This window comes from Megascapheus bottae, chromosome 5 (genome assembly GCF_031878675.1).
Source record: "Megascapheus bottae isolate mThoBot1 chromosome 5, mThoBot2.hap1, whole genome shotgun sequence".
In the NCBI taxonomy this organism is placed as follows: domain Eukaryota; kingdom Metazoa; phylum Chordata; class Mammalia; order Rodentia; family Geomyidae; genus Megascapheus; species Megascapheus bottae.
The window spans coordinates 9273493-9417671 of record NC_143513.1 but is presented as its reverse complement, the minus strand read 5'-3'; the positions used below and the strand labels follow the sequence as shown (position 1 = coordinate 9417671).

General features: G+C 42.5%; 1 protein-coding gene across 1 annotated transcript; it reads left to right on the top strand.

Annotated features, from left to right (window-relative positions):
- Nucleotides 1-24450: 24450 nt before the first annotated feature.
- Npsr1 (neuropeptide S receptor 1) lies at nucleotides 24451-117192 on the top strand. Its single transcript, XM_090332273.1, has 9 exons — nucleotides 24451-24597; nucleotides 43359-43491; nucleotides 80180-80283; nucleotides 94009-94102; nucleotides 95663-95864; nucleotides 101603-101679; nucleotides 112032-112118; nucleotides 115593-115773; nucleotides 116940-117192. Exons 1-9 carry the CDS (start codon nucleotides 24451-24453, stop codon nucleotides 117028-117030), a joined length of 1116 nt encoding a protein of 371 aa, XP_090188399.1. The 3' UTR covers nucleotides 117031-117192.
- Nucleotides 117193-144179: the final 26987 nt, after the last annotated feature.

Sequence of the window (144179 nt, the reverse complement as noted above, 5' to 3'; positions counted from 1 at the left end):
ACACATACTTACATACATCTATACCAAAACACAGGAAAATTGTCTGGCAAATACATACCCGAAAGTTGATGTTTACATTCTCTGGATAATAGCTCTTTAAGATTATATGTATCTTGAGTTATTCTAATATATTCATATATATATGAATATATATAACTATATGTATGAATATATATAACATTTTTGTCAGTGTGAGCTTGAACTCAGGGCCTAGGTGCTTTCCCTGAGTCTCTTTGTGCTCGAAGCTAGTACTCTACCACTTGAGCCACAGAGCCATCCTGTTTTTGAGTGGTTAACTAAAGATAAGAGTTTCATGGGACTTTTCTGCCCAGGTTGGCTTCAAACTGTGATCCTGAGATCTCAGCCTTCTGCATATATAGAATGTCAAGCATTTTAAATAATAACCAAATAATGATACATATTTAAGGAAGGAAAGAACTGAATTGCTGGCTCCTCAAATATAAAATATAAAATGAGCTATCGTTATCACTTTAAGAGCTTTTATTTTAGAGTAAAAATAACTTCAAATTTTGGCCAGATAGTATCTCATCCCTATAATCTCAGCTACCAGGGAGGAAGAGATAAGGAGGATCACAGTTCAAGGCCAGCTTGAACAGTTAGCAAGACTCCATTTCAACAACCAAGCTAGGTCTGGCAGTGCGTATCAGTAATCTCAGCTTTAGTGTAAATAGGAGGCTCATGGTGCAAGGCCACCACTTTACACAAACCTCAAGGCACTACCTAGAAAAAAAAATAACTAAAGCATAGAAATCAGAAAATGGCTGAAGCAGTAGAAAGCTTGCCTTGCCTAGCAAGAACAATAAGGCTCTGAGTTCAAACCCCATTACCACCAAAACAACAACAGAAAGGTTTAAATTTGTCCTCTAATATGAAATATACATGGGTATCTATTTATGTCAGCCATGAGACAAAATGCTCAATACATTTGTACTTTTATTTCCCTGCATAATTGAAATGAAAAATTGTATTATATCTTTTTCATCTTTCAATAATGTATTATGAATCGTATCTTTGAATGATTTTTCTTTTATTATTTTGTTAACCTTTCTAGCTTTCAGACTGTTTTACTTTATGACTTTCATAGTTCAATATATTTTATTTTGTAACAGGTATTTATCCTCATAAGGTTTTCATATTTTGTTCTTCAAATACTACTTATAACACTACTTATAGTATTTGAGTGGTATTACAGTTTAGATCTTGTTTGCAATAATGATTTGGATGTCATCTTAGAAAGGTAAAAAAAAAATCAGCCTTTCCCTTCCCTCCTTCCTCTCTCCCGCTCTCCCTCTCTCCCTCTCCCGCTCCCTCCCTCCCTCCCTCTTCTCTCTCTCTCTCTCTCTCTGTCTCTCTCTGGCTCTCTGTCTCTCTCTGTCTCTCTCTCTGTGTTTCTCTCTCTGTGTTTCTCTCTCTCTCTCTCTCTCTGTCTCTCTCTCTGTCTCTCTCTCTCTCTGTCTCTCTCTCTGTCTCTCTCTCTGTCTCTCTCTGTCTCTCTCCCTCCCTCCCTCCCTCCCCCCCCCCCTCTCTCTCTCTCTCTCTCTCTCTCTCTCTCTCTCTCTCTCTCTCTCTCTCTCTCTCTCTCTCTCTCTCCTTCATTCTTTCTTTCATTGCTGGTCCTGGGGCCTGAATTCAGGACCTAGACACTGTCCCTGAGTTCCTTTTTTTCTCAAGGCTAACACTCTACCACTTTAACCACAGCACCACTTCTGGCTTTTTCTGTGATTAACTGGAGATAAAATTCTCACAGACTTTCCTGCCTGGTCTGGTTTCAAACCACACAATCTTCAGATCTCAGCCTCCTAAGAAGTTAGGATTATAGTTGTGAGCTCCCAGCACCTATCTAACCCTTACTGCTTTATGGTTATCCTTCCTGATTTATCCCAGTCAACATCTGGCCAGAGAGAATTCGATGTGAAGACAAGTAATCTAGACTGGGAAAATTAAATATACAAATATGTGGCTGTGGCCGGGAGTTTGGCCTAGTGGTTAAAGTGCTTGCCTAGCATGCATGAGGACCCGGGTTCGATTCCTCGGTACCACATACATAGAAAAAAGCCAGAAGTGGTGCTGAGGCTCAAGTGGTAGAGTGCTAGCCTTGAGAAAGTCCAAGGACAGTGCTCAGGCCCTGAGCTCAAGCCCAGGAATGGCAAAAAAAAAGTATGTGGCTGGGAGTTATTACAGAGATTATATATCTGTAAGAAGTAGACAGTACTCCAGGGTTGAGAGGACAAGGGGAAGATACTGGGAGTGGTAATTTAAGTATTTAACAGCAGGGCCCAATACACAGAGATTAGGCCTCCCTGGACGGGCAGTCACCATCTGACTGGTGCTGGTAAGAGGCTCCAGGTGGAGCTGACTTGTGGATGAGTAACCACTAGCCAGCCTAGCTGGTGCTCACAAGGCTGTCCTGATGACCAGGTCAACGACTGCTGCTCCCAGGACTTACTGTGCCCTGTGATAAGTATCCATTGCCAGCTGTGGCTGAGATGACCAGAAAGCAAATCTCAGAGGCCAGTCCTTTCTCTCAAGTCACCAGCCCATCCTTCATCCATCTCTCCCTAGTGGCCAGGCTTACAAGGATTGTTGAAACAAAACCAGGGTTGGCAGCATTCTATCCCAGGGAACAAAGAGGAGTAGAGGCTAGGGAATGTGACTTAGGGGTTGTTTTACTAATGTGTAAGACAGCAAGAGCCTCCCAGCTGAGCCAGTGCTCAAGCAAAGCATACTGTGGGCTGTCTGATGCTTAGAGGACCATCATCCTCCATGACCACATCCATTTGGCCAACTGCAGCTGAATGGGTCACTCCTGGTAATTCTTGCTTCAGTTACTATTATTAGTTACCTTTGAACTAGATAATGAGTTTACATTTCTGCACTCTGGTCCTCAAACTTATCCTACATAGGTAGGTAGATAGATAGAGGGACAGAGAGATAGACAGATAGCCAGACAGTGTGTGTGTGGGGGGGATAAACAGACAGACAGACAGACAGACAGAGACAGATAATCTGCATTGCATAGATAATTGATATATAGGTGTAGATATGTAGAGTATTACTCTAACCTTTTAAATGGTATCTCTGTTCAATAATTCAGTAGCCCATAATAATCCACCCATGATTCACCCATCTCTGCAAGACTTGTGCTGGCCTCCAAGAGTCCAGTCCATACAGCCATTCATCAACAATGGTTTCCTTAGCATCTTCTGCATCTTCTAGGTATTCTAAATTCTGGGGAAAATACAGTTAACACAATAGAGAGAGGCTTTGTTCTGATGAAGTTTATATTCTGACAGGAAGACAGTGGGAGACTCAGGGGAAAAAAAAAACAACCATTGCAAAACCTTGGGCATGTTAAGGGTCCCAGAATAATGAATTCTATAGGGAACAAAAGGGCAAAAGAAGAGATACAGGAGTAGGTATTGGAGAGCAATGGGAAATAATTCTGAAAAATAATTCTTGAATAGAAACAAAAATGGAGTCTGAAGAATGAGCCTGCAAAGTAACTCCAGGTCAAGAAAGGAGGGAATGAGCAGGACTGAAGCAAAAGCCTACCTGGCATGGTGGAGAACAAAATGAAAAGCAAGGAAAACAGGAAGATGTTGACATGGGGTCAATTGAGAGGCTCAAAGATACTGAAGTGGGATCAGAGGGGAGCTAGAAGATCACCCAGCATTATGGCACGCCAGGATAAGAACCCACAGAATCCTCTACATAAAGTGAGAACCCACTTATATGAGTTACATGAGAGAAAAAACATCATTTTTAAAAAAAAATCATCCTGGTTACTACGTAGGTAATGATTCATAGACTCTGAGAACAAATCAATTAGAAGAGACCTTATTATACTATGAAGAAATGAGTATTGCTGTTAATTAAACCACAAAAAGGCTTTCTCAAGACTCAGGAAATATTTATACTTGTCAAATGAACTGTTTTATGTTCATCCAGTCACAGAATTACATTATCTGTCATTCGTGTGCATATGTAAAGGAAAATAAAGATAAAAATAATTGGCTGAAGAATACTAAGCCTTCTACAAATTAGCAATCCAGCTATTCCAAAAACTCCTTTTCAATTCAAAGCCACAAAGGAAGTAACACCATCACTCATCCATCAATCAACTCCCTCACCTATTTACCCATCCATTCAACAGGTGTACTTTAGCACACATCACTTATTGAAACCATAGACAGGTAATCACTGAATCACCTGTCTTACCGTACAACAAAGCACACAGAGCCAGAAAGGAGTAAGGCAGTAAAGAAAGGAAAAGGTGTCAATCCTGTAAATGCCCATTGTCAGACAGCTTTATTTATGACATGAACTTAGTGTCAGCAAAACTAGTTTTAAATTGTGGCCTCCTTTTGCTATTTATCAGTTCTATAAATGAATCCCTTTGGTTATTGATTTCCTCCTAATAGTATCTACCTCCTAGAGTTGCTTAGAGAAAAACAAATATATATATATATGTATATATATGAAGAGAATTAGCTCTAATTATAAAACATACTGTTAGTACATGACCATTTATGTTCTTTATTTTCCCCCAGTCATGGGGCTTGAACTCTACCCCTGAGCTCTTCAGCTCAAGGCTACCTCCCTACCCCTGGAGCCACAGAGCCACTTGGTTTTCTAGTGGTTAACTGGAGATGAGAATCTTACAGACTTTAGAACCCAGACTGGCTTTCAACCACGATCCTCAGATCTCAGCCTCCTGAGTAGCTAGGATTATAGGTGTGAGCCACTGCGTCTGGCTCTTATGTTCTTTGTTGTTAACAGATTTACTATAAAATTCTCAGTCTCTGAAGCTAACATTGCACTCATTTCCAGTCTGGACAGGAACACAACCAAGAACAAACTAGACACCAGACACCTCAATGGACAGAGACACAAAAACCCTCAATATAATACTTGCTGACAGGATTAGAAAAGATCTTACACCATGACCATGATCAGGTTAGTTTCATTCTAGATATACAAGGTTAATTAGACATATGTAAATCAATAAACATAAAACACTATAGTGACAAAATCAAGGACAAGAATTAGATAGTCATCTCAATTGAGCAAGCCAAGTCCTCCAATAAAATTCAACATCATTCTATGATAGTAGGTCTATTAGAAATTTGGAATGGAAGGAATATGCATCAGCATAACAAAAGCTATGTGCTCCACACCTATAGCCAACATTATAATAAATGGGAAAAACAGATGATTTCATCTGAAATCTTATTCAGTACATTACTGGCATTCCTTACCAGAGCAATAAGACAGGAGAAATAAAAGGGATTCAAATAGGAAAGGGAGAAGTCAAACTGATTCTATTGGTCCTATATGAATCTATACATAAAAGATCCTTTTTAAAAAAAAGCCAGGTGCCAGTGGCTCACGCCTGTAATCCTAGCCACTCAGGAGGCTGAGATCTGAGAATCACAATTCAAAGCCAGCCCAAACACAAGTCTGTGAGACTCACATCTATAAATAACTACTAGAGAACCAGAAGTGGCATTATGGCTTAAAGTGGTAGAGTGATAATCTTGAGGGCAAAAGCTCAGGGACAGCACTCTGAATTCAAGCCCCACAAACAACCCCCCCCCAAAAAAAACCCCTAAAAATTAAAACCAAAATTCTAAGCATTGTTAAATACTTTCAGTAATGTGCAATATATAAAATCAACACACAAAAATCAGTCGCTTTTCTGTGCCCCAACAATGAATGGAAGGAGAGAAAAATTAGGAGAAAATTCCCAGTTAGGATGGCCTTAAAAAAATACACTATTGGGGCAGGAGTGTAGCCTAGTGGTAAAGAGCTCGCCTAGCATGCACAAAGCTCTGGGTTTGACTCTTAGGTAGCACATACTCAGAAAAAGCCAGAAGTGGCACTGTGGTTCAAGTGGTAGAATGCTAGCTTTGGGCAAAAAGTATCCAAGGACAGTGCCTAGGCCCTGAATTCAAGCCCCAGGACTGGAATAAAAAAGGAAAGAAACAAAAAACATTATCTAGGAATATCCCCACCCAAGAGCGAAGGGTTTTTACAATGGAAACTATAAAACTTTGGAGGAGGCAGAATCAAAATTGCCATAGTGCCAAAGGCAATTTACAAATTCAATGCAATACTCATTAGAACCAAATGTAATTTTTCATAGAGATAGAAAAAAAACAAGCCTAAAATTCATACAGAAGCAAGAAAGGTCTCGAATAGCCACAGAAATCTTGAGAGGGGAAATAATGATGTAATTATTATAATACTCAACTTCATATTACAGGACAGAGCCATCATAACAAAAACAGCACAGTTCTGGCACAAAATAAATAGACCCAAAGAGAACAGATGAGAAGATTTAGAAATGAATCCACACTCCCAGAGTCATCTGATATTCAACAAAGGAGCACAAAGTAAACATTGGGAGAAAAGATAGCTGGGAAAACTAATTTCTTTCTAGAATTACAATAACACAGCAAATAAAATGGAATTGCCTCAAACTAAAAAGTTCCCATGCAGCAAATGCATCAGACTGAAAAAACAACGTAGTTCCTCGGCATCAGACTGAAAAGACAACCAACAGAATGGGAGAAAATCTTAGCCTGCTATATATCTGACAAGAGTCTAGTAACCAGAATATGCAAGGAGCTTTAAAAAATAAACTTCCTAACAGTCAACAAGGCAATTAATAAGTTGACGAATGAATCAGGACATTCTTCTCAAAAAATACAAATGGTTTAAAATATCATTATCTATGCTAAGCATTGCAAGCACCTGAACAAGTTAAAGTACTGACCTAGACACATCCAGGAATCTTCATTGTGCAGCCAGATTCCCCAGATGCGTCTACAGTAAGTACTTCTCTCAGATCCTTGATGGCCCTGGACACAGTTGTAGTGACCACTTCATCATCCTGGGTAGGACATACACAGAAAAAGCCAGAAATGGTGCTGTGACTCAAGTGGCAAGGTGTTAGCCTTGAGAAAGCCCAAAGACAGTGTACCTAGGCCCTGAGTTCAAGGCCCAAGACAGGCAAAAAATAATTGAAGTTATCTGTGGTCTGGTTATCTGCTGGCTGCATGCTCAAAGAATTCATTCGGTAGATAGAGGGGAAACACAATCATTTTTACATCTTCAAGGATGCCAATTGTTTGCTGATATTTCCTTGGCGAAGCTTGTTCCACAGAAAGTGCATGATCTGTTTCCAAAATGTAGCTCTGTTCTCTTTCCCTTTTACATTTCAGAGCTGATGAGGAGCTTCATGTGGCATCAGCCACAATGGTGGGAATTCCCAGAAAGCTGTATTTATGAATTAGAAACACCTTGTGCACATGCCCTTTATTACTAGGCTAGCATGGTGATCAACAATATTTCCACCCAGGTGGAAGGCTCTCCCTCCTCTCTCTGGAAGATGGCTAGACAGCACGTCCCTAGCAGGTGTATGAAAGTCTCCCTGCCTTTCTACCAATTCTCTTTCTTACCTGGCTAGGCAGCAGGTAAGAAAACAGAGCTCAGGATTTGGAAATGAGAGGTTTATATTTTGTGATTGTTGTTCAATGTACTATATTATTTCTCTTCTTTCTCTCTTTTGTTTGCCCTTATGGTTAATCTCTTGTTGTTACTGTATCTGACCTTGTTACCTTGTATATTGTATATATGTGTATTTGTTTATTTGAAATGGGGAAGGGAAGGGGGAAAACAAGATGATTGGGAGGGGTTGGTGGAAGGGAAACAGGGACAAAAACATGAGAAAAGACAGGGACAAAAACATACACCTACTAGTTGACGAATGTAACTGTAACTCCTCTATACATTATCCTGACAATAAAAAAAAAGAGCTCAGAAATAATTGTCAAACCATAAAATGCCTTTTGGGATCTTCATGTAATTTAAAATAGAGGCTAAACAGGTACTATTTGAATTACTCTCCCCCAAAGATATTCTAATTGCAACAAGCAAATGAGACAATCAGAATCTAGACAATAGTCACAAATGGTTAATGATGTGAGACCCATCCCAGGCAAATCATTGAATAGCCATGAAGACATTAATAAATTCTCAGCCAAGACTCAGATGGTCTGCTGCTACACCAGACACAGGAATTTGTTCTATGTTTATAAATTTCTCATTTATTGAATGGCTCCAAGAGGCTCAAATTAATTTTCAGCATATGTTCCTTTTAGAACACATGCCATTTTATTTTACTTTCACAAAATAATTTTTTTCCACTTGAAGTTTTAATTGATGTGGATAACCGATTGTCAGCCGTGGACAGAAGCTCATTTCACCCAAATTATGGGTAACACCATTCTAAATCACTGCTGTGGATTTCTTGCAAAATTCTCCCTTCATCCTACTTTTTGCACAGTTCCTTTTGAAACCTCCTCTGTTTTGTACATAATTTCCCCCATATACTGATTTCCCCAAATTAACCATGGAGCCAATAGGGGGAGGGGACATGTGGTTCTCTTGTCATTTACCCTCTCCCCTGAAACTTTCTAATCTCCTGGTGTTCCTTGTCAAGGATGATGGTGATTGATGGTGACACCTCTGGACGTTTCCTTCAGCCAATGACATTCAATGTCCTTCCCTCTGTTCCTGCCCTGCCCCCACCCCCCTATTCACATAGTATCATCTCACACAATTGCAGTAATTGAGGACTAGTGCTCAAATAGCAGCCAGAACTTCCTACCTGCGGCACACATGCTTTCCAAGAGACATTTTAGTGGATTAAATCGGTTTCCTTTATTAGCATCAGTTCTCCATTCTTCTCATCTAGGCCAATGAATCTTTAGATACACAAGTCCATCTTTTCTCTGAATTTGCTTCCTTATTGGTATGCTATGAATAACAAATAACTGATAAGGCCACAGGCATTTAACTCATTGTTCACCCCCAAGCTTACAGTAAGTAGCTCAGAAGATTCTACTGAGTTCATGGCCTGTGCTTCCTGGATGCAATTCCCTCCTTTCCATTGTGGTAAAGTCACCACTCTCTGCAAACAGGACAATTGGTGTGAGAGGGCATATGGAACAAAAATACAATATCTAATGATTAACACTGCTTATGCACTGTGACTGCTGATTGTTAATGTGCTTATATGTGAAGCTAAGTACTAGTACTGTTTCCATTTTATGTTTTATTTTTTGTAGAACTCAGGTTTAAATTTGGGACTTTGTGCTTGCTAGATAGCAGACCTTCTTTATACCTCTTTGCTTTTCAGATTGCATAGGCCAACTTCAGTGACCCTTCTATAAGACTTTCATGAAGCTAGGATTATGAACATACTCTACCATGCCTGGCTTGTGTGTTGAGACAGAATCTACCTAACTTTTTGCCTAGGCTGTCTTCAAACATGATCCTCCTTATCTCTACCTTCCAAGTCATGGGATTCATAGGTGTGAGACACCACACCTAATCTACTATTTCCACTTTATTCACAAAGAAATGGAAGTGTGGTTAAATCAACTTACCATGATATTGATAACTTACCAATATCATGCAACCTGAACCAATAAGTCAGGTCCCAGAGTCCTCTAAGTGCATCAGTCCCAAGGTCACAGAACAGCATGGCCAGCATACATGGAATAATGCAGCCAAGGATGCAGCAAGCAGCATGGCCAGCGTTCACAGAAAAAGCTGGCCAATTGCATGTCTTCAGTAATGTGACTGCTCTCATGTAGGTGACAAGAGACTGGGTTTAAGCTACTGGAACTTCTTCCAGAAAATGTATCTGAACATTTTTAGTATGGCAATGTAGAGCATGACATTCTGATGGGAAACTGCTATATATGAGAGAAAGGAGAAGGAGAAAGACTAGCAGTGTCTAGTAAAATCATATGACTGCATGATTTCCCATGACTGAGAGGGTTTTACATTTAGAAAGCTCTCAAAGTGGAAATGGAGATCACAGGCTCTTGAGGCCTTTACTCTGGAACTGACACTCCCCCACTGTGCCTTAGCCTTATTTCATCTACTCACGGCCAGAGACACAAACCTTCCCTGTCTCCTTTTGCTCTAGCAGCTGTCAGACTTCCCAGGATGGGAGCTCGCCTGGTATCTGGGGGCAGCAGCAATCAGTCCTCTTGTCACAGACCTGAGTGAAAGCATGGCTAAGGACAACGTTGGGCTGGGCCAGTGCCAGAGTTGGACACACTCAGTAGGCAGGCAGTCTACCTCTTGATCTCTGCAGATCCCCTCCAGGCCGTATTGCTTTAGCTCTCTTTCAGATGAGGTCTCAGAGGTTTTCCCCCTTGGGTCAGCCTAGACTATGATTCCCTTGTATATCTGGAATAACAGGTAAGCACCATCACACTCATCTTTTATGATGAGATGAACATTTCACTAACATTTGCCACATGAGGGGGCGTCCTCAAACTTGATCCTTCTAACCTCTGTCTTCCTAGTAGCTGATATTATAAGTCCCCATGTCCTTTCCCAGGGACATCTTGAATATAGCCCCTCAAGTCTGCATCTAAACATGATGTTCTCTTACTAACATGCTAGGGGAAATTTGTTCTTAATGTTGACTTTTGTCAAATTAATGTATAGCAATAAAAATATATATAAGAGACAGGGGGGGAGAGAGAACCAAATTAGCCTTACAAACAAAACACATGATTTTTAGGCAAAATAAAACTATTTTTTATTTGTGCTGCTACATTTTACACCACAATCAGAAAAATCTCAAGACTTCAGGACCATAATAAGTTATATGATTAAAGTCTCAAGTACTTACAAATGATAGCTCCACATTATTATGCTTCAGACTGCAATTATTGTTTCATATGTATACTACATCCCAAAGACACACAAAAACAGGTGAAATCAAAAGATAATAGATTAGGAAATTTCTGCCACACATAATTAAGTTTGTGTCACAGTAGATTAAGTATAAAGATTTATTCATGAATCTCCTGACATGGAGGCAGCTCAATATTCCCAGACTCCCTTGCACACAGAAGAGACACTCGTTATGTCCAAAACCTAGACAATCAAATGGAAGTGGGAGCTGGTACTGGGGCTTGAATTTGGGTTTTTGTGATTGCTAACAAGCACTCTACCCTCTGAGCCAGATCTCTAGCCCGTTTTTGCCTTAACTATTGTTTTCAAGCCAGGTCTTGTGGTTTTTTCCAGGTTGGCCTGTACTACATTTCTTCTATTTACTTCTAGTTGGGATCTCAGGCATGGGCCATTACACCAGACTTAAAAATTGAGGAAAGGACTAATTTTATACAGTCTGGCCTCAGTTTACCAGCTTCCCAGTTTCTGCCCCCTGCATAACTGAGATTGGTCTACTATAACTAGCCTTGTAATTCTCTACAACACCAAACCATAACATAAAAATCCAGAAATCAGGATGAAAAGAAAAATGACTGCGACAGAGAATTATTATATAATTCATCACAAATATGTATGGCATCAATCTTTCTGTGACAATAATTCTATTAAAATATTTAGAGTAGAAATGGAGGCAGACACAATCTCAAACTATAACAGGAAACATAAACTTCTCTTTTTTATGTACTAGTGCTGAGCCTTGAACTCAGGCCCTTATCAATTGGCTTTTTTCCCCCAAAGCTGTTGCTTTACCACTTGAGCCATACTTCTAGCTTTTTGCTGATTAATTACAGATTAGAGTCTCATGGATTTGTCTGACTGGTGGAACTTTGAGCCTTGACCTTCAGATCTCAACTCTGTAGGTGAGGGTGAGCCACCATCACCTGCCATGAACTTTTTGAGACTGGCAAATCAAGCAGACAAACACTAACAGCTAAGGAAGTGAGGTCCTAAAATTACAGTACCATGAATAAGTTTCTTCATCAATGCATAAATGGAAAACTTATGCATGTGTGCAATGGTCTTATAACTAGACTTCCAGGGATTGTTTTCCCAAACCTCAATTAAGTACACATTTTAAAATATTTCATAATATATATCTTATTTTCAAAATATCACTAAGAAACCAGTTGAACCATGATGTTGAATTGAAGTGAACAAGAATATAAAACTTGGAAAGCACTGACATGTAATTCTTTAGTCTAAGGAAAAATTGAACACATACTACGTTTATGGTAGGAGATAGCAGCAAGAAGGATATTATAAGTCAGAAGTTCCAGTACACAGCAAAAGTAGAGTCAGAGGGAAAGTCATGGCCTTAAACACACCAATTTCATACTTGCAGAATCGCAACAAATGTAAAGCATCTTGCCCAAAAATTCAGAGTAGAAAAAAAATATGCCAAAGTTAATGAGAATGTACCTGAGAGAAAGAGATCGATTCTGCTTCAAGAAAGACTTTGAGAAAATACTTGTATAAGTCTCAGATGTGTGGTCATTGCTGTTTGTGAAAAGGCATAGGCAATGGCAATTATGGGATGACAAAATAAATTATAGTACATCACACTACATTAGAGTAACAGCTACAATGAAATAACATTTCATTCCTTGTTAGAAAAATGTATAGTAGGTGAGAGTAAAAATGGAATGGGCACAGTGCTCACAGAGGAACAGTGATATCACTAATGCAACTCCTATCTATGCAAGTTCAGGTGTTTATTTAGAGTAGGCACAAACTGTTAATTAACATTTCTTCCAATGTCCTCTTCCCTGTAGAACCTTGAATTCCATTTATTCAAAGAATGGATTGCTTAATCACCGCAATATCTGTGGCCACTTGTATGAACAGTATAGCAATTAGTATCTCTAATACCCTGTTATTGCTTTGCCAGAATCAAAAGCATTTCTCTCCCCCTTTCAAAGCATAGATATTTTTATTTCATACCAATGATTTAGAGCCCCCCTTGGACACATCAGATTGACAGGCCAAAAACTAAAAACGAACAAATAAAACAGCTTCAAAGAAACAAGCAAGCCAGATTTTTTAGTTCTTCCAAATTCTCTCCTCTGCCAAGAGCTATTGCACCTTTAAAATGGGACAACAAATGTCCTCTTTGAAGGAACATTCTGTTTATGAATGTTGTGGCACCTGTAGGGTTGTCAGCTAGTGCAGTGGTGCCATGGAATGACCCCTTTTCTCCCCTTGACTACCCACTTTCTGCTGCTACTCTATAGCAAATCTCCCCAGGCCTGCTCACCTACCCATAACTTCTAGAAGTTAGCCTGACACGGAGGGCCTGTCATACTCAAAGGATACCACACTGTGACTATTTCGATGTCAAATCATCAGCTCATTTCTTTGAGAAATCCAGGTGAGGTGTCTGAGAAATTAAACCTCAGCTGGTCATGCACATTCTGAGATCAGAGGCTCAAAACTCAGCAGGGGAAGTTAAGTCAAGGAACTCCCTTTGAGCCTCACCAGTCATCTTCCCACAGCTTCCCACTCAAAGCAGCTTAGCACCACATCCCCAGTTTGAATCTCAGAACTCCCATCTCTGCCCCCTCTCTGTTTATCACTTGTCAGATTATCTAGTCTGCCTGCATCCCCAGCTGCCTTTGTGCTATTTTACTACCTGTTACCTCACAAATCAGTTTTCCCCAAGCAAACCATGAATTTGTCCTCTCACACAAATTTCCCATGTTGCAGTGGCTTTAATTTTTAGACAATAACAGGTTCCAGCTCAATACAATGTATGGATTTAAGTACATCGGAGGTGTCACAAAACATCTCAGGAAAAACCTTCTTCATATGACCACATCTCAGTCAACTAGCTATACTTGGTGGCTGGTGACTGTCATCTCAACTCTGTGGGAGGCCACAAGTAGGAGGATCTCAGTCTGAGGTTTGCCCTAGGCAAAAACTTGAGACTCTGGGGATGGGAGTTTGGCCTAGTGATAGAGTGCTTGCCTAGCATACACAAAGACCTGAGTTTGACTCCTCTGTACCACATACATAGAAAAAAGCCAGAAGTGGTGCTGTAGCTCAAGTGATAGCCCAAGGACAGGACTCGGGCCCTGAGTTCAAGGCCCAGGACTGGGGGCGGGGGTGGGGGGGAAGAAAACCTTGAGACCTTAAGTGAAAAACAACTAAAGCAAGAAGGATCTGGGATCTGGGACTGTAGCTCAAGTGTACCTACCAAATAGTGTAAGGCCTTGATTCCAAACCCAGTAGTGTCTATATAGATATGTATGTATGTGGGTGTGTATGTACATATATTTCTGTATATATCTATTTGTGTGTTTGAATATTTTATGTGTATATATCTTTACGACAAATGTTTATAGGTATACATGTATATATGCATGCACGTTCATACACACAAAACAAGTTCAAAACAATTTGCAAGTATTTTTTATCCTGAAGTTTCTGAGCTCTTTCCCTTTTCTCCCTACAGAAAAAAAATATATTTTTTAAAAGATGCATATAGGGTAGCCAGTACATCCATCATTAATGCATGAAGCAGGAAGCTAAGGGGAATCAAGAAACTTGAGCGTCTCACTCACTTCCAAGTCCCTCCGTCAAGTCTGTTTGCTGAAATAAAAATAAATGACTGTCTCAGGGGAAAGGGTTTCCATTCCACCACTTTACCTCAGGGCATTCGTGGCTGAGAGGAGACTGATTTTAAGCAGAAGATTTTCTTGTGGAAATGAAAAAGCAAGCCAGGAACCAGAGATAAGTAACCTCTATCTAAAAAAGGAAGGGGACTGGTCACCCCAGTTCCTTAAATTGAGGTGCAAATAAAAGAAAAAGAAAGAGATTGAGAATGGAGCATCAACAATACAGAAAGACCTCAAAAAGCAAACCAATACATTGTGCTCCTCTTCAATGATCAATAGGTCAAGACAATAAGTCCATTCTGAAGGTGTGTATTCCTCTTCCTCGGTACTTACATTTCATTGCTTACAGGTCAAGGTCATGCCTCTGTCAAGTGTAAGGAATGGACTAGGGGTACCCGCCATTTTGGAGGGGCATTTCACTGTGGTGTGGGTCACCTTTGAGCCCATGGTGGAGGGCTTTGTGGAATCCATGCCAGTTCGACTGCTCTTGATTGACACCTGCTAGTGTACGGCAGTCAACAACTCATCCCGAGCCAGCACATTTTCACTGACTTTTCCCGCTAAGTACCATCATTTATCTCCTGAGATTGGCCACAGTGGACCGTCCTCTGAGCTGAGCTTGGGGATCCCCATCATACCTGGAGGACGGGGTGCGTGCCTCCTTCCAGCTCTCAACAGCTGCTAGAGGATGAAGCAATGAAGAAGGAGGTGACTAGGGCTGTTGAGTAGCTCAAGTCACATCAACTCATGATGGGCAAGTAAAGGAGATGCAAGGCATGGGGGAATTCATCTAGGTCACCCCATGAACGCATATCCTTCTCACATACACAGCATACCCCCTTATCCTGACAGCCCCAGCTGTTAGCTTGTGCTAATGCTCCAGTATCCAAGCTGTGTGCCTGGGGTCCAAAACAAGTTCATCTACTCCCCAACTATAGCAGCCTGTGTCCACACGCAGCTCAGACAACCCCATTCCAGAAGGGAGTCGATAGCCCAAAGAAGGTCAGTGAGCGAGTCCCGTTTCTAAGACATCAGGTCTTAAAGGTAAGAACCATAGCTCAGTCTAGTGCTCCCTTCTAGGCACTTGACAGTGAATGTGGGCCCCCAAAGCCCTGAGAAGCCCCCAGCTCATCTGCAGGGCTAGCCTGGGAGAACTGCCACAGGGACTGAGCTCTGCATAGCTGGAATTACACTTTTCAAACTTGTTCCTCATTTTCATGAGGGCTGAAGGGTCTAGCCTGGGTTGCATTGACTCATAAAGGATGACATCACCTTGTGGATTTCTATTGAGAATCTTGATTGGATTGTGACTAGAAGGTCATGGAATCTACAGATCAACTTGACATGAATTGACAACTCTAACAATACAAAGCCAGATCGATAGGCCTCTATTATCTCAATGTCTTCATTCATTCCAGTCAGCAGTCTTTTTTTTTTTTTTTGCCAGTCCTGGGGCTTAAACTTAGGGTCTGAGCACTGCCCTTGGGCTTTCTCAAGGCTAGAGCTCTAGCACTTGAGCCACAGCACCACTTCTGGCTTTTTCTCTATATGTGGTACTGAGGAATCGAACCTGGATCTTCGTGCATGCAAGGCAAGCACTCTACCACTAGGCCAAACTCCTGGCCCTCCTTTTAGCAGTCTTTTGATGAATCCAAATTTCTGGAGATTACTGCAACTGAATAAAGTTATTGCCACCAACTCTGATAAACAGAAGTAAGGGTCCTTTATTTGCCTCGAGACTACATCTACACTCAACTAATTGGATAGTAGCACGTAGTCTCAATCTTCTACTCAACAGGGTTTGTTTTTTTTTAATATTGGAATGTGTTTATTTACAAAGTAAGTCCATAAAGGACTTACTTTATCAGAAAAACACAAATGGAAGCAATGGGAAGAAATGTTAATTATCTAAGGTTAAATAAGTGATTTTCTATTAAAATAACAGTTTTGGCATGCATATTGCTATAAATAGGATGCAAAATACATAAAAGAAGAATCGCCTATTCACAAAGTTATTTGATACTGTTTCACAATCTCGATCATTATTATGGCTACTAGTAAGATGAATCTTTTTTCAAAAATTGTATTTTATTTATATTTCTTTTTTATTGTATTTTATTGTCAGGATAATGTATGGAGTGGTTACAGTTACATTCATCAGGTGGTGGGTACATTATTTTTCAAACCTTGATACCCCTTCTCATGTTTTGTCCCCCTTTTCCTCCCCTCTCCCTCTCCCAGTCATCTAGCTTTCCCCCTTCCCTATTACAAATAAACCAATAAATATGTATACAGTATACCAGTATTTTAAAAGTCAAAAACCACACACAGGTTGTGTACACATGCAAAGTAAAATTTGTGAGTTGATAATTTTAGACAGATTACAAATGATAAATGTTAGCACAATCACAGATAGTAAACTTAGAGACTATAGATAAACAACTAATGCTAAACAATAAATCTAGGGACTAGTGGCAAATGAACAATGAGTACTTACATAAACAAATCTAAGGACTACGTTTAAACAAACAATGAATGCATACCTGGGGGGAACTACTAAGAGAAAAAAGAAGTTTACATTTCACATTACTTTTTTTCTATGACTTATCAGGGAGGTATGAGAGTTACAGACCAGATAACTCTCTCTTTCCCCTCACAGGGATCTAACTGCCTTTGATTGTGTTGCCTTTTTTTTTTTTTTTACTTTTTTTTAACTCTTTTTTTGACCTGTTTGCTTTTATGTTATTTGGGGATTTTTACTCTTTTTTTTGGCCCATCTGTTTCTTATCTTTGAAGGCTGATTAGCTGGCTTGGGAACTTGAAGGGCAGTTTTCCTTAAAATATTGCCAAGTGTCAGGGTGTCTGAGGCTCTACCATCTTATTTTTGTCCCCAGCATCTATCTGGCTCGGATCTAGAATGGCTGTGACTCTGGTGACTTTATTTTTTCTCATGAAATTTATCACAGTTTCCTAGGTTACCATACGCTCATGGAGCCATTTCTTAAACTCTTTTTGCTAAATATGGGCTTAAGAATTCAGGGTGGAGGGCAGCCCTGGGGCTTGAACTCTGGACCTGGGTCCTGAGCTCCCTTTGGTCAAGACGAGCACTCTACTGCTTGATCCACAGCACTACTTCTGGATTTTTCCGTCATTAATTGAAGATAAGAGTCTCACAGGCTTTCCTGCCCAGGCTGGCTGGAAATTGCAATCGTCACACCCCAGCCTTATGGGTAGCTAGGATTATCTGTGTCTGCCACTAGTGCCCAGCAAGAATTTTTAATTCCATACATAAAAACTTCCTCCAAATTTTCCAGTGAGATTCTTTCATAAATTTCATTTCCCCATGTTGGTGATTCACCCTGCCCCCGCCACCCCAGACTCGTTGCATAAATGTTCACACATTTCTACTGTGTGTATTCCTTAACCATTCTCCCCTCACTCTTATCGTGATCATGGAAGCTTTATGGTCTCAGAGTTTTCCACCTGCCTTCTGGCTCATTATTTCTTTCTACCATTCAGCAGGTGTATTCAAGTTCTTATCCCTAGTGATTTATTTTTTTTTTACAAATGTATTCCTTTAGCTGTTAGATCCAGTCTGCTCTGGTCTACTCTGGTCTCCCAAGCTGCCTTTCCCAGTTATAAATGCCTCATGGTGGTGTGGAAGGACAAGAGATTCACACTTTCCTGTAATCCCCTCTTGTGGAAGACAATTTCTGGGCCTTCTTTCTCTGTCCCATGCTGTAAGAACTTCTTTGTGTTGTTACCTGAGAAAGGTGTAGTGGCCAGCCTGTGTGAGGCCATATGTCTTAGCCCACAACTGAGAAGTATCTGCTGGCTCACCTTCCAGCTTACTCTAACATGGAGTTAAACTACATCTCTTGCATACAGCAATGCAAAGAAATCACTCATCAGCTGTATTACAGGTTTGCGTGCTGCCACCAAAGGACACCAATGCCAGTTGTGAACTGAGAAAAGCAGAGGTCATTCAGCTCAGTGGACACACAGACTTTGCGTCATAGCGATCTGTATAGAGATCACTCTGTCAGCAGCTCATTTTCCTTTCAAGTAACACAAAGTGTTGTTCACATTGCGGAGGTGCTAGATTAAAGGATAAATGCATCAAATTCATAGAAACAGTAAGATTCATGATTCTTCTGCCAAAATTTGATGTTGGATGACTTTGAAGTCCCCTTTTCGGCCAATAATAAGTTTAATTCCCTGTTTGATGACAGGACAACTGCATTGTCTCTCTTGCTGTCTGGTGGTGTGTGCTTCTGATCCTTTTAGAAGGAAAGTTCTAACTCTAAAGGTCAATCACAATGGCTCAGGAGTTTGTGGGAACTTAAGCGTCTCAAACTCTCTGAGCCTCAGTTTCTTCCCCGGAAGAATTAGAAGTTCTCTGCTCTCCACCAGTCTTCAGTAAAACATATTTCATCTCTTGGTTTCTGTTTCGCATGTGTCTAAACAAAAGGAAGCAGAAACAAACAGGCTAAAAGGGAAGTTCCTCCAATATCAAAGCCAGTAAAGCAAAACAAGGAATTCCCTGAGCTTGAATGAAACAGAATACTCCAGAAAGACCTTCTGGTACACAGGTGCAAGTAAGAACCAAATAGCAAAAGCCCTCATGTTGAAGAGAACATGTTGGCCCCACAGGATTTGGAGTGAAAATCAATCAAATGTGATGCCACCACCACAACACATCTGGCCCAGCCTGTGAACTCTCCAACCCAGCTCGGCCTCATGTCTCCCTTTCTGCTTGGGGAGAGGATAGGGTGGATGTGATTATGACAGAGCATGGCACTCCTGATACTAGAGTTTACATGATACTAGAGTGCTGGATTTGTACAAAAAGTACCTAGCTATATGCAACGAATTCTGTCAATGATAAAATGGAAACTAGGGGTAAGTTTTTTTTTCTATCCCAGTGGAGCTTCTAATGAAACTTTACTCCCAGCCAAACACCTCCACTGTGGCCTAGAAGAGGTACTCAGGAAGAAATGCTGATAGGCCCAGCTTCCCACCTATGTGCAGTGTCCCCCGCCTCCTTCAGTCTCCTCACCCACCACCTGGCCAGGCTCCACACTTGCTGCTACTATTTTCACACTGCTCTTTTCATGCTCTTTTCACCGCTGGCCAAGCACTCATGCACCTGGGAAGTGCATGCAGGGAAAAGGAACTCTACCAGAAAACACACTCTCAGCCTATGTCCTGATGTGGCTCACTCCAGGGAGCTGTTTCCCCTTGTCCACTCTCAGTCTCATCACCTGCTGGCCCCACCAGCCTGTGAGACCCTCCCTGGTCATCCCTTGGCTTCTGTTTCATAAGCACAGAAGCAAAATGTGTAGCCACCACCACCGCCATCCAATGATCTCTTTTCTGTTGGCGAACATTAGGTAGTTTCTGGTTAGGGGTAACTGCAAACAAGGCTAGCTCTACTCACCGTCGCACTTTTTGTTGGATATTTGTGCTCATTCACACTGTATGTTAGACCAGCAGTGTGGCTGTGCCCCATTAATGTCTCTGCCATGGTGTAGGATGGCTCTTTTCCTAGCATATGTTAGTGATCCCACACAAGTGGTTTCACTTGTGTGAAACCACATTCCACACACATGTATCATGTGCTACAATCACATTTACACTCCCGCTACCATTCCTCCTCCCCTGCCTGCTTTTTCCTTCCACAGCCCTAAAGTCCCTTTTGTACTTTCTATGCCCTCCCAGGCTCCACAAATGCCACAGGTGAGAGGGTACCTGGGATGCTTGTCTTTCTGATGAACGTCACTGGGCCTGACAGGCTCCCTTTCCTTCTACTTCCCAGCAAATGACATCATCTGGTTCCTTATAAAACTCCTCCTCTTACCCAGTCAGTCTTTAAACGATCTAGCTGACTCTGTACCTGGGCTTTCTTAAATAGTGTGGTGACAAGTCAGGGTGTGCTGGTGTCTCTACAGTAAGCGGATTCTCTGGCATACGTACCAGGAGCTGTACAGCTATACCAGGGTGGCAGTTCTGGTTTTAGATTGTTCAGGAGCTCCACACTGATTTCACAGTGCTTGGAACAAATTTCTGTGCATAACAGATATGGAAGCTCCTCTTCCACACGTGCTGGCTGACACACCATCACCTGTCCTGGGACATAAAGAACTGCCTCATTTATTTCAACAACGCCTGCCTCAGAATATGGACTCACTAGGGAGAGAAGGTAAAAGCCATACAGGAGCAACATTTCCCAGGAAACAGAAAACAGAAACAATACAGTTTGACTCTGGTATTTGGGACACATGAGATCTAAGGCCAGCAAATTCCAACACCCCAGCTTGGAGCAGTGAGTCAGCCGGGTCTCCTTCCCTGAAGGAGGGTCAGGTTTTTGTTCTGTCCGTGTCATGAGCTGAGAGAATGAGGGCCACAGGAGAGAGGAGGCTTGCCTCAGCACGATTTAGACATTACTCCATCCCAAACTACCCTCACAAACACACCATGTGTATATCCTATAGTGAGCCAGACAGACATATAAAATGATCTTTTATTAGCTAAGTGTGAGTGGCTCATATCTGAAATCCTAGAGACTGAGATCTATAGACTCACAGTTCAAGCCCAGGCAGAAAAGACAAGGAGACTCTATCTCCAATTAATCAGCAGAAAAGCAAGACTAGAAGTGTGGTTCAAGTGGTAGAGCCCTAGGTGAACAAACAAGTCTCTGAGTTCAAGTCTCAGTACTGGTAAACGAAATATATAAATTAACTATTAAACCATGTTCGTTTGTTACCCAGTCTGCAACCATTCCTTTTTTGCTATGTCATGGTATTCTATTGCATCTACACATAATACAGTAATAAATTTAGCTCAGCGCTATGTCGTGAGCTTCATCTGTGATGCTGTTTGTGACTGTAAATCATCTATTCTCTTTCATCCATGGTTGTGGAAAGTTGTACACTCAGTTAATGGGTGCATGGGTACTAACTCTTTGCAGGTATCTTTCTGAATGTGCACTTTGCTTCCTTGCACTGTTTGTAAGCAGTGCTGCAGAGGTGTCTTTGGGGAATGTGGAACTAAGCTCAAACTCACGATTTTGTGCTTTTGAGACAGATGCTCTACTACTTAAGCCATGTGTGTAGTCCTTTGACTCTGGTGATTTTTGAGATAATGCCTTGATTTTTGCCCAAGCCGGTCTGGGCCATCAATTTTTTCTTCCTGCCATACCTAAAATGACTGATGCATGCCGACTCACCCAGCTTTTTCCGTTATCTCATGGACATTTTTGCCCTGGCTGGCCTGGATCTCAACCTCTCCTGTAGTGACATGATAAGTGTACACCACCCAGCCATTGGTTGAGATGAGGTCTTCTCAATCTTTCCTCCTGAGCTCAGGAGACATTTTTTTTAGCACTTTCCTTGTTTTTTATTGTTTACTGGATGTAAAGTTTATTATAGTTGTTATAATTTTTATTTATTTTTTTTCCGTTGTCTATTTTTTATTGTAATTAGTAAAAGGGTTACATGATATTTGCCAGATAGAAGGTGCATTAATTCACATACATTGATACCCTTTCACATGTCTTGGTACCCGTTTCCCTCCCCCCTCACACCCCCACCCATCTTGGTTTTCCCCCCTTCCCTATCAAATTTCAAATATCCAAATACAAATAAATTCAATATATCAGGTAACAAAGTGAGATACTATACCAATATGAGATAACCAAGGGACAGCAAAGGAGATGAGAGACAACATAGTACATTAAGGACAACAATCATTCATTATATGGCTTTTGTTTCACTACTCAGGAGACATTTCTTTTGAGAAGCACAGGTCAATCAAGGTTTGGCTTGGGCCTTGAGTAGAGTCCTGAGTGGACAGTCCTGCATGGAGCGGCCTACTCTACCCTTCTTCTTTCTCTTTACTACTGCTCTATGACTTTCCTTGTTTCAGCCTCCTTGCAAAAGTTTTCTTTTTTTCACACAACTTGACTTCTACATCTATTTGAAGGAAAACAGCCCACCAGAAAAGTATACACATTCCGAAGGTTCATTAGGATGAATTTTCTCCACATTAGACACAAGGAATTAACCCAGATTGAGATGGATGGTAGGTTGCTTTATAGTACATATCTTTCTGGTTTGATTAGAGCTGTCAGAGTTTTTCTGGAAGTAACTGAGCCAACTGGCTCCCAGCAGATTTGAAATGTGTGCCCACTCCACCTTGTGTCACAACTCAGAGAATTCCCTCTCTGGCTTTTCCTATGCTCAATGTTCTTGTTGTTTCAAATCACTTTTCTTTAATTGGCAACGTGGTAGAACATCTCACTGTGTGCATAAGCCAGTGGTAGTACTTGCCTACTGGAGTTATTTTACTATTTTGTTCTTTTGCTGTTGGTTTTTCCAGAGGGGTCACTACTGGATTTGAACTCAGGACCTCAGGCTTGCTAGGCAGGCACTCCACCATTTGAGATGCAATATTTTTGTTGTTGTTGTTGTTTGTCTTTTGTCTTTTAGTTGTTTTTCAGATATGGTCTCACTTTTTGCCCAGTGCTAGTCTCAGATCATAATCTTCTTATCTATGTCTCCCACAGGGCTAAGATTACAGGTGTGAATGACCACAACTGTTTGTTGAAATAAAACCTCACTAACCTTTATGCCCTAGTTGACCTTGAACCACCATCCTCCTGATCTCCATCTTCTGACTACCTGAGACTATAGATGTGAGCCACCAGGACACCAGACCTAATGTTGTGCTTTGACTCTGCCCTCATGAATTCATACTTAACCCAGCTCTCTCCAGCCAGCTTTCTTCATCACAGACTCCATGCCCTTCAATTCTAAGTGCACTACCTCTGCCCTGACCGCGAAAGATCATGGTACCACTTTCTCCAGACAGTTGATGAGATCTTTTCTGATGCTACCTCCTGTGTACCACAGACCTGTGTAGCCACTGGCCTGTTGGCTTACACAATGTTTTCAATACAAGCCAGCAGGGGCTGTACTGGTACAGCAGAATACAAGCAGCTCAGAGCCTGTGGATTCACACCGGGCCAAGCACTTGAGACTTGATTCAGCATGGTTAGTTACCACAACTCACCCTGGTGCAGGAACTCACACTATCTGGGAAGCTCAGAGCCATCCCAGAGTCCTGAAGGAGTTGAGGGGCAGAAGTCATGGCTCTCCTCGAAAGTGATCATGGAAAGGGGGAACACAGAGCCTTCCCTGCCCACTGTGGAGCTGTCCTGGAAATCAAAGGAAAAGTACAAAGACACCATGTGAATGTATGAAGTGCATGCTTGTGTTCTTTTCCTTGCCAAACCCCTCTGTAAATGCCCACCGCACCTGTACCCTGAGCGAGGCCCCTGGCTCCTGTCTATCTGTGTTGCTTATAGACATGGTCCCTTGACTTTTCTGCAAAACCCTTCTAACCTGAGGTTAGAAACCTGGGTATGAAGTGAGTGTGTGCTATCCGGCTGCAGCCATGAAAATGATGTGCATGCTCCCAAGCGATCTCCCACCTGGTTGGAAATGCTAGGTCTGAAAGCAACCTCGGCTCTGACAAATGTGTAATTATGATTGATTTCAGGGGGTAAACATGACCCGAATTAATAAACCCACTGAATCATCCAGATCCTCCTGTATTGTTGAAGTGGGAGCAGATGTGAGGATCCTACGGCAGGCAAAGCAGGGAGGTTCAATCAGGTTGCCCCATGGGATGACTCACTCTTGGGGTGCAGCTGCAACAGCCCAGGCTAATGGCAGGGTGAGGAGGGCTGGGCTGGCTCCAGTGGCACTGTGAAGATGCATGCACGTGGCTCTTCCCTGTTGTCAGAAACAGCTTTCAGCGAGGTGGGCTCTGGGCGGGCTCTGAGCTCTCAGCCTTCACTCAGCCAGGCTCCAGCAAGAAGCTCTGAGAGACAGACGAGGTACAGGCAGGGGCTGCAACTGCCCTGCGCTCAGGACACCAGCTGGACTCACCATTGGTGCAGACACTCCGCTCCTTTCTTGCCTCAGCTATGTCAGCCAGCCTCCCAGAGGACAGCCCCTCTTCTACCGGGACTGTGCCAGGCCCAGATCCTTCCCTAGTGGCTTGCACTGGGATGGTGGCCTTCACAGAGGAGGTGGAATCAGAGGAAGAGGGCTCCATCTACTCCTCCTTTAGGGTAAGTATCCGAGCTCCCATCCAAATGCTGAGTTTAATGTTGAGAGCAGGCGGCACAGCGAAGACCATGCTGTGTCATAGCTGGTCCTGTGGTGAGTGGGTGTTATTTATTTTCTTTACTAAAATAAAATAAAAAGGAGGAAAATCCCCTAAACTGATAAGCTTGAGCTCTAAGGTGCTCAGTGTGCAGGTGTGTTTATATGCTGCTACTGCTACTAGCTTGTGAATCCTGAGGAATGTTTTTAAGAGTAAGTCATTCTGGCTTTCCGTTTTAGTTTTGTTCGATCTTAACCTTAAGTGGAAACACTTCTAGCTAATTCTATAGTGGAGTTTGAAATGCTTGCTTCTAGCAGAAGCAGTAAATTTACTACAGTAGCCAATTCTTAGTTGCCCTCTGCTTGCTCATTAGTGCAGCGGGGGTTTTCAGCTAGGATGGGGAGGTGTGGATGGCTCACATACCCTGGTGACAGGGACAGATGTCCTGAGAGTCTTGGTGTGGAGTGAGGCAAGCAGAAGGTGCCACTGATTGTGGACCCTTGCTGAGAATTCCATTGCTCGTTGTGGTGGTTGGAGGCAGAGTTTGCAACAAGTTGCCTCCTAGAACAAATGAAACCTCTCAGCTCTGTATCAAAAGATCTCATTCATCCTCATAAAGTTTTTCTTGCCCTGCAAAAAGGACTGGCAGACAGAAACCAATCAGATACCTAGAAAATCTTGCGATTCCTGCTTCTTGCCCAGAAAGTTGGGTGGTCAGGTGATTTGACACTGCTGGCCAGATGAGTGTTGAATCATTGTACCGAGTCACCGCTCTCAAACTGGCCCTATATGCCCCAGGGGAAGTATGTGGGGCAGAATCCCCTTGTCTCAAGGTGGTCTTTAATTCTTTGGGTATTCTTGAAATGATGGGGGAATTACACAAATGGTAGAATTACCATAAGATCCATCTGTTTGCTGGAGGTTTGCAGCTGCTCTGCAAATACTTTGAATAAAACTTTAATCAGGGAGCTAGCTAACTTGGAGGAGGAGAGGCCCTGCGGTAAGACAGTCTGAACAAATCATTTTTGCCAGTGTCCCTCAGAGTCCTTCTTAATGCATGCACAGACACAGCCTGGCTGCTGGGCTCCAAGACACAACATAGGGAATAAAATGGGACTTACTGTGGACTGAATAATTCTCTTTATGAAATCACTCCCTACCTCGGCAGGCTTTGTACAGGCAAGAAATACCAACGCTACTCAGCTATGGTCTCTGTTGCTTTTGATACTTGTGGAATGTGACAGCTAAGAGAGGGGAGAGACTAGCCTTGTAAAATTGATCATCATCATCAAGATGGCTGTTGATGGCTCTGAGACTCAGACAATAATCAATCTCAGACCAAGCACTTCGCTAGTGTTTTTGTTTTTAATTTTTACCACCATCTGATGGGATGCCTTGAATACACAAACAAATTCTTGCTCTGGATGGCATTGATATTTGCACTCAGGGCCCCAGCCATGATCCCTCTGGGCACCAAAGAGAATCATATTGTCTGTCATCTGCATCTCTTTTCTTCCGGTGCATTTATCATAAAACAGGATGAAGAAAAGCAGACAGCAGAATTATGTCTCACTGGGGGCTTTAAATGTCTGGATTTGTTTTCTGAGTGATCCATTCATTGAGAGTGGAGCAGAGGTTTTTAGATACATAGCAACCAGTGGTGAAATCCAGCTAACATGTCTTAGTGCAACTTGTCCCGCCTTGATCTCCTGTGAAACAGTTTGCATGAGGTGTTGATACAGAACTGTTCCCAAGCAAACCCTGCATCATGGTGACTCCATTTAGCTAAAACTCTTGTGAAGAAAATTATCAAAGCTGGGCTCCTTTACTCATTCCCAAACAAGTTGTGTTATTTCCCGCCACTTTTGTGAACAGAAGGAAGAGCACACAAAACAGAATTAAAAGTAACAAATAATTTGTGGCGGATTTTGCTTTTTGGATTTTTTTTTTTTGCCAAGAGCTCACTCATTTAATTCTTAGACTCATTCTAATAAATATCTCATTTAATTCTTAGACTCCATTCCCACTGGATGTGCCTTCTTCCTTCCTCTTTATCTAAGTTTTTATTTTATTTTATTTTAAATTTTTGGTGATGGTGCAAGGATTTGAATCTGGGGGTCTGTTGTTTGCTAGGCAGGTACTCTACCATCTGGGCCACACACAAGAACAAAAGCTATACACACAATCAGGTTGACTAAATATAACCTTGGGGAAAAAAGTAACCCAGTTTAACTCAGCATCAGGCGATTGAACCATGTTGATAGGACAGGGAGTGGGGGTGGCAACAATGAAAAGGGTTTGATGAATGGAAAAGGAAAAGGACAATGAATACAGTTATAATGTCCATATGTGAGAAAGAGAGTGGGACTGGTGGTGGAAGAGACTGGGTGGTGGGGAGACAAAGAGGGAAGAAGGTGGAAGGGGTGACTGATCAAGTGTCAGTGGACACACAAACTAGGGTGGTAAATTGTGACCCCCTCCTATGCCCACATAGCCATTTGTAGATTTAAAAAATATATACATTATATATATATACACCTACTAGAATCACTGTTATAAAGCTATATATATTACATATATAGTCAGAACACATCTAATCAAATAAATCACATTAGGGATCGTCCATGAAATAAAATTTCTTAAAAATCATATAAGGATCCTTATTGAGAAAGTTTCAACCTGTGCCCAGGAGGCCTAGTGTGTCTCCTATTTCTTCTTGTAAAGTTTTCAGTGTGTCGGCTTTTACCTCGAGGACTTTGATCCATATGGAGTTAATTCTAGTGCAGGGTGACAAAGAAGGCTCTAACTTTAGTAAGGACCTCCAGGATAAGGAAACAAAACCCATATAATGAGTGACTGCTGTCCTTAAGGTACTACTATGTTATCGCTCATCTCTTTTGCCATTCCTTGGTTATCTCATATTGTTACAATTTTTCACCTTGTTATCTGATATATTTTATATGTGTTTAATTGGTTATTTGAAATTGGATAGGGAAGGGGGGGAATCAAGATAAGCAGGGGAAAGGTGGGAGGGAAATGGGGACCATGTCATGAAAAAGGGTATCAATGGTTGTGAAGTTATGCACCTTCTATCTGGTGAATATAATGTAACCCTTCTATTAAATCACAATAAAAATTTATTTTAAAAAATACAATAAAAAATAAAAAAGAATCATATAAGGGATCCCCTATAAGCAAGGACTTCTCAAAAGACACGTCTGGAGCTGGCAGAAGCAGCCATCCCTGCCTTTACTTACATAAAAGGACTTAGCCAACACCAGAATTTCCCCTTCCAAGAGTTTCCTGGAGGACCTTTCATGTCAAGCAGCCATATAGATGCTTAAAAAGACCTTCTTCAAAATCTCTTGGCTTTAGATTATTCTTTAGAAGGACTGGATCAGGTGACTCCATTTGGATTTTGACACCTTTCCGCACTTTTCTAAGCAGTCTTCCTCCTAATGGTTTGTGTGTGAAGTCTCCTCTGCCAGTGCTCTGCTGAGCCACCCTGTAGTTGTTCCTGGTCACAGAGGAGCCTTTGTTCAGGTGAGCTGCTCAGTCCCGGGCCCAGGGGGAAGCAAGAGGCTTGGTGCGCATCAATGACAGTAAGACTCTTAGGGCCACATTTAAGGCAACAAAGAGACTTAAGAAAAAGTGGCTGCTGCATTGATCTTTCCTGACACTTTCGTTAAGACTAATTCTGTCTTCCTGTAGCAGCCGCCCCTGGGTCTCAAACGTGCAGTTCAGGCTGCTGTTGCTAGAAGCCGCGCACTTGTGCAGAACATCCACAGACAGCAATTTGTAAATTTTCCTACAAGAAAAATACCAAATAAAGGCAACATAAGCAAATATTATAAAACAGTTGGCAAGTGAGAATTTGCCAAGAATCACGTTCCCTGGGTCTGATCACAAAGACTTCAGTAGATCAAACCATGCGTGGTAACATCATTAGAAGCACCGTGGTTAAAATGTAAACAGCAGTGTAACAATCAACAGGTCCTACTGTGTACTTTCCGTGCTGGGATCCCAGGGAATCAGAAAGGAGGTCCATGAGAGCTCACAAGTACCGAATTCCAGCAAGGGCTTCCTGTGGATTGGATATATGGTTCACTGCTTCCTATAGAAGCTTTGGTTTGCTTCACCACTTCTGGTTTCTTCTTTCAAATTGGCTCACTGTGTGAGAAGCACCTCACCCATCAGAGGCTAGAGGACCAAGTACGGTGAAAATGAGACTTGAATGGTTCACGTGGTTTTCACGACCACGTGTCTGGTAAGAGTACACATGCAGGGCAACCCTTGTGAGCTCTTCACCCTCGTGTGCACAGGCCTCTCCCCGGCAACTCATTGGCCTGGCACTATGGGTGCACAGTCTTTAGGTTGTCACCTAAATGCCACTGTATTTTAATAAGGTCTTCTTCTATCTCTCTTTCTGGCTTAAGTTTTTCTTTCTTTGCAGCGATATTTTCTTTGTTTGTTGGCCTCTCCTTGCCATGTTTTTTTGCCTGAAGACTTTGTGGGTGTATAAATGTCACCATCACCATTAAGAACTCACGAGTTGGGTCTGATCCCTATCTTTGGAAACAGATCACCAATTAACAATTTGTATTTTACAGCTTGTACCCTGAGACACCATCACTAAGGTGTTGTAGCATGCTTCAAGAATGTACAAAAGGAGCTGGGAATTTAGCCTAGTCGTAGAGTGCTTGCCTAGCATGCACGAAGACTCAGGTTCGATTCCTCGGTATCACATACATAGAAAAAAGCCGAACTGGTGCTGTGGCTCAAGTGATATAGCTCTAGCCTTGAGAAAGTTCAAGGACAGTGCTCAGGCCCTGAGCTCAAGGCCAGGACTGGCAGGAAAAAAAAGAATGTACAAAAGGTTTTGAGGATAACTGGAAGTACATAATCTTTTCCCAGAACCACGACCACTTCTCAAGTGAATTCTCTAGCAACACTTCCCCTCTACTTCCTTAGTGACAAGAAGCCTAATGGAAAGTCAAGAGGAAAGAGATCATCTGTGGCTTAGGAAATTCCCTCAGTGATTGAAGACTGCAAGTGCAGCTCAGTCTTATTACTCTTAGGTAATAAATAAATAAATATTTTTAAAAACTGAGTATGCCACACATCCTAATCATGATTTCACTTTGAATGGGCTTCAGAGGGTGGTGAGGAAAGATCCCCAGTGAGTGGACTGTTGTTTGTATATAAATGTTTGCTCCTGGGTGCTAGGGAATGATTGAACTCAGTGTGTTCGCTTCCTTTCAACAGCCTCTCTGCCAGGCTCTGCGATGCTCACTTTCTTAAACACACTGCTTCACTGATGCAACCAGGCAAGCTTCTGCTCCCCCAGACTCCATTTATCTCCCACTGTGCTTGAGCAAAAGCTTTGTTCAAGAATCTGTGGACAAGTGCTTGGACATGCATGCAGACAAATCACTTCTTTTTTTGAATAGCTACCCTATTCCTATTCCTAAAGGTCTATCAAGAACCACTTTATTATCATAAACTCAAGTTTTGCCATAGACAACCACTCAGTAAACACTCATGAATTGAGAAATGAGAAAGTCTTTTATAGAAACTTAGTTTGAAACCAAGGTATTTCTTTTTTAACAAAATTATTGTTAGGGTGATGTATAGAGGGATTACAATTACATTCATAAGGTAGTGAGTACATTATTTCTTTTCTCTTTATATTTTCTTTATTTTTATTTTTTATGATCATAGTGATGTATAGAGGGGTGACAGTTACATTCGTAAGGTAGTGGGTACATTACTTCTTTTTTTTCTTTTTCTTTTATTTATTATCATAGTGATGTAGAGAGGGGTTAGTTACATTCACAAGGTAATGAGGCTATCACTTCATTTTTTCTTTTCTTTTTTATCATCATGGTGATGTATAGAGCAATATGTTACATTCGTAGGGTAGTGAGTACATTACTTTTTGAGCATTGTTACCCCTTCCCATGTTGAAAATTCACTTCTAATACTTTACTCTACTTCCTCTACCATGCACAAGCCTTCGCACCTCTGGTTGTCCTCTCAACTCTTCTCCACACACCCCAGCCTTCACCATCACAAATCTTCAGGGCTTTCTAGCCTTCATTTCTGCCCTAGTACCCAGGCTGAGTGGTTTCTGTGCTAGGATCAGAAGCTTACTCCCGGCCCTTTGTGGGGAAAGCTCTTCATATACTCTTAACACTAAACATTTCTCACTGGTTTCACTCCTCTGTAATGTGCAATTCTTCAGTTGAATCCTTCAGCCTTTCCTAAGGATATTCTCCAGCCAAATTCTTATAAAAGGTCCAATTCCTTCCTGAGTGCTTATGCTTTCTGGAACTCAGTCTTCCCAGGGGTATGCTCCATCCACTGTTAACACATGTCTCGCCCCATGCAGCTGACACAAGCACCAGCCTTTGCTCATTGGCTTGACAGTGACAACGAACCATCTCCAAGCTAGGCATTAGTGTGAGAAAAGGAGAATGCTGCTCAGTCACTTTCTCTCTGTATTACTAACATACAAGGGGCCAAGAGACATGGTCATTGCTCAGAATCAGCATGGTCATACCATTGTTCGGCTAAAGTAGGCTTTCCTATGAGTTTAGCAGTGGCCCCTAACTCTAGGAACTGGGGCTCTGTTACCATGATCTGTGTGTGTGTGTGTGTGCGCTGGAGGTGGTGGCCGGGCTAGGTAAGTGGGCACAAACTGCACCCAAGAATTCTGTCTTCTGCCTGCTTGCCCCTCACAAGAGGCAGCCTAGATCTGGGCCCTGTCCAGATCCCCAACTGATCCAGGCCAGTCCTGAACTGCTTTCTGCAGATGAATCCCTGTCACAGTCAAGGACACAATCCTTGAGTCCCCCTTTCTCCCTCTCTCTCTATGCTGCCTCATTTTCCACAACCTCACTGGAAATGGAAATTGTGTCAGCTCGCTGGGCTGCACAAAAGGAAGTGTTGCATCTCATGTCCTCTCCCCTGCCCATAGTCTTCTATACAGTCCAGCTCCCACTACATGGAAGTCCAGAGCCAGCCTGCCTGCTGGGCTCTACCCAGCAAATGGATCATGGCAGCCTTCCAAATTTGTGATCCCAGGGATTCTATTTGGCTCTCTTCTTTTTTTTGGAGAGAGAGACAGAGACAGAGACAGACTGACAGAGAGACACAAAGAGAGAATATGCAATACTTTTCTTCCCATGTCCAAGTTTCCCCCCCTCTCTCCTCAAACCACCACCCCTACTAGCCCACAGAAATTCCCCATAGCTCTCTGAACCCTTTCTGCCACACTGGGCTCTTCAGATTTGCTAGCCCAGGATCTTTGCTCTGAATGCTCAAAAGACGCCTCTTCATAGGCTGGCAGCCCCTGCTGCCCTTCAAGTATGGATAAGAATAATCTTTGTGATGGAATATAAGCCCAGCCCTGGCTTGTTTCTGGCTCTCTGCATGGAGGCAATCAAAACTGTTTCCCAAGAGCAGTGGGGAGCAGCTCTCACATTGTCCAGGATGGAGAAGAGTTTATGGATTCAATGGAAACAAGTCCTTCCACTCATGCTAGAAAATGTCACACTGTCACCTGGAGATGACTTCCTGCATGTGTGTGCCATGTGAGAATGTGCCCACGTGTATCCACGGCATCATACTGTTCTTCTTTAGCCAAACTTAATTTCTCACTGAGCTACCCAGTCCACCTGCTGGCAGAAAGACTTGGTCATCACCAAGTGGCATGGTTCTGAGGTGCTGGGAGAAAGACTTGGTCATCACCAAGTGATATGGTTCTGAGGCGCTGGGAGAAAGCATCACTGCAGGCTCAAACACCTGGGGACAGATTTTCTATCCATTTGGTTCCAGACAATTTTGATGAATTGAATCGTTCCTTTCCTTTTTGTTTTTACTTAGATAACAAAAGAGAAAAGAACATAGGCATTTAAGAAAGCCTTTCTTTTTTTTTTTCTTTTAGTGTCCATCATGGTAGTACATCTAACTTTTATCCAGGTCCACCTCATGGCTAATAGAGGGCTACTTGCAGGGATGAGAAGTTAGACTCCATTTAGAGAAAGAATGGGTGTGCCAGAATAGGACTTTCCAAGGTCACAGGAGAGTGAAACCATTGAAGGTCATGATGCAGTGAGAAGAAATAACCAGGATTCTCATTTTCCCCCTCAAGCAATATTGATGTCTGCTTAAAGATGACAGACCTTGCTGGGTGTTGGTGGCTCACATCAGTAATCCTAGATACTCAGGAGGTGGAGACTTGAGGACCACAATACTTCCTCTTCAATGCCATCCTGGCTTGGGGGGGATGGAGTCCAAAATCCTGTTCTCTTACAGCCGGAATGAGTGTTTGGAAAAGAGTAAGAAGTGAATCTCACCTTCAGACTCCCAGAAACCCAGCCAAGACCTCCTGCCTCACACAGAAGGAGGAGAAAGGAGAGGAAGGTGGGGGAAAGGAGAAGGAGGAGGAGGGGGTGAGAGGGAAGAGGAGAGAAGAAGAGGAGGAGGAGGGGGAGGATGGAGGGGCTGCAGGAGGGGAAAGAAAGAGCAGGGAGGCTGGGGAAGGGGAAAGGAGAAAGAGCAAGAGAGGAAGAAAGAGGGACATGAGAGAAAGGGGGAGAGGAGATAAGAGAGGAGAGGGGATGGGGAGGAGGGAAAGAGGAAGAGGGAGGAAAAGAGAAGGAGGGAAGGAGGAAAAAAAGAGAGGAAAGGGAGGGGGAGGAGAGGGATGTGAGATCTGTGCCTTCTGGTATGGGAGTGGAGGTCCTGAAACCAATTCTCTGCTGGTTGTGAAAGATGGCTGTTCTTTAGTTTCTATAAAATTGTAGAAATTTGGACCCAACTTAACCAAATATTAGTTTTTTATTACCTCAGGAGTCTAGAGCTTCAATAGCAATTTAAATATTAATCCAAGTTCTTGGCTACATAGAATTCATTCAGTTTGTTTATTCAGCAAAATTAATTATTCCACAGACCGATGGGATAAGGGTGTACTCAGATGGTTTCTAAGAGTTGTGGCCTGCCATATTCTAGGAATTCAGATGGAATCTGAAAACACAGTTGTCTCAAAGCTTCCAGGATTTGTGGTGCAAGATACCCAAGAAAGGATTCATGCTGTAACGAGTGGCACATTCTTCCAGGCAGAGTGGAGACATGACTGGTCCCAGAAAGCCGAGCCCCAGAGTCATGGCAGAGCCATTCCATCCCACAATCGTCCCACCATCCTCCCTGATGCAAGGGCAGTGAAGCAGTGGGAAATGAACATAGCAAATACAGTATCATGGCTGGCATGAAGAGCCAGTCAGGTCAAGACCAAGGCGGCATGGGTAATGCAGTGCACTGGACAGAGCTATGGAGTAAGCCGTGGCTCAGAATCTGTTTCAGGGCTATGCTGTGTGGAGGAGCCTGTCTCACACCGTGGTGTGTGAAGATGGTGTCCCACGGAAGGACAAAGGCAAAGAAAACAATAACAGAGGCCTCCGGACAGCAAGATCTTCTAACTCAGGGTGAGGACCAAGGGAAGACCACATTCCAGTTTTGAAAGGGTTGCTTTGCAAGTGCCCACACCTGCTTTTCAAGGTCAACCTCCCTCTGCTATGCCTCTGTCTGTCTGTCTCTGTCTGTCTGTCTGTCTGTCTGTCTGTCTGTCTGTCTGTCTCTCTCTCTCTCTCTCTCTCTCTCTCTCTCTCTCTCTCTCTCTCTCTCTCTCTGTCATTAGGGATGACTACACCTATGAGGCTGGGTGGTCTTTACCCTCTGCCTGCATTCTTATCATTTCTACTTCTTTGTCAGCTATTTCTACTCCCTACTTCAGACAATTCACACATCTATTTTTCTGGGATATACCCTTGACCAACTATAGCCAGCCCTTAATATATGTTATATGCCTTTAAATATATCTTATACAATATCTCCCTCAGGGAAGTTCCTATGGGTTTGTTGTTGTTGTTGTCATTGTCATTTTTGTACCTGCTTTCCCCGTCTATTAATTATAAAGTTTGTTGAACTTTTCTAGGCATCTCAAAAAATGTGAACTCAGCATGATTATACAGACTATATATCAATTTAATCACTTTGATAAACCTATGATTTTTCTGAGTTTCTCACTTTTGGCCTGGATAACATTTCTACTCTACTCTGTGCCAGCCACAGCTCCCACTGAGGATAAACGCCACCTCACCCTGAAGGAGAGCTCAAAACACAAGCCAAAGCTCATAACTGCTTGGGATATGGATGTCTTACAGCCCTGCTGTCCACCTGAACAGTTCTGGGTTTTGACTTAGAGCTCCCACCATATCCCATTCCCTCTTCTTCTTTCAGGGGATCTCCTGCCAGCTTATCCAGCTAGCCCTGGGACAGGTCCAGAAATTGAGGGTACAGCATGCATTCTTGCTCTTGACCCCTGGGAAACAAACAAGAAAAGACTTCCAAAGGAACAGAATAAAAACACATACCCATGTGTAAAAATAGCTCTGCCAAGATGTGTTAGTTTTTGTTTATTTCGTTGAGTACAACATTAGTAATAAAGACTACCTGGGGTAACCCAAAGTGGACTCATAATTCCAGGTAAACTCTAGAAACTGCAGCTGAAGTACATGGCTGTGGTGTGGGGGTTGCACGGTCACCCTGATTTGCAGGGTATCCCCCACTGAGCTGCTGAAGGAATTCAGACTTCACTTGCCAGGGAGAAGGAAAGTATTCCAAAAGGACATCAAAAAAGATCGCTCTCAGAAGGAGTGAGCCTGTCCTACCTCTGGTCCTCCCTGTCCTGGCTACTGACTTCTGGGAAGGGCTTCTGAAGCAGTAGCTGCTGTGAGAGATGGAGGGAATGTGGGAAGACCTGCTGCGGGAGGGGTCGTTAATTGCCCTGAAGCTTCCCACAGCCTCTAGAGCCTTAGAACACATCTCTCCTTCCAAGTCTTATTAGGAAACCACAGCTTTGCAGTCTGTGTCCCTCATCTCACCTGAAATGGCAGGCTCAGGTGTGTGTGTGTGTGTGTGTGTGTGTGTGTGTGTGTGTGCATGTATCTCTCAGTTACACTGTGTGACCCCTCCTGGGAACTGAACTGACTCATCGGGCCTTTTCTTTCTGAGACTTTATTTCCTGTCTTGGAAAGTGACAAATATTTCCTCCTTCCTGTGTTTGAGATGGCTATCTTTAAACATCACACAAATAACAGTAGTCAAAAAATAAACCATGGCAATTTCAGGGTACAGAAAGCTCTGTGACGCCCCCACACACACATGGAACAGATGATGTGGCTGCAGCTTCCGTGACATTTGGGATTATTGTGTGGAAGTCACTTCATGGCGCTGAGTCGGACATGGGCAACTAGCTCTGACCTCAGCTCTGAGCGGAGGATGCGGTCAACTCTGACTCAGCCTGGAAACCCAGCTGCATCCAGGCTCTTAGTCAAGTGAAGGAAAAATGGAGACATGTGTCCCATTTGAAAATTGAAGGAAAAGTAAATATGATCACTTCACTGTTAGGAAAATGGAGGAGAACGAAAAAGGAATAGGCTGGACTCCATTGCAACAGTCGAGGACTGGTTATTGCCTGCAAGGGGTATAGACCTTCCTGAGGGTTTGGAGTTTGTGCGAAGGACTGGATTTTGGGTTTACAAAGGGCATAACAAGGAAGCTGAAAAGAAAAAAAGGGCTATGGTTTCTTTGGGGCCCAGGGTGGTGTCCCTGGCCAGGCACACAGTGGAATGCTTTACCTGGGGTGAGGGGCTATTGTCCCCTGAGGATCAAAGGTGGGTCCTTGGCTAAGCCTAGATTGGAACCTACCTGCAGAGAGGCATGTAGTCAAGACTATTCATGTGCACCTGGTGTCTTGCTTGACCTAGGGAAATAAGGAAGGAATCAATCCTTCATCCACTGTCTTGGACATCTCAGCAGAAATCCATTTCAGTGAGCAAGGCATAGATTTTTCTGGCAAATAGGGCTGAGTTCATATCCTGGGTACCATTATCTCTGAGCAGGGTAACTGGGAAGCCTCACTTAGCCTTATTCCCTTACTACAGGCCTGGTGTCAGACATACTACAACAGGCAGTTCATAACAGTAAGTGGTCAACACAGAAGGCCTCTCAGACATGCCCAGCACATAACTGCTGGTTTACTGTCACCCCACTGTTTGAGTTTGTGATGAGCTAAGTGATTCACCCCATCAATTTAGTTCTCATTCCCCTTACAGATCTAAAACAGAAACACAAACAAAACAACAAACTATAGAATTTTTGTCTTCCAACTTCCAGACCAGAATTCCTTCTTAGAAAAGCCCAATTTTCCACTCCAAGAAAGCCTAACAAACCCAAGTCTAACTAAATGTTTGGGGAATTCTTATAATTTTCCTTTCCTTGTCAGTCACGACACATCCATTCAATAGACTCTGATTAACCATTTTCTGTGGGCCAGCCAGATGTCAAGCAGCAGCACTCCTGGTCCGGAACACTCTAGTTGTTGAAAACTTGGTTGTTGACAAACTTCTAAACCCAGTTCTTCTTTGGACCCAGCATCTGGCTGGATGTTGTCTCACATAACCACCAGGGGGGAGTAGTCATCACTGGCGTTCTGCAATAGATCTGAACATCCTGTGGGGGTGGCCATGTGGTGGAGGGTAGTAGAAAGTGGAAGGTGGAAGGTGCCATACGTGGAGTTCCTGTTATGATTAGGTGACACAGAGTACCCTGGTACCTCCATATAGGCAGAGCATGGTGACATCAAGCAGCCTTGTGGAAAAGTAGTAGGCCACATCTCCTCCTCCAACAGAAAATAGAAAACGTGGACCTGCCTGCCTGCCCAGGAGAATGATTTCTCCTTCTTAGGCAGGGTGGGTAGATCTCCAAGTGTCACATTGGAAACAAAGGGAATTAGACGAGGAATTGGCCCCAGGGAGTCCCTAGTGCACAAATCAGAGCCCGAGGCCTCCAGGAAGCAGATTGCTGTAGGAAATGCAAAGATCAGGGAGGAGCACAGCACTTCCTCCAGACAAGGGCAGATAATAGTACTCTCCCCAGGGCCTGGTGCTGAAGTGGACAGCTCCCCCTAACCAACCTTGCTGGGTCCCCCACACCTGCCACCCAGCCATCCCTTCTCCACTGGCTTCCTCACGTCTGCTGTATTCCCAGCAAAGAACATCATTAGCTATCTAAGTTTCCTTTCCTGAAGGTAAAAGTGTTCAACAAATCACTCTTGGACAAGGGAAGAGAAAGCTCATTTCTTATCCCCCACTCCCCAGGCTAGACATGAACACAACTGTATAATTTTCTAAACACACTACTTGAGGTATCAGAATGTGTCTTCCTAGGAAAGTGAATTCCAGAAGAACAGCAAAAAAGAGAGGAAGAAGAGGAAGAGGAAGAGGAAGAGGAAGAAGAAGAAGAAGAAGAAGAAGAAGAAGAAGAAGAAGAGGAAGAGGAAGAAGGAGAGGAGGAGGAGGAGGAAGAAGAAGAGGAGGAGGAGGAGGAGGAGGAAGAAGGAGGAGGAGGAGGAGAAGGAGGAGGAGGAGGAGGAGGAGGAGGAGGAGGAGGAGGAGGAGGAGGAGGAGGAGGAGAAAAAAGAATAGGATGAAATCTCAGTGGTACTCTTGTTTGAATTCTCAACAGAGCTGGAAGGGACATTGCATTAAGAAAAAAGAAAGAAGCCAGGAGTGGTGGCTCATGCCTGTAATCCCAGCTACTCAGAAGGCTGAGATCTGAGGATCATGGTTCAAAGCCAGCCCAGGCACTAAAGTCTATGAGACTCTTATCTCCAATTAACCACCAGAAAACCGGAAGTGGTGCTGTGCCTTAATGGATAGGGTGGTAGCCTTGAGCTGAAGAGCTCAGGGACAATGCCCAGGCTCAGAGTTCAAATCCCACAACTAACAAAAGAAAAAAAAAGAAGAAAGAAAAGCATTGTGTTATTATGAAAAAAAATGGAATTCCATGCTACCAGCAGAAAGAATGACATCACCCTATTTGTAAGGAAATGGAAAGACTTGGAAAAAATCATATTAAGTGAAGTAAGCCAGACCCAAAGGAATATAGGCTCAATGGTTTCCCTCATTTGTAATAATTAGTACAAACCTTGGATACTCTTAGCAGAGGATTATAATAGCTCAAAATCCATATACATAAAGCCATATAGGATGAGGTTAAATGAAAGGACCTCCAGGATATGAAAACAAATGCTATATAATGTGTGATTGTTGTTCTTAATGTACTAGGTTATTTCTCATCTCTTTTGTTGTCCCTTGATTATTCTCATATTGTTACAATATCGTACCTTGTAAGCTGGTGTATTGTATATAAAAAAACAAATTGCAAAGATAGCTCGGTTGGTATGCTGTCAAACTACTTAAGAAATTCTCATGAAACTCATAGTAAATAATGGCAGGTTAAACATGATGAAAGAGAGAAAGAAAAGAAAAATGCAGGAAAGTTCCATGAGATTCATACCAGCAAAGAGTGAAAGCAACAGGTCAGAGAAGGAGAACAGAAAAACAAAAGAAGACAGCGTATCTGACTTTTCAAATAGAATCTTTTAATGCAAAAAAAAAGCTCCAAATAAATCACAGTGAAAGATGATCTAACCTAATTAACTTGGGAGTCTATTTTACCAGACTATTGAAGAAGAAAAAATATGCCAATAAAACATCTCTCACAGTGTCAAAAGCCACATTTGTAAGGCATGTACACAGACTGAAGTAAAAGAAAAAAGTACTGCATTCCAAAGACTAAACATTGCAACACAGTAGAGTGCAATAGAACATCCCCTGACTTGTGAACATTCAGAACCCAGCCCAAAATGAAAATAAATGTGAATGCTCCACTGTAGGTAGGAACTGAGCCATCCCAAACTCTGAGCATGGAAGAGAGGGCGAAAGGTATGGCTGATGACGGCTATGCTGACCAGGGAGAGATGGCATCTCCATGTTGTTGCTTTGATTTGCATTTACTTGATGGCTTAATTTACTGGACATTTTGTCAGGTACTTATTGACCATTTGTACCTTTTCTTTCAAAAAGTGTCGATTCCGATTATTCATAGTCCATCTGTTAATTGTATTGTTGATTCTTTGGGACTTGAGGTTTTGAGCTTCCTGCCCGATAGGTATTCAGCAAAGGTTTTTCCCATCCTGAGGTCTGTCTCCTCAGGCCCCTGGCTGTCCCCTGAGCATACAAAAACTCATTGGAGTGACTAAACATTGTGGAAATGCACACTACGTACATGAATGGAGAAGGCAAAAAAGGTTGATGAAAGCTGTTGAAAACCAGTTAGTGTTGGGGGAGTGAGAGAAAGGGAGAAAGTCTAGCTGATTAAAGTACTGGGTATTCAAGTGTGAGACATTAAGCTGAAAAAAACAATATCCAGTTCTCTTTTATTAATGATAAGAATATAGAATAGGGCCTATGTGAAGTATGGGTACTGGAAGAGGGTGGTGGGAGGCCAAATGCAGATGGTGACGGGGTTGAATGCAGTCAGAAGACGTTATACACATGTGTGAAATGGACCAGTGCAGCTGTGGAAACTGGATTGGGTAGGAGGGTGAAGGAGGGGTGAAGCCTGATCAGGTGCATTGTACATGGATCTGTCACAATGAAACCTGTCAGCTGATTGTGCTTATAAAAGGACAGGGAGGGAAATATTAGATAACATAAAATAGCTTCTTGGAGCCATGCTTACAAAACTTGAATGTGTTGGTTAAATAAAATGAAGAAAAACCTCATTATATTAAATTTTACTAATAATCTGAATTTCAAAAACCAGAGATTATTTCCACAGAGCCTGGGGACTTGAGAGGAAATGAAAGAAAAAGAATTTACACATCGACCTGCTTCAAAGAGACACATGAAAATGAGTTACTTTCATAGACACAAACTATCAGTTGAGAAAACTTAATGGTGTCAATAAAAGGCACCATTTATAATAGAAAAATGTAAACATATCTAAACTATCTCTGTAACTTAGAATATCTAAAGATGAGCAATGTGAAGGGATAGAAAATTTACACTCAGCCAATGAGAAAACCTTTTTGGTGTTATCTAGTCAGTGCATGATGTGCTGTGGGCTAGTTCCAGGATGTTTAGGTGAGAAATAAGCTAAGAATACTGTGAATATTGTTTCTAGTAGATCCAAACCTGACACCACTCAAAAGCCCATGAGATACACAAACTGGCAATGCAGTATTACATAGGAATACACAACGGAATATTATATAGAAATAAAAATTAAAAAGAAAACTGCAGATCTATTCAACAGTATGATAGGTTCTGAAAATCTGATACCACAGAAACAGGATGCTACAGTTTGGGTATGGATGGTTTGAATGTGACCACTGGGACACAGGAAAATTAGTTTTCATATATGTTCATATCTTTATGTATGTGGAAATATGTCTATGCATGTGACTATATATCTACATACATATAAATGCTTATGTGTGTATATACACACGTACCATATATGGTGGGCTTTGTTGTGTACCCTGAAAGAGTCAGTTTACTAGTTTATAGATACTCAAATACTGGAAAACAGAAACTTCTACAGAGAACAGAGACAATGATTGGAGAAACGGCAGGATTCATGGAAATTCTGGCTTCATTCTGAACTCTGGCAAGGAGAGAGGGTGGAAGAAAACTTCATGAACTTTCTCTCCGCTCAGGGAAGGTTTTGGTACCTACCTGAGTATCTAGTATCTACCAAGAATATGAGGCTAGGAAGTCATGAGTCAAGAGTATCTGAACCACTTCACCAACTCTCTCTTCTTCTTTCACTCTTCTACCCTGCCTCTATCCTGGTCTGCTAGCTTTAACTTATTTCTTGCAACTGAAGCATTTTATTCTATTCTAGGAAACATTCCCCTAATTGATTTAAAAAGAAAAACACCACACGGAGCTGTACAATATGCTGAGGATAGTAAATAAAAAATCTAATATTCACACAAAATACTACTATTTAATCTTCCCATGTCTGCATGTTTATAAAATATTTCTAAAGAATTTAAAGCACATTTATCATAATCAAAATTATATTACTTTTTTGGAAGAAGGAGTTGACGAAGATGGAGAGGTAACCAGAGAGCATTTGGCTTTATTTGCATGATTCTAGTTTCATGTCACTCAAAATTAATACATTGCAGTGGAAAAGGTGACACTGGTGTGGCAGAAGGTCCTTGGTGAGTATAGCCCCAAAAACTCTCTGCAAAGCAGAACCAGCAGAAATATGTATGCATATGTATGCACTTGTACATGCACATGTATAGATAGATAGATAGATAGTCCTTACCTTAATAATGGTTCAGTTCCTTCCTGATTCTTTGACTTTACAAGGGTTCAAAAGGACCATGCCTTCAGGAGAAATCATACTTTGAGTTAATTTTGGTGTTTCCTAGGCTAGCCAATGTACTACAATGTTCTCTTGTGATGCGAAGCAGGCACAGTCCAAATTCCAGCCAGTTACACAATCGAAACCCAAAACAAACTGATGTTCTGTGCAGAGCCTTGTCTCCACCACAGTCAGTACATGACCTGAGATGGCCTACTTGGCTCTCGCTCTCGAGAGGCCACATCTTTCCTGGTTCTTTCTACCTGTGGGTTATTCTCAGCACACTGGAGATTGGCTAAGCTAATTAAGATATTCCATTTGTCAGGTGTATTACATATAATGACAATGTGCTATTTTCCATTTGGAGTATTGTGGAGGAGTAGGTGAATTAATTATTAATAGTGCTGTTCACGTCATAAAGGATAGTTGCTTCATTTAAACGAAGCTGATAATGGCTTTCACTGAGCCATCTTAGACCAGAGTTCCATGGAACACCTAAATGCATAGCTCCTGTAGATTAGCACACCACACCTGCCAGCACAGGATTTCTTCTTCTTCTGTGTGCGGAGGAGAGCTGACACCTAGGCATCTCACAAGACCTGGTCTAAACCTCCTGGCCTGAGACTGTTCAGGGCCATTTGCTTTGGATTTCCAGCTTTTCCTATCACATGCTGCATCTGGCCTCTCCCAGTGTCCTGAGTCTCTGTTTATTCAAAGCCCTGGACATTAGAGACAGAGCTCCAGTTGAAACAACTGTGAAAAAATCTTTATCATTTGAGATGAGTGGTATTCCTGCTCGTTTCTGTTTCTTGCTAATTATATATTATTCAGCAGAACTTTAATATTGCCGTCTTATGAAATTCTGTCAAAGAAGAAAGAGAAAAGATAACCCATAATCATTCCACCCTCAAATAACCAGCTTTAACATTTGAGTGCCCTGCTGTCGTTTGCCTCCGTCTGTAATTTGGCAGAGCTGTAATCACACCCAGTACACCATTGTACGGTGCTTTCCCCTCTGACTCTTGCACAGCATTTTTAATGTTGCTACATAGTCTTCATGACTTCAATATTCTTTGCTACACAGTAGTTCACCTAATTCCAGTGTTCGATGTACTTAAATATCTCATGATCATTAGACAATTTCCAATTTCTTTTGGCAATAAGTATGCATATATCTCTGTGGCCATAGTGGATTTTTTCCCCCACACCTTAAACTCTCTCATCCAGATGTCGAGTTGGCTGGCCCAGGTGAAGCCTTCTTGTTTTGCCTCTAAGCCTGCTTTATGAATGTAACTCATGTTAGAGGATGCATCCCTTCACTCTGCTTCTGGTGTGAGTGAAGAGAGTCGAGCTTCTTCAAGCGGAGAACAAAACCAGGAATGCTCAGCCCTGGTTCTCACCTGCTCAGCTGTCCCATGTTGCTGTGTCTTACAGACAGAGCAGCTGCTAACCTTGTGGGTACTGTTCACTGTCACCATCGTGGGGAACTCCGTGGTGCTGTGCTCCACGTGGAGGAGGAAGAGCAAGTCCAGGATGGCATTCTTCGTGACTCAGCTGGCCATCACAGGTAGGCCTCGGGGCAGGTGGGAAGGAAGACGTCCTGTGCAAATCCACTTAGGGCTCCTGCCTTCCATTCCCCCCCCATGGAAATGTCATCGGAGCAATCCCAAAGCAGCAGCAAACTTGGGAGTCATTTCTGCAGCTGCAGTTCCTGTCTGAATATTCCCTCTAGCAACTTCCATGCATGCACTCAGTGAGATCCCGTTATCTAAAAAACAACACTTTCCACTACAAACTTGGAAATACCATTCTCCTCGGTGTAGCCATGTGCTTCTTTAGGATTTTCCTGTCCTTCTACACAATGACCCTCAAGTTTCCCAAAGTCATGGAACCATGTCATCCCATGTTAAGAGCATAAGGAAAATCTCCTAACAATTGACCAGTACCATCTATATGCTGTCAAAAACTGTGGAGCTGGGCTGGGAGTTTGGCCTAGTGGAAAAGTGCTTGCCTAGCATGCACGAGGACCTAGGTTTGATTCCTCGGTACCACATGCATAGAAAAAAGCCAGAAGTGGTGCTGAGGCTCAAGTGGTTGAGCACTAGCCATGAGAGAGAAAGTCTAAGGACCCTGAGCTCAAGCCCAGGAATGGCAAAAAAAAAAAAAAAAAGCCAGAACTAGTGCTAGGAGTCAAGTGGTAGAGCTCTAGCCTTGAGAAAGTCCAAGGACAGTGCTCAGGTCCTGAGTTTAAGGCCCAGGAATGGCAAAAAATTAATAATAAATTAAAAAAAATGTGGAACCTCAAGTTCTTGCAAGGTCAACTCTGTGCAATCTCTGCTTTCCAAATGCTCATGAGAAGTTACCCTTCTGCTAGAGGGAGCATAAGGAAGTGATGAGTCATTTGGGATTTAGATGTTTCCATGTGAGCTGGGGGATGGATGATGCAGCAGCATGGGCCCAGCACATTTGGATAGAGACTGGAAAGATGTGACAGGGAGACAGGCTGACAGACAGGACAGGAGAAAGGGAAAAGGGGAGAAAGGGAGGGACAAAGAGAAGGAGGGAGGGAGCAAGGAAGGAAGGAAGGAAGGAAGGAAGGAAGGAAGGAAGGAAGGAAGGAAGGAAGGGAAGTCAGTTAGTTCTATGGAGCTCATGTTCCAAAGGGAAACATAGCCAGAGAGGGAGCACTGCTCCACAGATCAGAGCACAGCAGGCAAATGGGGAGCACAAAGAATCCAGCTTAAGCCAGACAGGAGTCCTAAGCCCTGGAACTAAGATGGTTGCTTTGTCTCCTTGAGCATTATCTTCCTGGGCATTTAGTCTCAAGCCACGATAACGTGACATGAACTTACAAGAGAATGTTGATTACACTTTGTTGATAACCTTCAACCTCCCTGGCTTTTCCTAACAGGCTTTCCCTGCCTGATCCATGACAACAAAAGGCCCTACATATACATATAGATATGTATATGTATGCATATGTATAGGTGTATGTTATGTAGAGTATACATATATGGATATGTAAATCTATGTGTGCACACATGTTCTAAAATGTGTGCATGTATATGTACACATATATGTAAATATATATGTATAGGTATAGGTATCCATAAATCTATATGTGTATGTATCTCACCTCAATAATGGGGTATGGCCCGTAATAGGGTGGGGAGGCTCCTCCAATCTCCCCTACAAATAGGACTCTCGCTTTGCTCCCTTAGGGTGATAGGAGTAGAGGATAATCACTGCCTTCCACAAATGCTGAAATGCAAAAATCTTGACTGAGGGCATCGTAGCTTCTTTTATTCTATTTCTTTGATTACAGTAACGTTGTGATCTACATTCTGTGGAACTATAAATTATCTTCAGCATATGAGAAGTTAGAGATTACAAGGAATTGAAAATTTTGCACTAGAAAATAATTAATGGAAACTTCATTTTTTGCCACCAATAACAAATGAATAATTGAAATTCTATTATCTAGTGTCCAAGAGAAAAGTGGCACTGTCTATTTTTACTCATAATCTAATTAACCTGCACTTAACTTCTCATGAATGTTCCAGACAGAAGATTTCTATTTGTTGATAGTTTCTGGATAAACTCAAGGAGTCCAGCCAGAAGTATTTCAGGTGAAGTATACATGTCGCTCATGACAGTGACATTAGTAGGGCTGAGGGTCAGGAAGCTAAAATTAGACTCACATGAGATATCAAAATGTCTTGTATACGCATTTCCCAGGGGCCTCACGTCTCACGGTGAGAGAAGGGAGGATGCATATGAAAGGCTGGAAAATGTTTACAGAAGGTATTCAGTATCAAGCTGTTCGTTGAGATTTACATACATCTGGCTTGTACCTAAGGTTGTTTTAGTCTTTTGGGGCTCTGTATTCTTATCGCATCAGGCTTTTGCTTTCTGCTATGGGAGGATAAGTGCTCTTAAGGATATGAGAACTTGGAGGGAGAAAAAGATAACAAATTATTTATTATCTTCTACAAAACTTGCAAGTTCTGCTGGGACTTTTATGCTCCTGGCTGTGGCAGTCTCCAGTCGGTGTACAAGTGGTTGGTTAATTTCACTACCACACTCCTCAGAGATTTTTTTTCCTCTTTCCCTCGGGATGTGGCTCAGGTGTGATTTTGCTTTTGTAGAATGATCAACATTTTTCTCATCCAATGTACTGCTGAAGAAGTTCAGAAAACATCACTTCCCAATATCCAGCATGGGAAGATTGAGTGTTTGGAGCCAAAGGTCCTAAAAAAGGTAACATCTGCGCAAGAGATTTTCTCTTAGCCGCTCTTATCTACCTAAAGGCAGATCCTCAGAGAAGAACTGGGTAGCCTAAATCCCCTCCCTGGGATCTCATTACCCAGAGGGGATTGATTCTGATCCCCAGGGGAGACCACAAGTTGCCACCTCACCCAGGTAAATGACTTCCTCTCCCACCTATCCTTCTAAGGGCCCCTTGAGACTTCTCTAAATCCAGTACCCTCCCTTCAGTGGCTCTGTCACCTCTCCCTTTCTCCACTAAGATAGCATGCACACTCACTGCTTCTATACATAATTAGTCACTCCAGTCCCCATCTCAAAAATGACTAAAGCAAGAAGAGCTGCAGGCGTGATTCAAGTGTAGACACCTGCCTTTTAAGCATGATACTCTGAGTTCAAACCATAGTATCATACACACACACACACACACACACACACACACACACACACACACACAATTAATTTGAATACTTGTTCACCTAATAATCTGCCAAGTACATAACCTAGCTATTGAGTCTGGAGATTCTTTTCTCTTTTATATTCTTTATGCAACTGCAGTTATCAGTGACTGGATCAGGAAAGCTAATGTCAAAGCTGAGGTGTCCCTGCTTTCTCCTCTCTTCCTCCTTCCCTTCCTCCCCCTTCTCCCTTTCCTTTTTCTCCTCTCTCTCCTCCCCTCCCCCACTCCTCCCTATTATTGTGCCAGTACTCAGGACCTCAGCTCTTGCTTGGCTTTTTTTTTTTTTTAACTGAAGGCTAGCACTCTACCACTTGAGCCAAAGTTCCACTTCCAGCTTTTTGCTGGTTGATTGGACATAACATTTCACGGACTGTTTGGCTCACGCTAGCTTTGAATCTGAATTCTCAGATCACTGCCTCCTGAGTAGCTAGGATCATAGGCATAAGCCACTGGCATGCAGTATCCCTGGCTCTTTTAGTGGTGGGGCAGGAGGAAGAAAGCCAGAAGCTTTCTAAGGTGTTATCAACTAAGTTCTCCATTAAATATCATTTGCCCCCTTGTCGCCATTTTGAAGACAGTCTCCAATTCACAGATTGAAAGCTTTGGCTGATTCTTTAAGGAACATTTTTTTCTTCCATTTTGCCTTTTCTGCATTTTGTTGGTATGTCAGTTGGAGTCAGGCTCAGTTGCACATGAATAAAATCTAGATAAAGAAGGCTTACATTTATGAGGATTTATTTTTATCTTATGTAAAGTTCAGAGCTAGCTAAACCAGAGCTCATCTTGAGTTTTCTTATCTTGAAAGAACAGACTCCTTTGTAATTCTACTCCATTAAAGGACTTTCATCCCCAAAGTCAGCTCCTGGAATGTATGGTTGGATCATGGCTAGAGACAGCTGCTAGAGTTCCTAGCATTTCAAATGTCCAAATTCCTTTAGGAAGGAAGGAAAGAAGGAAGGGAGGGAGGGAGGGAGGGAGGGAACCAGGAAGGGGCTCAATTCAATCTGCCCTGCCTTTAACTGGTATTCAAAGCTGGTGGTTTCCTAAAGGCAAAAAGCCATCCTTTAGCCATAAGCATACAAAAAGACACACCACTTTAAAGATGGAAAGGACTTTAGCAGCTGCAAGCTAGGAAATGGGATAGGGACAAAATAATTGTGTATTTGTATTCTCCTCCTGAGCTATTATCTTGGCATGTGTTCTCTATTACACTGCTGGTGCCTTTAGGGAGAAAACTTTCTATGTCGGTATGTTTTTGTTAGCCAGCATTACGCTATCCATAATTCCCCAATGAGCCTTGCCATAATTAAATTCTGGTTCCTATTCTTTCTTATTTGTTTATTATGGACGAGGACTTACAATGTCCAAGCAAGAAACTCACCTAATTTTCAAATTGGGTTAGATCCTTCTAGGTCAGCCAGGTTTCAAAGCATCCACCAGAAATCTTGGCTTGTTGGCTCAATCTTGAACTTGGAAGGAAAACAGAAGATCTTGAAGTTGGTATTTGGACCCATGTTAAATTTTTCTCCCCCCCCACACTCTTTTTGCCACTTTTTGTGCATCCATTCTAATAACTTGCCGGGTGAATTTAATGACTATTTGTATTTCATGAGCTAATGTGCTAATTGAAGTTTACTAGTCATTTATCATCTTCAAGGCTTATTTGTCTGTCTTGCTCCAATGCACCAGAGAAGAAAGGCTAATGTGTTTTCATTGAATACTCAACAAATGGAAGAAGAAAAACATTTTTTGGCATGATTTCAAAAAAAAATCTTTTTCAATTAGGTCTGAACTCTCTCATATTGGAAGAGGAAACTAATGGATGAGCAATTTACTCATCATTTTAGGTTTTCTCTGCCTTCTGAGCAAACTATGAGGTTCAACAGCAAGAGAGATGGCAGGCCCAGAGTACTGGGACATTGAGGGAGTAGATGCTGGCTTTGCTGTTTCTTTGTTGGTGTCCCATTTGCTGGCTTCCTGGTTATCTGGGTAGCCTCATGGTGATATCCACACATTCATTCAGAGGGGCAGAACCTCCATGACAACATTAGACTTTGCAGAATGATTTCAACACCTTAAAGTCTTTTCCTGTTTGGCCTCTGGGTGTTGATATTTCCTCTGCCTCCACCCTCCAGTTAAGTGGGCCCTCCCATCCCTGGAGCAATGGTCCTGACTCCGGGGCGTGGTCTCTGTGGCTGTGGCTGTGGGGAGAGTTGACTTCAGGAGTTGCACATAGCAGGCCTTCTGTTCAGAGTAGTGTGTGGCCTCTTCATAGATGCTCCACTGATTCACTGGAAGGTTCTCTGGCCTTGCTGTACCATTCTAGTCCATGGCTAAGACAAGCTAGAACTGAGATGGGTTTATTTCAAGTCCACAACTGAATCTGAGATCTTTGGGCCCATCTCTGAGATTACAGGTGGGTTTTCTCCTGGTGGGTCATGGGTAAGTGGACCTGCTTTTAGACTGCAGTTGAAAGTGCTGGAGCCAAGTTTTAGGATGGTCTCAAAATCCAAAATGGGACCCTGATCAGGGTGTCTGCCTATAGAGACATTGCTTGATGTGGCAACAGCCTGCAGTTAGAAGGATGAGTGATACCTGAGAAGCCACTGAAGGGCAGGACCTGGGGACTCAAACACACATCTCCCATTGGCACCTTAGCTTGGCAAAATTGCTTCCACAGGACATCTGGGAGAGGGTGGAGCTCATGGCTAATTCCTCATCATTGAGGGAATCATGTCTGAGAGCCTGGCCTAGGGTATCCTCAGGTCAGAATCTCCCTAGTTTTCTAGGCAGATACACAGACCCCTGCTTCCCAGGGTCTGGGGTCAGACTCTTTAGGGACAGCTGAGGAAGGCAGGCCAGTAAAGCCAGGAATTCCTTGTGTAAGGGAATGTCTCTAGGATTGCAGAAAAAAAAGGACTAATGCCACCACCCTTCAAGACCACTGCAGGCTGAGGTGGGGTGGAGGCTGGGCACCTGTTGCTATGGCATAGCCAGGTGGTTGTCCCAGCAGTTTCCTACAGAGAAAGGAGAGTTTTTGTTGGATAGTCTCCTGGCTGCAACCTTAAGGGTCTGCTGGGGAAGGAAGCTTGCAATCCCGATCCTAGGATGCAGACTCAGCCCTCACCAGTTCTCTCTGCATCCCAGGGTAAAGCCAAGATGGGACCCTTTGAGCATCTACTGTGGGACATAGGCCTATCAATTTGCTCTGCTGACATGACTGCACCAGTCTTTCTTTCTGGGTTCTATGAAAGTCCTGAGCAGGGACAGTGGCCATATGAGGCAGAGGTTGATAACTATGGGTTCACTGCTGAGACTGAAGGTGGCTGGAGTCAGGCCTGACTAGGGTACTACAGGCAGCTTCTACCAGACAGCTTGACAAATGGTTCCTGTAGCAAACAATGCTACCTAGGGTCAAAGCCAGCACTTAGGGCATCAGGGCAGTTTCTGGTTTTGAACTTCAATTTTTCTGCATACCCAGGCCCCAAAGCACCCACGAAGAGATTTTTATCTGTGGTGACTACACAATATGTGTGTTTGTCAGGGAAACATGGTATGTTCTGTCATCTTCCTAATATCTCTTCTGCTTTTTATTGTTTCAAAAGTATCTTAATATCGCCTTTGCCTATGGCAAGTTTCAAAATGTCCTTTCTCTGTACTATCTAGAAGCTTTTTATTTCAGCTTCTCAGTACACCTCTTTTCAAAACTTAATGTCATATAACTTTGTCTTTTACCCTTTATTTCGTAACATCAAAACATTCTCCCAAAAAAAGGAAAATGAAAAAGCAGGCATTTCCTGAAATTTAAGTTCCTTAACTAAAGTATTTTTGGAGTGAATGTGTATTCTTTTTGCTGATAGGCCTATGTCCTTTTCTGCAAATGTAAAGCTACAAAATTCATCTACCACATGACTGATCACTTTATCAGAGACATTTTAATAGCTAGCATTTAAATAAAGGGGCAGAATTTAGATCATTCTTAGAATAGCACAACATTACTATCTACTTGAAGAAGAGTTGGTCTAGTGTCTCAAAGAAAATTCTTTTTTCTCAAGCAGAAAAAAGGAAAACAGATTTTCCTATCACTATAGAAATAATGTAACTAGGCCGTGAGTTTGGCCTAGTGGTTAAAGTGCTTGCCTGGCATGCACAAAGACCCGGGTTCGATTCCTCGGTACCACATACATAGAAAAAAGCCGGAAGTGGTGCTGAGGCTCTAGTGGTAGAGCTCTAGCCTTGAGAAAGTCCAAGGACAGTGCTCAGGCCCTGAGCTCAAGCCCAGGACTGGCAAAAAAAAAAAAAAAAGAAATAATGTAACTAAAAGGAACAAATTCTTCCCTTAGTAAGAATTTTCTTCTTTAGAAAACTTTAATTTCCCTTTGCTCCCTGACTTGGCTCCAGGTTAGCAGATGTGTGGGTTGGGGGAAGTTGAGGAGGCAGAGTGGGAGGCAGAGAGCTAGGGGAGGCCTCACTCTGCAGACTGCAAGCTGTCTTGGGTCTGGAGTCTAGGCATCTGTGTTGTCCCAGAAATCATCCCCCATCCTCACCCACATCCAGAGTCCATTTCTCCATTATGATTCACACACATTTCTCCACACCCTGTCAGTCCTCACAATAGGCATAAGGTACTATTGCTGTCCTCAAATCATTTACAAAATTATATTATATTTAATGTTTGAGGTGGTATAGGAAATAAATATATTATATATTAATATTATATAATATCATATGTTATGCACTATATAATATATCACCATATTATCTCTGCTATATATAATATTAAAATACATGTTATATTATGATTATTATATGATACAATTATCATAGAATTATATTATGGACTGATATAGTATAGTGATTAATGATAATTATACTTATTATATTGAATATTATATTATGTATCAGTATTATATATTGTATTTTTGTATAATACAATTATTGTGTTATCTAACTAATTATAACATGCATAGATTATATTTGCATATATCATATTTGTATATAATCGATTCTATATTATGTTACATGTTATATAACATACTATATCATATTTACTGTTTTATTTTATATGTTGTTATATTATGTTATTATAGTATTTTTATGTTTTATTATAATATGATGCATTATTATATTTCATACATTGTATTATGCATTATTATATTTTGTTCTAATGATCATACTACATTATTATAATTATTAATATAGTTTAAATTATAATGTTAGGGTAAAATTATACATTGCAATGCTATCTAATTATTATAATACATTACACCTCATATATCTCCTGTCTATTATATAGTTTTTACATATGTGCAGTGGTATAATTACCACAATTCATTATAGTACACCTTTTAATTTTGCACATGTGTGATGACATTGAGCACATACCATGCTTTGTGATGATGGGAAGAGGGACAGCCAGTGAGGGGCTTTTACCTACAAGCTGCTGTGAGCTGGAGGTTGGAGCATCCGTGACCCCCTGAGGCAGCAGGCCTCAGAGTGTGATAAAAAGAGGATTCTGGATCATCTCTGGAATCTCTGTGCCGAGGAGCAAACTCAACAGAGATGTGTTCAAGTTTACGAGACAAAAATACCACTTGTGGATTTAGGAGCTAGACTTAATTACTTCTGAGAAAACTCCTTTAGTCCTCTCTCAACAGGCTTATGTAATCATCTTGGGTCTGCGTCTGCTTTCCTTTCTTCCATAATTATTTCTCCTCATTTACTTTTCCTGATAGTCTTATACTCTTTTGGGTGTCTGTCAAAAGGTTATGTTTGAGTATATTAATTCTCTTGCTGAATGGTAGGGCTTGAATTCCATCTGCTAGTTTTATTAAAATCTAAATGGAAAAATGGGAAAAAAAAATCCCTTTCCGTGATCTAGGTGATCTGTGTGTGCTGCTTGGCTCCATAAGTTATGGTGTGGTGCAGATTTTAAGTGGCAAGATCGTGGGGACCGGCCCTTTGGTGCTGGTTAGAAAGATCACAGACAGGGCGACAGAGGCACCACCTGGGTCAGTGGTCTTCATTGCTCTTCCCACGGTAAAGAGAATTTCCACAGACACAGGAGTGCAGTGATAGTGCAGATATTTGCACTGATGCAGGAAAAACATAGGTCTACTACAGCAGGGCTGAACTTCCAGCTAGACAGACCATTAAGCTAACCCTGTGGGATCCATAGGGTTATAAAACATTTCATGCAGTGAGACGCTGACTCACTTCAGGGTGGGTTGAGGAGAACCATAGATGGTTAAATTATTTAGGGAGGTAGAAGACCACATGTTCACATCTAAGAAATTACTCACAAGCCAGGAGAGGTTCACACTTCTCAGGATGCTGAGATCTGAGGATCATGGTTCAAAGCCAGCCTGGGCAGAAAAGTCCATGAGACAATTAACCAACAAACGAATAAAAAGAATTGGGGATATGGTGCAAGTGGTAGAGCATCAGACTTGGGCAGAAAAGTGAAAACATGTGTCCTTGAGTTTAAGCCCCCATATCACACACACACACACACACACACACACACACACACACACACACACACACACCCCAAAACCAAAAAATGGAAGAAAGAAAGAAAAAAAGGGAATGGAATGGCCTAGAACAGAATAGAATACAACAGAATACAATAAAATAAATAGAATCAAATCCCCCATCTCCTTTCTGAGGCTGGCAGTAGTAATAGTGTGAAAATAAGTCTCACCAGGGCACTGCAGGCTGGTCCAAGATTCAGAAGAAGACATGTGCTGAGCTGCACAGATGGCAGAATAGTGTGTGCCCATTCCCAGGGAGGTCCATGGAGGGCACCTGGTGTGTAAGAGAGAAGGAAAGAGGCTGTGTGTGAGAGAGCGGGCAGGGGGCTGGTGTCCACAGTGGCGCAGCCTCCTCTCCCTGGCTGATGCTGCAGAGCAGTGCAGATACCATGGCTAGCCGAAAGGCAGAAAAGAAAAAACATCTGATTTAGTAAAGCCAAGAAGCACATGGATGTAAAGACAGTGATTTTTTTTTTCCAGTCCTGGGCTTGAGCTCAGGGCCTGAGCACTGTCCTTGGACTTTCTCAAGGCTAGAGCTCTACCACTTGAGCCTCAGCACCACTTCGGGCTTTTTTCTATGTATGTGGTACTGAGGAATCGAACCCGGGTCTTCGTGCATGCTAGGCAAGCACTCTACCACTAAGCCAAACTCCCAGTCCCAAAGACAGTGATCTTAAGAGTGTTACTTCATTCCTTCCTGAACTCCCCTAGGGGAGGTCATTTAGATGTGTTCAGGCCAAAGAAATGGAGCTAGCCTTGACTGGCAGAGCTCATGCAAGAGCCAGAGACCAGTGGCTCAAGCCTATAACCCTAACTACTGATAAGACTGAAATCTGGAGTATCAAAGTCCAAAGCCAGCTCAATGAATCTGAGACACTCTGTCTCCAAAATAATCAGCATATAGGTAGGTTGGAGGCATGGCTCAAGTGGTAGAGTTCCAGCCAAGCAAGCCAGGTGGATATGAAGTCCTGAGTTCAAATCTCAGGATTTTGCTGGTTAATTGCAGATAAGACTCTCCAGGGGCTTTTCTCACCTAGCTGGCTTTCAACTATGATCCTCAGATCTCAGCCTCCTGATCAGATAGGGGTACTGGCAGAGCCACAGGTGCTCATCCCAGAAGCAGATTTTATAATGGAGCAAACCCAGCTCGCGCTCTCTCTCTCTCTCTCTCCCTCCCTCTCTCTCTCTCTCTCTCTCTCTCTCTCTCTCTCTCTCTCTCTCTCTCTCTCTCTCTCTCTCTCTCTCTCTCTCTCTCTCCCCCGTCCCTCCCTCCCTCCCTCCCTCCCTCCCTCTCCCTCCCTCTCTCTCTCCCCCTCTCTCTCTCCTTCCCTCCCTCCCTCTCCCTCTCCCTCCCTCTTTCTCTCTCCCCCTTTCTCTCTCCCTCTCTCCACTGTGTGACTTCACCCACTATTTTGTGACAAAGCCTGAGGCCCTTCCTGGATGCACACAAGCACTCTTCTGTGGAGAACTATGAGCCTAAACAGTCCTTCCCACTTTTATAAAGCACCCAGGCTCAGGTGATTTGTTGTGGCAACACAATATAGAGTAAGACAATATACAAGTTGTAAGGCTTATCTCCTTCAGTTGCATGTGAGAGGTTTATACAAGTGGATAACAGAATGTTGAGAAGAGTCAACAGGGTGAAAGCCTGGTTGGTGTGGGAGGGGCAAATAGAATCATAGTCTGTCTCCCTCCCTCCCTCCCCTGCCCCCTCCCTCCCTCCTTGTGCAAGCAAGCTACACCTTAAAGAAGAAAATGGGAAGGGAACTTCTTTCTCCCTTTCCATTGAGACACTAATGGCCAGCCTAATTACTTATCAAATGCTTTTCTCTCTGAAGACTTGGTCAGAGAAAGGAAAGGAGGAGGTCAGCCTGCCAGATTGTTGGAGCTTTGCTGAAGCAGCAGGTGACCTAGAAAAGATTGTCCCTCAGAGAAGAAAAAGCCCAAGACAGTATTCCTGGCTAATGATGACATTCTGTTGCTATGCACTGTTAAGGAGTTTCCGAAATGTTGGTAGAAATAAGAAAGGCCTTTCTTATCCAGCTGACAGCTTGCTAAATAAATATAGACAGATAGATTTCATACCTGTTCATTTTAATGAGCATTCAACATATATTCAGGTATGGCTGCCAGTGTGTCCCTAAATTGCTTTCCCTTCTCGAATGCAAATATGCGGATGGACTTCTAGTTCATGGCCGAGTCTGGCTAAGAGCCCTCAATGCAACCTGTCCCATTTTCTCACTTGAAAAATGTGAGGGGAAAAATAATGAAAACTCTCATTACTGCAGACAACCACCAGTGACTGACAATGGTATGTCAGCATCAGAGAGGTTCTGGCAGTGATTACCAGGCAGATGGGAGAGCATTAGAAAAGCAGGAGCCCAGAAGCCCTGCACAATGCCCAGCTTAAAATCACAACACACAGCCAGAAATAGGCTCCATGGGGCCCAGACCCTCTGTGCTGGCACCTAAACCACTGGATGAAGGGGTCCCTAATCTTTTGATGCTACATTCACAGTTCAGAGGGGTGTGTGTGTGTGTGTGTGTGTGTGTGTGTGTGTGTGTGTAAATTAAGAGCAGGAAAGAACAAGCCAAATGGGAGAAAATATTTGCTAAAGATGATTAGCTACGAAATACACAGAACTCTTAAACTGATCTAAAATTTCTTAGGAATATCCTAATTTCTCTTCAGTTTTAAGACAACATTGCTGGACATTTTGGGGATTGGTAGCATTGGGGGGGGGGTAAATGTAATTTGTCCATTCATCTATCTAGTTGAACAGCATAGCATGGCATTGGGATCATGTACATTGGCATTTTCCTTTAAATAGGAAAGGCTTTGACCATGATTTCTCCAAACATTCTTGCTGGCTCTTCCTTTTCCCTTTGAGAAATGCAGAGGTGAAAACCTTGTATCTTTTCATTCCTTTTTTCTTTTGTAAAAAAAAAATCATTTTTGAAAAGTTATATTTTGGGGGATGGGAGTTTGGCCTAGTGGTAGAGTGCATACTTAGCATGCATGAAGACCCGGGTTCAATTCCTCAGTACCACATACATAGGGGAAAAAAATAGCCAGAAGTGGTGTTGTGCCTCAAGTGGTAGAGCTCTAGCCAAGGATAATGTTCAGGATCAGAGGTGTTTTTTTTGTTTTTTGGTTTTGGGGGGTTTTTTTTGGCTGGAGATGGCCTAGTGGTAGAGTGCTTGCCTAGCATGCACAAAGCCCTGAGTTCAATTCCTCAGTACCACATACACAGAAAAGGCTGGAAGTGGTGCTGTGGCTCCTGTGGAAAAGTGCTAGCCTTGAGAAAGCCCAAGGACAGTTCCCAGGCCAAGAGTTCAAGCCTCAGGGCTGGAAGTTTGGCCTAGTGGTAGAGTGCTTGCCTAGCATGCATGAAGACCCAGGTTAAATTCCTTGGTACCATATAAATAGAAAAAAAAAAAGCTAGAAGTGGTGCTGTGGCTCACATGGTAGAGCTCTAGCCTTGAGAAAGCCTAATGACAGGGCTCAGAGTTCAAGGCCCAGGCCTGGCACAAAAAAAAAGGAGAATTCAAGCCTCAAAACTGGCAAACAAAAAAGATAATAAAAATATAATATTTTTTTTGCCAATCCCCGCATTTGAACTTAAGGCCTGGGCAATGTCCCTGAGCTCTTTAGCTCAAGGATAGAACTCTAAACTTTGAGCCACAGTACCACTTGCTTTTATTATCTTCAAGTAGTTGCACAAATGAATTGCCATCCAACAAATCAGTTGATGAATATAATACAACTTAGAGATGTCATCTTTTCATGGTACTCTCCTCTCTCTCCCAGCCCCGCCCATGATGGCATGTGAAACAAAGGCATATAGCAATCCTTCAGAACTGAAACCTTTGAAATAAAGGTCTGATTTTTCCACTGCTGCCACCAACCAGAATCATACATGTAGTATCCTCTTGTAATGTCTTCCTGCATGTATTGACCTGAAGAGCGTGTAGCAAGTAGGAAAAGTAAAGCAATGTAACACTCTTGCTGCAGTGCAGAATCCACGAAAAGCTTTCCTACTGTTGTTTTAAGATTTTGGCTAAATCCCTCAGTTTTGTGAAACTTGATTTTCAAAGGCATTTTTTGTCACTTTATGTCTTCTGCTTCTTCTGATCTGTTTAAATTAGGGCTTTGATGCTTTATTTTCATATTTTTAAATTTTCTGTCACTTAGGGTCCATAAAGTGTTTCTCAAGGATTCTATAGTTTCATCTCACTAGTTCTAATGTGTTATTTTCATTACCATTATAATAATTATATTAAAGACTGATAGATAATAGTCATATTACTAATAGTATTAATACTCGTAATATATTAATCATATAAATCTATTTCTATTAAGATTTCTTTGGTGACCAGTTCAGAAATCAATTTTTTTTTTTTGCCAGTCCTGGGCTTGGGCTCAGGGCCTGAGCACTGTCCTTGGACTTTCTCAAGGCTTAGCACTCTACCATTTGAGCCTCAGCACCACTTCCAGCTGTTTTTCTATGTATGTGGTACCGAGGAATCGAACCCGGGTCTTTGTGCATACTAGGCAAGCACTCTACCACTAGGCCAAACTCCCGGCCCAGAAATCACTTTTTTTTTTTGCCAGTTCTGGGGCTTGAACTCAGGGCCTGTGCGCTATCTTTGGGCTTTCTCAAGGCTAGAACTCTACCACTTGACCCACAGCACCATTTCCAGCTTTTATTTACGCATCTGGTACTGAGGAATTGTCTTCATATGTGCTAGACAAGCACTCTACCACTAGACCAAACTCCCCACCCAGAAATTTTCTTTTAAAAGAAAATTTCAAATGTACTATGCTTGCTGAGTTCTGCTTTTATTTTTATTTTTGTAACCATTCTGCCTGTCTTAGATTTTTCTATAACTTAATATATTTTATTTTATTTTTATTGAAAAAGTGATAAGCGGCGGTTTCAGTTATGTAAGTAAGGTAATGAGTACATTTGTTTTTAAACATCGTTACCCCATCCTTTATCTTCTCCTATAACTTAATATATTACCTACTGTGCAATGATTTTAGGCCACTCAACTGACTCTTGAAAATAGGTGTTTTCCAGATTTGAGAAGTATTAGTTTATATATTTGCATTAGATCAAGTTTATTTACTGTGTGGATCAAGTCCTTCCTAACCTTACTGACTTTTTTCAGTTTACCTGATCTATAAATAGCTAGGAGAGTTTGCTAAGCTTGCTAAGTTATAGTATTGGATTTGTGCAGCTTTTCTTCAGGATTTATTAATTTTTTTCTCCTTTATTTACTCTCACAGGTTAAAAATAGCTGCATCTTCCTGGTGAATTACACTTTTAATCAATAATCAGTGCCATCTTTCTCTCTTATAATGCTTTTGTAGCTTTAGAGAAGATTCTTTTATCTTATACTAATATGTCCACATCTATCTTCTTTTAGCTAATATTTGCCTGTTATTTCTTTTTCAGAATATTTTTTTTTAATTTTAGGCCTTAGCTTTTAGTTGCTTTGATTTTTCTTCTTTTCCAGAGCAAGCATTTATGTGTCTGTCCCAGTGTCCTGATGGTTACTGACTATAAAAGTGGCCTTAGGTTTCAAGTCAGGAGCTCTGTTGTCCACAGAAGAGACAGAAGCAGCTCAGCAGCCCTTCAGGCTTGTGGCCAGGGACAGCATCTGCCCACTGAGCTGTCATACTGTCACGAGAAGCTTCTTCAGAAGCTCATGGAATCTTCCTGTGTCTTTCCTGTGCTTGAAGCTGCCAGAGACCCACTAAGAAGCCTTGTGCTCTTAATGAACCTGCCATGGTTCACAGCCAGAGACAATGTCCATTATGCCTTTGAAGTCATCTTCTCATCCCAAAGCTGTCACGCTGTCTTGCACATCAGGTACTGAACCCAGCACCTGGGCAGGTTCCCTGTGTCTATTACATTATCGTGACGACTCATAGTCACTACCTTATTGCCTCTTTTTCTTTCTCTCCTGGAACTCCCAATGAGATTTTTTTAAATTTCTCATTGCAAGCTTCTTAATTTCCCTCTGATCTGCCTTTTGCTTCTCTCTTGCTTACCTCTAGGTAATTTCTTCTAACCAATGTTAGAATTTACCAATTCTCTTTTTTGTTTCCAATCTTGTTCCAATCTTCTAATTAGCATGCTTTAATTACTATACAATATTTCTTCATTTCTAGAAGTTCTTTTCATTGTCTTTTATTATTTATATCTGATCTAGAGACATCTTTCATCACCATCAAATTTATAACCCCCGTTCTTGTACTATATTGTGGAATATGAACAAATTTTGTTCACATGGCATTTCCAGCACACGGAATTTGTGTGCCTGGAATCTATGTGCACAGATATTTGTGTTTGCATAGGGGTTTCCCAAAGACCACAGTTTATTCATAAGAGAATGGAAGTGAAAAGGGGAAACTGAGTCTTGGTATTGTGGTGACAACTGTTTTGACTTAATAGAGTCCAGGCCTCAAAGACTCAGAATGTTGGCTCAACTGCATGTGGACCATCCATGGATGCAATGAATTACTAGCTGCCAGCCTTGAGAAATCACTAGGCAAATGAAAAGTCAGTTTGTTCTCCACAGGGCTGCATTTCCTTTGCAAAATTAAGGAAAACTGAAAGCAATATTAAAAAAGGAAAAAATCTTCAGGGGCTGGGAGTGTGGCCTACTGGTAGAGCGCTTGCCTAGTATGCATAAAGACCTGGCTTTCATTCCTCAGTACCACGTACACAGAAAAAAGCTGGAAGTGCTGCTCAAGGAGTAGAGGGCTAGCCTTGAAAAAGCCCAAGGACAGGTGTCAGGCCCGAAGTTCAAGCCCCAGATCTGGAAAAAGAAAAAAAAAAAAAGAAAAAACCTTCAGATAGCCATATAGTACCTTTACTGATTAGCCAACACATCCCTTTTCCCAATGAGCATTTCTGTCACTCTGTAATCCTCCGTTTGGACATCTGCATCACAGGCTTTTACTGCCACAGGCACATTAAATAAGGGGGGAAGAAGCAGATTACAAAAGATCCACAGCAAGTAAAAGGACCTACATATCACCCACCTTCTAATGACCAAAGACCCAACTGCCTCTGGAGGAGATGCCAGCCTGATCACTATGCCATCACCAAGTTCCCTGACTACTAATCCACCATGGTGAAGAAAACAAACACTCATGGTCACTGTGGATATCAGGGTCAGGCAGGGTCAGTGTGGATGTCAAGGTCAGCCAGTGGTCAGCATGGATGTCAAGTTCAGCCAATGGTCAGCGTGGATGTCAGGGTCAGGCAGGATCAGTATGGATGGCAAGGTCAGCCAGTGGTCACTGTTGATGGCAGGGTCAGCGTGGATATCAAGGTCAGCCAGTGGTCACTGTGGATGGTAGGGTCAGCATGGATGTCAAGGTTAGGCAGAGGGTCAAACCAGCAATGGAGGAACTCTCTGACATTGGCATGGCTGGGATCAATACTCTACCAAGCATCTCCTGATTATGATGCTTCAGGTTTTACCCAAACCGGAGTCATCTAAACTGAGTCCAGCTGAATAATTCTAAATATATGTATTTTGAATAATTTCTTTAAAATCCCAAGGATGAAGGTATCCACAATCCACTTTGTCCATTCCCTCCCTCTACCCACTGAACATCAGAGAGGAGCACAGTGCAAGGAGGGAAGCAAAAGAGAGATGTGTCTGGGGCTCTGTGCCCTGCAGACTGGTGTAGAAACCAGGGAAATGTGTTTTAGGCAAGAGACATAGCTTTGGGGTGGAGCAAGCTTCTAGCTTAGAGAGGTCCTAGCCTGGAAAGATGCCAGAAGATCTGAGGAGACCCACAGGCACGCTGGGATCGCAAGCCTCTCTTTGGACACCTGCGTGATGACTGGTCCATATGTGCAAGTGCAAGTGCAAATGCATGCCACTGGATCCACATCTTTCCAGAACTTAAAGATGAAAAGAGTAAACACTTAATTGACTGCAATTAAGGTTTTGCTATCCAGCAGAGTAGAAGTACATACTAGCAACTAATTTCAGTTAGAGAGAATGCTGCCCATTGTTTTTCCAATACAACAACACCACTGTAAGGATACTTGATTCCAGGATGTCTGAGCTGGGATGACTGGGCGGACAAGGTGATAGAGGGATCGGAAGGAGAAATCTGGGTACTATTGCCCTACCATCCTCTTTGGGTCAGGACCACATCACAAATGAGGCCTGTCATGGCCCCAGACATGTTTACTGCCTTGTTCTGTGTAGTGAAGCTCCTGGGCCAGAGAGAATAATTGATGTGCACAGAGCTGGAGCTCTTGCCAGCTCATGGAGAAAGGACCTCTAATTCAGAGAAAGGAGTTGGGCCTCTGCCAGTCAAACACCTTTTAGGCTTTCATACAGGCATCCATCAGACCCTGATTTCAGTCTGACAAATGAGGAAAAATAAAACCGTCAGAATGGAGGCCAGCTCTTTACTGGGGCAGTTAGTCTGGTAATGGAGAAGAATATTACTGCTCCAGGCATTTGCATAATATCTACCGATCAGACCTCTCCAAGGCTCTATTTATGCCAGACCCTGGCAGGGAGGCAAGTCTGTCTCATCATCTCTTTTTGTCAAATTAATACTTTTAATTAAGTTTTTTATTAGCATCTATTGGTTGTTCAGGGGAGGAGAGTTTACTATGACATTACCATACATAAATATAAAGTTGCCCATCAACCTTGCCCCCTCTGCCAGTCTCCTTTATTATCCTCCCCACCTGCTTGATTTCAACAGGTTTCATTGGTCTGCTTTCCTACAAGCATACACTAAAATACTTTGGCCACAGTCTCTCTCATTGAGCCTCCCCCTCCACTGGTACCTGCCTCCAGACTGAACCTGTTTACTCTCCTGTCATTTATTTCTTTTTAGTGTATGCTCATTACACTAAGGGATTTCACCCTGGTGCTTCACAGGTGCACATATTATGTTTTAACTGAGTGACCCATTGCTCTCTTTCTCCTCATCCCTAACAATCTTTATGATCCCACTCAATCTAGACCACTCATACAGCCTCAACTTCCAGTAGGAGCAAGAACAAAAGACAGGATCAAATAAGAGAAGCTGGGTTTCATTCACACCTTTCTGTGTGCCCCCAGCTAAGCTGCCAACCCATTCTCTTCCTCTCTGCATTCTACACTACATTACTGTCACTCAGAGACCAAAGTTGGATGCCCCCATTTAAATGAAAATGCAGCCAGGAGACTAAGTGGCTTTTGTCATCAGATCTGGACAATTAGCTCATCAGTGAGATTTGCTTTACGCCTAAGAGCTCCTTATCTTGGTGAAATGGCAGTGGGAGAAATTTTACTGGCAATGAGAGACTCTAATGCTGGGAGGCAAGGAGGGACAAAAAGAAGGAGGGAGAGAGGGGGGGAGAGAGGGGCCCCAGAGGCCCCTACAATGAATCCTACACAAATAGACATGGGAGACCCAGCACAGGTCACCACATCTTTCTTCTCCCAAAGCCAAGTCCAAGAGAATGGACCAAGGCTCTTTGCTTAATCACATGTAGAGTTGAGGAAACACCCTCCTTTTAAGGCAAACTACTTAACAATTCCAAGACATCACTGAGAAAGAACCCTGAGTCCAGCCCCATAGAAGTCTGAAACCTAGCCTCTTCCTAGGAAACAGACTTTGAGAACACATGACAGGGACTGTGCCCAAATCTTCTGTGTCCCATCAATGATGTCTGCTCCTTTCTCTGCAATGTGTGCAGATTCTGAGCATAGCTTCTTCTCCTAGGTCCTAGTCTGACAATGAACTTGAGGATTAAAAACTCCAACTTCAGTTTTACTCCCTAAGAATGAAGGGGATTTTGAAAAGCTGCATTAAACACACACCAAACAAAGCCTTAAAAGTCCTCTATTTATCCATGTATCTCCCAACAAGATTCCCTTGGCAGCTCAAGACTCTTCATTTGTCTACTGGGCTCATTCTGCCCCCCAAAATATCTACTTTATACTTATCAAGGAAAGAGGAAGGGAGGAGAAAAAGGAGAGAGAACTTAGATCATTGGGAAGCAATTGTGTTCCAAACCCTTATAATACTTAATGCTGACAAATAAGTATACAAACCTTAGTCTACTAAGATAGCAGCCAATATCTAAGATTTCTAAAGAAGTCTCTTAATGCCACAGAGTAAGGACATGCTAACAATTGTTTCAGATGGTAAATACTCAAGCCAGGCCTGTCTTCCTGACAAGCAAGCCTGGTGACTGATCTGGGGGCTCTCTGTTAAATAAGAGAGAAAAGCACAGAGTGGCTCTGATTGTAATAAAAGCTATGATCAAAGTTCAGGTTCAGACCCCTGGAAGGGTCTTTTGTAGTTCAAGTCTGGTGAGTCCCATTCTATATATGAGATCCTGTAGGATGTTTAAACCTCAGGCTGTCATACTTACAAAATAGCATGGCACGGAAACCCAAAGAGGCCCAGACATGAAGCCATACACCTGACAATGGGCCTGGGCATTGTCTTCAGTTCAAGGCTACCACCCTACTCCTTGAGCCACAGTGCCACTTACAGTTTTCTAGTGGTTAATTGGAGATACGAGTCCCATGGACTTTAGTGCCCAGGCTGGCTTTGAATCATGATCCTTCGATCTCAGCCTTCTGATTAGCTAGGATTACAAGTGTGAGCCATCAGCTCCTGGCACTATCTTACTTTTTGACAAAGAAGTCCAAACTGTATCTTGGAGAAAAGATCTTCTTTTCAACAAATGGTGCTGAGAAAAATGGATTCCGTATGCACCACACTGTAAGTGGATTCTATCTCTCACTCTCTGCTAATACCAGTTCTGAGGGGATCAAGGATCTCCTCCCTCCACAAATTCCAGTCACCCCATTCCCAGACAGGGAACCCTGAGACAGAAACATATCCCATCTTTCGTGTATCACAGTAAATGGAGACTCACCACAGGTATGCTATTTACATCTGGCTTCTTTTGCCCACATGGAGCTCATGAGATTCTTCATCATCATTCACTATTGTTGTAGAGTATTTCCTGTCCTAATCCAATGGCCGGAAGATCACACAATTGATTTCTCCATTTCATTAGTAATGGATATTTAGAGCCTTGCCAGTTTATTATGAACAGAACTGCCTCAAACATTCCAGGACACTTCATTTCCTGTGATGCTTGCTTTTATAGTCCATACTACTTGAGTTCTGTACAGTGTGCCTGAGTTGTGTGTGTGTGTGTGTGTGTGTGTGTGTGTGTGTGTGTGTGTGTGTGTGTGTTTTAAATATATTAGCTAGGATTTTTAAACAAGAACCAAAGACTTCACTCCTTCCCTGCTGACATGGTGGCAGAAAAAGAAAATAATAATAGTATAGCATCAGCTAATATTTATTTAATGCTCTCTTTAGGGAAGAAAAAACTCTTTTCATGTATCTTCTCATTTGACCTTCAAATTACCCAGAGCTCTAGGTGGACTCATTATTTCCATGTTAGACTTGTGAGAACTGAAACTGAGAGAGGTTAAATCGAGTCACCCAAGTAGACATGTGGAGAACTGGAGAACAGAGAAACAGACGCCTATCGCTAATCTAAAGCTTATCCCTGCTGCTGCCAGACACACAGCCTCCTATTAGCCAGTGCCACTGCGCATGAGGGTGGAGGAGCTCAGCCCAGCCAATGGCAGTGACGATTTCTCTTCCATATCCATCTCCTAATTAATCAAATCCTCTTGAACATGAAAGGGAGTGAGATTGGATTTTTGATAAGCTAAGTGAAAAGAATCTGTTCCCATCTGGTGCTTTCAAAACTCTCCTATTTAAACCAACAGGGAGCTCCTCTACGCTGCCTGCCAGGCATTTTAATCATTCTCCAAGAATACTGGAAGAGTTGGCAGTGTCACCACTAATCTATGTCCAAGGGCATTTGAATAATAGAAAGTGCAAGGGCAAAGTTCAAGAGCCAAGGCAGGCTACCTTTCCTTGCAGCTAACTCACTATTAAGCATTTTAAGCTTTGAAGAGCATGTGCAAGCCCTGTCTTGAATCTTCCACTGCCACTGTAGCCAGACAACATGGCACAGAAATTATGCAAATGTATGAATGTGGCTATGTTCTAATAAAACGTTATTTGCAGACGTTGGAAATTCTCTTCATTTTTAGGCACCCAGAAATGGCTTTTTTTTTCATTTTCTGAAAATCTTTTCAACCAGAGAAATGTGTAAAAGTCAGTCTTAGCTTGAAAGTTATACAAAAATATGTTGTGTTTCTGGGTCTTTGCTAAGAAAGTTTCGACCTGTGCCAAGGAGACCTAATGTATCTTCTATTTCTTTTTGTAAAGTTTTTAGGGTATCTGCTTTTACCTTGAGGTCTTTGATCCATCTGGAATTAATCCTGGTGCAGGGTGATATAGAGGGATCCAACTTCAGTTTTCTGCAGGTGCTTAACCAGTTCTGCCAGAATCACATGTTGAGCAGGCTGTCTTTCTTCCATTCTATTTTTTTGGCTCCCTTATCAAAGATTATGTGGCCATAGGTCTGTGGGTTGATTTCTGGGTCTTCAATTCTATTCCATTGGTCCTCAGGCCTGTTCTTGTGCCAGTACCAAGCTGTTTTAGTTACTATAGCTCTAATTAAAGGAAGTTTTGACAAATGGGACTGCATTAAATTGCAGAGCTTCTGTATGGCAAAGGACATAGCTAGCACGTTAAATAGAAATGCCACAGAATGGGAGAAGATCCTCACTAACCATACAACAGACAAGGGCCTCATATCTAAAATATATCTACAGCTAAAAAAAATGAATCTCTCCAAAACAAATCTTCAAAGAAACAACCATCCCATTAAGAGCTGGGCCAAAGACTTAAAAAGAGACTTCTCTGAAGAAGCAATAAGAATGGTCTATAGACACATGAAGAAATGCTTGACATCTCTGGCCATAAAAGAAATGCAAATCAAAACAATTCTGAGATTCTACCTCACTCCAGTTAGAATGGCCATGATCAAGAAATCCAATAACAACAGCTGCTGGCAGGGATGTGGCCAGGAGGGATCACTACTACACTGTTAGTGGGAGTGTAAACTCGTTCAACCACTATAGAAAGCAGTGTGGTGGTTCCTCAGAAGACTAAACATAGAGCACCCCTATGACCCAGAAATTTCACTACTTGGCATTTACCCAGTGGTCCAGAAACAAGGACATACTAAATCCACTAGCACAACGATGTTCACTGCTGCACTATTTGCCATAGCAAAGATATGGAATCAACCCAGATGCTCCTCAGTAGATGATTGGATCAACAAGATGTGGTATTTATAAACAATGGAATTCTATGCTGCCAGAAGAAACAATGGCTTCGCCCCATTGGTTAGGAAATGGAAAAACTTGGAAAAAATCATATTAAGTGAAGGAAGCCAGATCCAAAGGAACATAGGCTCAATGGTTTCCCTCATTTGTAAATAATTAGTACAAACATAGGACTCTCCTAGAAGAGGATTACAATAGCTCAAACCCTAGATACATAAGGCCATATAAGATAAGGCTAAATTAATGAACCTTCAGGACATGGAAACAAGAGCTTAATTATGAATGATTATTGTTCTTAATGTATTATGGTTTTTCTCTTCTCTTTTGTTGCCCTTTAATTAATCTCATATTGTTACAGTATCTGACTTTGTTATCTGATATATTGTATATACGATCATTTGTTTATTTGAAATAGAAAAGGAAGGGGGGAAGATGAGGGGAGGGAGTTGGGGGAGGGAAATGGGGACAAAAACATGAGAAGGGGTATCAATTTGTGAGAAGTAATGCACCTTCTATCTATACATTACAAAAATGAAAGTTATACAAAAATAGGAGACAGAATCTAGAGACCTGAATTTAAAATCCTGGCTCTATTACCTCTGATTCCTGTGGCTTTCAACCATTGCTTAAATTATTCAAATTCCACTTGTCTTCTATGAATGAACAAAGCAGGTTACTGTGCATGCAGTCCTTCCTTGTGGCTGGTATTGAGACAGGGTCTTTATATATTTTGCGTAATCATCCTAAAGACCACAAAAGGCTAATTGGTTGGTGATATAGCTCAATAGTAGTTTGAGTGCTTAGCATTCGAAACCCTTAGTAGTAAAGGATGGAGAGTGGGGATTTTTTTTTAAAGTGGAATTTACATAGGAACATAGAAGGCTGAGATCTGAGAACCTTGTTTCCAGGCCAGCACAAAAGTCTATGAGACTCTCATATACAATTAATCACTAGAAAACCAGAAATGGCACTGTGGCCACAAGTGGTAGAGCACTAGCCTTGAGAATAAAAAGAGCTCAGGGACAGCACTGAGTTGAAGCCCTATGGAAAAAGAAGAAGAAGAAGAAGAAGAAGAAGAAGAAGAAGAAGAAGAAGAAGAAGAAGAAGAAGAAGAAGAAGAAGAAGAAGAAGAAGGAGAAGAAGAAGAAGAAGAAGAAAGAAAAGGAAAGATAAGGCTGAACTTACAGTATCATTTTACTCTGGGAAGTCACTTTGATTCAGAGTCCATGCATGCATACTTGCATCTTCTCTGGCTTTCCTTGTCCAGTGAAGTTCATTCTTCATGTTGCATTAAAAAGACTAGATTGTTCCAGAGTATTCTTGCTTCTTCTAAATTCTGTTTTTTTTTAAGTAGCACATGGAGTTGTATTGCAGTTAGAGTGAATCATTATCCAATTATACTACTCAATTCAATTAGAATTACATAGAAATTCAATTTACAATGCAGGTTTCACTAAACTGAATGGGAGTGCTCCTTCTGTTTCGTGCAGAATGGGTACCTTGGCCACCCATTCAAAACACACTGCACTTAATGAGACCTTAAGTGTTAGGTGCTTAACACAGAGCCTGCCATACAGCTGTCAGCCAGCCTTTGTCCCTTCCTGCCTTAGTGATGGAGAGGAGACTCAGAAGGAGACTTGGGGAAAGGTGAGTGTCCCCTGGAAAGATGCATCATTTCAAGGCACACAGGGACAAACCATCTTTTACAAGGAAACCAATCTACAGTTCCTGGTATGTTGCTTCTAGTTCTGAAGCCCATCAGTTTTCTTGCTCCCAGAATGGTCTCCCTGTTTCTACCTTAATTAGACTAGACAGGGCTTCCTTTCTGACTGGCTCTGTCTGTCTCTGCCTCTGCCTCTGCCTCTGCCTGCCTGCCTCCCTCCCTCCCTCCCTCCCTCCCTCCCTCCCTCCCTCCCTCCCTCCCTCCCTCCCTCCCTCCCTCCCTCCCTCTCTCTCTCTCTCTCTCTCTCTCTCTCTCTCTCTCTCTCTCTCTCTCTCTCTCTCTCTCTCTCTCTCTCTCTCTTTCTGTTGATTGGCAACTTAGTTGTGGCTTAAGTTTCCAGCATTATTCTAGCCCTGTCCTCTCGTGTTGCCAATCCGTTGTGCATGCATGGCCCTCCTACCTGCTCCTACCTGCAAGCTCCCTTGACTATAGATTCTCTTCTTTCCTCAACATGGACACACACTCTGTCCCCTTAGGTGTCACAGCAACTCAGACTCTTCTCAACAACTCTCCACCTAGGAACCTTAGCACACTTTATAAGAACTTCCTGGAAAGTAGTTTCACGTCAGAGCCCCTTAAGAGACAGAACTATAGAACTGTGAAGATAAAATCTGGCCTCTAGAACTTTTTTGAGTGGTTTTGAGTCTCTTTTACATACCAGATGCCTGTCTATGCCTGAATTTCTTCATGGTCAAAGAGGGGGGCAGTTATAATAACAGTATTTATCTCATAGGATTATAGCCGCAATTAATTCATTGTTTCTGAATCAAACAGTCGCAAAATGCACAATATTTGGGAGTACTGCATATGTTTGCTGTTGTAATTCTTGGCTTTTAGTATCTTCTTCATTGTTTGGTTCTAGATCATCCCACCACCAGAGTGTGAGGTTGGAACAGCTGTTCACCTATAGGTCAAATACCTTTCTGAAGAATTAACTAACATGTTCATAGCACAGTAGCATGCCAGGGTAGATTACACTGTGAGAATGAGGAAAAAGTCAGCGAACAATTCGAAGACTCACCCTAATTGTAACAACACTTTTTTCTTGGCTTGGTTCCCATGCATCAAATGCTGTGTAGAAATCACAGAAGTCACATCTTGCCAGCCCTGCCCCAGGGGTGGAATAGTCATGTCACCAGAACAATTTTTGGTATTAGCTTAATGTTTTAGTATAATCTTCACCTTAGAAGAATTCAATGATAGTAAAAAAATAAAGTATTCCCATGTATACTATACTCATACAACTTAAATGATGTATTTTCCCATATTTGCTTTATAATAATCTCCATTTGTGCAGCTATCCATCCATCTACCCACCCATTCATCCACCCATCCATCCATCTATTCACTTACCCATCCATCTATCCATCCACCATCTATCTAACCACTCCTCTGCCAACCCACCCATCCACCCCATTCATCTGCCCATCCAAATACTTCTAGTATGTAACCTCCAGTTTGGCTTTATGCTTCACCATTTGTTCAAAGGACATCTTTATAGGGGAATCTTGAGTTACGTATTATATTGATTCATTATGGATCTATCACATACTTTTATTTGGAACAGTTCCCTTGGTCTTTGTGTTTTATAACACAACTATCTTAACATAGTACAGGTTGGGTATTAGGTTACCTTCTTCCAGTCCGAGTTCATGTGGTGCCTTCTGTTGACTGAGTTCTGATTACATCTTAGGGATGTGCAGCAGAAGTGATGCCAAGTTCTTCTTAGTGAAAACCAATAGGCACAGGGTCTCAACTTGCCCCTTACTAATGAGATTGCCTTCATATGGTTCCACTCCAAATATACCATTTTCCCTGTGAAATGAACAAGCATTATAAAATGGCATGTTTTTCTCATCATTCCTCTCACAATCAGCTTCCACAGCAGATTTTTATGAGTCAATGCTATAAAGATTTTTAGATGATGACTTTCTAATTACATTATTCCTTACACATTTATTAGTTAGCCATCAAGCCTAAGGAATCAATCCTTTGCCCTCCATTTATTTACTTGGCTTCAATATAGCAATGTAAGTTCTTAATTTATTCAATAGAACAATTTTCAGTATGATTGTTTTCATGCTCAGATTGTTAATTGCCCAGGAAGAGTCCTGCAGTTAGTCTTCTGTTCTTATTTGAAATGTTTCTCAGCATTTGTTAGGCACCTTTGTAATTTACAGTATAGTATACGGATTCAGATTTATCTTGTCCTTTTCCCAGACATAGCTGGGGATCGGCCATTGACCCAGAGTCACATAGACCAGGGTATGTTTGAATGGAAGAACCATAGATGGGATTGTGACAGATAGAAATGAGATATTCTGGGAACCTCAGATCATATTCTCAGTCAACCTCTAGACATCTTGACCATTTGTATGGTTTGAACCGTCTAGTCTTTCACACTTGTGTGGTTTCGAACTTCAGGCAGTCTTCTAAAGTGGGGCTATTTAGAGTCATCACAAAGATTGGTATTTCTGATAGTTATCAAACACAACAAGAAATGCCAAATTTCTTGTAGTACATAAGCCCCTCAAGCCAAAGGCCTGACCATCCCTGCCCCCCCCTCAAAAAGCACAAATAGCTGTTGAGCCTCTGGTCCATTCTTATATTCTGTTGCTCCAAAGATGGGTTTTAGCTTTCTACCTTATCAATTCATTTACTCACCACTGTTTCCCAGTGGAAGTTAAAGGATTTGGATGCATTATTATGCATGCATTATAATCAATCAACCAATCTTTACTATATGTCTATTGAACAAAGCCTCTACCTCTTACTTATCATGTTTTTCAGAAGTTGAATAGGAGACTGAGCCATCCTCAGTCACATGGCCCTAGAACTTGTCATCAATGCTACCATTGCATTAACACCAAGAATCCCTGAAGTTTCTAAGCACTTTACATGCATTTAAGCTTTAAAGTAGCCATAAAAATTGAGTGTCTCATTATCTTTATTGACAAAGATCTGGTATTCAGAGAGATCACTAACATACCCAAGACTGCATAAAAGAGTCAGCATTCAACACCCAACAGTCAGACTCCAACACCCTCATTGCAAACGCTCATCCCTGTGTAATAACAGCTTAAGAAAATGAAATAGGATGTTCATGGAAAATATTTTGCCATGATCACATAGAACAAGAGTACAGGATCCTATTTATGCAGAGTTTCTGCAAAGTCATGTTTCCTGATGGAGAGATCAATTCTACATTGAGGACATCAACGTGGCAGTAAAATGTGCTGAGCGATGTCCCCACAATATGAGAGCCAGTGATTCCTGCAGGCTTTGCAGAAGCCACAGCACTGTGCCCAAGCACTGAAGTAGAGACTAGGTGGCAGATAGGCTCTGCCTGCCAGTCATGGTGACACAGTTCTTGCCAGCATCCTGGAAGCTTCTCCTATGGCTTTAGTCTGTATTTTCACTAATGTATTCATTTAGGGCAGTGCTAAAACTTAAACTTAGACTTTTAGGTTTGCTAGGCAGGCACTATACCACTTGAACCACATCCCCAGTCCTTTTCTTTGGTTCTTTTTTGAGCTGAAATTTCATGTTTTGCTCAGACCAGCTCAGAACTATGATTCTCTTATTTAGTCTTTCCTCTATAGATGGAATGATGGGTGCATATCACCTTGTTCATATCTTCTTGGAAGCTTCGAGTTGTGACTCAGCCACCCCCACCCCTTACCCCCACTCCACTGCCCCCCATCCCATTGTCTGGTCAGCTGGTATTCTACCACTTGAGCCACACCTCCAGCCTTACTTTTTGCTTGTTATTTTGAAGAGGAATTCTTGAGGACTTTCTTGCCAGGGCTGGCCTCATAGTGCAGTCTTCCAAAGCTCAAGCCCCTGAGTGGCTAGGATTTCAGGTGTGAGCCACTTGCACCTATCTCAGATTTATACTTATTGAAATTGGATATTCTGAATTGTTTTTTAGTGTGTGTATGTGTTGTTTTGTTTTGTTTTTGCTAAGGTAGGCCTTAAATTTTGATCTTTCTACTCTCTGTCTTTCAAATAGTTAGGATTACAGACGTGAGCCCCTGTGTGTGGTTTGCATGGCCCTACTCTTGAACAAATAGGCTATTTGCTAAGGTCTGAAATTACAGTGCATCGAAGGGGATCATTCCTGGAAGATCATGACCTCTCTTCCTCATCTTTGTGATGAGACTGGGCCTCTCTTGAGTTCCTCAATACCCCATGCCCTTGACTTGAGTTCTTATGACTAGGAAAATAGAATTCCCTTTCTCTTCATTTCTACCCACTGCGAGCCCCATACTTTGCACTGCTGATTGCACACCTACAGTCTCATGATGTTTTCCCTTAAAGTGAAGTGGGGTGCCTCAACCTCCTTACTTTCAAGGAAGCCTCTGCTCTCCCTGGACTTGGAACTTGCACATATGAGCACGAGGTTTCATCCTTCATGAACAATCAGACCTCCAGACAGGCGATCAGACTCCCTTGGTAAGATTCTTGGGTTTTGCACATAACAGGCCTAAGCATTTGGGAAGAATTTAGGTTTCTCCAATTAAACACAAGTCTTTAATTTGGCTGAGGGGGGTTAATGCAGGGAAAACGAGATACTTGTGACAACTCTGTCTTGGTGAGAGTGTTTGAAAACCCCAGGAATGAAACTTTCTGTGAAGAGCTGTCACGAATGAGAATAGATGGGATGAGGGATTTCTTACCTAATTGAGCAGTAATAACAGAAATGTAGGTCACCTCCCTGAGATTCAGACAAAGCCAGGGAGTTGACAATTTAGGCCATTAAACTCCGTTGGTACTTAATCTTGGCAAAGGGCACAATGCCAAGCTCATATGAATATTATAAAAATAAATCCAAAACAAAGACCATAGATTTACTTTTGTGAGAAACCACTTTAACAATTAAATACTTGACATGAGGTCAAGCAAGGCAAGTTCCAGCATTTAAATAAGCTTTCCTATGAAGTCTTCAAGTGCTACTTCATTTAGAGTGACCGTAAGTAGTTGGTTGTCAGAATAGTAAAGTAAGAAAGATGTTTGGCAATTCTCAGAATGGTTTCTTACTCAATCACAAATAAACACACTATTGTCCCCCCCCACACCCTCTCCCACGCTCATAAAATGCCACTAACCATGTTGTCAGAGTTGGCGGGGTTGCACTGCCTGTTCTGGAGACACACAGTCGATATTGTTTCCCTGGAAATCCCTCCTAGAAACCAGCACCTCGGATCTAGAATGCCACAGTCGGAGATAAAATGTGGGAAGGATCTTGTATTATGAAAGATGACATTACCATTGGGCTTGTGATCTGTTCCCTCCCTGTCCACTGTGACATTTCATCTGTCCCTTACTTGTCAAGAAGAGTCACTCAGTGGGCTGGGAATGGGGCTTAGTGGTGGAGTGCTTGCTTAGCATGTATGATGCCTTGGGTTCCATTCCTCAGTACCACATAAACAAAAAAAGGCTGGAAGTAGCATTGTAGCTCAAGCGGTAGAGTACTAGCCTTGAGCAAAAGAAGCTCATGAACAGTACCCAACCCCTGAGTTCAAGTCCCAGGATGGGCAAAAAATGAAAAAAGAAGAGTCTCCCAAGCCAGGTGCAATGGCTCCAGCCTGTAATGCTAGCTATTTGGGAGGCCAAGATTGGGGACTCAAACTTTAAGAACAGCCTAGACAAAAAAAAGTTGAAGAGACTCCGTCCCAATAGTGGTGGCATGAGTCTGCCATCTCCAGTGACACAGTGAAGTACAAGTAGAAAGACTGTAGTCAAAGCCAGCCTAGGCATCAAGCAAGACCCTACTGCAAAAATATCTGAAGCCCTGGATAGCGCAAATGATAGGGCACCTGCCTAGCAAGCATGAGGCCCTGAGTTCAATGTCCAATACTGCCAAGAAGAGCCAGTCACTTGCTGAGGATCCATTATCCTGATTCCTCTGCTCTACACGCCTAACCTACTAAAAAAAAAAAAAGGAAAAGAAAAAGAAATAGAAGGCAGAGCAATTCAACTTGTGCTCCATGGATCCCACAGAGCTGACTTTTGGTTTGTAAGAAGTTGGGCAAGTTATCAAGTTGATCAGCCTTTCCTCCTTTACCTATAAGCACTGAGTAGCTTGCCAGACAATAAACGTAAGTACAGTATGGCTGCTAACAAACAGGAGATTATATTCCAGCAAGATCTTAGAATCCAGGGTACTTTTAAAGAAATCTGTTGGGTGATCAGATTTTCCAATCAGTCTCCTCCTTCTGGCATATGAATTCTATAAGCCTTATTTCAACCTCCATTGAAGGAAGTGGTGGGTGTGAATTAATCTGCTCTATGAAATCTCCTCTACAGCCAATTGAGCAGTGACAGTCATAATGTATTCATTTATTAAGTGGACATTTACCATGCTATTACTATATCATGTCATAATTCTAGGACCTGAAGACATGGAGCTGAATAAAACTAACCTCTGCTCTTCAATAAGAGAATAGAATATGAAATAGACATAAAAACAAGCGCATTAATGTATTAGAAGAGTTATCAAGTAGAGTAAGGCATCATAAAGGGTGTATCCTGGAGCCTTGAGAAAAATCAGACATACTTTTCCAGTAAAGGAGCATAAGGAGGATTCCAAGCTAATAGAGCCACATAGAGGGTGGCTATGCAGAGAGAAGGGCTGGTGATGGTCAGGGCACAGTGACCAGGTTCCAATAGCTGTTCCCTCACCTGCAGCTTCCAAACTATCTCCCCATATGTGTCAATTCCTGCTGTTCTTTCACCAAAACCTCCTGGCAGATTGAACATGATGATTAACAGGGTGGTTCCGGTCAGCCCGTCCCTTTCTTGTCTCACATCTTAGGGTGTGTGAATATGTGTATGGGGCAGGGGGGTGAGAGGAGAGGTGTTACCCCAAACCAGCTTATGCCAACCATACCCATTCTAAGTGTGTAAGTTAGCTAACATTACAGAGATATTCTGGAAAGATGATATTTTTTCTTTAGGTGAGTTTCTAAAAAAGCTGCAGTAGAAGGAAGCTCAGGAGATGCAATTCTAAAAGATAAGGGAGGATGATTTTTAAAAAATCTCTGCAATACGATGCTTCTTCATATTGCTCTGAGCCTATCTCAGCTTTTCAGCCCAATTTAAACAAACCAAAATTGGAAACTATAAAAGATGTGCTATGGGTATATATTATATAAAAAAGAAAAGATGGCGTATAAAATCAAACAATAGTCTTGGCCTTACAGTAAAGATAGAACAAATATGTGCACCTCTGTGTTTTATATTAAAATGCTTTAAACTAGGTTTGTATGCATAACTTATTTCTTTAGTCCATGTTTTGATCCATTGATAAAGTGCTGTTATCGATGGGCTGATTAAAGGTTTCTCTCCAGAGAATGAAATTGAAATGGGGTGAGAAAATGATCAGACTGGCAGAAGGCAGGAAGCTGCTGAACAGCAGAAGCCATTTAGCATTTGTTCTATAGACCAGAAAATGATGGAGCACATACTGCAGGCTCAATGCAGCTTGCAACCTATTTTTTTTTCTTTTTTTGCTAGGTCATATGGTTTGAAATCTGGGCCTGGGTGCTCTCCCTGAGCTCTTTTGCTCAAGGCTAGAGCTCTATCACTCTGAGCCACAGCTCTACTTCCAGTTTTCTGGAGATTACTTGGATATAAGAATGTCATGGACTTTTCTGTCCTGGCTGGCTTTGACCTGTGATCCTCAAATCTGAGCTTCTTGAGTAGCTAGGATTACAGACATGAGCCATCAGCACTCAGATTCTACAACCTATTTTTACTGATATAGTCGATTTGCACACAGCCAGGCTCATTCATTGTAGGCTTGTTTATAACTGCTTCCAAAACACAATGGCAAAATTGACTAATTGTTGAAGATACTATATGCAGGTATATAGGAAAGTCAAGTACATGCCCAAAGAAAGAACATGGGAGCCTTTCTTCCAGACTATACACTTATCTCAATAAAAGCATTATCCACCGTGAGGCCAGGCAACATGGCTTCTAGAATGCAGGTTAAAGGCAACAACAATAATTAAAATCCCTCACACCTGAGGAAAGATACCAGAAGCATCTAGGTCAGTACAAACACAAGTCTCCTGTTGCTAGAAGAGATTCTGAGTACACCCCAGAGGTAGGACCCATCATAGATCCAACACAGGAGTTTTATTTCCACTTGAGGAAGATTTAGGACAGGAAGAATGGCAGCATCCACAGTGCCTAGAAACATAGGTCTACATATGACAAAGGCTGAGATGGAACAAAAGACAACCCTTATGTCACCACCTCAGCAACCACTGAATGATCTAGACACAGCTGAAAGCAGAGAGTGCCATGTTCTGGCATCTCCACTTGCAGCCTAATAGAGCTGCCAAAATTTTGTTTAGATGGTGGACACAGAATTAGGTACTGAAGATCTTAAGAGACTGAGAGTTTTAAAAAAAATCATTTTTTTCCCACAACGTGACCATACCTCTCTGCAACTACTCAAGTGAGGCATTGAATCAATCTGTTCCTGAACTGAACCAGGCTTGAGTTTTCCTCAGTCCCTAATTGATTTTCAATCAGATGTAAACTGTCTAAAACACCAACTAAAATCTAAATTCATCACATTTTAGGTGACAATGGCTTGTACTCCAAGAGCCAGTCATCTAGGGACATTCAACCACTGAACTTCTGTGTTTCATGTTACAAAGTACAGCTGAAATCTGAGCTGTTCTCTGTATTCCAGCCTCGGTCTCCTGTTTGCATACACTAGAAATTCATTATCTCTTCATCAACTTCTGCTCAGTTCCCTAACTAGTTCAGTGTTGGACCTACCAACTGAACCCTCCCCACATTGAATCTCAGCGTATCTCATACAGAATAAAAGAAAGGGAAGTAGGCTCCTTTAATGGGACTAGCACCTTAAAAGTCTAGGTTCTGGAGATGGTGAGGGGAGGGAAACAGGGACAAAAACATGAGAAGGGGTATAAATGTGCGAGAAGTAATGCACCTACTACTTGACAAATGTAACTGTAACCCATCTATACATTAGCCCGACAATAAAAATAAAAAGCAAAAGAATTTACCATTAAAAATAAATAAATTACATCTCTTCATCTTCAAAAAGGAAGTCTAGGTTCTTTGTGTGTCTTCACCATCCTCTCCTGCTACTTCCTGGTTCCCATTTCCAGTATTAGGGATGACAAACAAATGTTTTCCACACACAGCTTTACCTATCATCTTTCTCATCTGCATAGCTTTGTTTTGGCCATTAACTGCACCTATGATCAAGATCCTTCACCTTCTTCTCCCCCAACCCATCCTTATTGATCCTTTCTCTGCAGTCTCCTCATTCTTGTATTCTCCCCATTCCATCCATGTTTGTGATCTAAGCAGGAAGGCACATTCTCCTGTGTAAGACACCCTCAAAAAAGCAACAAAATCTGCTGGCTAGGTGTCTGCTTTGGTTTTCCTGAGTACCACAGTCTAGAGCAAATCTTAGGAAGCAAGACTAATATATGAATGCGTTTAGACCTTTGAAGTGTGCCCTTTGTTCCTAAAGCCTTCTAAATTACCATTTAGGAGCAGTTTATTTGCAGTATGCTTCCATTACTTAGGTAACTAAATGGCTTTTTACTGATCAGATCTATCTACCATCATTTGCTTAATAGCAACTAACAAACTCAATTGCAAAGCTCCTTGGATAGTCTGCTCCCAGAAACAGGCTTATTTAAGATTATGTTCATTGGGGGTAGGGAAGAATGTTATCAGGCTATACTATAGTTGTTCATTTGACTACTTGATCTTGAGAAACGTTAGTCTGTTTTCCTGTTATTTTTCAATTAAGAAGTGAGTAAGTAACAAGGGAATACCCAAGTGCCTCCCGTCCCCCACCTCCCCACCCCCCACCTCAAGTCCTCATTCATTCACTCAGCCGATTCCTCCCAAGAAAAGTACCATGCACTTCCTGTTTGATCAGCCACAACCCACAATGCTCAATGCCCACATCTGCCTGTCTTATTTGTCACCAGTCAGAGCTACTATGGAATTTTTCTCCTCCAAGCTTTTCATATATACATCCCAGGTGCTTGCTGAAACTTCTTAGCATTGTTTCCTGTACAGAAACAAGGACAGGCAGACAAAGGCTGGGTGTGATACCAGCTGAGGCCTTTCCATCCTCTACCTCTTGCCTCAACCCACACATGAGGACCATAGAAAGATCCAGTTTCCTGCCACTTCACTGTGAAGGGTGGACTAATGTCCTTTCATTCCAGCATTGCCTTTAAGCCAAACTTCCTCTGATCTCAGAAGTCCATTCCAGGGCTCTAGAAGAGCTGCTTTGGGGTAGTAAGTAATGTGACACAAACAACAGGCTCTAGGATTGTGAGCTCAATCCCACATTCCCTTCTCTGTGATGGGATTTCCTTGATCAGATACTGCACTATGTGAGTTTCCTTTCCATTTAGGTAGTTGGTATTATAGGTGTTGCTGGTGATAGCTTGGAGTCAGATAGGTGTACAGTCGAGAGGATATACAACAGGTTCATGCAGAACAGAGAAGAAACTACATCAACGACATAAAGAACTCAGTTGATTTTCTCAAGAAACAGTCCCTTATGTGGCTTAGTGGTAGAGTGCTTGTCTAGCTTGCATGAAGTCCTGATTCCTCAGTATCATGTAGACAGAAAAGGCCACAAGTGGTTCTGTGGCTCAAGTGGTAGAGGGCTAGCCTTGAGCAAAAGAAGCCCAGGGACAGTGCCCAGACCCTGAGTTCAAGCCCCAGGACTGGATAGATAGATTAGATAGATAGATAGATAGATAGATAGATAGATAGATAGATGCATGCAGCTGATGGTTTGTGAACATTAAACTGAAAAGAAAGGAAGAAAGAGTTGGAAAAAGAGATACAGAGTGAAGGATGAACCTAAGGAAAGGCCATCTGGCCAAAAGGCCAAGCAGGGAACCAGTTGACAGTGGCCTAAATCTATAGTCCTGGTTAGTCAGAAGGCAAAGATTTAAAGACTGTGGTTCAAAACCAGCCCAAGCAGAAAAGTCACTGAGATTCCATCTCTAAAATAACTATCAAATCTTACTACATTAGGAAGAGGGAGTGAAGGGGTGAGTAGGAAGCGATGATATTGTTCACCATATTAAATGGCAAAAAATAAACAAGTGGCTGAGATCTGAGGAGATCTGGGTTCAAAGCCAGCCTAGGCACAAAAGAACCCGAGACTCTTATCTCCAATTAACCTCTAGAAGACGGGAAGTGGAGCCTGACTCAAGGGTAGCGTGTAGCCTTGAGCTGAAGAGCTCAGGGTGAGTTCAAGCCCCATTACCCACAAAAAAAAATAAAAATAAAAATAAATTTAAAAAAAAACAGCCCTTGCTGGGAGCTCAGTGCCCGTCTGCTACTAGCCAGGGTCGTGGTCCAGTGTTGGCCATGAATGGTTCTCCACTCTACCACTCATCTCCATCCACATGCCCACCAGGTCAACTGGACAAGTCATTTGTCTACAAGGCTGTGGAATACTTCTAGAAGCTTCCTGATAAAAGTTAACCTATGATATCAGCATCGCACATTGCGCTCACTCCAATTTAATCAAATTGATAGGTGGTGTGCTTGACGGTTTCCAAGGGAAGATGACAGGACAAGGAAACAGAGAAATCTGAGGGAAAAGAGCCTGAAATTGTGGGTAGAGAGATAAGAGTTCCAACCTGTAAAAGATAGAGGAAGAGGAATTCTGAGTTATCCCATCGTGTTTTCCCTTAATTTTGCCTTCTTTATCATAGGTCTCTTCTGTGATTCCAAAGGTCAGCTGTATGATGAGACTCATTCCATCTAAGTCACCACTGAAATCTTACTAGGTGGTCATGGCTTATTAAAATCTGAGGGACCCTTGCTTTGCTTTCCTGTTCCTCAGTGGCAGGAGACAAACCAAGAGAAAATGAAATCTCCCCAAGTCATCTCTACAACAGCAATACCCACATCTTGAAGAGCGAATGATATTAAGCAGTGTCTGTGTTTTTACTAGACTCTTTCACAGGGCTGGTCAACATCTTGACAGATATTATTTGGAGGTTCACTGGAGACTTCATGGCGCCTGACCTGGTTTGCCGAGTGGTACGCTACTTGCAGGTATGTGGCACCTTCTAGAAACCATGAGCTCCATGGCCACATGGCCACTACAGCTGGCACTTACCCTTTCCACGAAGAATATGGTATCAAACCCTCACTCCTCTGCAGCCAATTACCAAGCTCTTCCCGGTGAAAGAACCAATAAGGTTTGGACCAGTACCAAAATACATTTGTGTTGCTAAAAATGATGCATTCACAGTTATTAATAATAACAATAAGAAAACACAAGGAAGCAATTACAATAGAAAAAGTTCATAGTTCAAGCATGAAATAGAATTTAGAAGTCAACGCTAAAATTTGTCATTAAAATATTGCCAATAAAATTGTTCTCCAAAAAAGTTGCCAATAAAATTCACCTTTGACCTCTCAAATTAACCCAAAACAGATGGTGGTGTTAGCAAACTCAGACACATTGTCAGAAAATAAGTATTACTTCTTTAATTCCCACCTAAAATGCCCTTTTTCTGTTTTTTTTTTTAATTTTATTTCCATATAATGCCCCCTTTTTCCCAAATGTCTATTGGCACTTGAATTTCTTCTTCTCTGCATTATCATCCTCAATCAATTACTGCAAAGATGAATGCTGAGTATCTTTGGAGTTTTACTATGGACTGTTTTTTTTTTTTTTTTGGTTTAAGGTAATTACTACATGTGGCCTGACAATAAACTTCTGTGGAAGTCACGTATATTTGAAATATGTCTATGTGATTTAAAACATTACATATATCATGTACTCTTATGGGTCCATCATAAGACATTATACATCATGTATTTGTTGATACATCATTTATATATATGATATAAATTAAAATAATTTGAGCATATATTGAAAGATTGGACCAGTGGATAATCAATGTTAGGAATGATGTGCCACTCTGAGATCTTAATATTGTTTTCCATTAATACATTTCTATTGAAAGAGTGTCAGACCCAAACTACTCTAACTTTATAGACATAGAATGCATTTCTAAAAATTTCTAACATGCTAGATTTCACTTGTTATCAGAAGTTCTTTTTAAAGATCTTTCGAACAAAGTTCATAATTTTCATTTGTCTTATTATTTGTCTTCTCATTTGTTCTTCCATCCGAGAATCCAAAATTCTTTTCTGATATAAACATAGCCTTAAATGTCTGCTAGATGTGAAAGAGCCTCTACAACCATGTAGGGAAGGTATTTTTCTCATGAGCAGTTTTTTTGTGCTTTCTATTTCATTTTATTTTGTTGTTTACAACATATTACAATTTCTTCTTAGGTAGATAAATGTTTTCAGTTGCTTACAGTGTTAGAAATCAATTACTGGGACACAAATTACAATAAAAGTACTTGAAACAATGAAATGCTTAAAGCCACTGCACATCTCTCAGTTTCTATTAGCCCTGAATTCAGGAGAGGATTGGCTGGGCAGCTTGGATAAAGGATTTTCCTACCCAAGGTTCTATCAAATGTTTCAAGGCTCTGGGGTTAATGGGGAGCCAGCCTGAGCCAGGCAGCTCACTTTCACAGTGATTGCTCACATTACCAGAAAGCTGGCCCTTCATTCTATCAGAATTCCCAGTATTCCATATCAGCCTCTCAAAGGACTTCTTTTTTCTTTCTTTTTTTAAATTGTAATTAATAAAAGGGTTACATGATATTTGCCAGATAGAAGGTGCATTAATTCACATACATTGATACCCTTTCACATGTCTTGGTCCCCATTACCCTCCCCTCCACCCCCCCATCTTGGTTTTCCCCCTTCCCTATCCAATTTCAAATAACCAAATACAAATAAATCCAATATATCAGATAACAAAGTGAGATACTGTAACAATATGAGATAACCAAGGGACAGCAAAAGAGATGAGAGATAACATAGTACATTAAAGACAACAATCATTCATTGTATGGCTTTTGTTTCAATATCTTGGAGGTCTTTTTAATTAGCTTCATACTATATGGCCTTATGTATCAAGGTTTTGCTCTATTGCAGATCTCTGCTAGTAGAGCCCAAGGTTTCTACTGATTATGACAAATGAGGGGAACCATTGAGCCTAAGTTCCTTTGAGTCTGGCTTACTTCACTTAATATGATTTTTTCTAAGACTTTCCATTTCCTAACAAATGGGATGAAGTCGTTTTTTCTGACAGCAGCATAGAATTTCATTGTGTACAAATACCACAACTTGTTGATCCACTCATCAACTGAGGGATATCTAGGTTGATTCCATATTTTTGCTATGGTGAATAATGCTGCAATGAACATTGATGTGCTAGTGGATTTAGTATGCCCTTGTTTCTGGATGGTTGGGTAAATGCCTAGTAGTGGAATTGCTGGGTCATAGGGAAGCTCTATGTTTAGCCTTTTGAGGCACTGCCATATTGCTTTCCATAGTGGTTGAACGAGTTTGCACTCCCACCAACAGTGTAGTAGTGATCCCTCCTGGCCACATCCCCTCCAGCATCTGTTGTTATTCGTTTTCCTGATCCTGGCCATTCTAACTGGAGTGAGGTGGAATCTTAGAGTTGTTTTGATTTGCATTTCTTTTATGACCAGAGATGTTGAGCATTTCTTCATGTGTCTATAGGCCATTTTTGTTTCTTCTTCAGAGAAGACTCTCTTTAAGTCTTTGGCCCATTTTTTAATGGGATGGTTGTTACTTTGGTGATTAGTTTTGGAGTGATTCAATTTTTTGAGCTGTAGATATATTTTAGATATGAGGCCTTTGTCCATTGTTTGGTTGGTGAAGATCTTCTCCCACTCTGTAGGCTTCCTAATTAATTTACTAGCTATGTCCTCAAAGGACTTCTTGAATGTCCTTCCAGCACAGAAGGATTTCCCATGAATAATTTCATTGGGTCATCGCAATTGGCTATGAGTGATTGCAGTAGAAGAGGAGATATACTTCCTGAGCTAGCCTCAGAAATGACATTCCACAGCTTCCATGATATTCCTTCTGGTTATACAAGCCAGTCCTAACTGATATGCATAGAAGCAATGCACAGAGACTGAACCGGGGAGCAGGGATTATTGGGGACATGTTGAAGGTTAGCAACTACATATACCTTTACAATTTCAGAACCCATGTTTATGTCCCAATTGTCAACTTAAACATCTTCTCCACCCAGAAACAGTCAGGTCAGTACTTGTGTTTTAATGACATTTACAGTGGATATTAAGATATTACTATACATAAAATAGATCTTAAAGATGGCAGAAATGGCTGAAAGAACACTAAGAATTCCTCAATAAAGATGGCAAGAATGCTTGTAAAGAAAGTTGTCAAACTCAAATACTTTAGGCCTCTGGAGATTAACCAAAGGCTTGTAGCAATTGAGGGAACATTTATACAAGACAGTGGGTGAATCTCAGCAGGAGAAAATGAACCTTGTGGTGTTTTAGCTTGCATTATTCTCATCCCTCAGCTCCTGCTCACAGTAAAAATAGTCTGGCAGTCACCGGAGAGAGTAGAAAGTAGAAAGGGGCAGAGCTCTTTCAAAGCCTCATTCCCAGAAATCTGCCATTACTTGGCACAACTGACAGCTCCTTGGAAGACCCCACTTGCAAAGCTGTCTGTATTTTAATTTATTCAGAACTTTCCAAGTGTGAAAACCAAAATAAATACAGGCCACTGATTAAGTTCACAGATGCCTGAGTTATTGTTGAGGAAAACAATGGACTAAGCCACTCATAAAATTGAAATCTGGGACATGAGAAGTTTGTAGAGATTCTGAAAATGTCTGTGATATTCCTGGAACCTCAAAGACCAAGTATTTGCCCTCAATTAGGCTTGTCCCAGAAGAAATACAGAAGGCTCAGACCTATTGTCCTTGACTGACCTTGAGATCTTTTATAAACTCTAACATTCTTTGTGATATGAAATGTCTTTTAGAAATTGGTATGAAAAGAAAGTACAGGGACACAATAAGTGCTATATCAAGTCTATAGCCAACATCAGACTCAACCGTGAAACATGGAGTGCTTGTTCTCTGAGGTCAGGAACAAAGAAAGATGCCACTCTCATGACTTCTATTCATTTTCTGACCGGGAGACCTTGCAGGAGCACTTAACCAAGAGAAAGATGTAAAAGACTTCCCATTTAGAAGTGAAGAGTTAAAATTGTCTGTTCATAGGTAAGATGATCTTACAAACAGAAAAATCTGAAGACTTCACGATTACTTGTTAATAAGTTTACAGAATATAGAGAATTTCTATATAGGAGCAACAAACTATTTTAAAAATCACAAAACATGGCCGGGAGTTTAGCCTAGTGGTAGAGTGCTTGCCTAGCATGCACAAAGACCAGGGTTCGATTCCTCGGTACCACATACATAGAAAAAAGCTGGAAGTGGTGCTGAGGCTCAAGTGGTGGAGCTCTAGCTTTGAGAAAGTCCAAGGACAGTGCTCAGGCCCAGAGCTCAAGCCCAGGACTAGCAGAAAAAAATCACAAAACAACTCCTTTCTAACAGTTTTAAAAAGGGACAAGGAATTACTTCTAAATAAATTTAACCAGGGAAGTGGCAACCTAAATATACTGAAAATACTAAAATATTGACTAAGGAGTTAAAGATGACACAGGTAGCTAGAGATGTAAGTCACATCCATAGATTAGAAGAACTAATATTGTTAAAATATGATTGGCCATGATTTATGGATTCAATGCAATCCCACCCAAATTCCAATGACATTTTTTTGGACTGGGCAGTGATAATACTAGCTACTCAGGGGGATGAGACCTGAAGATCTCGATTCAAAGGCAGCCCACTAGCCCAGGTAGGAAAGTCCATGAGATTCTTATCTCCTATTAGCCAATAAAAAGCCAGAAATAACGCTGTTGCTCAAAGTAGCAGAGCACTAGCCTTGAGCAAAAAAGCTCAAGAACAGTGCCCAGTCCCTGAGCTCAAGCCCCAGGACAGGCACAAAAAATTAAAGAAAGAAGGAAAGGAAGGAAGGAAGGAAGAGAGGGAGGGAGGGAAGGAGGGAGGGAAGGAGGGATAGAGGGATGGAAGGAAAGAAGGAAGAAGGGAGGGAGGGAGGGAAGGAAAGAAGGATGGAAGGAAGGAAGGAAGGGAGGGAGGGAGGGAGGGAGGGAAGTAGGGAGGGAGGGAGGGAGGAAGGAAAAGAAATAGAAAACACAATCCTACAATGTACACAGAACTCAAACAGTCAAATCAGTATTGTACAGGGAGAATAAAGCTGGAGGCATAACACTACTTGATTTCAAAATACTCTGCAGACATTAAAGCCAGTGGTATTACTATGTTTATTTCAGCCATTATTTACCATAGCCAACATATGGAATTAGCCTAGATGCCCCTCTATAGAAGAATGGACCAAGAAAATGTGATATATATGTGGAATTCTACTCATCCCACAGAAAAAAATGATATTGTACTATTCATAAAGAAATGGAGGGCTGGGAGTTTGGAGTGCTTGCCTAGCATGCACGAAGACCTGGGTTTGATTCTTCAGTACCACATACATAGAAAAAAAAAGCTGGAAGTGGTACTGAGGCTCAAGTGGTAGAGTTCTAGCTTTGAGAAAGTCCAAGGACAGCCCTGAGCTTGAGCCTAGGAGTGGAGACAGAGAGAGAGAGAGAGAGAGAGAGAGAGAGAGAGAGAGAGAGAGAGAGAGAGAGAGAGAGAGAGAGAGAGAGAGAGAGAGAGAGAGAAAAGGAAAGAAAAGAAAAGGCCTGGAAAAAATAGCATTAAGTGAAGTATTCTAGACCCAGTTGCATGGTTTCCCTCATTTGTGGTAGCTAGAATGTGGCTGTAATTCTACAAATAAACACTCTGGGTGTTACAAATTAATTAACTGAATCAGAATAGACTCTGTGAAGAGTGGAAATAGTATAAAAAGAAAATAAGCAAAAGCCCAACAAAGTAAGTACCAGGAAATGAGTGCTTGCAAGAGGATAGGGTGGGGCCAAGAGGAGAGGGATAGAAGAATGAAGCAGAAAAGGAGTAGAGTGCAGGTAAGAATTCATCTTATACAAAGAATTGAGAAACACAAGGGAAGAGGTGGGTCAAAGAGGAATGAAGATTCTGAAGTGATGTCTCAGATCAAGATGGATCGGTACACATAAACTGCAAAAAAATTAATTGCATAACCCAAATGAAGATAAGGAAGGGAAGGTGTGGATTGGAAGGAGTGGTTAAGAATGTTGAAAAAGGTAGCAGTAACCAAGATGCACTGTATTCCTAAACTTCCTTGGTCAATGGCAGCTCCTTTGTACAACTACTTCAAGATAAGAAAAATATCCCCCCAAAATAACAACAAAATGCAATACAAAACTATAAGACTCAAAACACCATAGTAGTTGCATTGAAATAAACACAATTAAACAAAAAAGAGACCCCAAATAAATGCATTTGTTGTTTTTCATTTGATTCCTAACAAAAAATGAGAAGAATACACATAGGAAAAGGGTAATCTATTCACTGATGGCACTGGGAAATCTGGATATTCACATACAGAATGAAATTGAAGGCCAACCACACTGGCTCATGCCTGTTAACTACTCAGGAGGTGGAAGTTGGGTGGATCTCAGGTCCAGGCCAACTTGAATGAAAACTTAGCAAGTTTCTACCTCAAGAAACAAGCTCAGTATCTTGGTTCAAGTCTGAATCCCAAGCAGGCACAAGACAGAACATAGAGATGGTACTCTGGCAAAAATGCATTGTGATATTATATTTTTAAAAAAAGCACAAATACTAAAGCAAACTTAGGGCTGGGACATGACTCAAGTGGTACAATACCTACTTAATAATAGCAAGTGCCTGTGTTCAAAACCCAGTATGGCAATGAATAAATACATTAAACAAAATGAAAGGAAACCTTTATTTCCTGTCATAAATTCAGTGGACTACACATTTAAAGACAATACCTAACATAATAAAACTACTAAAAAAAAGAATTTGGAGATCTTGGCATTTGTCTAGGCAAGGGTGTTTTGGATATACTGAAATTCTAAAAGCACAGATAAGCAAGAGTCACAAATGGAATTACGTCAGCCTGAACAAACTTTCTTCACAGCAAAGGGAATAATAAAGGCTGGGAAAGCACATTAGCAAACCCTGTATCTGACAAATGTGTTGTTATCACCATTCATAAGGAATCCCCCCACTCTTTAGTGCTGTAGTGTGAGTAGGTGAGGAGTATGCATGAATTTTGCCCTGTCGATGACTGACAGGATTAGAAGCTTGGGCCCCGGGGTGTATAGCACAGGGAACAGCACACCCTGTAGAGTTGCTATGGCAAAACACTTAAGGCTGGATCACTTACTTGTTTACTTGGTTCATAATTCTGGCAGCCGGAAGGTCAAACAGCCTAGGGCCCGGTGCTCTGTTAAAAACTTCTTTTTCCCTCTTACCTCCTCTCTCCCTCTCCTCCTTTTCCCATCTCTCTTCTGCCACCCCAGCTGCATTACAACATAAGGAAAATGTAGAAAGAAACATGGCTACATGCAGGAAGGGACCAGAGCATCTAACCTCTCTTTAAGGATAATTAAAAGCACCCATCCCAGAAGACCAGGCTGACAAGGTCACATATAGGAAAAGGCATTTTACTGCTCACTGAGACTGACATGGACACCTCCCCCACGGGAGAGGAAGAGATGGCGCCTCTCCTTGTTCGGGGGTGTCCTAATAATAACATGAGGAGCAGAGGTAGGAGGCACCCCATGTTTGTGTCTAGGTCTAGGCAAAGAGTGGGGAAGCCGACCTATCCCAGAGAACCCCGGGAGAGGTCTTGTCTTTGTGAAGGGCAGGGTGGAATTCAGATCTGGGTGGAAGGTGGTCCAGTGATATAGCCAGCGCCTAGAGATACATGCTACTAGCAATAATAAAGAGGTTTTTCCTCCTAAGACATGAAACTAACACTCCCCTCTTGTTGCTCTAGCTCCACACTGTACTCCTGTTCTAGCTAATTCAATAGGACAAGAAGAAAAGGATACAAATAAAATGTTTACATATTGGCAAAGATGTAGTTAAAAATGTCTTCAATCTTAAGAGAAAGTAGGCAGACAAACAACAACAACAAAAAATAACACCAAGACTACAGGAAAAATCTAATGGCTAAGAGAACGTAATGCTAACATTCAGTGGTTAATGTTTAGAGCAGTAAAAAAAAATTAACTTGAAATAAAAAACACAACACCCACTGAGCACTAGTGGCTCACACCTATAATCCTAGCTACTAAAAAACTGAGATCAGAATAGAACCAGCCTGGGCTGGCGTCAGGGTAGGAAAGCCCATGAGACTCCATCTCCAATTAACCACAAAAATGATGGCCTAGAGGTGTGGCTCATGTGGTGAAGCACTAGCCGAGCATGCATATCTACAAAGTACAAAGCTTTGAATTCAAATCCTGGTGCCACCAAAACAAACAAAAAACCCACAACACCATTTATGCAACTATGCAGAAAAAAAGGAAAGAAAGAAAAGAAAGAGAAAGAAGGTAAACCTAAATCTAAGCCTAGTAAAACTACACACGTGATCTATTGAAGAAAACTTAAAAAGAAAGCTCTTGAGGGAAAAAATATCAGATATATAAATAAATAGACTAAATGGAGATTGTTCCATCTTAATTCCAATTAACCACAGAAAAAGGAAAAAGAAAGCCAGACATGAAGTTGTGACTCAAATGGTAGAGTGCTAGCCTTGAACCAAAAAACTTGAGACTAGCACACAGGACCTCAGTTCAAAAATATGGACAGAAGCAGAAGCAGAAGCAGAAGCAGAAGAAGAAGAAGAAGAAGAAGAAGAAGAGGAGGAGGAGGAGGAGGAGGGAGGGGGAGGGGGAGGAGGAGAGAGGGGGAGGAGGGGAGGAGGAAGAGGAGGAGGAGGGGGGAGGAGAAGGAAGAGGAGGAGAAGAAGGAGAAGGAGGAGGAGAAGAAGGAGAAGGAGGAGGAGGAGAAGGAGAAGGAGGAGGGGAAGAAGAGGAGGAGGAAGAGAAAGGCAGAGGGGGAGGAGAAGGAGGAGGTGGAGGAGGAAGGGGGGAAAGATGACAAATGTATATAGAATATCCAACATCGTAAAGAACTAGAGAAACAAATACTGAAACAAAGATTTACAACTAAGCACCAGCTAGATAAAGCGTAATTTAAAATAATCAGTAGCAAATATAAATGAGAATGTACATCGACAGGAACATTTTTTTGTTGTTGTTACTGATGGAATTTCACAATGACATAGCCACTTAAGGAGATAATTCGGGAGTTTCTTACAAAGACGGTATGCACGTACTGTGTATTCTAGCAGCTGTGATCCTAGTTATTTGCACAATTGCCTTCATGGTTTATGCACTAAAACCCAGGCATGGGTATATGGAGAAGACGTTTGTAGCAATCATCCAACTATTCCTGAGACCGATGAATGAATAAACAAACTGTTAGACCCCTACCATGTAGTATTGTGAAGTGAACAAATGTTCATTGCTGCCTGAAACAAGTCTTAACATACAGTGATTCTAACTATAGGGGATTTTTCAGTCAGTGGAACTCTTTTGCATAACACTGTTAACAACAGAAACATTATATTCTGCAATTGTCTAGACCAATAGAGCCGTTCAAGACAATGAACCTTAATGTAAACGGCGGTGTTTGGTTAATGATAATTAAATGAATCAGTATTGACTGGTCAGTTTTGATAGTCGTTGTTTTTCATTTTGTGCCGGTCCTGAGGCTTGAACTCAGGGCCTGGATACTGTCCTTGAGCTTTTCTTGCTCAAGGAAAGCACTCTACTACTTGAGTCACAGTTCCACTTCTGGCTTTTTTGTTTTGTTTTGATTGTTAGAGATAAGGCTTACAGACTTTCCTGCCTCTGAAACATGATCCTCAGATGCAGCCTGGTTTGACTGGCCAGTCTTCCACTAATGTAACACGTTGACACCACACTAATACAAAAAACACTGAAATTCTATATACTATTTGCAAGGATTTTTTTTGGTACATATAAAACTGTTCTTAAAAGATAAGTATATATTTTTTAAAGTCAGTCCAAGAATCCTACTTCATGTGAATCCAATCTGGCATTTTTCTGAGGCAAATTTCTTTGTTTCCAGCATTTAAGTCTCACTTAGATTTTCTTGGGTTTTATATTTGCTAGGTCATTTCTGTCAGAATTAAGGGGTGGGTAGCGAGAATTCAGACATATGTCCCAAGCCTGCCATCTGCTCTACGAATGGCATCCCATATGTTGTTGACGTGTAGAATTTTCATTGTTGACATTTATGAATTGGCTATAATTGTACTTTGATTTCCTTCTTGACTTGCGCTAATTATGAGGATGTATAAATTTCCAAGTGGTATTTAAAAAAAAGACATGCTGCTAATTTCAGCTTCATGGCTTGTTTAAAATATGTAATTTTTTTTTTTTTTGCCAGTCCTGGGCTTGAGCTCAGGGCTGAGCACTGCCCTGGGACTTTCTCAAGGCTGGAGCTCTACCACTTGAGCCTCAGCACCACTTCCAGCTTTTTTCTATGTATGTAGTACCGAGGAATTGAACCCGGGTCTTTGTGCATGCTAGGCAAGCACTCTACCACTAGGCCAAACTCCCAGCCCCTAAAATATGTAAAATTTTTAAACAAGTTTCACTTTCTAAAATCTATTGAGAGATTCTCTTTCTTGGAAAATTTTAGCATATGACCAATTTTTAAAAAATATTTTCAAGGTATATTTACAATAATGTGTGGAATTCTTATAAAGTTTAGTTTTTCTGACCTACTTGTTGATGGACATATTTTTCTTTTGTAAAGTTCTGGAAGTTGGAATACTTTTGTTACATATGTTTAGTGATATATGTTACATATGCCTTTATAAACATTCCATTTCCATTATTTATTGTTTTATAAACATAAAGAATCCCTGTCATGTGTAATTCTTTTTGCCTTGAATTTAATTTGTATTATAGCAGTAATGCAATAAATATCTCCTGTTAGTTATTCATTGATGTGTCTTTGGTCATACCACCCTTTTTTTTGTTTTGGTGGTACTGGGTTTGAACTTGAGACCTTACACTTACTAGTTAGGTGATATACCACTTGAACCATTCCTTTCTGCTTTAGTTATTTTTCCAGTAGCTTTTGCATTCATATTTGAGCCCAGCCTGGATTGGAATCTAGCAATATTTACCTCTGGGCTGGGCTGACAGGTATATTCCACCACACTCACCTTCTTCTTGGTTGAGATGTGAATCTCATGAACTTTTTTGCACAGGCTGGCCTCAAACTATGATCTTTCCAATGGCAGCCACCTGTGCTTAGAATAATAGATGTGATGTGAGCCAATGCACCTAGCAACATCTCTCCTATTTTTTAAACTTTAAACCTGTTCCATAAGGTCAAAAGAATAAGGAAGGCTGCACACCAGTGGCCTGTCACTGTAGCTATTCAGAAGGCTGAGATCTGAAGATTGCAGTTCAAAGCCAGCCTGGGTAGCAAAGTCCATGAGACTCCTCTCTCCAAAAACTATCACAAAAGCCTAAAGTAGCAGGAAGCTAATGGCTCGTGCCTGTAATCCTGTCTACTCAGGAGATCTGAGATCTGAGGATCACAGTTCAAAGTCAGCCCAGGTATGAAATCTCCTGAGACTCATCTCCAATGAACCACCAGAAAGCTGGAAGTGGCACTGTGGTTCAAATTCGCAGAACACTAGCCTTGAACAAAAAGAAGCTTAGGGGCAGTACCTAGGCCCTGAGTTCAAGCCCCAGGACCAGCACCCCCCCCCCAAAAAAATTAAGGAAATAAGGACAGGACACTAAATTGCCAATGCCAAGATCTCAGAACAAATAGAAAGGACACTCACTAATCAGAAAGCCATCTTCAAGGACCCTAATTCTCCCTATTTAACCCAAAGCCAATGTCTGAAGCTCTGAGGATGGCACAAGATGGCTGCTTCCTGTTCCATCTTCCTGTGGCGTGTCTATGCCACATGCTCTCTCTGCCTCATTTCCTTTTTTTGCCAGTCCTGGGGCTTGACCTCAGGACTTGAGCACTGTCCTTGGGATTTCTTAAGACTAGAGCTCTACCACTTGAGCTACAGCACCATTTCCAGCTTGTTCCATGTGTGTGCTACTAAGAAATCAAGCCCAAGTCTTCGTGTACTCTAGGCAAGCACCCTACAACTAGGCCAAACTCCCCGCTCCCACTTTCCCTTTTTAATAAATTCCTGTCATCTTCACTATTATGTTCACATGATGCCTGAATTCCTTGCTTGCCAAAAGAAAGAACTGAGGTCAGACTTTGGTGCCCCAAATTTCTGATAAACATATTTGGTACTCTGGCCATGAATTCAGAGAATAAGTGTGTCATCTTCTGATTTGGCTTCATCAACAGGTAACAATGTCATCCCCTCAGTTGACTATGGTGAGACTTAATCCTTCTGAATTCATGGATCACAAGCTGAAATCTCATTTTTCCCTAAAGACACCACGGATAGACCTTTTCCTTTCACTTAGCTATCCATTCTCTCTTTTACCTTTTGTCAACTGTTGCACAGGAAGAGAATTTGTTTCATGTCCTTCAGGGGAGGTTTAATCCCTAATCAATCATTCTTCACACTCCTTACCCTATATTTCGTACATTAGTGATGAAAAGCATTTGTGGTGATATAATTAGAGATTGGATTTGTCCATATGGTCCCTGATTTCTGATGAGTTGTGGAGTTTCTGATCATGTGAGAGCAGAGCCCAGCCAGTCCACTTATCACCCAGTCCAGTGTTCAATAATTGCATGAGATGTTCAATACTTGATTATAAAATATGCTTTCTGTTTGAGAATTTTGCTCATCTCCAGCCAGATGTACATGTGCTAAGCCCATTTATGGCAGGCTAAGCTAGGATGGTTCCTGGGTTGAGTTTAATTAAATGCATTATCAAATTAATATACTCTCAACTTAGATGAGTTGGTTGTGACATAATCCCATTACATGTTGAGATGCAAATGTAGTTGGTTGCTAGGTGATGGAGCCAGGGAGAAAACAAATCAAAACAGCCAGGTACAAATTAGAACAAGATGAAGCCACAGCAGCCACCCTTTGCTTCTAGCTTTAGGTTATTCTCTTGTCCTTTGTAGATTCAGTCCTAAATTTACAAAGCAAAGTTACAGCTGGAATCTGTAGAAATTTCAGCTTCAAGGTACCTGAAAGAAAATTCTACCCTGGTGATTCCATTTACTGTTCCTCACAAGAGAGAAGTTAACTTCTTAACATTCCTATTTCTTCTTCTTCAGAGCATGCAAATAATACAATACACAAAACAACTAGAGGGTCTGGCTGAGGTTACTAAATGAGTGGGAAGGAAGAAAGAAGGGTCTGGAACACCTGACCTTCAATACATCTTGTGCTAGGGAAGTGGAGGCAGAGAGAAGAGTTCTCTCATTGCACTGGAGCAGATGTGATGATAAATGACTCAAACCAGTCCTACTCAGGCTGACAAAGGCAAAGGAATTTTTATTTCCAATGATTCTAGAATATGGATTTTGGCAGAGATAACTAGTTTAACTTCAAGCGTCCATTAGGAAGAGTATGTGGTGTAAATGTCAAGAGGGACTGAGGCTGAACCTCGGAATTCCTAGGAACCAGCTGAATGAGGAGGGTGGGAGGGTGCCCACCAGTGATTAGCAGCACCTCAAATTCCAACACAAGAATTTCAATCTGCCCCCCCTAATCCCACCCTCATCCCTACCTTTAGTCAATCCCTAGGTTGCTAAACCATGCAAGACACTGTGCTTCCTCTGTCTGCTTTCAGGTTGTGATGCTCTACGCTTCTACCTATGTGCTGGTGTCCCTCAGCATAGACAGATACCACGCCATCGTCCACCCCATGAAGTTTCTTCAGGGAGGTGAGCCAGAGCTCTCCCAGCGTCATCCCAGAATGGGAGGAGGATGTTCATCGATGCAGTAGTCTTAGCCGCTCTTCCTTCTCCCCTTTTCTTCTCTTTCCCCTCCCCATTTTATTCTCCTGCTCTACACATCATGGGTTTGAGTGTTCAAAAAAATAAGTATAGGAAAGAAATCTTAGGTACCGAGAAAAGGTACTGGTGATTTTCAGAGATGGCTGAAGCAGCTGAGGGGTGGAGTTGGCTGGACTTGCGGTGTGACATTGATCTTGAAGCCATGTGACACCTTGTGCCTTTACACCCATGCCGACAAGCGCACCTGCACTAAGAAACAAACATTCCTGACAACATGTTCGTTTTCCAAAACAGACACCTCAATATGTAATCATGGAGTAACAAGCTACTAAAATAAATATGAAATCACCACATGTCACAGCTAGTTACAAAGAGTTTCCACTTGGATTGGAAAAATAAGTATCATCTTATTAAAGTAGAGTTTGGAAAGTAGTCAGTGATAGGGTTCTTGCATGGAATACACCCGGCCCTCATTGTTTGCTCCACAGCACTAACAAAAAAAGAAAGAAAGAGAAAGGGAGGGAGGGAAGGAGATAGGGAAGAAAGGAGCACAGGAAGGGAGGAAGGGAGGGAGGGAGGGAGGGAGGAAGGAAGGAAGGAAGGAAGGAAGGAAGGAAGGAAGGAAGGAAGAAAGAAAGAAAGAAAGAAAGGAAGGAAGGAAGGAAGGAGAGAAGGGAGGAAGGAGGGAAGGGAGGGAGGAGGAAAGGGAGGAAGGAGGGAAGGAAGGAGGGAGGGAGGGAAGAGGAAAGGGAGGGAGGAGGGAAGGAAGGAGGGAGGGAGGGAAGAGGGAGGGAAAAAAGAAGGGAGGGAGGGCCGGAGAGAGGGAGGGAGGGAAGGAAGGAAGGCAAGTACAACAAAAATAAAACTTCTTTTAGTAAATAAAACCTTTATAATCTTAAAAGACAAAAGACTTTCTCGAAATAATGCCAAAGGCAGAAACAAGAAAGTACAGGTTCTTTTCTGCATCAAAATGTTTAATTAGTTATATAAATAATAAGCATCATAAAGGAAGGTGAAAAGGACAAAAGGAAAATATTTCCATACCATACCACAGCCAAAGATCTAATAACCTTTTAATGAAGAACTTTGGGAAGAGAAAGTCAAGAGACTCCCACTGAGAAAGCCAGTGCAGGGGACAAGACAATACAGAAGCAAAGAAACACGCATGAACAGAAGACACAGAGAAAAACTCATTTTTAAACTTCTGATTAAAGAATGGCAAGACAAAACCCCATGGATAGACAATTTTACTGACCAGATAGCAAGAGTACAGGGAGAATCTGCCAGGATTAAGGAAATGCAGAGAGATGGTCCTTTTTGCTGGGAGCTGAATGCAGGTACTTTCACCCTCATTTTACACATGAGGAAACTGAGGCAGGGGAGGCCCTGGAAAATCCCTGTGGCTCACCTTTTCTTCCATAGACCTCAAGTGTCCTTCCCAGATGCTATTCCCAGGTACCCAGGCTTCTTTGTCTTTCCTTTGAGCAGAAAAACAAGCCAAGGTCCTCATCGGGGTTGCCTGGCTCCTCTCTTTCCTGTTCTCCATCCCGACCCTGATCATCTTTGGGAAAAGGACTCTGTCCAATGGGGAAGTGCAGTGCTGGGCCCTGTGGCCAGATGACTCGTACTGGACACCATACATGACCATCGTGGCCTTCCTGGTGTACTTCATCCCTCTGGCAATCATCAGGTGAGAGGCAGCAGGCCACGCCCACGCGGAACGTTCCTGCTCTGCCAACTTCCCAGGGCGGGAGGCTTTGTCTAAAGTCACTAGGGTAGGCTTAAGGCCTGCAAAGGAGAGCCCAGAGGAGGAAGCTGGGGCCTACAGGGAATGCACTGTAGGACTGCTGACTGGGCCCCCACCTTCGTTGGCTGTACAATCCTGTGCAAGGAGGATTGTTGTCTTTATTTCATGAAAGACAAAACCCAAGCTCGGAGACAGACTCCCTATCACCCAGGATTGAAATCCAGTATTGATATCATACACTGTTCTTTCTTCTACACCTTTTAAACTTTCAAATATAAGACAATACCAACAGCAGGAATCTTGCAAATGGAAAGAAAGACATGTCTGAAATGCGCCACCACCAACAAACATTTCAGCGTGCATGCACAGATATGCTTAAAAATTCAGAAAAAGTAAAGCCAGAAAATGCTTCTTGCAATCTACCATTGAAGGGGAGTTGAGAAAGGACCAGTGGTCATGGCATGCATGGAGATGGGGAGGGGGGCAATGGAAGCCAGCACATGTGCACATGCTTGGTGGTGATGCAGTGACCGGGAGAGGAGAAAAATCTCAAGCCAGGAAGCAGATGGCTGGCAGGGAAGGCGCAGGACGCTGTGCAACCACAGATCTTTCTCTTTTTTATTTATTTTTTTGCCAGTCCTGGGCTTGAGCTCAGGGCCTGAGCACTGTCCTTGGACTTTCTTAAGGCTAGAGCTCTACCACTTGACCCACAGCACCACTTCCAGCTTTTTCTGTGTATGTGGTACCGAGGAATCGAACCCAGGGCATCATGCATGCTAGGCAAGCACTCTACCACTAGGCCACACTCCCAACCCCCTGAAAACCCATTTCATTATTTTAATCTACCCTTCTTCAGTTTCTAAGCTGTCAAACAGCTTTCAAGCATTTCCCGACATCAGGACAGTCACGTTTTGGCTCTCATGAACACCAAGGAACACTGTCCGTGGCGGTTGGGCCCCTGAATGGTCCATAAGTGGGCTGAGGGGTGAAGGAAGGTGAGCCACGGGCCCCTGCTCAGAGGTGTCCAGAACAGGAGCAGATGTGACATCATGGGTGCTGGCCAGCCCTCTACCTTCTGAAGCTAGGTGCTATCCAAATATCGATGATGAATCTGCAAATTAACATCCATGTTTGTTTCCAACTTCTGCCCTTCTCTCTGCCTCTAGACCCATGGGACAAGGCTGGGAGGGAAAGTGGAGGGATTACAGACAACCACAGGAAAGGCAAGACTCAGCAGCAAGGTTAGAAGGCCCATGGAGAGAAGAGCAGGCTGGAAGGGTCTGGCAGGAGCTGCTCAGCCATGGCAGGCAACAGAGGCATTGTTAGTCCTGCTGCAATTCTCCTTGACTTCCTATCAGATCCAGCTATCCTTCCCACCCAAGCCTCTGCTTACGCCACACAGCTCTCACCACCCAGGAGCAGTGCCTGCCACTCCGTCTCTCCCTGTCAGAAGCATCTTCGTATTGGCTCCGGCTGCTTTTTATGCCAGGACTCTCCCAGCACTCTTCCTTCAAGCCTCATGCTACAACTCGACCTCTGTGTCCTTGAAAAGGCAAAGCTGAATTTATTGGCCACTTCAAGTTAGGAATGATTTCAAAAGTGAGTTGTACTCCGTGGTCATCTCCCATGGGCCTCCTGGCTCATCTCCCAGACACCCAGGAACCCCCAAAGCTCCACCCCACCTCCTTCACCCTGGAGCTTCTCCCAGGTATTTTCTACATGACAGGAAGCCCCTTGCTCATGTACTGTCCTCATTCTCCCCCGCTGCTCAGCAAGGGGATCACCTCTCTGGGGAACAAGACATCCTCTATCTCTTCTTTATGTCTCCTTGCTGGGAATCGAACCCGGGACCTCAATTATACTGGGAAAATACTGTACCTACCCCTGAGCTACATTTCTAGCCCTCTTCCCCTTCTTGAACCAAGATGAGCCCCACTGTGAGGGATTTTTCTGATTAGCTCCTGGTAGAGTTGGTACACATACACCTCATATATGAATTTCTGTGTAATATAGGGCCTATATTTGTTTGGGGCCTATAGTAGCTCATCCATAAGTATAGAAGGAAGAGAAAGAAGGAAAGAAGTGAGGGAGGAAGAAAGGCAGAGACAGAGGCACTCTGCCACCAGTGAAGAGTCTCTTAAGAGCTGTGCAAGAATAAAGATGTCCCCTCCCGTCCTTACATGCCCCTCAGACGTGAAGTGGCAGTGAATGACAGTCCAGGTGACACACTGCTTTTCTGGGCACAACAACTGTGGTTTCAGAATTCACTTGATGGAACTGTCTAATTGCTGCAGAGCGGTCATTAGCCAGGTGTCACAACTTTACTTTTGCTGTGCTTATTTTCTTCCCACCTAATTGACTTCTCATCCTTCTGTGGTTTCTATCTCTGTGGGATAAAGGTATAGAGAGAAGAGACCCTGTGGCCAACAAATGAAATGTACATTAGTCATGGAATATTGGTATGTGACATGGGACAAACATCCATTTCTTTTGCCTGGGGAACTGGGCACAGACTGTGCTGGGTTAGGCCCCTGTGGGGAACAGAGCTCTGGGAGGCAGAGGGCTCAAAGGTCCCCTGGGCCTGGTCAGCACCACCCATGGGCTGGGCATGAGGTTCAAGACCAAGGCAAAGGATGGGACCAACCTGATCAGGAAAGGAAACTACAGCCTCTATGTCATTATCTGAGTTGGCAGGAGGTATGGTTTTTGAATTTTGTAATATCTCTCTGTAGCTGTACAGAGGAGTCATTGAAGAAAGCAGTGTACGAGTACAGTGCATCTCAATCTGTGTCACCCTCTTCAACCTTCTCATCCCAACTTCGACCCAACTCTTCCCTTACTTTTCTTCATTTTGTGTTATATACAATGAATTCTTGACTGCTTTCTCGCTACCCTCCCTTCATTCATCTGCCCCGCCTCCCCTTGGCCACACCCTCTTTTTCCTGGTGTTGATTTTGTTGGGCTTTGACCTAGTCATTCTAAAAGATTATACTATTTGAGCTCTCCATCATCTATTTAAAACCCTTGAACACACATTTGCTCCCTTTTTTGATGGATGTTTCTGGCTTTATTTCCAAAATTCATTTCACTCTTGTTCTTTAGGACAAAGTCGAGAAAGGAGAGCTTCTCTTTCGATTTTACTTTGTTATGGCTTCTAGAGCTAACAGGAAGACATCCTTGCTAAAAAGAGGGAAGGACGGAAAGATCTCCAGTTTATAAAGTTCAGCCAGCCCTTAGTTTGATATTGAAGTTATGAGAGATGAGAAATATTCTTGCACAGGCTGATTGGGACAGGAAATTTCCTGTAAGTTGCCACCACATGCATCTTGAATGCCACCGAAATGCTCATACCTGCTGGCCACAGAGGCCAGGAAGTTCACTGACCTCTAAAGAAATAAGTCCAAAGGAAAAAAATGAATGCAGAAATTTTTTTCTCTCTGATGCATGACTGCTGTTTTCTAAAAGGAGCTTGGTTTGATAATATCTGATAGGTACACCCTGGTAATATACTTGTTTGCCTGGCTCACAATAAGACTAATCCTAGCCTTCTACTTACCTGGCTTTTAATCAGCCCCAAATAGCAAAAGACAGAGACTTGAGACCAAATCCTAACTCACAAAACTTTTCTATCGTGTATATGGTTGATAGTCTACAATTATTTGAATTATTGATTGATGAAATATTAGGATCATAAGTCAAGCACTGGTGGCTCATGGTTATAACCCTAGCTACTCAGGATGCTGAGATCTGAGAATCATGATTTGAAGCCAACCCAGGCAGGAAAGTCCATTTGACTTTTATCTCTAATTAACCAGCAAAAAGCTGGAAGTGGGGCTGTGGCTCAATCGCTAAATTGCTAGCTTTGAGCAGGAAGGCTCACAGACAGTGCCCAGGCCCTGCATTTGAGCCCCAGGACCAGGGGTGTGGGGGAGGGGGGGCAGTTATAATGGCCAGACACTGCTAACCTTTTCTGGTAAAGGGAAGCTTTCCATGTAATTCATTGACCTTGGAATGGAGTTCCTTGACCTAACAAATACTTAATTTAGGGTAGAGACTCCTGATAATGTTTGTCTCATATTTTTCTTTAGTAAAAGCGTATCAATTCCAGAAAGATTCCTGGGCAAGACTACAAGAAGAAATGGAATATTCTCAAAAGGTCCAGAGAGCTCTGGAGTTCCCAGAGGACCTTACTGGGCAAATAGAGGATTGAACTCAGTCATTAATTAAGTTAGAGTCTAAAGATCATTAAAAGTAATTACTGTTTTGTCAGCAACTACAAATTGGAGCTCTGGGTTTCGGGCTTTTTTTTTTTTTTGAAACTGGTTTGCAAGAGGAATGATTGTGCAATTTTGAAACAGATCAGTGCTTTATTTTAAAGTTTTCTATTGAGGTACTTAATAGATTTGACATGTCAAATAGCATTAAAAAGGTCTCAAGCCAGGAACCCATATCTCATGCCTGTAATCCTAGCTACTTAGGAGCATGAGATCTGAGGATCATGGTCCAAAATTTACACAGGAAAGTTCATGAGACTCTTCCCTCCAATTGATCATCAAAAAGCTGGAAGTGAATCTGTGGCTCAAGTGATAGATGGTTAGTTTTAAGCAAAAGAGCTGAGAGACAATGCCTAAGCCCTGAATTCAAGCCCCAGGACCAAGCACCACAAAAGAAAGAAAGAGAGAGAGAGAGAGAGAGAGAGAGAGAGAGAGAGAGAGAGAGAGAGAGAGAGAGAGAGAGAGAGAGAGAGAGAGAAAGACACCACGCTGGTGGTGGGTATCAGTCACTAACTCTGCTAGAAACAGGTTGCACCATTGTAGAGTGGAGAGTGATGGGTGTGAAAACAAGATCAAAAACAAAACACACAAAAAAATGGGAAAGAAAATTCTGCTTTAAATCTATTGATTTCCAATCCCTATGCTTGCCCCTTGAGCTCCACACCTGAACATCAAAAACACAAGCAGTTGGTATTAATAACCACACTTTACAGAATGTTTATTAGGTACTAATGACTTTGCAACCGATTTTCGAAAGCCTAGTGATTTTAAATAGAATCCATCTGTCAGTAGCTCATACCTGTAACCCTAGCCAGGGAGGATTCTGAAATCTGGAGGATCCAAACTAGACTGGGCAAAAAAGTCAACAAGATTCCATCTCCAAGTAGCCAATAAAATGTTAGACTGGAGGTGTGGTTCAATTGGTAGATATCCAGACATGAGCAAGAGAGCCAAGCAAGAATGAATGGCCCTGATTTCAAGCTCCGTAATGGAGAGAGGGTGGAGGAAGGAAGAAAGGAAGGAGGAAGGGAAGGAAGGAAAGAGAAAGAGAGAGAGAGAGAGAGAGAGAGAGAGAGAGAGAGAGAGAGAGAGAGAGCATGAAAGAAAGGCTGTGCCACAAGTAGATGGTAGGGAGACTGGGTCCTTCTGTCTCCAAAGACTTTATTTGGAATCTCATCACTGGCTGTACCTCCAACCACCTAGATCCTTAACTTCTTTCAGTCCTTGCCCAAAAAGTAAGTCACTCCATCAGCTTGATTTTGTCTTTGCTCAAGGTTAGGGGACAGGCTGAGGTAGAAGACCCCTCTATCCAGCTTTCATCCTCAGGGAAGTGGGAGAGGCCATCTTTTGCACCCCCATGGTAGAAACCAATATTAATATTCCCTTGGTTATTTTTTTAATTTTCAGTGTCATGTATGGCATTGTGATTCGAACTATTTGGATTAAAAGCAAAGCCCAGGAGGTGGTGATTTCCAACTGCTCAGGTAGGTGTCTCTCTACTCTGTGTCTCCCAGGTCTTGGCTAATTTGACTCTGCAGTGCAAATATGGGCTACGGCTTCCTGGATATATAGCCAAGCCCAAGGTTCAGGACAGCCCCATCAAAGCTACCACCACCAGGCTGTCTTCCTCCCTGCCTCTCTGAAAACCAAGAGAAGGAAAGGAGTGCCTTGGGTCTGTTCAGGCAGTGTCCCCCAATCAGCTGATGGGCCCAGGCTCAGGACAGCCAAGAAGCCTCAAGGGTCATAGAGATGAATGAATTCAAGACCAGCACTTCAGCCAACACAAGATGGGGTTTCCTATTTAGCGTGAATTTAGAGGTAGGGAAATTTGCCTTCTGTCTATTTGGGCCTTAAGCCAGCAAGGGCACACTCCACATGCTCTCCCTGTCACACTGGGGTCATGTGGCCTCCAGGGTCTCCCTTCCCAATACTTTTGTATGAAGCCAGAAACAACTGCTCTTCAGACCCCAAGGCTGTCCCGGCTTCCAGGCAAGGTGACAGGGCCTGACTGAGTCACACTGGTCAGGACCACAGCAAACAAGTGGACCAGATGATAGAGAAAGGTGGCATTGTCCTATGGAGATATTTCATCTACTGGCTGTGCTTGGCATGCTGTCTGCATCCCTAATGCATTCATGCATATGAACCACAATACATACAAGTACACCAACTTCGCATCCTTGGGTTCATGCTAGCTAACATATCCCTCTGCACACAGCCACATGCACTCAGCCAAAGGCTACATGTGGAATAAGAAGAGCCAGGTTTCCATCCAGGTGCATCATGCAAAGCCATGCCACCTTGATAAGTTGTGCAACCTCTCTGAGTTCCAAGAGGTTAAGGTGACACACATAGTGTAGACATTAAGTCCCTACCTTCCCAGTCATGGGGCTAGCGCCTGTATTAGACCTGTAGTGAATGTCTTTAATCCCTCTTCAAGCTCCTTTTCTCATGGGATGGGGGTCCAGAGCCTCACTGGCCACTGCTGACTGGCTCTGTCTTCCCTAGAAGGATGAATGGAGATGTTCCATTGGTGCCTCCTGTGAATCTAGTTCTAACTGATTGTGTCCTGCTACTTGCCAGAACTGGGCCAAGAGCCTGGGAATGCCAAGCAGTCAAGAGCATCGCTCCTGACTGCAGGTAGGCACTACACCATCCTTTCCCCCTTCACAACCTCTGAAGCCATATTTTCCAGATTAAAATACAAGCTCAAAGGCCAACGAAACTCTATGTTTCTGCCGGTGGCATAAAATAGGACTTAGATTCAAATGGCACATATGGTTGACAGAAAGCCTTTACTCTCTACCCCAAATCAAGGTGCCTTCCAGGAGGAAAAGATTGCAAAACAAGAATGGTTAAATAAATAAAGAACTTAAAGTTTAAAACTAAATAAATAAAAAGAATACAAACTCAAGGTCTTTGGCATGGCACCCCATTCATGCCCCGTCTCCCCAGGTTTATCATATACCCCCAGCCTTACCTCTTAAGGCTTTTGTTCTGGTAGATTTTCAAATCAGAGAGGGGCAGCATGACTGGTAGGTTAGGGGCTCAGCTTAGCTGAGGTCATCTTTGTCCCATGATTTCTATGCAACCAGGAAGTGAAGGAATTTCTGCTTGTGTCCCTGTTCCCGCCTCCTTCAGATTTCTCTTCCCCTCTGCATTCAGCCATGGAGCTCACTTGATTTCCATGAGTTCAGCCTCATAGGTGAAGAGGGCAGATGCCACCAGAGGCCTGGAATGATAGAGGGTCCTCACATTCTGCGAGCTACCTACCCTTTCTCAACAAGTCTCCCTTGCTGTTTCTCCCCAGAGCTGCCAATTCTTTTACATTGCCCAGTCTTAATACTTGGGGGACGGGGGGCTCTCCCATTCTCCAATACTGAAATGGTATCAATGGCCATTTAGAGAGGGATACACAGTATGACATTGCTGCTCCCCCCAAGTAGGAGGAGCTGTTGTTGGCTTTTGCTCTGAAATTCTATGTCTCCTTTTACATGATTCCTAGTTCTCTCCATCTTCTCTGAACATCTGTGTCCTCCTTCTGGAATGAGGCCAGCTGGTATTCTCAAAAGATCATATGTTGTCTGCATCTTATTCACCAATGGAATCCACTCGACTTCCTATCTGTCAGAACAGGCATGTTGTTGTGGAGCTGGCTGGAGAATGAGATCCATGGTACTGGCATGCCAGGATTATTACTCATCAACAAGTGGACATTAGCTATGATTTGTGTGAACAGAAGCTCACTTTGTAAACACTGGCTGCAAAAGCTGAGCCATCCCTACTTCAAGAACCATTCTTCTTGCTCATGCAAGTGTCTATTTTCTCCCCCTCACTCAAAGATTGACTACAAAAGAAATAAAATTCCTTTGCAAGACATCTAAATAAGTATAAAGGGCATTGGTAGATTCGGTTTCCAAACCTGCCCATTATCTTTCCTAAATGAGCATACCCCTCCGTGTTCAGGGAGGGCAACTCTAACCCTTTAAATGTTTACCCTGCGATGTGAGAATATGGGCAGGGGCACAAAAGGCAAATATAGCTCATCTGGGAGGAACTGGCTCTATCTCTAACTTGTCATGAATAATTTGACCCATACTGTATCCAAATTGAGTATTTCCAATTAGATGAAGCAGAATGGAATATACACTTGGATTAGGAACTAGGTTAAATCCTTTTTATCTCCTAACTTAGTTAATTTAAGACAAGCCCATTAACAGGAATCAATATCTGTGTCTTTATCAGTAATCATGTATACAGTGGCTTCTTTACAATTAAGACAATTTTCATGCAAGGAGACTATAAGGCTAGGGGAGATTGTAATATGCTCATGGATATTAAGTTGTGATATAAAAATGGTGATTATCAGTGCCAATGTCTCGTCTGAAATCCTAGCTACCCAGAAGGATGAGATCCAAGCAATCACAGTTCAAAGCTAGCCTGGGCAGGAAAGTCCATGAGACTCATCTTCAGTTAACCACCAGAAAACTGGAAGTGGTACTGTGGCTCCAAGTGGCTTGCCTTGAGCACTCAGGGAAAGTACCCAGGCCCTGAGTTCAAACCCCTCCATCAATCAACAAAAACCAGTTAACTTTCCAAGATCAAGATGATCCACTAGTCAATATGGATCCAACCCAAAATGAATTCAACATCTCATTGAACCTGAAAAGCTACTATTAATATGTTATATGTATTAATATTTCCAATTAATATGTATTAATATTTCCCATATATATGGAAAAATCAGATGATTTTCTGGAGGGGTAAAATAAGTAGCAGTTCACTGATCAAATGCTAGAAATTATTATGAAGCCAAAGTTGTAAATACAGTATAGTATTGGCTTATCTACTTATCTACAATAGATAAGTAGAAAATAAAACAGCTCCAAACACACCTCATGTACATAAGGGCTCCATAGAAAAAGAAATGAAATTGCATCTCTGGTCCAATCCATAGGCAAACACTAATTACTCAGAGATCTAAGACTTAAATGTAAACAAACAAAAAAGATTTGGGGCAAGGAAGGCTTGCTTTCCCCCAAAATTTCATCTAGCATAACTAGTTGTACAAATAGGGGGGGTCTTTTTTCTTTTGTTGGTCGGTCATGGAGCTTGAACTCAGGGCTAGGTCCCTGTTCCTGAGCTATTTTGCTCATAGTTACAGCTTCATCTTGTTTTTTTGTTTTTGTTTTTTTTTATTGGTCATGGGACTTGAACTCTGGGCCTGGGTGCTGTCCCTGAGCATGTCAGCTCAAGGCTAGTGCTCTACCATGTTGAGCCACAGTGCCACTTTCTCCACCCGTTTTTAAGTGAGTTTTTTGTGGGGTTTTGTTGTTTTGTTTTGTTTTGTTTTGTTGAGATAAGAGTTTCATGGACTTTTCTGCCTGAGCTGTCTTTGAACTGTGATCCTCAGATGTCAGCCTCCTGATTATCTGGGATTATAGGTGTGAGCCACTGGCACCCAGCTGTATAAGCATGATGCTTTCACACGCACACATGTACCTTGATCAAATCCATCCTCCTCCATCATCACTGCCCTTCCTCTCTCCCCCTTCACAAACCACCTCAACATTGTTCATTTTCACAGGGCATATAAAGTATTCTGACTCTACTCACCCTCCTTCATAAATATGATACATGATGCATTAAATCACAAAAGGACAATGCATCAATTTGACTCCATTACCATTTTCCTTAAAAATCAATCCACAATGGAGGGAACTATTTAGAACATATATATATATATATATATATATATATATATATATATATACAAATTAGCATATAGAGTAAATGAAGGATTTAAAACCAATTCTAAAAGGCTTACTTTGAAGACAAATACATGTTAAAAATGAGCACAACACAGGCATTTCACAGAAATGGAAATGGGTGGCTGCAAAATCAGATTACAACCTCTCTGGTCATCTGGACAGTACACTGAAATCTCAACTGGATATAATTATCCACTTTCAGCATTGATAAAATTATAAAAACAACATATAACTCAAGATACATATATATATACCATATATCTGTAAGCTATATAAACTTTTTAATCCAAATAAAATTGAAAATTAAAAACCAAGATTTTAATTTCCTGCGTGGGCACACACAGCCCAGTTAATGCCAAGCTCTGTCATTCTGGCATTATCATCAATCAGTTCTGTCTTAATCATGGTCTGGTCTCTTTAGGGTCTCCCTGCCCTTAACTTTGGAGAAATCTGCCTTCCAAACAGCAATTAGCACTCAAATAGCAGCAGCTCATGTGTTTCACTGGAATTACCCAGTAACATGGGTTTGTTGGAAGAGACAGCATGTCCAGTGGAGCTGGGTGGCATGTGGACAAAGGAATTCAGTGTCTGCAGGACAGCTCCAAACTCTGTATCCTGAACACACATGGCTTTACCCAGTGGTCATCTCTTTGGAACCACAAGCCTGTAGATACCTGTGATCTCCTGCCATTCTCCATATTGCCACACATAAATCTCATGGTTTATGATTTACTTGGCAGTACAAATCCTTTATTAGCCAGGACCCGCCCACTTAGAAAAGACTGAGTTTAGTTTCCTTCCCCAGCCTGCATTTTTGCTTTGTACTGGCTTCCACAAAGTGTGTAGCCAGTTCGGTTAGGGAAAAGGAGAAATTGGTCTTCATAGCATGGCACAATCCCCAATTTGAGGACTTACTCTGACCCCATTTAGCTTTGTTAAGTCAATCAGCTCACTCAACTGCCCGTTTCCTTTTGCCAGTTCCTTCCTAGTCACAGCTGGTAACCATCAATACACACTTTTCTCAGTTTACTGTCTCACCTCCTGGGCTCCAGACTCAGGGTTTCTTGGTTATCCATCTTCCTAGGCCTCCAGGGTCACCTCCAATAAATGGTGTGGGAGCATCCTGCTTCCTTGCCACCTGCTGTCCACCTGCTGAGCCATTGCTGTGTGTTTCAGGTTTTTATAAACACAGTGTGACATAAAAGATGTCAATTTCTGCCTTCGCTAAGAAAACACTAGCAGCTGTGTAAACTCCAAAATATCAGTAGCCTTAACAAAACCAAAGTTTATTTTTTGCTCAATTAAAACCCACTTGGCAGTGGAGGCATATGGAAAGAACACCATCTATCATAGTCTCACAGAGATTTAACTAGGTAGAAATTCGGCGACATTTCACAAGCGGCTATTAAAATAGCCCTCAGCAACTACACCTAGCAGGCAAGAGTTGGGTAAGAGAGTGAACAGTTCCCTAGATGGTTTGTCTGACTCACATCAAGTCTGGGGAGTGAAGACCTCAGTTTTTCCCAAGTCTCCTTCAGTTAAACCCAGTCACATGACTCTACCTCTAGTCACAAGGGAAGCTGGGAAATGTAGTCTAGTTGGGTGCTGAGGTTGGAAAGGATTTGATGGACAACTTACCCATTTGACTGTAATTCTTTTAGGCCTGTCAGAGATCCTGGTTTTGTCTGAGCTGAGTTCAGAAAAGGCTGGCTGCTGAGTTAGGTAATAGTTCCTCTGACCTAGCTGAGAGTTCCTGAGTCCCAGCACTTGACTAAAACCCTCCTAAAGATAGGACTTAGAACATCTTGACCTTGAAGGTCCAGATATGTGTAGTTATGGCCAGCTCATAGAGAACAAGGTAATGCCTCATGATGACGAAGGGACAAGAAGTTCCCTTTCAAGTCAAAGTGAAATGCATCACCTAGAGGCTATTCTAGCCTAACCACTCTAGTCACTGTAAGTATCCAGTGAAGAGAAGCTGCATGAAAACTGAGGGAGATTCTTAAACCCCACCATGCCTCCACTACCAGCAGCAGCTCAACCGACTCTGCTGTAGGCCCCTGTAGTCACAGTACAAAGACATTCCATTTTTTTGACAAAAGAACTTGAGATCAGGTATCACAGGGAAGGGCAAAGATTCAAAATAACTCAAAAGCCCATGGGCACAAATGAGGCCAAAGGAGCAACAAGCAAAGCAGCCATCTAAGGGCACGAACAGTAGTGAAAACACACAGAGGTGGCTTAGTGACAGACGTCTTCCAGCCTTAGCCCTCAGAGGAAGGGAGCTCTGGGAAATAGCACCGGGCCTCCCAGGCCAGAGACAAAGGGCCAAGGGAAGCAGGATGTCCCCATAGTGCCTGCAGAGACACAGCTGGTGGCCAGGAAGAACCAAGAACACTCTGAAATGCCCTTTTGGCTCCACCAGAAAAAGAATTAAAAAAAAATCCTGAGGGGCCGGGAGTTTGACCTAGTGGCAGGGTGCTTGCCTAGCATGCACGATTCCTTGGTACCACATACATAGAAAAAAACTGGAAGTGGTGCTGAGGCTCAAGTGGTAGAGCTCTAGCCTTGAGAAAGTCCAAGGACAGTGCTTAGGCCCTGAGCTCAAGCCCAGGACTGGCAAAAAAAAAATCCTGAGAAGGAAATGACCAGTCATACAGAGACACAAGACACAGTTTAACATGTTAACAATTCTCGATAGTTCCTGCCAATGTTTAGATTATGTGTGTAGGTATAAAATGAACGTTAAGTTTCCAAACCTTTCGTGATCAGAAAGAACTGCTAAAATTCTATTTCTTTTTTTTTTAATCAACCCGAAATACACAAAGTTTCCAACACACGAAACGCACTTATTTTAAAATATTGCCGGTTAGATTTCCTTGTTTCTAAACAAATCACCTGCATTTATTACAAACCCACAGATGGCGCTCCCCACGCTCCCCAGGGAACAGCAGTAATGCTTTCTTGCCTCTAGTGAAAAATCCCTAGGGACCAATTATTCCAGCATTCAGTGCTGGGGGCCACAAACCAAGGCAACTCTGTGGGAGCCCCAAGCCTCAGGATGGGAAAGAACCGGAACTGGCTATTTGGAGACTAGATTTCCTGCGTGACCCCCTATTAAGGATGCACCCCCACCATCACATAGTCTCTTGTCTGTCTGCTCCTTCAAGCAGCAGATGTACTGAGCTCACCACCTCCTAGCTAAGGAGCCACTAATACATGTTGACAGGTGAAGTCTACTGCTTTTCACTCTAGCTCAATGCCAAGGCCAGAGTATAAATAATCCTTTTATCTCCCAATAAAGGAGAATTACCTGCATTCTGTAGCTGACTTCTCTCTGAAGCACTCACTTTAGTGCTAGAGGGTCCGCTTTTCCTCAAGTGGTCACATTAAAGGCGATTTTCACTGATCCCATTGGGAGATCAGAGGGCAGGTGGTTGATAATATTGTCACCTTCTTGCCCTGTGGAAACTATTGTGACTTTCCATTTTAAACAGATTTTAGAGCGTGAATACCATCCTCAGAAACTTTCCTGAGAGACTGACTTTGTCCTCAGAGCAGCACTGGTTAGGAGGGGTCTCCGTTACCCAGGTCTAGCGGTGGGGATATTTTGAACAGGCAATAATGTGATCTGCTATGAGCTCTTCCTGCCCCATGGATAAAAATCATCTCTGTTTCCAGATCACAATTTTGTATAATAAAATAGTCATATTTTTATTTTCTTCCATAACTACAGCTTCTATTCTCCCTTGAGAAACTTGTATTCATCCAAAGCAACAAGGTAACTAGTACTCCAGCATGGAGCTTAGTACCTGAAAAACTGTGTGTTTGATGCTTTGTTTTATTGGTTTATCTCTGTCCTGGGGCTTGAACTCAGGGCCTGTTTGCTTTTCCTGGGCTCTTTTACTCAACAATAGTGCTTTACCCCTTTGAACCACAGCTCTACTTCCAGTTTCCTGGTGGTTAATTAGAGTCTTATGGACTTTTCTGCCTGGGCTGGCTTTGAACTGCTTCTGGGAAGGGCATAGAATAAAGACCTGAATAGTATCCAGAAAGAAAGAAGAATCAGTTATAATTAGTGTTTTAGTTTTTCTCATCTAAAAAATCCCCAGGCCTGTTATTATTAGCAATGGTTTGTCCTCTCCCTTGAGGAAATCTGCAGGCTACTCACAAGCACCCATGGGCTAGGGCCGCCTGAGGAATCAGTCCAGACTCCTGACAAAGACATTGAAGGACTTCCCACTGGTCCTTGGCTCTCCTCTCCATCCTGAAACCCACGCTCCAACAGGCTACGACCAAGCAAGATGATTCACCGTGGTCCAAGCATGTCCTCTGCCTTCTTGTTCCATATCTCAGGTGCGGATGTTCCCTCTGCTTCACACTTCTCTGCAGTCCCCGGGGCACCCCGTCTTTGACTGTGGATTCCCTCTTGTCTCTTGGATTTACTGGCTGCTTCCTTCATCCCCTCGCAGGCCCATCCCTGGCCCTGCTGGAGTGGTGTGGGCCCGGGGACTCCTCTGCCCACTGATGCCTTAAACCTCTCTCCTCTGACTCCGCCTGTGGAGCATGTGTGTGCTTTCCTACTGGACAGAAAGTTCATGGAGAAGCAGAACTCAATTTCAAGCCTTCCATTCTGCCCACGGCATGCTATAAACGTGCTGTGCTTATTAGAACAGGCTGGATTCAATTGTGAACAGGATTTCATGAAGATAACAGAGATTAACCATAACCACTCTTCCTCCTCTCTCTCTCCCTCTCTCTCTCTCTCTTCTCTCCCCTCTGTCTCTCTCTACCTCCTTCTCTCCCATCCTCCATCCCCCACCAGGTTAAAATGACTCTCAAACCCAGATTCTGAGCAAGTAAGGCTGGCCTCTCTCATGTACATCTAACCTCCATATGTAATGTGGGCACGTGGTGGACCTGACCTGGGCTTCCACTGGAGTTGAATACACTGAAACCAATTCAGTGAAAGGGAGTGAATTCATGGTTGAAGCCCTGAAGTAAAAAAGCAACAAAAACAACAACACAAAAACTTCCAGAGGCCAAGACCACTGTGGCTAAGATTTCACCCATAAATTTGCTATCCCTCCACTTTGGTTATTGAGGGCTATTGCACTAAATCTTCTCACCATGATCAACCACTCTTTTATCAGTTCTTGACTATGAAAGGATAATATTGATTTATTGAACAGTTATGATTATAGGCTACAAGAATGGAGAAAATACATTCCTTGTCCATATGTAGCTTCTATTCTTACAGGGGCGTGTGTGTGTGTGTGTGTGTGTGTGTGTGTGTGTGTGTGTGTGTGTGTGTGACTGGAGTTGAAACTAAGGGCCTCATGCATGTTTCCAATGGATTCTTAACATTCACCCTTCAAGTGTTTTTACCATCATAAAATAGCACATAGAGGTAAGCATGTATATGGGTGCTTCTACATTTGTCTGATAGGAAAGAAATTTGTGCAACTCACCAGTACCTATGTCCCTTCTCTAGGGGAACTGTTCAGGCTCTAATCCCTGATGTATATAGTTGGCCAACACTATGGGTTGCGGAACGTGGAATAGATCTAAAGTTATATCCAGATTTGGTTGTGGTGGTTTTGTTGAGAGCCCTGGCTTGAGCTTGGTAGAGAGGAGAGTCTCTGAGTTAGATGAATGAGATGGTCTAGAACAACCTTTCTAGGAAAATGATTTCTTCCCATGTTACTACAGCAATCACATGAGTGTCTCACCATAGTCTGGGGCTCAGAGATCAGCTCTCCATATGGAAGGCATCGGCCCCTGTAGTTCAGGCCATTTGGCCATATCTCTTAAGAGACTAAGGGATCCATAGCAATGTCATATTCTACCATGTTGCAATCTGAGCACTTTCCAGAAAGCAGCTCTGAGCCATCATAGTCAGAAGAGGCCCCAGGAGGACCTTCTGTATATAATTAAAAAAGAAACAAGCGATTTCCCAAGCAAAAGCTGTAGGTCTAACCTTCAATGTTTCTATCAGAAAGAAAAAAAGCAGAAATTGTCACATCCTGGGCACTGAATTTTCCCTTCTCTTGTTGTCTCTGCAGATGGGAAACTCTGTACCAGCTATAGCCGAGGGCTCATCTCAAAGGCCAAAATCAAGGCCATCAAATATAGCATCGTCATTATTCTCGGTAAGCAGTATCTTCCCTAGTGTCACAGAACTGCGTAAACACTCCAAAGACAAGCTTGTACCAGAAGGCCCATGCCAACAGGCCAGAGCACCCATGCCAGAAAGGCATCTGTGTTTGGGGCTTCTGTCTCTGTCTGATTGGAAAGAAATATGGGGCTCACTAATTACCCCTGTCCCTTCTTCAAGGCTAACATCTGTGTTCTAATCCCACTGGAGAGGGGGTGAGTGGGATAATTCATAGTCCATTTGATTAGACCCCTATGCCTGAACCTCATACTCAGATCCACCTGTTACTTAGCTGCTTCCTTCCAGACACACCTTCCCACAGGGCTGGAGTTGATGAGACCATGGGAGCATGTGTCTTCCATTTTTCTGTGGGTCTTTGAGAGTCACTGCTGACATTTCCCACCCAGCTGTCTTTAGTGCCCTTCCTGCCTTCCTATCTTGTGCCCTTCTCTTTCCTTTCTACTCTTTAGAAACTTCCTGCCTGAAATGGTCTTCTCTCAGACAGACACATGGCTAACTTCCACACCTCATTTGATTCCCCGAGAGCGGCACTTCCTTCTGCCTTCCTGATAAGTTTTAGCCCTTCTTTAGTCTAAAGCAACCTGCTTTGTGGTCTCTATTTCTACCTGAGCATGTATATTCTTATTGTCCCCTGCTGTGGCAACAAATCCATGCCATGCTTTTGGGTTACATTATTATCACCAACATCTACAATAGGGTCCCCCACATACTGCTTCATTAATATTTGTGGAAGGAGTAAATGAACGATGATCTGCAAGAAGGAAAGGGATTTGTTCTCTCCTTAGTCAGCTTACCCACCCTCTCCCTGACTATCTGGCAGTTCTTAAGAGGCTCCAAGAAAGAATTAGCTGCATGTTGAATCACCAGAACAGCTCATCTTCCCTTTCTAAAACATGAATGCAAAATGCCAAACAGAGCACTGGATGTATGACTCAGCCAGCAGAATACAGGCACACAAGAAGACTGAAGGCAGAACTGGGGAAAAGACTAAACTCACCGGGGCTCTGAGAACGCTTTCTTAGAGGCACTGAAGCACATCAAAGACCCCCATGCTTTCCCAGTCAGAATCACACATGCATTCTCTGGCTGATGAATCAGGAAACGCATGCTTAAACATGCCTTCCCAGAGCCACACAATCCCGTGTATTCAGAAACCTCACTGCTGGGCCTATGGGATTCTTTGAGCCTGCAGGCAGCAATGCAAATCAATTTTGTAAAGCCCCCTTTGTAACAAACATTTTGTAAAGCCCCTTTATTATTCTAAGATGATATTTACTCATAATACTGCTGTCCTACAATAATTTTTAGAACTCAGTGTAATGTCCCAATTGTTACCAAAAGTAAGAGTAAAAAGTTGTTGATATGGTTACACTGGAAGAATAATCAAATAATCAGGCATAATAAGGGTTAACTCATATAGATGGATTTTACTGGGGACACAAATCACGGAAGCAGCTTTACTATTAGTGACTTGATTTTGTGAGGAGGCAAAAAAAAAAAAATTCCCCTGGTAACATTCCTGTAAAGTAAGCTTCCATTTCCACAGGAGTTGCATTTCTGAAAATAATTAGTATTATTAAAAATATACATGTGTATATAAACAATAGGTTTCTGGAGTAGACCATGATAGATTCATCACTACTTGACTGTTCAATTAGACATTCAAAAAGTAGATGAGGCATGAAAAAGTGTTGCTGACCAGATTGCTGCCTGGAGTATGCAGAATGACAGGCCCATGTGTGCAACACACACACACACACACACACACACACACACACACACACCTGTTACCCTTGATGCCCCAGTACCACTCTCTCTACCAGGCCAATACTGGGGTGAGCCCAGTGGTTTGGGGGTTCAAGAGCTCCCGTTTAATACATTGCCTCTATCTGGAGATGAAGACATTACAAGTTAATTCCTTGGAGGTGATACTGTGGCTCAAAGTGGTAGAGTGCTAGGCTTGAGTAAAAGAGCTCGAGGTCAGTGCCTAGGCCCTGAGTTCAAGCCACATGCCAACATTCCCTCTTCCAAAAAAAATAGCAAAACAAATAAACAAGTTAATTCCTCATTCCAAAATTCCCCAGCAAGTCACAGAATCTCTATCAAACAGTTATGGAAGAAAGCTTGTCCTTCGCTAGATAGCCAAGGAAGATACATTCCTAAAAATACTCTAAGAAGAGTTCTAAAAGTGGGGAGAGGTGAGAAGGAAGTGTAAGGACATGGAGGGGAATGGTTGTGTGTTCAACAAGCCATGGGTAGGTAGCTTGGGAGTTCTCAGGAAAAAAAAGATAGCTAGATGATAGGCAGACAGATGGATGAAGAATGACGGATAAAAGATAGACACAGACAGATAATAAATGGATTACTAGGTAATAGACAAACAGATAGATGAATAGACAGACAGACAGACAGACAGACAGGGTTGCCTCATGTGATTATAGAGGCAACCACAATTAGCAAACTGGAGACCAGGACAGCAAATGGAACACGCTCTGGTTCAGGTTTGAGTCCAAACACCTAGGAACAGAAAAATGGCTTTTGTAAATGCCAATTTGACTGCAAGTGTGAAGACAGAAGATGATTGTCTCCAGCTAAAGACAGTGGAGTAGAGAACAAATCCTTTCCTGCTCGGTCTCATTGTTCTGTACAAATTTTCAACAGATGGATTGGATTATACCTACCAAGGAGAAGGTGATCTGCTTTTCCTAGTTTATGTATTCAAATATCAACCTCACTGAGACTCATTCCCTAGACTCATCCAGAATAATGGTAAACCAAATACCTGGGCACTCTGGAGCTCAGTCAAGTTAATAAATAAAATTAATTCTCAGGCTCTGGATCCCCAGATCCCACCATTTCCCTTGGGGATTTGAGTCCAAGGATTCATACATACACCAAGTGATTTGGACAGGGATACTAGATGGATGTTTTCTGAGATGGTAACTTAGAGATGAAATAAAAAACTGAGAACATTGATAAAACTGAGCTGCTGTTTGAAAATAATAAAAACCACTCTATCATACTCTAGAAGGTAGAATCACTGTCTGTGATCTCCTGATGACTGCAGAGGGTCTCCAGGGGATTTTGCTGGGGTTCCTTCTACACTGTGTTGGATAGGAGGCTCCAGCCATATCCATTAGTTCCCCAGCTCTCAGTGACCCATTCGAAACAGAAGAGATCAAACCACCTATCTCTATAGAGAGAGAAGATCCAGGAAATCTCCTAAGGCTAAGACTATCATCTGTAGAACATGTTCATATACATGTGTAAATGTATGCATGTTCGATAGACATGTTTTAACACACATGATCAGTCTAAACACCATCCAAGCCCAATATTTCTGAGGGGTCCTGGCTGTCACAGAACCTTCCAGTTAAACTCCAGTCAGGGATGAGCAAGAGACTCTCAGCAGTGGCTTCTGTGATGTTAATGGCTCTCTTCTCTCCAGCATTCATCTGTTGTTGGAGCCCCTACTTCCTCTTTGACATTTTGGACAACTTCAACCTCCTCCCAGACACCAAGGAGCGTTTCTATGCCTCTGTGATCATTCAGAACCTGCCAGCCTTGAACAGCGCCATCAACCCCCTCATCTACTGCACCTTCAGCAACTCCCTCTGCACCCCCTGCAGGTGAAAGAGGCTCCTGCCTGGCCACACTCACTAATAGCCATCATATCCAGATGCTGGTGTGTGTGTGTGTGTGTGTGTGTGTGTGTGTGTGTGTGTGTGTGTGTGTGTTGTGTGTGTTGTGTGTGTGTGTTGTGTTTCAGCCCAAAACACCATCATGTTTCAGAATCCCCGTGTCTATGTGAGATGGCTCCACGTGTGAAAAACTCAGAGCCATACCGGGGCCATGACCAGTACTACTATTTCTTTTATACTAAATCCAGTTTTGTAACAAGTGCTTTCCTTCATCAAAATACATGGAGACATAGATCTTGTTTAAAACTTCCCCATATGAGTTATCACCATAAACATCTAGTGGTAACTAGACGTAGGTCTTTTTTTTTGAAGAGGTTCTTGGGGCTTGCACTTGGCCTGGGTGCTGTCCCTGAGTTCTTCAGCTCAAGACTACAGCCCTGCCCTTGAGCCAAGCCCCATTTCCCGTTTTCTACAGGTTAATTGTAGATAAGAGTCTCAGGTCCTTTTGTACCCAGGTTGGCTTTGAACCTTGGTCCTCAGATTTCAGCCTCCTGAGTAGCTAGGATTACAGGGGTGAGCCACCCCACCCAGCTCATAGGTCTTTAAAAAAATTATTTTATAGCTAAACAAAGTAAAGTTTGCAAGATTCAGTGACATTTCTTTTCATGATATGAATTAGTACCAGAACTGAAATTAAATCCCTCTTATGTGGATTCTCCTGTTTTTCACCTTTTATTTTAAATAAGCTATACGGAGTAGGTAGACAAATCCATGGGACATAGAAAAATAGAAGCGTTTGAGGCTTGGGCTTAATGCCAGTGTCTGAGGTTCAAATCCTGCGTATTCATCGCTCAGGGTGAGCCTGGGCAGGTTTTGGAACTTCCTTCCTTGCGTGTCAGTTTCTTCCCCTGTGCAGTGGGCTCATAGAAGTGTGAGGGACTTGGTTGCTGTTGCTGTCCACTGGACTCCTGTGCTGATGAATGTGAAGATGGTGGTGAATGGTAGAGAGGTTGATCTAGGCATTACAGAACTTGGAAGGCCTAGCAACTGCCTGATCTTCTGTAATCCCACCACCAGTATCTTTTAGCATCTCCACTTCCATTGTCATCCTGCCAGATCATTTACTCTTGTTGCTTTATTCTGACTTTGTCTAGAGAGCAGAGATCACAGGATTCCAGGATGACATACAGAGAGAGAAGTGAGAGGCATGAGATGCAGATTCTGCCCAAGCCAGAATTCCTCTAAAACCTAGGACAATGGCATCACCAGGCTGAAATCCATCCATTCCCTTGAGTCCTCATCACCAGTTCGTGCACGTTCCTCGATCTCAGCAGATTCCTCTAGCCTGCAACCGCCCTCACTTCCGAACATTCCAATAAAGGTGTGTCTCCTGCAGTGTGAACTGTGGCCAACCCAAATGCACTGATGCTTCCTACCAGCAAGGAAAGATGCCTCTGCCTTCTTCTCCATAGAGATAGCACTGGCTCAGGGTTGTGACTTGGTTACCATGTAAAAAGTGGAGAATTAATTAAAACTTTTTTCTTCCAGTATTTGCATTCGATGTTTGATGGTTGTAGCCAAGAAGATATTTGTCCCTGAAAGGTCAACCAGCTCATATCCAGGGCCTGTGTGTCCACAGAGGCTGGCATCAGCCAAACTTGCACACTCATTGTAATAACAAAGGACTTGTGGGAAGAACACACTACCAGATCATCATGAAAGACTTTCTCTAGGAAAAATAAGTGAAGGGTCATGCACCCTTGACCTTCAGTCTCGGGGAGCTGAGACTTGAAACTCTGGTCTGTGAGGCTCTTTGAAGGCTCTTCTCACTGCAGCCAATATTCGGGCTGCCATCACACCTCAGAGACCCTGCATCCTGCTGTGACAGCCCAGATTCTTCCCTGGGAGCTGGGGGCTGAGTTTCCAAGGCTTTTGCAGGTGTGATGTTTCTGTAAGCTCTTTATTTTTCTTGCAGCCTTTGTCTACCTAACATCTCTGCCAGGAAGTGCCGTTAGGGCTTATTTTGACAGGTCTGGAGTTTGGTATTTATAAGCATAAGCCAAGTGAAATATGACTAAATGTTTTCTAGTCGATTTTTCTTCCCTTTAGAGTTTGCCATAAGTGGAAATGAAATAATTTAATTTGATTATGTATACATCCCCGCCCACGGCTCTGGAATGGCTCTGAGCACCTTATTTTTAGCTTCTCTTGACATTAAAATCTCCTTGGCAAAATCCTCCCTTCCAGAGTTTAAGTCTTTTTTCCTCTCTCTCTCTCTCAACCTTTTTTTTTTGGCTAACTGCTAGTACAGTCATTAAGATGTTCAGTATATTTTAATAGCACTCCATTTTTCATAATGGTATCAACTCAAAGGCTGAGTGTTTAAGGTCATGGTGGCAATTTCTCCATAAATTCTCTTCTGAATCCCATGTGACCTTAGGGGAAGTGTCTCCTTAGACAGAAATCAGCCTTTTCAGTCACCATCTCTCTGAAGATTATTCTCTGAATTTTAGGAGACTGATTATCCACACAACAGATTTGAAGGCTGTTTTTCTCTCTGTCCGATGAGCTAAACTTGAGTAACTCCAGAAATTTTGAGAGGTGGAAAAGTGCTTTTCAATATTTCTCTTTAAATCAAGATCTGCCATGGAAGTCTCCTAGAATGGTGACTGAAGAGCCACAGAAGCCAATTAGCAGGGCTGAATGGTGGGCATCCTGGCTGGCATAACAGGAAGCCCCGAGCCCCTGACTCACCTAGCAGATGTTTTCAATCTCTGTCATGCCCAGGTCTGCAGAAAACATCATGCACCTACCTCACCTATCCATAGATTCCAAAAGCTATGGAGAGAGCACAGGGAGGGCTTTGCACTCTGGACCAGACTCTGAATATAATGGTTTTGTGCCATTAGATAAATGTATCTCTTATACCCAAAGGAAGCTGGTGACAGAACAAAGCAGGTTGCTATAGTATGACCTTCTATTAAAATCAAATTTGCTTTGCTCTCATGTGGATTCTGGAATCTTCTTGGGCATGTATTTGCTGGGATTAGGAAATCATTGTCTAAACATTGCAAAAACAGTAGTAATCATTAGCCTTATGCTCTTGGATTGGTCACTTCATGTCTCTGGGATGAGACCAGAATAAAGTTAGAGCAGAGGAGCTTAGGGGTTCTTACAGGGTATTTGGGGATTAAGTTACATCTGTATAAGGAGGGTCTGGATTTTTCTCCCCCAAGACCAATGACTCGGTGACCCAGTGGCAAGTCATTTGCCCTTTGGAGGTGTGCCTTCTCTCTGTTCTATGAACTCACCATTTCCAACCAGGAAATGCAGTCTGAAATCTTGTTGAAGATGAGAAATGCAATGGGTTGTGATATGGCTGTTTATGATCTTGATGCTCAAATGGTCCCATGTAGCCAGCAAAGTGATTTATGACATAAAAGAGCAACTCTCCACATCATGTCCAAAAAAAAAAAAACAAACCCTCTGGGTTACTCTATCAGATAGCTCCAGGGACAGATGAAAATTCAGGATCCCAAGAAGAGATCTGCTTGATATATTCAGACACACTGTAGAAAACCAATCTCTTCACTTAGATTACATATGAATGGGAAAAACTGCTCCACTGTGAGAGACTATGAGAATGATTGAATTGAAGCTTTATTCACCAAACAGCACCTTCCAACTTTCCCCCCAGAAAATGGTCACAAGTCTTTGTGACTTTATTTTGTTAATTACTAGCTGTAAGCAGTCTTACAAAGGAGTTGCCATTCCACTCAGCAGTATAGGAACGCACTGCCTACGGTTCAGTGTCATTCCTGCCATCATTCTCACCATCCCACCCAACCCTCTTCTCAATTTTCTTAACTTTGTAAGATATGCATGAACATTTATAACTACATCCTCCTCACCCTTTTGACTACCCATGTCCCGATGTTTATTTTGTTGGACTGTGAGTTAGCCATTCTAGAGAATTATGCTGTTTTAGTTCTCCCTGAATCTATCATACTTCAGTGAATACATTAGTGTACACTTGCACACCACCCCCTTGAAGTGTTTAGTTACATTAATAAACTAATATGTGTCTTTTGTCTCTCTGGGCCTGACTTATTTTACTTAACATGATTTTTTTTCTAGTTCCTTCCATTTCTTTGCAAATGATAAAATATCATTCTTTCTAATGCATGAATAACATTCCATGGGGTCTCTATATACCACATTTTCTTGATCCATTCATCCACTGAGAGGCATTTGGGTTGTTTACCATGGCATGTTTTTTGTTCTCCCTTATTAGTTGCATAAGAACTTCGTACGTATATGAACTTCCCAATTCCCTCTATGCAAGCAAACACTTAGTAATTTTTAACTCAGAGTCCAATCAGTTTGAAAATAGGCCACTGATAGTTATTATTCCTTCTATTCATGAAGTTAGAGAAATGCATCAAAACAGACCTAAGGCAACCACAAGAAAATAATGAGTCAAAGTAAATTAAGGGAATGAAAAACCAATATAAGAAAAAAACCTAGCAAAGATGCAATTCTCTTCTTGGCTAAATCAATTAATAAGCAGCTGATAAAACTTACCAAATGGGAGTAGGGGGAAGAGAACGTAAAGAGTGTCTCTTTTCTGTGTGCCAGTCCTGGGGTTTGAACTCAGGGCATGAGTTCTTTAGCTCATGGCTAGCTTTCTACCAATTGAGCCACACCTCTATTTCAAGCTTTCTGGTGGCTAACTGGGGATAAAGAGTCTTGCAGACTTTCCTGCCTTGACTGGCTTTGAAACACAATCTGCAGATGTCAGCCTTCTGAGTAGCTAGGATTACAGGTGTTCGTGATGGGTGTCCAGCACAAAGAGTATCTTCTAACAGGACATTTCTATAGTTCATAGCACTGGAGAAGTGATAAAAAGAAGACACTATATTCAAGCTTCTGTCAAAACATATAAGAAGTATGGGACAATGAGGAGCTTACTTGTGGGCTGTAAATAACACAAGAAGAAACAGAAAATCTGGTAGCATTCGAACTACTTGTTGCCTTCCTCAGTGACGTCCACCAATACTTAAGAACAAAACAACTATTATTTTATACATTCCCGAGAAGACCAGAAAAAAAAACAATTGACTTTTGAAATCATTTATGAGACTGGACAAACTCAGCATCAAAGCTCCACAAAGACATTGGAGGAAAAGCATGAATTGAAAATTCAGCAACACATAACAAGGCTAGATATCGACAAAAGTAAATTCACTCAAGAAATGCAGTTTGTCATAATAATAGAAAATAGCTAACTCATTACATTAATGGTTTACAAAGCAGAAAATGTATTAGCTCCTTAATAAATACAGAAAAATATTTGACAAATTTGTTTGATTTTCAGATATGATTAAAGGTTTTTGAGGACTTAATAGAATTGTCCTTAAGCCTCTAAAGTTTGTGTTATAAAAACACATAGGGAAGATCTTACCAGCAAAAATTTCAAGCTGTTAGCTTTGAGATAAAGAATGAATGAAAAATCCCAGCATCATCACTTTCAACCATTCTGAGATTCTGGCCATAGCAGTTAAGACAAACCAAAAAGAAATAAAGAGTATATGAATTGGCAATAAATAGTAAAATTTGACATTATTGATAGAAATATATGGAATTAATTATTTAAATCAATTGGAAGGTCTGGTAAGGTCACAAGATAACAAAATCAATATTCCAAAATCAATATGGCCTTCCTACAATGACAATAGAAAATTAACAACTTTAAGTTGTTATTTATAATATCCTTAAAGGATAATTTTCCTGACAATAAACTCAGGAAGGCCCTGTAAATCTTTGGGGGAAAATCATATAAACTATCAAAGTATGTTAAAGAAAAACGAATTAAATCTAGAAACGTATTGTGACAACTGCTTGGAAGATTGGCTATCATAAAACTGATCAATTCCCCCCAAATCGATCTATACTCCTTAGGATACCCATAAAATCCCAAGGAAATTTCATAGAAGTTGATGAAGTGCTTCTAAAATGTATATGGAAATGAAAAGAGCCAAGAATATTCAAGACATCCAAAGAAAAAAGAACTTTATAGGCTGCATATCAAGCTTAATGTGAAGCTGTAACTAACAAAACCATGTTGGCTCTAAGATAGATAAATGAACCAATAACTGAGAACAAGAGGCCACATGCCACACAACTGCACCTGCCAAAGCCAACAGGTGGCATTGTCAAAATGGGAAAAGGGTCTCCTCTCACTGATCAGAGCTGGAAACACTGACTATTTATAGAGGATAAAAATAAAAGTGGAAACTTTGCTGATTATCTGTAACATGGCTTCCATGTGGAGTACAGATATAAATGCATAAGACACAACAACTCTAAAGACATGGTACAAGAGAATTCCTTTAAGATTTTAGGGGAGGGAAAGAGCTCTTTTAACACAAAACTTTGATTTACAAAGGAAAATACTAAGAACTTGGATTGCTGAAAATCGGAAACTTAAATTCATCCCCACATCATTTAAAAGGGTGGAAAAAGGTGATTGGAGGGCAAGTGATATTTACAACCTTTATGACTGCTTATGACTGCACAGCCCAAATTACAGTTGTGTGCCTATGTGCAATATGTGGGGCTGAAACAGAGATTCTCAAGTTCCATGCTAACCTGGGCTACACAGAAAGATCTTGCCACCTCCCTCCCCAAAAGGGTGAAGTGTATCTGCATGTATGAAAATAGATAGATGAAATCCATTGAAATTGTTTTAAGGAGAGGTGATCAGGGGATGAGGTGATATAAGGGGTATATTATATGATTAAAATGGGCAATAGTTGAATTCAGAAGAGAAGTTACCTAAAGAGGGAGAAAAAGCATAAGAATAGGCACTGGACCTCATTAAATAACAACCAAAACAAAACAGTAAATTAAACCATCATGTAATTTGAGTATTCTCCACCAGGTTGGCAAAAGCTAAAAATGTTGGCATTGGCAAGAGTTGATGAGGAAGGGAACTTCAGACCACTCTAGAACCCTTTAATACCTTGACATTTTATTTGGGGTGCATGCTACAGAAATGTATCATTGTGGGAAACATAGGAAAGAATATTCTTAATAACACTGATGATCAGAGTCCCAAATCTAAAGGCAATCCAGCACCATCACCAGTAGAATGAATGAGCAAATGGCAGTAATTCTCCTACAATAGAATGCTTCTCAAGCACGGCAGAATGCAAAAGTCACTCCTGCTTCCAACAACAGGAAATCAATGCCTTTGAAATAACGTAAAAGGAAGGAGAAAGACACCAGTAGATACCACATGATCCCATTTATAGAGAGACAGAGAAAGGAGACGAAATTACCTTCTGTGATTCAGATATAGGTGTTAAAAGTCAAATACAAAGCAAGCAAATCACTTTTTGTGGAAGTCCAGACTTAAGTGCCTTGGTGGAAGGGGAGGCGGGAGGAACTTTGGAGAGGGATCTGCAGGGGGAGACTGGAGGGAAAGCCATCTGCAGGGCTCTGTTGCTCTGATCTAGACAGCAGCTTTAAGGGTGTTGGCTCATTTTATCCTGGAAGGGGTGTGGTGAGAGCAGCCAGAAGAAACTGGGGAGGTGATCTTCTGTCCTCAGTTGCAGCAGAAACATCAATACAAACCAGTGGAGGCAGCGGGAAGTCCTTCTCTGCATTCTGAGCCATCATCTATCATTAGTATCCAGCCAGAGGGGCCACACTGATTTTTCAACACTAACATTTTTCACAGAAACAATTTGGCTCCTTCCCAGAGTGCTGGGGGGTGGGGGTGGTGTCAGTTCACAGAAATCAATATCTATCTTCTGTTTCCCTGTCTGCCAAGGTGGCCTGGAGCCCTTAAGCTTATGCCCCTGGCCTCTACTCCACATTTGTCCAAGAAGCCTGTCCTTGTTCCCAAACTTCCAGCCCCTCTTTCTGACCTTCAGACAGAGCTCTAGGATGTTACTCCTGCTGAGGTGGGGGGGGAGGAGTGGTGAGGGATGGGGGGAAGGAAATGGATAGGGGAGGGAACACCCTAAATATGATCTCTGAAGAGGAGATTGGGCTATGGAGGCTGAATCAGAATGAAGGTAGAAGTATGTTGTTCACATGAAAGTAAAACCATGAAAACCACATCAAGAAAGTAATGATTGCCAAAGGTGGTCGCTGCATTGAGCCCAAAGGTGGTGGCTAGAGGAAGCTTTTGAGACAAAAGAGACAACTTCTGCATCTCCCAGGACTGCCTGATAGACTTCAAGGACATTATTGAGGACTTCCCAAACCTGGCTGTGTCATGATTCACCCAGGCATTAAACCTAAAATGCAGAGTTTGGAATCCCCCAGGTGCAGAGAGTCTGAGTCTCTGGGCTGCAGGTGGGATGTAGAGAACTGTTCTTACCAGGGACCACTCAAGTGAGCACCGCAGGTGGCCAAAGTGCTATTCAGTGGTGAGCTGGTGCTCAGGAGCTTTCCTGGTGGATAGAACCCCAGTTCCCGGTGGCAGGTCACCAACAGCAATCCATTCCCCTGGGTCCCTTGTGACCTGGATTTTGTTCTCCTAAGAGACCAACTTCATTCAGCTATGCAACCATCCAGACAATTGTTTGTAAACTCTGGACATTTCTTATTATTCTTCTTTGCACTCTACATAGTGTGTGTGTGCGTGCATGCGTGCGTGCGTGCTTGCGTGTGTGTGTGTGTGTGTGTGTGTGTGTGTGTGTGTGTGTGTGTGCACTAGGGAGTGAACTCAGGGCAAGGGTGCTTTCCTTCAGCTTTTATGTCCATGGATGGCACTCTACTACTTGAACTACACTTCCACTTCTGGCTTTTGGCCAATTTGTCGACAGCAGGAGTCCCAGACTTTTCTGCCCAGACTGAGAACCTCAGCTCTCAGGCTCCTTGAGTAGCTGAGATGACAGGCGACAGCCTCTGTTACTTGGCTGAATACACCTTTATACATGAAGCTAGACCGTAATCTAAAGTAGTTCTGCATGTATGGAGATCCTAAAAAGAGAGTCACACTAAAACATGAAGCCGTGTGTTTATGGGATCACTTAGAAGAAGACCACGGAGGCTAAGTGTGGCATACCATTGTGTTAGCACTACTTGGAAAACCACAGCAGACATACAAATACGGAGCCTCAAAATGTCCAACAAGCCCTCCCTGCTTATTTACATATGTCACATTGATCGATGTTTGTTGGATCAAAACTTCAAATAAGAAACAAATTCATATTTGTTTAGGTACCATTTACACAAAGAAAGATGGATTGTATTCATAAACTGCTTTGTTAAATGGCAAAAAAATTCAATACATATCCAACAAAATTAAGAAAAGTGAGGGAAGAGGGTGATGGAAGGGGTGGGTGAGAATATTCAAAGGGGTAACATTGATCAAGACCCACAACTCATAAACTGCTTTGTTGAATGGTACTCCTTTGTACAACTACTTAAAGCTGATAAAAATATTTTTAAGTATGTATATTAAGTTTGTCTTATATGAAAAGCAACTCCATTAATATATATATATACATTTATATTTAATGAGGAGATTGACATGGTTTTAACTTTTGCCAGTCTCTTAAAGTAGAAGTAGAAGACAGCTGGCTGTTCCTATCTACTGCATTCAATCTGCTGCAATATGTTATTTGGATGGAAATATATAAAGAGAATCAGATTTTGCAGAAATATGTAGTCAGAGGGGGGAAAGCATATTTCAATCTGCTCCTGCACTTGATATGTTTTGTTCTAACCTGCTATATAACATCTGGAAAATTCCACTTTCCTCATGAGAAGACAGAATTGAAAACATGCAAGAACGCTGTTAGTGCCATGGAAATGGCTTTACTTCAATAGACCCGTAGAAGGGGTCTCAAAGACTTGCCCACCCTCCTTAACTCTGGGCCTCATTTAAGGGACTGTGGAGGAGAACAATGAAGTCGTACCCAACCTTTGTTCTAATTCTGTTTGCTGAAATGAAGAAAGGGGGTGGGCTAAGGGATTCTGCATCTGTTTGCAAAGGCAGGAAGGAAGGAATGTCAGCCAAAGCTGCACAAGGAAACGTGACTCTCACAAGGAGGATTCACCCTGCCTCTGCCTCTGCTTCCAGTGAGAACCCACGGCCCCTCCTCCCTGTAGTTACCTAGGGAGTGTCCAGCACCAGATCAGGAGAGGAAGAAGGACGGTATTGGCCTCCAAATTCGTGATGTTTCCAGGCCTTGGGCCTTGCATCCTTCTCCTCTTTTGTGTAGGTGTGGGCCTCTGGGCCTTCCTCCTCCACCCCCATCCTTAGACCTCACACCTTCCTCTCTCTCTCTGTCTTGTGGGTTTTCAGTGGCAGAGCTCAACCTCAGCTCTCCACATGCAGAACTACCCAACAAAGCCCCACCTTCTCCCACCGTGGGAATGAGACCCAGCCCCATTCCAGCATCCCTCTGGAAAAAAAATAAATAAATAAAAAACAACTCCTATCTCCTCTCCTTGATCTCTAGAAGTCTTCCCCCTTTTCTCTCTATACTAGTCAGACTTCTGGTTATATACAGAATACCTCCCAAGACAGCCTAAGGGAGGACAGGTTTCTTTTGGCTCATGGCTTCAGAGACTTCGGTCCAACGACAGCAGGCTCCATTGTTTCTGAGCTGTGGTGAAGCAAAGCATTATGGGAGGAGGTGACAGGATAAGGATACTCACCTAATGGCAGCCACAAAGCAGAGAAGAAGAATCTGGGGGAGGATGCAGCACCTATCCCTGGTTAGGCTCCACATCCTCAAGTTTCCAGAACTTTCCATATAGTTCCAACAGGTGGTGAACAAGCTTTGGGAGTGGCAGGGAGGGGACACTTCAAATACATTCTGGAATATTCCCCATTCAGATTCTACTGTCTGTGTTCCAAGATTCATCCTCTCCTAGCCTCCCTCACAGGTGTAAATAAAGAAGGAGTTACCTTTGTCTTCCTCTCTGACCAACCCGTGGGAGGCGAAAGCAGGTCAATCTTGAGTGGAAATTCTAGGAGAAACACCAATTCTACATCCCACAGGCCTCAGAGGCTCATTCGCCCCAGAAGTGATAGGAGATGCTTGGCTATTCAAAGTAAATCCAAAATAGACATTTTTCCTCACAAATGTGTCTTCCTCAAGAAAGTTTGTGCCATTCCTCCAGTCTAAGTTTCAGAGTCTACCTCCTCCCTAGGCCTGCTTCCCTTCTCCTGGCTGCTATTTGAAAGGGAGAGAGAAATGGTCACATGTTCTTCATTGCAAGAACAACATGGGCACAGACCCCCTTCCATGCGGGCACAGACCCCCTCTAGAGTGGCATCATGCTACACAAACTCTAGTCTCCATCCTGCATGGAATGCTGTGTGACCCAGCACCCTTGTCCAAAGCAGATTACTCAGAACTGGACACCTCATCCATAAACTAGTCAGAACATGGTGGACAAGAGATGCCACCAATTCATAGGAACTGACTCCCATTCATGCAGCGGGTTCCCTGTGTTATGAAGACCAGAGGAAGCCGAGAGCAAGAGCTGGTGGAGCAAAGACAATGGGGGAGTGGAGCAGAGGAATGCAGAGGCTGGGAGGGAGGAAGGAAAAAAGGGACAGAGAAAGAGAACAAGAGAGGATTCAGTTGAGATCAACTCTCCACTCCCTGCCGAGGTATCTCAGACCCTGACAACTGTTCAGTTCATCCCATTTGCTGTACACTGGATTCAGGCTATGGTTAAGGGATCCTCTTTCCTGTTCTCACTTCAGTGGGTCACTGTGCCTTGCTCACTAAAGCAACTCAATGACATACTCAGACCAAAATGACAGTACAGATTGTCCCTATGTCCACCTCAATACCTAAACACCTCAGCTGTGAACAGTGCAAATGGCATGGAAGAAAAGAGAGATGCTGATGATTGCTTGGGTGATGTTAGGACATTGGGAGCAAAAGTTACCTGTAGCCATTTGCCTCCCAGATTGGAAAGTCTTCCGTCAGGCCACCTGGGGACACACAGGGATTTTGTCACACATATCCTTCTGCTGGTAAACACTGAGTTTAGCTTTCTCTTCCACTGACTGTAGGGAAAACAAACTTCCAATCAGGAGGGAGAGTGACTCCTTCTAATATGAGGTGCTGAGGTTTGCAGGTGAGCTTTCCAGGATAAGATAAAAGAGGTTGTGAGGAAAGAACCCACTGAGACAGGATGTTCAAAGGTAGAAGCCAAGAACCTGATTGTCAAGACCAACCAGCATCCTCCAGAAAGAGCACTTGCTCTGATGGAGCTGTGAAGGTTGTGCAGACATAGGACAGAGTGATGGAAAGAAGGCCAAGAGAGGACACATTCCCAAGCCAAGCCCTGGGTAGAACAGGTAAGTAGCAGTGGAGAGATGTGGCGATTCAGATGCTACAGAAGACAGGCAATCCCAGAAATCAGTATGCCAACTCCCCTTAGCCCCTCCAGACTTCCCCTTCATAAAGCTTGGGACTCCTTGAGTCCTCAAAATAAGTTAAAGGAAACAAGTAATCAGTCCTAGAAATACAAGCCAGAGGCCAAGGGCCACACACCCAGGAGCGGCATACCCAGACCCAGGACCCAGAGCAGTCATAGCTATGAGCAGTCACTTTCTTCCTGGATATTTCCCCCTTGGGATAATTGGTTTTCCTCTAAGATTAAAGGTAACTGGAAACCTTAATGGAATGGTCTTCAATAGTCACTACCTCTCAAGAAATTATAAAGCAAGTAACTCACCCTCAGGAGTTCAGCCTGGACTTTCAGGGTAAATTCAGATCATTGTGACATTTGTGAAGGAAGTCTTAGGGGAAAAAGGTCACACAATCTGCATAAAGAACAAGCTAAGCCTGATGCGGTGGCTCACTCCTGTAATCCTAGCTACTCAGGCCGCTGAGATCTGACAATCAAGGTTCAAAGCCAGCTTAGACACAAAAGGACCTGAGACTCTTCTAGAAAATAGGAAGTGGGGCTTGGCTCAAGGGTAGGGCGGTAGCCTTGAGCTGAAGAGCTCAGAGACAGGGCCCAGGACCAGTTCAAGCCACATAATCCACAAAAAAAAAAAAAAAAAAAAAAAAAAAAAGCAGTGAGGGCATGCCCACTTTCAATGGAGAAACCTCAGCCTATCAAACATTTCCAGCCTTTAAAATCAACCAACAACAAGAGAAGCTATAATTTGTTGAATTTTCTCAGTCCTTTCAACAAACAAACAAACAAGAAATTAGTGAATAGGAGGCTCTGACTCTCAGTCTGCAAAGTTCCACTTGTCAAAGAGCCAAATGATTTGGCAGATGTAATAGAATGTGGAGTGCTATTAATTAATCCTGATGAGCTTCCTTTATTCAAGAGCAAAAGAGTCAGGAGGAGACAGGCAGGTTCCAGAACCTCAAGGAAAGTTCAGTTCTTTTGCTTCTAGCTGGAAGAAAAAGTAGTATGGGGTTGGAACCTCTATTCCTCCTCTGCTAGAGAGTTGGCCCTGGGAGGGAGGGACTTGCACGCCACCGTGCTCCCTTCAGCCATCCGGCCAGCCCCTCGGGATGTCTGTCCCACAGAATCATCGATGCAGTTCTGACCCCAGCTGAGGAGTGCTGAAGTTAAGAGCATCCCTGACCAATGCAGAATGGGAATCTCCTATCAAGGGGGAGCTCCATATGGAACTGGGGCCCTCAGCTTCACTGACAGCAGCCTGCCTTGCCCAGCAGGAAGAGCTGGGTCTTATTCATAGGGTGCTGGAGTAGGAGAAGGAGAGTAAGCACCCCACTTGGGTCCTCATAGGACCCACAACATTCCCGCAATGTTGCAGGGGGTGGGGTTGCTCAGTTTTGTTTGTCCTCCATACTAGTTCACATGGATTCCAGCTAAAGCCCCCATGTGCAACAACAAATCTTCTGGAAGGACGGATGGGCTCTGGATGAGAAGGAAATGAACACACACACACACACACAACACACACACACACACACACACACACACACACACAGCTTGCCAATTTAGCAGGAGGCGGTTCAGAGGAGGTGGACCCCGGGTGCCCCACCCTTCACCCTGGTCCATCTCTCCATCCTGCACGCTGGGGACCTGGGGCAGAAGCAGACAAGCCTCTGCCATTACCGGGTACAGGCAGAAAGACACCGAAGCAGGATGAGACAACACAGCCATTCAGCTGGCACAACAAAATAATTCAAGGGTGGGAAACACAGACCCAGTCATTGATGGCTTCTGAATGCTCATTCTAAAATGCAAATGAAATGACCTCAGAGCCTACTTAACATTTGACTGTTGCCCAATCCCAGGCGCCTGATTTTAGCTCCAAAATCATGGAAGAGTGTTGCTGTCTCCTCACCTCCCACCTCTCCTCTCCACTCTATTGTTTCTAGGATGATCTCTGCAGTTCCAAAAATTTCTTCAGGCTATCCCCCATGTTTATAAACTTCCCAAAATTAATGGTAATCTAGAAACTCAAATCTAATTCCATTTATTCCATCATTCAACAAATATGTATTGGGTTCCACTCTATAACAGATTACTTTGAAAGCTGTTGAGACAACAGTGAGCAGATCAGAAACCATTCACCTTGGGAAGTTACAGTCTAAGGAAAAAGTCATGATCTCTGTTTTCAGAGCCCTTGTTTTTGGAGCCTTCTGTACCCTGAAGTCAGCTGGCCTCTTCTAACTTCTAGAGACAAACCAGGAAGATCTCATCGTTGTGCCATACCCAGGGACATTGCTAATAGCTTAGAATCCATTGTGGTGTCAAGGTTCACACTGTGGAAATCAGAAGACATTAGGGTTTTACCCTTGTAATAACAGGTCACTACACGCCAATTTACACAGCCTCACTTACATGCCAGCAAGGCCATACAAATGTCATCCAGAACACTTAGACCATTGTGATCCTGAGCTGCTCAGAATCTCATCCCAACAGGCCAGCTCAATATCTGGTTTCAAAACTTCAGTCAGTCTGCTTGGGAGGCTGAGATTGGGAAGAACATGATTCAAGGACAGCCTAGGCAGAACAGTTCATAAGGCTTGGAGAGGTGGACACAGTAGCACTCACCCAGTATCCTAAAAATGAAAGCCCGGAGGTGAGACTAATCAGCCTTGACAGTTCAAGGTCCTTAGTTCAAACACCAATGTCACACCAAAACAAACAAACAAAAAATACCCACAACTTAGACAGTACCTCCTATGCCAAACACACTCAGAGCCGAGGGTTCACCCCACCCCTCCCCAAGCCATGCTGCCCTCTGGCCCCTATGCAAAGCTGGAACTCTGTCATCACTTACCATGGCTTATCATCGCTTACCCGCTGCTCATCTCCCAAAGCCCCCAGTACAATGTCTGGCCCATAGGCCACATCTACCTCTCCTAAATAATGGTATACACCCTGCACATGTTTATTGGATGGAGAGTTAAGTGAACACACACACACACACACACACACTCCTTTATGACGTAATTCAGACTCTAATTTCATGAACAAGTTACTAAAGGTAAAAGTCACTGTGCTGATCCAAGAGCTGGATCCCAGCCACTGAAAACCTGGCCTAACCCTGGGAAGTTTGTTAGAAATGCAGAGGCTCAGATTGAACCCAACCCAGAATTTTAGCAAACCCACAGGCAATCCCTGCGCATCTCAACATTACTTTAAGTTCAGTTCTAGGGAGAAACATCTTCCAAAGGGCACATCTGATCACAGTGCCTGCATGCCAGAGTTGGGCCAAGACCAGGGAGGAGGCTGCACTTTCAGGTAACTCCCTGAAAGGCTCAAACAAGAATCCTAGCCCATCAGCTCCCCAAAATGGCCTAGAGATCCCCAAATTGAAGACAAAGACTCAAGCTCTTCTGCATAGCTAGCATGCTTGTCTCAGGACCTCCAGCTGCCCCACTCAGGCTGTTAGTGTCACTTGATTGCTACTGTCAGGCAAGAAGGCCCCAGGGACAATGGCCCTACCCAGGCAAGGCAAAGCTTTTGTCTGCCAGGGACTGATTAGCCCACCTATTCTGCTTGGGAAGACAGCACAATGGCCCTTTTATACAGAATCTCAATGGCAAGAAGAAGCCAAAGGGACCAGGAAATGATTAAGTGACAAAAGGCCAGGCATTGTTTGGGCACCAGAATCCCATTGTCATTTCTGTTCTTCTCAAGGCCCCAGACAGGGCCCCTATCTTTCTCAGAAGTCCCATGGGGTCCTTGGCCACAACAGTCTGGATATCTCTTGTCCAGGAAAGGAGGAAATTTGTTACAAGCTTGCTGGGATCTGTGGGGGAGAGAAGATGGGTGGGAAAGGACAGGTGGGACAGAAGGCAGCCGTTATGCACCATAGATACTTCAGGGAAGGAACTGGTGTAACAGCACCCCACTATGCTGTGCTGTGACTCTGAGGGAGTAGACAAGAAAGAGGACAGGAAGACATGTCACTGCTCCATACCATACCTGGATTTGGGGATGTCCTGAGGTCAAAGATCCATGCCTTCACCCCATCTTCTGGTGATGTGGTCTGAGCACTGTGCTTTGATTTTCTGCATCTCATTTTCCTGTTGAGCAGATGATGCTTTCTACCCCTGTGGGGCAGAAACAGACACATAAGACAATGAAATGCAAGGAAGCAAAGCCCCCAAAAGTACTTAGCACAGCACTTGAACATCAGCATCCTTCCTAGATCTGAAAGAAGTTCTTTTCTTGTTTCCTGCCAACTAGGATACCCACACCCCAACCCTATCCATGACACTGCTGAGGGAGTTTGAAAGAGCAATTGCTTCCAAGATCTCTGTATCCGAGTAGAGTCTGTAAAACTATTAATTCAACGTTTCTGATGCCCAGGACACAGCAGTGATGGAGACAGTGGAGGAATGTCTAGGAGGCTTCAGGTTGACCTCCTGGAACCATGATATCTCTGGGTACTTCCTCGTCCATGGGTCTGAGAGCAACAGGCATGCCATTAAGCAAGGCTAGAGCAGAAAGAACTTGCAATTGCAGTGGCTCCGTTAGAGGGCAGTTGTTCCAGAGGTGGGTGACAATGAGTGACTGGAGTCCCTCAGGCCTGGGAGAGTAGGGGCTGTGGGTGATGTGCAGTCACTAAGAGCCCCCAATACCCAGGCCTGGCAGCCCCCACTTGTGGCCAGAGAGCACCAGTGTTCATGGTCCTGAAGGAGCTGTGGTGTGTCTGCATGTAATATGTGACTCACAGAATGAGATTCAAAATGGCAAGGGACCTGCACTCAGTGGAGCTGAGAGGCCTGAGCACTGGTGAGCCACAGGCCTCGTGGAGTGGGACCAGAAAGGCCCAAATCCAGTGCCAAGAGGCATAGCCACTCTTCATTCTTAGGAGGAGATGAAAGATGACTGGCAAAAGGCTTCTCTCCAGGCCCAGGGATTGAAGTAAGAATCACTTCATGCCCAGGGGGAAGGCAGTAAGAGAAGCTGGCTTCAGACATACCCTCAGAAGACCTGCTGAGAGCGCATGAGAGATCAAGGCACTGGTAAGGGCCACCCCACCAAACCACAGAACTCCAGAGAAGCCCATGAGGGAGACCAGCTGGACGAAGGACAGGCATGGGTCAGGACAGGGGCAGGCGACGGAGCAGATAGGGGTGATGCTATGAAATGCTTAGGGCAAAGTGGGCACTGGGTTAATCCCAAAGCCCCAGCAATGGGCTTAGAGCTGGCACTCCAAAGGCACAGCTAAGGCTTCAAGAAGCTTCCTGACAGGGGCAGTGTGCCCTTTCCCAGAACAGGACCAGAGTAGGCAGCAAGGTGAAGCTACCGGGAAAGAATTAGAGAGGATTGCAGAAATAGAGATATTATTTGTGATGGCATTAAATAGAAGGTCAAGATGTGAGGAGAGAGGGAGATGCTAAATCTTATAAGGAATTATCAAAATGAGATTACAAACATAGGGGTGTGCTGGATAACAAGTAGAAGAAGTAAGACCTTGTTTATCCAAGAGCCTTTCTTGTTTCTCCTCCTCCTCCCACACCACTCCCTTGCCAGAGCAACTACAGGGGCCAATTCAATTGTCTATATCCAAGGAGAAAGCCTGGAGGTCTCTTTGACCAGGAAGAAGCATTTTGCCTGGTGCTCTCTCATGGCTTAGCTGGCATTGAAACACCAGTGGCTCCAAGGGGCCACAGCAGGACAGGCTGTGTGTGAATCCCCAGGGAGGCCTCAAAGAGCACAAACCCCTAATCCAGGGTTTCTGCTGTGGTTGTGTGCAAGGAAGTCCCCAGGGATATTTAAACTCCCCAGGCAATTATGAAACACAGCTGAACTTGGAATGAACTGATTTAGCCAGAAATAATGCTAGGTGATTACTCTGAATGATTAAACACAAAATAGCTAAAAGTCAACATTTATAAATAGTACAAATCCAACTTTGTAAATATACATTCACAAATCTGATAGCATAGTTTAAATGGTACCATCTGATCTTATACATGGAGCATATAAACACATAACACACACATACACACACACACACACACACACACACACACACACACACACGCACGCACGCACGCACACACCTGGGTAGAAGATAGATAGTATTTTCTGCATTTCCTTCATCAGATCCTGAGGTTTTGTATAGAGAATATGTGTTCTTTTCATTATGAATCTATCTTTCCATGAGTGCAAGACAGGACATGATGCTACCTCTGGGACTGCAGAGCCGCCCAGCCTAACACTGTACAGCACCTTCCAGAGTTAAAATGCCTCCCAGAAAATCAGGCTGATTCTTCTTAGGTCCTGGAGCTAGCATCCACATAGCACACTTCAATCATACCACATTCTTCTTTCTGACTTGTGAGCCACGTGGTCACCTTCTCTAAGTGAACCCCACTTCACTGGAGTGGTCCAGTGGTCAATACTGCATTTTGCTTTCATGGAGTTAAGGAAGTATTCACATGGCCCTAGTGCCAGTGCCCAGCCAGACATGGGCTGTACTTCTTCCTGGCACAGGAGGAACAGAGGATTTGTGTGAGGCATACTCAAATACTTGCTACAATGGGGTCTACATCTTTTCATGAACCAAAGGTTCGAAGCCTGGGTGGTAACAATGTGAAGTCAATCACACAGTTATGCTGTCCAGAACCCACAGTCCATCGACACCCATCCTGCCATTGCAATGACCGTAAATCATCATTGGAACCAGTGACTTGCCTGGGGCAAAACAACTTACTCAGGAAAAGTTTCTTTTGTTTCACAAAAGACAAGGCCATGACTGCCTTTAGCTCTGGTGAGTCCCAAGCAAATTAGAGAGAGGGATGACATCACGGCCATGGCCCAGACATGAGACAAAAGGAGCAGGGGTGGGGGCGCCCACTGTCCCATTCAAGGCATGTCCTTGATAGCCAGAAGACCTCTCTAGACCCGACCCTTCCATTTCCACCATCTCCCACACACATGGAGCTGAGGACCCAGGCCAGGCCACTGCAGATCCAACCACAGCAACGCAGGATTGAGGTTGCCAGGGGTGTTGGGAGGGAAAGGAGTGGCAAAGCCCAATGGAGAGAGAAAGGCTTTTTGTACCAAGCTGACCTCTCAACTGCCCTGAGCCAGCATGCAAACTGCAGAACCTAATAGAATTTCAGTGATCCAGGTCATCGTTCCTGTCATCTGCTCCATCTCCTAGGACACAGGACACAGGCCGTGACCTGGGGTCCCTAGGTGTGGGAGCCTGACAAGTCCTGGTTGAGAGTGGGGTCAGTTGTGGGGAGGCAGGAGCTAAGAACAGCATACCTGTACTCCAGCTCTCTCCTGACCTCTTACAAGCTGGACAGGAAACATCATCACTCGATGTGCCTCAGTTTCTCAGTTGTCAAGTAAGGTTAAATAATAACCTCACTCAGAAAGCTGTGGTGTCTCAGGCACAGATCACAGAACAGACATTTGATGAGAGACATTTTCCTTCTTCTTCCTTTACTGGCAGAGAGAAAAATTCCTGCATATTTGATTCCAGTGAAGTCTCTAGAGCATTAAATAACATTTCTTACACTGATTTCTGAGAGTACAGACATGTTCATGAAATTCATGAACCTGGCCAGGGTCCAAGGTGGCCACCCAGACAGCCTCTGCCATTAGGTATACTTCCAGAAAAAGGGAGGGGGGGGGTGGAAAATCCTCCTAGCATCCTCCCCCAACACACACACACACACACACACACACACACACACACACACACACACATACACACAGGCATACATGCACTCCCACACACCCTTCCTCTCACTGTGAGCACCCAGGACTAGGTGGCATGGGGTGGGGGAAAATGACAGAGAGCCTGTTCCACCTCTTGAGTGGGACATGAGCCTATGTGAGCAGTCACTGAAGCCTTGAGTCTGCAGCTGGGATAGCATGAGAGAGGAGGGAGGCTTGAGGTCAGCGAGGGGCACTGATGCCTTTAAAAGAAGCGTCATTTTGCATGAATTGTGGTCATATCCGAATGTTAGCAAATCTTCTCTCCTTTTTTTCCAAGAGAGATGAAATCAGAAATGGTTGTGGGGAATTTCCTCTTTTGAAGATGCAGAGTAAATGAGCTCACTGGTCCACAAGCTAGTTTCAGCCTGTAGAACACTATTGTGTGGCCCTGGGTGCGTGAATTATGAAGTGAGCCTCTCAAACATGCCCTATGATGGGAGAGTACTGGTGAAAAGTCTCAGTACTTTTCTTGTAAGACTCTAATGAATCCCAGAGGAAGAAATTAGTTCTGACTTTTCTCTGGAAAAAAAAATCTATTTATCGATTGAAAGGGAACTACTGTTCCACCACCCCCCTTAGGCTGCATTGTCTGGCTCGACCCAAATTCTTCAAAGCTGAGCATCTGGGAGTCTTTTGTTAACTCCTATTTGCTCTCATAGCCAATCTGTGACCAAAAACTGGACAAGACTCCCACAGGCATCTTCCCTAACCTGTCCTCCTATCTCCACCTACTAGACCCTCCTGCACACTCCACACTGCAAAGACACCACCGAAGCCTGCACTGGATGACATTGTGTCACTGTCATACGTAGAGCCACTCACAGACTCTCTGTCATCAACAACTCAAAAATCTGTGAGCTGGGGGAGAGAAATGGGGACAAAAACATAAGAAGGGATATCAGTGTGTGAGAAGTAATGCACCCTCTATCTGACAAATATAACTGTAACCCCTCTATGCAATAAAATAAAAAATATTATATATGGGTGTAATGGGTCACATTCCCAGCAACTTTGGATATAGAGATGACAGGGTTGTGGTTCACATTCAGCCAAGACACATGTAAGCAAGACTTGATCTCAAAATAAGCCAGGCTTGCAGCATATCCATGGTTCCAGATACAGAAAGCAGAGCTGGAAGATGGCACTCAGAGTCCAGCCTCAGGGAGCAAGCATGGGATTTGAGTGGAAAAAATCACTTTTTGTATGTGTGTGGGCAGATCCTAGGGTTTGAACTCAGGGCCTGGGCACTGTCCCTAAGCATTTTTGTTCAAGGCTAGAGCTCTACCACTTGAGCAATACTTCTACTTACAGCTTCTGATTGGAGATAAGAATCTTGCAAACTTTCCTGCATGGGCTGGCTTTGAATTGTGGTCCTCAGATCTCAGTTTCCTGAGTAGTAAAGATTAGAGGTGTGAGCCACCAGCACCCGGCTGAAGAATAACTTCAAGAAAAGCAAAATGGGGTAGAAATGTGAACCTAGAGATGAGCACTTGCTTGCCTCACAAACAAAAAAGCCCTGAATTTAAACACAGTACTGCTTGTCCACCCTCCAAACCTTGTCACAATATATGCATCCAGAAAATGCAGTGTGATCTGCAGCACCTAGAACGCTGGAAACAATGTCATATTGTCAAGAGTCTTCACCCTCATGCTAATGTAAGGAACCACAGTGTAGAAGCAATAGACAGAAGGTTCAAAGCTGAGAAGATACTTGGCTGGTTTCTGTCTTCTAGATTTCAATGTTGTGTTGCCTTGATGGCATTTGTCACAGTTATAGTTATTTCATCTGAGAAGATACTTGGCTGGTTTCTGTCTTCTAGATTTCAATGTTGTGTTGCCTTGATGGCATTTGTCACAGTTATAGTTATTTCATCGACTCCCCATCCCCATCCTCCACCAAGTTCTGAGCTAAATTCTGAGAGGAGAAGAACCCTGCTCTGTTTGGCTCAGCCATTTCTCTGCTGCACTGGAAGTAACAGGAACACAGTAGAAGTCAGTAAAAGGTTGCTGAAAGTAGAGTAAATGGCTAGTAAATGCAGACATGGAAAAGCACAATTAGCACAAATTAACCATGTCTTCCTGGAAATCTATACCTCCTTTGAAGATCTTTAAGACTTCTCTGAAGTGTATCAAGATAAAATGCATAATACAGCAGAATTCTGAAGCAGCAGGGTACACTAGCAGTGACTGGACCTTAATTATGTGCATATTATTTAGTAAAACATAATGTAGGGTGTAACTGGAGAGTAATTAGAAGAAAGAGACCTTTGAAAGTGCACACATGCCATAATTAATTGAAAAATGTGTTCAGTGTTATATTGGGAGTATAAATGCCAAGACTTGGTATTCAACTTCATCTGTAAGCATGAAGGACAGAGAATGAATAGATAAGGCCTATTTTAATTCAAATCATCACATCCCATTATTTAACAATTTGTCTAAACACTGAAATGTGATTGGGATCTACCACAGTCAGATGTTTTCCATTGTCCCAATTTCTTTTTTTATTATTTTTTATTTTATTGTTAGGATAATGTATAGAGGGGCTACAGTTACATTCATCAAGTACTAGGTGCATTACTTCTCACACATTGGTACCCCTTCTCATGTTTTTGCCCCCATTTCTCCCAATCATCTTGTTTTCCCTCCTTCCCTTTCCTATTTCAAATAAACGTATCTACAATATGTCAGGTAACAAAGTCAGACACAGTAACAATATGAGATTAACCAAAGGGAACAAAAGAGAAGAGAAATAACATCATACATTAAGAACAACAGTCACACAAGATAAAGCTCTTGTTTCCATATCCTAGAGTTCATTTCATTTAGTCTAATCCTATATGACCTTAAGTACCTAGGTTTTGAGCTATTGTATCCTCTGCTAGGAGAGTCTTAGATGTGTACTAATTATTGCAATTGAGGGAAATCATTGAGCCTATGTTCCTATGGATCTGGCTTCCTTTACTTAATATGTTTTTTTCCCCAAATCTTTCCATTTCCTTACAAATGGGGTGATGTCATTCTTTCTGATGGCAGCATAGAATTCCATTGTGTATAACTATCACATCTTCTTGATCCATTCATGTACTGAGGGGCATCTGGGTTGGCTTTATATGGTAAACAATGCTGCAATGAACATCATTGTGCTAGTGGCTTTAGTATGTCCTTGTTTCTGGACATTTGGGTAAATACCAAGGAGTGGAATTGCTGGGTCATAGGAAAGCTCTTCAACAGATGGTGATGGCTGAATTGGTTAAGCACCTATAGAAAACTAAAGTTGGATCCTTCTATGTCACCCTGCACCAAGATTAACTCCAAATGGATCAAAGACCTCTAGGTAAAAGCAGATACCCTGAGAACTTTACAAAAAAGATACACTATGTATCCTTGGCACAGGACAAAACTTTCTTAATAAAAACACAACAAATTAAAGAAAGGTTGGACAAATAGGACTGCATTAAACTTCTATATGGCAAAGGACATAGCCAACAAGTTAACTAGAAAGCCCACAGAGTGGGAGAAGTTCTTCACTAGCCATACAACAGACAAGGGCCTCACAGCTAAACTATACTTACAGCTCAAAAAATTGAATTTCCCAAAACCAAATCCTCAAAGAAACAACCATCCCATTAAAAGGTGGGCTAAAGACTTAAAGAGAGACTTCTTTGAAGAAGAAATAAGAATGGCCTATAGACACATGAAGAAATGCTTGACATCTTTGGCAGTCAAAAAAATGCAAATCAAAACAACTTTGCTATCCCACCTCACTCCAGTTAAAAATGGCAATTATCAAGCAGTCTAATAACAGCAGATGCTGGTGGGGATGTGGCCAGGAAGGATCACTACTGCACTGTTGGGGGGAATGTAAATTCATTTAACCACTCTGGAAAGCAGTATGGTGATTCCTCAAAAGACTAAACATAGAGCTCTCCTATGACCCAATTTCTTTCCATTTTAAAATTATCATCCATCAGTTTTATAAGGGTGGGCTTCATTTTGACATTTCCACACAGATATATACGGTATCTTAATCAAGGTATACCCCCAATTTTTATAAGCATGAATTACCTTGAAAATTAGAAGAGCAATAAAACTGTATGGTTCTCAAAAAAGGAACCAATGGGCTATGTGCTATATGAAATTCCATAATATGTTTAAATCCTCTCAGTAGCATTTTGATCTTAGAATCTTGAACTTTTATTTGTTTTTTTTTATTTTACTTATTTATTAGTCTATTTATTTATTTCAAGGTAGGGTATTTCAACTTAGTCCAGGATGCCCTGGAATTTGTGATTTTCCTGGCTCAGACTTCCAGGTGTGATGAAGGACACAGTGTGTCACCACAACCAATTTATTTTTATGTTATTTATTGTGATCAAGCATGTTTTCTAAAAACTGCAGATCTTTTAAGTAAGTAGATAGCTCACAGGGTCACCTGGCAGAGCTGGATCCTACTTCACAGGTGTACTAGTTTGTGGCCCTCCCTAGGGCATGTGTGCCAGCAGCACTGTCAGTTATGGGGATGGCTGGGTTTGGAGCCTGTAGAAGAGCCAGACCCAACCCAAACTCAACATACAGAATAACAAACCATTTGTTTTGCTAGGAACAGTAATAACAGTAGAAGTGTCAACGACTCGATTACTTCTCTTAAAGAGCAGATGATTCTCTTTTCTCTAAGACTGTAAGTCATACAGTGATGTGAGTTTGCACCTGTCATTCAACCTGATTGATAGATGTGCCTGGCCCAAGTCCTTGGACTTCCCAAAGAGCACTAAGTCAATAAATCACCCTTTCTGCTGAGGGTTGTAACTTATTCCCTGTCACATACTTCAGGAGGAATTTGTAATAAATATCTACAAATGGTATTACCTACCCACTTTGTTAAAGGCTCCATGCACAAAAAAATGCTGTAATATCCCTGTCTCTACCATTTCAATGATTTTTACTTTTAAGCTAATAATGATAGTTATAAAATTAGTTATATCAACTGAATCTTTTTGCAATAATTTTAATTCTGAGATAGAAACATAGCACTTTTCCCATGCTATCTCCTTCTGGGGGTTACAGATACATCATGAAAAAGGCCTGGATAGAGCCTGGTGAGGTCTCTGAAGGGAGGAAATACAAGTGGGAATCTGGAGAAATGACAACAGATGAGGCTGCTCGCGGATTACAGAGATGAAGAGACCTGCATACGGGTTACTTGCAGATTCCTTTTCTAGTATTCAGCAGGATATTGATGAGCCTATGTATATAAGAAAACTATCGATAGGGCCAGCCATGTGGCCTAGCACACATGAAGCCCTGAGTTTAATTCCTTGGTACTTCATACATAGAAAAAGCCAGAAGTGGTGCTGTGACTCAAGTGGTAGAGCTCTAGCCTTCAGAAAGCCCAAGGATCATGCCCAGGCCCTGAGTTCAAGCTCCAGGACTGGCACAAAAAGGGAAAAAAAAGAAAAAAAAGAAAAAGATGAAGAAACCAACTGATATTGGAGAGAATTATCTGGAAGGTTCAGAGCATAGCACTCTGTGTGCCCACTCTTACCAGTGAGCATTGGCAGAGCACTTCAGAAAGCCATACCTCAGATGTAGAGAGCAAATATTCCTCATTGATGTGCTTCTAACCACCCCTTCCCCCCAAAATAATCATAAGGGCAAGACTCAAAGGAGCGAACTTTCAAAGTAGCTGCATCCCAAAACCAAGTTCAAAAGTATTTATGGGAATATAAAACTAAACAAAAATTCACAATGTCCAGCATCTCACCAAAGATCATTAGATGTGTGAAAAAGCAGGAAAATGTGATTCCTAATTATAAGCATTATCAACAAGTAGAACTTGACAAAGTGATAGAACAAGCAGAAAAGGACATTAAAGCATCTATTACCAATCTATTCCAGTATGTTCACAAGTTAAATACAGACAAGGAAGGTAATTTGTAAGTCCTAAATTGAACTACAAACAATAAAAACAATCACTTCTGAGATGAAAGATTCAACAGAAAACATCCACAGTCGATTTAATCCTTCAATGGAAAAGATTAGTAAACTTAAAGACACTGCCATAGAATCATCTGAAATAAAACACAGGAACTAAAAGGCACCCCCTCCCCCAAAATAAAGAGGAGTTACAGTAAGGTACAAGACAGTTGCAAGGAGCCTCATACCTATGTAGTTACCGTCTCTAAAGAGAGAAAGGTGGACAGAGAATATATTTGAAAAATAAGGTCTGAAAATTTCCTAAATTTGATGAAAATATCAAACGCACAGATCAAAGCAACTTAATGAACCCCAAGTACAATAAACAAGAAATAAAGGATACCAAGATAAATCACAATCAAAATGCTAAACCTGGGCAATAAAAGGAAAATTCTACAAGCATCTGGAAGAACAGTGACATTTTACACCCAAAGAAACAAAAGTAAGAATGACAGCAAATGGGGCCAGGAGTTTGGCCTAGTGGTAGAGTGTTTGCCTAGCATACATGAAAACCCGGATTCAATTCCACAGAAACACATATATAGAAAAAGCTGGAAGTGGTGCGGTGGCTCAAGTGGTAGAATGCTAGCCTTGAGAAAATCCAAGGACAGTGCTCAGGCCCTGAGTTCAAGCCCAGGATTGGCAAAAAAAAAAGTATATGAGCAAACCTCTCTGGAAATAATAAAAGTAGACAGTGGAGCAACATTTTTCAACTACTCAAAAAATAAAAAATACTGTAAGCTTAAAGTTCTATACCCAGTACAATATATCCCCAAACAAAGGCAAACTGAGACTTCTCAATCATATGACGAGAAACTGTTAAAGGAAGCCTTACAGACAGAATGAAAACAGGAAGGAAACTTTAAATCTACACCAAGGAATGAAGAAGTCTGGAAAGTAGTAACATACACCAGTAGGTCAGACATTTTTCCTATTATCTAAATCTTCAGTTGTTCTTCCTTAGGCTGTGATGACCTCCAATGCTTCATTACAGCCCTTGGAATAAGCTGAGACCCACCAAGTTCCTGTCTACCCTTAGCTCCTCAGATTTCTTGCTTCTTTCTTAGAAACTGATGTTCTCTCTACAACTTCTCTAGCTTCTGCTTGCCTTCTTGAACTTGAAGCCAAATGGAAATAAGCATTATTTGTGCCCACCGACCAATTAAATAGATTGAATGGTGTCTGTTTCACTAGAAGACAATCTGTTGCTTATGAAAACTTGCATATTATTCTAGTTCTAGAAATCCATGGAGCATATTAGTATACTAAAATTGTCATGACTAAAGTATTCAATCTTAAGTGATATATCTAGGCATTTCCCTAACTTATTGACTTCAAGATCTTTGGCACATAATCGAACACTTTTCAAGTGATAACACTAAAGTCAAGAGATAAAACAATTTGCTCGAGAGCAAATTAAAACTCTATAATAAGTAGTCCAGTAATTTTTCCCTCTTAGCATCTTCTTATCCAGAAAGCTGTGTTTAACCTGTGTGTTGATCAGCTTTCTGCTAGTACAACAAAAAAAACTGAAATAAATCAGCCTGCAAAGAAGAAATGTGAATTTAGTCTTGTAGTTTGTAAAATTTCAGTTCATGTGCCATTAGTGCTGCTGCTTTGGGCCTATGGTAAGAAGTCACCTGGCATGGGAAAATCCACCAAGCCTTGACACATGGCCTTCGGGAGGCGCTGTAGAGCCGAACGCGTGCATCCTCAAGTCAATCTTGAGACTGACTACAACTTCAACTTTCAGACCCAAGTTTGGGTTTACGTGGTGGGTCAAATTGCATGACTCTGTGGCGCAGAGTATGGCTGGCCATCCAGACAGGAATCAGGAATTCCATCCTAAAGCTCTGGAGGGACAACGAGCTCACAGTGACAATGCAGCACCTCCTCGGGGGTGGCAATGCCACTTAGATCTGGCAGCCATTCATTCCTCTTGTCATCACTTAGTCACCTGCCTGCTTGGCTCAGAAGGCAGCATTGGCTCTGCTGGGAGTGACAGCTTAGATGGGCACCCTTTCCCTCTCTCCCCCACCCCACCTGCACCACTCTCCCTCCCCCCTACTCCCTGTCACCTGCCTGCCAGGCCCTCTTTAAGCAAAGGCTGAGTGAAAGGGGCAGAAATGGAACCAACACTATTTTGATAAACGATTCATTTCCTTTTCCTCTGCTCCCTCGCACTCTATTTCCACCCAATTTTCTGTACGTTTGGATAAATTATTTCTATTTTCAAT

Bases quoted from the DNA above. Each gene is read 5' to 3' on its own strand.
- Npsr1 (XM_090332273.1), top strand. From the start codon at position 24,451: ATGTCAGCCAGCCTCCCAGAGGACAGCCCCTCTTCTACCGGGACTGTG. The intron at 43,492-80,179 runs GTAGGCCTCGGG...TGTTTTTACTAG, and splicing joins GACTCAGCTGGCCATCACAG to ACTCTTTCACAGGGCTGGTC. The intron at 112,119-115,592 runs GTAAGCAGTATC...TCTTCTCTCCAG, and splicing joins TAGCATCGTCATTATTCTCG to CATTCATCTGTTGTTGGAGC.